The following is a 144,179-nucleotide window of genomic DNA, read 5'->3' as shown; positions in this document are numbered from 1 at the left end:
TAGCTATAATTATTGTAATTACTTACAGATGAGGACAGAAATAATTTATTTAATAATCGCAATAATAATAACAATGACAACAACAACAATAATCTTATGTTAGAAAAATCAGAGTAGCATTAGGATTTCTATTACAGAAAGGCAAAAGTAATGGAGAATCTGTAGGCCTGGACACAAAAGAACAACATATTTCAGTGTTTAGCTCATCAGCTCCAGAGAAGTGCACAGAAACTGAAAGATACCAATTCAGATGTTAATGAGTGCTCAGAACTATAGGCAAAAATGTAATTAGACCACTATTAGTTTTAGGCCACTTTTATAGATTCACATAAAGTCAGAATAGATCATTAAATAGCTTGGTATCACTTCTTTTGAGGGCTTCACATATTGCCTGCTTTCTCTTCTTTGAGGACAGCAACATGTGTTTGACTACAGCCGATCTTCGAGAAAGGCAGCAAACTGTGACCTCAGGTCTTGGAGAATCTGCCAAGACTCTTAGAATAATCTAGATGATATCCTACCAAAGGATATGGTAGGATAAACTAGGTTTCTGAAGTGGCCCTTACTCCATCTGGGATTTGTTCTGCTCATACCAGGGACCTCCCAGGGTGTTACAGTTCTATTTTTGTTCCAATCAGATATTCCCACCTGTTGTGTTCTTATCTTATTTTGAATGAGAGCTCTTCTACGGGTCTTTTCATTGAGAAAGTGAGATTTCAATAGGAAAACAACAAGCTAATAAGTGCTAGAGAAAGGAGCTTGTAAGGGGTGAAGAGGGATCTAATACTGTTACCTTTTAACAGTGACTACTCTGTACCAGAATATTTAGGAAGACAAAACTGAGAATAAAGTTTTAAGGCCCTGCAGGTTACTGATCTGAACGGGATCCTCAGACACAACAATGAGAAACCTTGGCATCCTTGTCGAGACATAAAGAATCTAGCCCACCTCTTCCAGCTGAACTTTTGCCAGCTGTACAGAGTGCAATTACTAAATGCATCAGCTCTACCCAAGGTCTGATGTTTTCTGCAGAAATCCTTTTGCTTGTATTAAAAAAACTAACACAAGAAGAGGGACCTGGACAAGCTGGAGAAGTGGGCCCATGTGGACCTCATGAGGATGAATAAGAAGGCCAAGTGCCAAGTCCTGCACCTGGGCTGGGGCAACTGCTGGTATCAATACAGGCTGGGGGATGAACGGATTGAGAGCAGCCCTGAGGAAAAGGACTTAGGGATACTGGTGGATGAAAACTTGGACATGAGACAGCAATGTGCGCTTATAGCCCAGAAAGCCAATCGTATCCTGGGCTTCATCAAAAGAAATGTGGCCAGCAGGTTGAGGGAGGTGATTCTGCCCCTCTACTCTGCTCTTGTGAGACCCCACCTGGACTACTGCGTCCAGCTCTGGGGTCCTCAGCAGAAGAAAGACAGGGACCTGTTGGAGCGGGTCCAGAGGAGGGCCACAAAAAAGATCAGAGGGATGGAACACCTCTCCTGTGAGGACAGGCTGAGACAGTTGAGGTTGTTCAGCCTGGAGAAGAAAAGGCTCCCAGGAGACCTTAGCGTGGCCTTTCAATACTTAGAAGGGGCTTATAAGAAAGATAGGAACAAACTTTTTAGTAGGGCCTGTTGCAATAGGACAAGGGGTAATGGTTTTAAACTAAAACTAGATTTAGACTAGATAGAAGGAAGAAATTTTTTACAATGAGGGTGGTGAAACACTGGCACAGGTTTCCCAGAGAGGTGGTAGATGCCCCATCCCTGGAAACATTCAAGGTCAGGCTGGGTGGGGCTCTGAGCACCCTGATCTTCAACCCTGGGCTAGTTGAAGATGTGCCCCACACTGCGGGGGCGGTTGGACTAGATGTCCTTTAAATGTCCCTTCCAAACCAAACTATTCTATGATTCTAAGTCTAGAAAACCAACTAACTGGTAAATCAACTGAAGTACATTAATTCACTCAAAACCTGAATGTTAAACATGTATTGTATATTTAATGGATTGCGTATTTTAAAAAAATTAAAATATGCAAAATTTCAGATATTCAGAGCAAAATGTAATGAAATATGGTTTTTAACTGAATAGAAATATTACTGTTTATGCACACTGTCAAGCCAGCTTGCTTTTGACTGATGAATACTCTCAACATTGCAGAAGATAGAAAGAATTATCAGAAGATATTTGGTGAATAATTACAAATAATAATGAATCTGAAAATGAAGCAAACTGTTTGCACACATTTCAACAGAAAGAACTAAATACATCTAACACATTTTTTAATGTATTCTTTACCCTCTAATTACCATCAAATATGTGTGGAGAACTGAGTAGAAATATCTACATATGGCATGCAAATGAGAATGTATAAGCTATTAACTTCAATGCCATCTGTCATAAAATCAAACTATTGACAGCATTCATAAATGTAGCGCTTAATATCTAGAACCGGGCAGAAACATAATTCATGTGATAACATAAAAATGGACAAATAATTCAAATATTCATTAAGCAAAAAAAGAAAATACTTAAAAAGAACTACAAAGTAATAGATCAGATCGAACAGATCAAGTCTGAGGCATGTTGCTGCACAGTGAAAATGTACAGCACACTGAAAATGTGCCTGATGTTAACATAGAAATCAGAAAATTCAGTAAGCTTTTAAATTGTGTATGAATCTGAAAATGATCAACAAACCACTGCTGTATTATGTGCCATCCCTCTACTAAACCAGTGCTGTTAGTCTCTTCGGACACACCTGAAGGATTCTGTTGATGAACGTGTTCTGCACATGAAGATAAATTAAATTTCAAATTATATATTTTTTCTGAAAATTCTATTGAAATTATATATATTTCTGCAAATAGGACTATAACTTTCCTGTATCACAAAGTGATAGCAGTGGGAGACATTAATGTCTCAAAAGTGCATGTTACATTTCAGAAAGACGTAGTATTCCTGCCTTATGTCTTTTTTGAGGAGACCACCGTGGTTCTATTCCACAAGCTCAGTTTTTGGTTCTGCTGAAAATAGCTGCCAAATGACAAAGATGCAGTCAGCACTCAATAAACTTAGCACTGCAAGCCTGATGCAAAGCCAGAGAAGCTGATGAGATTTTTTTCTACTGATTTTAAGGGACTGGGATTACACTGAGCTACAGATTTCATTGACTCTTATTAAAAAATTTGGTGCTGTTGGGATAGAGGGATCCTACAACAGCTCTGGTCAGATAACCTGGCTGTTGTTGCTGATGATTTAGAGTGCCACAATGCCCGTCACCACTCTACCCTCCCAAGTTGGGTAACTGTATGTTTGGCCACTCTCTAACTTGCTTCTGAAATGTACTGGGGCTGTGTTATCAGGTTGGAAGTTCAGCTAACGGACACCCTGACAGCACCAACCAGCAGCATTTGAGGAAAAGGATGAAATCCATCTTTCCCCTCCCATTTCTACCCTCTCCATTTTCTCCCCTCTCAGTCAGAAAACGCAAGGGGCAGAAAGATGGAGACTGTCAACTTATCATGATTTAATACAAACACCTTGGTCATACCAGATTCAAGATCTGCAAAACGTTCACATGGTCACAGAAAACTGAATGAACCTGGATAGATTCACAGGAAGCTGCATTTTCCACTGAATAAAAACCTTGGTGGCTTTTACTGATATTTTCCATTGCAGACTGAAACCATTAAGGAAGCATATGCACACCTGAAAAACAAAAAAGTGATTCTGAGACTTCCAGCTGTGAGTTGCATTAAGGCTTTTTACAGTTACTCGTTTTCTAGTTGCCAATTTAAAATGATCTGGTTATTACATTTTTCTCAAAATAAGGATCAAATTCTTTGAGGGTTTAGAAAATGTTGTGGTGATGGAGAGACCACCCTGTTGGGGCTGTCCCTGTTGCATTGTGCTTTCTGCAGTAAGGCTTTCATCCATTTTCATCCACACCAAACATTTCTGGTCGTAGTCTTCACTTGGTAACTGCTGAGCCTCCATGGGAAGTCTGTGGGCCTCCTTGGAGGTACACGTGAAGAGCTAAGCTGAGCTGGGGAGACTGGGACAGTTGGAGGGAAAAAGGTCAGGCAGAGAGAGCTGGGACGGGAGGGTAGGAGAATGCCAGGATGTCTCTGCTTGAGGAGAATAAACCTGGAATCAGGAGTCAGAAATGGAATGGTGTAAAGATGAATGTGTTAAATGGAGAGGGAACTGAAGTTTCAAAACAACAGATGTTTTTCTATTTGATCACCAATTATGATTATAAACTCAAATTAACAATCCTAAACTGAGCATAAGTCATTTTAAATGTCACACTAATGGCTCACCTTGTTTCACTCTGTCCTTTAACGCTGGAATATGAATACTTATAGGAGATAGTGATTTTCTTTTAGTCTTGTAAAAGAAAGGAAGGTTAAAAACAGGGACTAAAATAACACTCCTCATATTTTCCTACCTGGCATAAAGATAAAATATATCTTTAAAAAAGTAGGAAGTACTGTCCAGTGTCTGCAAGTTTTCTGCAGCATGGTTTTATTCTGTTATAGACTCACTGTTTGACTATAACCACTGCCAGCATGCTGAAAACTGGTGTAAGACTTCTGTTTAATAACACTGAACACAAGCTTTAAAATTGGTCTTATGAAGATATATTTGCTACTTATGTCAAGAGCAAGTTCTCTAGATGAATATAAAGAAAGTATTTTCAAAAAATAAAATTATATATTGTATCTGCATACTGTATTTGTAATAACATCCACAACTAACTTTCCTTCCTTCTTTCTTTCCTCCCTCCCTCCCTTCCTTCCTTCCTTCCTCCCACCCTTCCTTCTTCTATATATTTATCTACCTCTACCTATTTACCCTCTTAGATGCAAGAAGTCAGGCTGGACAATACAGTTTCTCCTTTTGCTTTATAGAGTATGAAAGGGTTTGGTCATCTCCCTGTAATACAAGGGGAGCTCCAGTAAATGAAAGAAGATAACAGCAAACAGGTTTGAAAAATAAACGGGAAAATGAACTGAAAATATAATGGAGTTTCTTTGGGTTTATTAATACGTGAATTACTGATAAAGGCAAACCCAAGAAAAGAAGATATGCTGGATTTGAGTGTGTTCTGTGGAGAAGGATGGGAATATATACTTCAAAAGTGTGATCTGGAAAATTCACTTAGCCTCACTTCAGCTCAGTTTTCCTAAATGTAAACTGGTGAAGCTGGTGGGAAAAAGTTTTGAGAACCCTCACTTGCTCAGATGCAAGGGGCTGACAGCTGACTGATAGTTGTTATCATGTGCTTGTGATGAAGGGATAATGGTTATGCAGTTTCACAATCTACTGTGTGGATCTTTGTGTTTGCAAGGTCATTCTTCATGTACAAGTTTCCCTCCACCTTAGTCCAACACGTTGGATTTAGTAACCTCGTTGCCACTGCTGCTCTACGATGGCTTGGATAGGATTTCATATATTAAAGAAGAGCATATGGAAGAGTCTGTGTTAGATATGAAGTAATTTCAATGGGTAAATTAACTTTGTTGCTGCTTGTTGCTCTCTCAGCACATTTTGAGATGCTTGTGTCAATAAAAGCTGCAAAGATCATGGGAGAAAATGTGTCTAACATCTTGTGAAAGAAAAGAAAATAGAAAGATCTGAGACAGCTTTCCTTTACCACCCAAACACACATCCATACAAAGACAGAAGGAAACACTGAGGCATCCGTAAAAGCATCTCTTCTGTCCTACAATCCAAACATCTGGAACAGCTGCCTTTGGCAGTTCTCGATGCTGACATAGTTTCTTTGCTTAAAACTGTACTCAAGATTCTCATGCTTGTCTTGCAATACTTGAAATCATTAGGCACTATAGATTTTAGAACTTCATACACTGTGACTATATGGCTAGGCAAGCATTTATAACTTATTTGATTAATAGATTTTGTTTGCTTCCTATTTCTTATGTTTTATAAGTTTTCTTATGTAATACATAAATTTTTAGGTTTAATCGTCACTCTTCTGCATTCTGCCAGAATGAAAGAAGTTTGACTCTTGTTAAGAACTTGTACTAAATGATTGATTTGACTAGGAATGCTGGAGCCTAAAACAGGACTTCAGGCACTTCGGTTAAAAGTTTTTCTTCTGATCAAAGTACGAATGGCTCTAAGCATTTTAGCACCCATGTTCAACTTAAAACTTAGCAGAATCCAGAAAATGAGTTGCTACAGTGTCATAAATCTTGAGGCCTGAGTCTTTACCTAAGTTTTTTTAGGGGGATTTTTCTGGGAGATGGAAAATTGAGGTTGGAATGGATGAAGCAAAAAAGGAAATGAAGGTGAATAAGCAAGCTTCTTGCAGACTTATTTAGCGCACCCATTTTCTACTACAACAGTTGTATTTAAAAAGGATGTTGGCTTTATTTAATAATTCAAGCATAACAGATGGAAGCATCCACTCTTAGTAGGTGGTTCCAACCTGCACCACATCAGAAGAGGTGCCTGCAGTAACAGAAATTCAGGAGCATTCAGCATTCAACAGCCCCTCTTGACTAGCCCTCAGCAGGAATGGAGCTCTTCAGATTGCCCTAATCACATCTCAGGTGCTGTTCATGGAAACTAAATCCTTAAGTAATTTTCAGGTGCAATTCCAGGACCAAGCAGTTAAAATGGTAGTCATGAAGCTGCATAACTCTTAGGACCTACTTAGGTTTTTCATTGGGGTTAGCCCTTCTCTGCTGCAAGACAGGAAAATTAGGTTTTCTTCATTAGATTAAACTTTGAGAAGATGCCTACTGTACTGAAAAAGCACAGTTGGAAGTAATGGCATCTGCAATGATGTTATAGTGTACACAAGGTAGGTAAGATATACGTCTTCCGCTGATTATGAACATCACTAATTCATCAATGGGAAATCTGTTTGACAATATTAGTCACTTTTACTTAGGAACAAGTACATCCTTCAAGTTCTGTCTAGTGTGAAAAGCTTTATTTAAGAGAAGGTGAAAAGCTGGTTTTATTATTGCTTTTATATAGCTCTTGCCTATAGCACAGGCAAAAGCATAACAGGAACTATGGAGCACCCACATAAAATTTGTATTAAAAAAAATAGGTAAGATCACATAGATGCTTGTGTCAGAAGTAGTTTATGTCCCATTTGAATAATGCTTTATTTTTATACACCTATGCCACCTATTTAGATTTGGTCTTGACAAAAATGCTGCTCTTGTAAATTACTTTAACAAAAAGACTATGTGTGAATGAACTTCAAATTAAAGGCAAAGACACAGTAGAAGTTAGCAAACATCAGCTAAAGTAAAAACAAATAAAAATAAAAAGCAAACCAGTGTTGGAGCTGATTAACTAAGAAGTTTTAGCACGTGACCAAACTGGAAAGCTCTGATGAAGTAACTATATCATAATTCTGTAACTTGCTGGATATAAACCCAAAGTAGCTTATACATTGCAATTACAGATCCTGATGAGGACTTGACTCCTTCAGTGTAAATACATGACTTCATTTTCACTGTAAATCAGTGTCTTTTTGTTCTCCTTTCTATTTATTCCTTTCGAGTTCAGAAGTATCAAGTCATCTGTCTGAGCAGTTTCCAGCATGAATCCCAGAGCTGAGGAATGATTTATACCAGAACCTCATGTATCAGCAGTGCTGTACTTTTTCTCCAGAATTTTGTCATATCCTGTTTTGCATATCTTGAGTATAAATGTATTTTCCACAGGGCAGGATATGGTTTGTTTTGATCACCATCTAAAAAACACTCACAAGCCAAATGAAGAAAAACAGACTCAAACGTCTTTCTCCATAGATTTTGATAAATTATTCTAATATGCAGAAATCATATGGAAGAGGGGATGGTTCCGAACTGGAGCATTACCACCTTTCTCTATTTGGAAAAAAATGGATCTGAGCTTTATAGCACGCTCCTATTTCTGCTTAAAAACATGATTTGAAAATGCCTGTTTGCATATGCTAGCTAAATGGAGAGTTTCCTCTTACTGCTTTGGAAGGAATTGTTCCTAACATGTCTGTCCCTCATGAAAAAAAAGTCTTTCACTTATTATTATTTTCCAGTACCTCTCCTCACCCATAGGATGGACTATCTCCCTGATACAATTTTAAATTTAATTTCCTTATCTCAGTAGTTCAGACACATGTGGCAAATTGCAGACTGTGCAGAGCCAAGTTGCCTATTCCCAGATCCACAAAGAGTTTGCCTGCCCAGCCCCTGTGTTTTGGGTCCCTGGCAACCTAGAGCAGGGCTCTAAGGGAGCAGGGTTTTTTTCTGCAGAATTAGATATCTGTTCCACGGAGCCAGGGGAACATAGAGGGATAGCGCACACCAAGATCACCTCCTGACACATAGTTGTCAGCACATGGTCAGAATCTGGGCTCAGGAGTTGGGGCTGCCGGGGATCCATGCAGCACAGTGCCCCACCGTGCAAGCACGGGTTAGGTCTCTGCTTACTGCTGCCTGCTCTTCCTAAACCAAGATGAAGTGGGACAGTCTGAATAATACCACTGCTTGGGATCTGAGCTACGTCCCTCAGAACTAAGCTCAGCTCTTTCTGTACTGTGCTCACCCTAAAGTGAAGTCTGGTTTTACATGGGCTGGCAGAGGCTCAGCAAAGCTCAGTAGATTTGTTTCAGTGCTGCGCTGCCTTGACTATAATGCTTTTGGGATTCAGTGGCAATGTAGCCACATGAAAAAGCCATTATGCCTGATATGATCAATATTGATAGACTTTGGCTGGCCATCATGGACACAAGGCATAAATTATCTGGAACCAAAATACATTGCCCACAGACAGTGGAGAGCTGGTGGTATTCAGGCACCATGATCTTTCATTCACTTCAGATGGGTGTCCAAATCCCAGTTAGATTTCAAAGCACTTCTGTGAATCAGGGCACAAGTACTTTTATCTCTCTCTCCTATTCTAGCCACTTAGTTGTCCAGGAGTGGCAGTGTCCCAGGATGCAGAACAGGAAAGACTGTAGTACATTTCAGGTACGGACTTAGAAGATCAAGATTGAGTTCTGAGCTCTCTCATAGTGTAAGGGTATATAAAGATCTCAAACCCCCTCTTTGTTCATAATCTGTATTAAAAATAAGGCCAACAAATGCACAACTTCGTTTTTTAAATTTTAACTGCATCTTGATATACAGCCTTTAGAGATACTTGGAAACGGAGAAAACCAGAATTCGACACATTTGTGAAATGGTGATTTTTTTTTCTCATCTGTGTCAACTGTTCACAACCAAACTGTTACTGGCACAATAACCTGTTGTGAATATTTCTACATGCTTCCATAACACACGGTGCAAGTTGCATGTCAGTTCTCAGTGTCCTACTTTAAGTTTGAGATCCTCCTCTTACACAGTTCAGCTGCCAGGATTAAATAAGCTCTGTCAGTCCTGGCCTGGAACTGAAGTTTTCTCTCTTCTAAGTATTGCTGGCTTATAGCATGTTCTCCTGGATTATCCGGTGTAGTTCCACCAAAGATAACTTTTTCTTTCTTTCAACAAAAAGCTGCACCTCTATAGTATTGTTTTTCAGCGCCTAGTGGGAGATGAGGGAATAAAGAGGGAAGATGAGGGAAGAATGAAGGAAGAATGAAATTTTTTTCACTGCTCCATGTCTTCAGCAAAGTATGGCAACACTTATTTTTTTAATGGGTCACATACAGTATTATTTGACAATATAAAGTTTTGAGGAATTGAGACATGAGTCAACACACAGTAACCAAGTCAACACTGAAGCACAGTGCCTGCAAATCGCCAGTGTGGTTGCTTTGACACAGATCTATGTCATAACATAGCATGTACCAGGCTGCGGCTCAGCTGGCTATGCAGATTTCTGTGTGAAGAGTTTCGGGAAATAGTTTTAAAAAAATAACTAGGAAACTAAATACCTAGATTATCTAATAACTTGATGTAAAGTCTGAAGAAGTCTATGGCAAAATTGTTACACTGGATCTCAGTTACCTATGAATAAGTACAAAAGTAAAATTAGGCAAAATATGAATATATAAGAACAATAACCATTTTTTTTGCTTTTCTTGTTTTACCCTCCAGAAAACAATTTAATCAAAACTAAATGTTTTAATCCTTGATTTTTCTGGTGTCGTGGTTTAGCCCCAGCCAGGAACTAAGCACCACACAGCCGCTCGCTCACTTCCCCCCGGTGGGATGGGGGAGAGAATCAGAACAGTAAAAGTGAGAAAACTCGAGGGTTGAGATAAAAACAGTTGAATAAGTAAAGCAAAAGCCACACACTCAAGCAAAGCAAAGCAAGGAATTCATTCACTACTTCCCATGGGCAGGCAGGTGTTCAGCCATCTCCAGGAAAGCAGGGCTCCATCACGCGTAATGGTTACTTGGGAAGACAAACGCCATCACTCCGAATGTCCCCCCCTTCCTTCTTCCCCCAGCTGTATATGCTGAGCATGACATCATATGGTATGGAATAGCCCTTTGGACAGTTTGGATCAACTATCCTGGCTGTGTCCCCTCCCAGCTTCTTCTGCACCTGGCAGAGCATGAGAAGCTGAAAAGTCCTTGACTAGTGCAGCAACCACTACAACATCTCTGTATTATCAACACTGTTTTCAGCACAAATCCAAAACATAGCCCCACACCAGCCACTATAAAGAAAATTAACTCTGTCTCAGCTGAAACCAGGAGACTGTGAAATACTCAATATTTTCTTCATTAAACCATAATTCTATCTATCTGCAATATTCATTACTCCCAAAAGATGTTATTAGTCTTAGGTTCAATGATGGAGACATCGTATTTAGTGACCACAAAAAGTGCTTTTTGACCTTGAACTCTATTGTTCTATGAATCCTCAGAAGTCACCATGTGTTTTTGCTCTTTAACTACTGAACATTTCACAGGATAAAAATTTTGCCATAGGATCTAATCCAACACATCTTGCCATTAATGGAAAAGTATTCCTTGAAAGTATTTTCCCCTTTTTTGACATTTCCTGTAACATTGTGAAGGTGAAAGGATAAAAATAGAATGCAAGCACAAATTACTGTCATAATTAAATATTATCTTTGACTATATTGCAATGCATAACTTTATCTTAGAATTGTTTAAGTACAATTTCAATGTTCTCAGATGGAGTAATGATTCATTTTGACATAGCAATGTATCTGCAAGTAATTTATAATTCTGAAATATTGTTATCTAAATAATTTAATTTTGCAGAACAGTAAATATAGCATTACTTGACTTGTAAAAAATAAATTGAGTTGCAGTATTCCCCCTGAAGTGAAGGAGGTAATTTCTTCACCACTTACACAAACTGGAATGATACTTAAAAAGTAAGTAGAAAGTAATGGGAAAAAAATGAAACACAACCCAGGCCTTGGCTATACTTTTCAGCAATGCTAATTAAGATAAACTCTTGAGGAATACCATGTGATATCTGTGATGCCCTTATTACAGTGGAAAGTAGAATACCTGTGTGGCTAATTAGGGGTTTTTTTGATTAAGATACCAACTTGCTGTTTAGCAGTGAGCTGCTAGAAAAGCATTAACTACACATGAATGTTAAATAAAAAACAAACCCACAGTATTAATCTCCTAAAAAAAATTACCAGATATAGATAAATTAAATACCTTTTGACAACAGTTCAAAGCTTATTTTTGCTCAGTGGTTAACAATTTGCCTTTTTTTTTTTATTTTTGTTTGAAAAATAGTATCAAAGCATCTTATTTTTTCCTTCGTCCCTATTTACACATTCTTATCTTATTTCTTACATTGTTTATATATTTTGCTGCATAATAGCACTTCATGTGTAGAACTGTCTTTTACTGGATGTATATCACCAACTTTGCAGGATAAACAAAACCCAAGCACTCAGTGTGCGCTGATCAGACCTCAGGTAAGTAGTTTATAACAAGATTTGCTACAAGTTCAGATCAGGCAATGTTAAAAGAAAGATCAGTACTAATGATTTTCAGGCTTAAGGTGATGAACACCATATGAATGTACCAGTATTGATTCAGTCTTGTGCATGGGCCAATCTGGGTCTGGCCAAATGTAAAGGCCAGTCACAGATCTCAACAGTGTAAGGTAGTGCTAGACCTAAAATTTTTAATATCTCTTCAGAATAAACATGATTGTTGACCTGTAGCCTTCCTGAGGAGCTTGATAATTTCTGAGCTTGCAAACGTAGATGAGATCGGCGAAAACCAAATAGCTCATGAGATCTGAGCATCAGTGAGCTTATGTACCTGTGAAAGATGCCTGGCGTGGGAACCTGGCATGTATGCCATCCTTTTAGAAATCTGCAAAGCAAATGGCAGCTCCTGACTGAGAGAATGCATTTACTTTCCTGTAGGACTCCGGTTACCAAGATTGTCTCTGAAACTGAATGGTGCAGCTGTTATCAAAAGCTGAAAGGAGAAAAGTCTGCCTGCCGATCACTTGTCAACATCTTTTGGGCATGTGACAGATATACTTCATCAAGTGCAAAGGTTCAGTTTCTGTGGTTCAGTTTCTGTTCACCGATCTAATGAAAGCCAAGTGTGCAAGCTCAGCCTGCAGAGCTCTGTGAGACCTTTCCCATACGGTTTCTGATGCTTCTGAGATAGCTGTGGGCTGTGATGCCAGAATAAAATCTGGGAGAACCCTATTCCACTTCTTTGTAAGGCTAGTGTGCATATCACATTTCCAATGTATTATGCAGAAAATCATCTAGTAGCCCTGTAACTGATATTAGCAGTCACTTTCAAGCTGCAGACGAGTTGGTTAAACCCTTCAGACTCCTATTTCATTGGGTTTAAGACTACCAAAAAGAAAAAGAACTTCCTATACACAAATACTTATAGGCTGATGATGAGCCACACTGAACAGGACTGATTTACTAGTTTTATGATAGGCTTTGGACTACATTTCCATTTGAGGAAAAGCAGTATTATGCATAAAACAACATCTGGAAGGGAGAGATGAGTGGAAATGACCTCAAGTCAGCTTTGAGAAACTGCGGATGGAGAAGTCATTCTCATTTCTACAAAGGCAAGCGAGCAAAATGTGTGTGGCTCCTATGTGATCTCATTCTCCCCCAATGTTAAAGCTTTTACCCTGGTATTGTAGACTGGAACATTATGAGATTGAACATTATTTCACAGACATTTGTCCATGAGGTAGTGACTATTCCTCAGCAGACTGCAAGGCACTGCTATGGCCAGCCTGTGGCTGAATGGCCTGAGAGGCTTCAATAACAAAGGTTATTAGTGGTCCAGAAGGACAAATCCTGAATCCCCAAACAGCTCCCAAGTGGCATAACTAGAATATATATACCTATGCCAGGCTTGATTCCACTATCCTGATGCACCACTGTCTTCTTTGATCATAAGGATGACAAACACTAAATATTGAGGACAAATACTACTGAGGAAAACCAGTTTTACTTCATACATATAATTAGTATTATTGCCACCAACTTAAACAATGATAATTTGATGAAGCACTTGAATTTGATTCAAATACCACTAATCACATTTAACAAGGAAGACCAGATGTTTTCAGAGATAAATTACAGCAAACAGATTTCTACTTATTATGCAATCTTTTCCATGCAAGTTCTATAAAGTTTCAGTTGTTTTATTCCAGTTTCCAAGGAAACAAGGTCACTTCCCTTCAGTTGGTTTTGTAGATTTTTTTCTCTGATCAGCTTTTCCCCTGTTCAAGTGAAATAAGGGTGGTCATTTTAAAGTTAGTTATATTTTCTGACAAAAGAGCTATTGTGATTGTGTGTAATAACCCTTTGTAATGCCACAACTCTTAAACAAATACTTGAATGTGCCTTCAAGTCCTGTAGGTCCAATGTAGTACTTAATTTATTTTTTTTAGTTCTAAGACACATTTAGTGACCAGGTTACAAACTCTTTCCTCAGGCATCCTCTGAAGAAGACTGTCTTTGCAGTCTGTCTATTACCCTGGAAAAGGAACACAGCAGTTACAGAATAGTTTAATTACTTAAGCATTTCAAGGCCTTTTCTATCATCACAGTACTATAATCACAAAGCTGCTTAAGTGAGTAAAGTTGCCCACGTCGATGAATATTTTCCGTTTCAGGCTCTAGTGTAATACGAAAAACGCACAACACATTTTACGAGCCCTGACCCCACAAGAAAAAAACACTTATTCTTCCATCGTGTGAAAGCTATGATAATCAAGATAAGTAAATTATATGATACACATTAACATTTAACACATGGCTACCACTTGGTAGACAATTAATATCCAGTGAAATTGGGTGTTAATGCTCCCATAGAATAGATAATTAAACACTGGTTTTGTTGGCCAGTGTTGCAGTCCTAATGTGAAATAGCAGCCAAAACTGTTAAAATAGCAACATAGTGCCACACTAAGGTCAGTAAATAGTACATTTTATTCCTTTATACAGTTTGCATTTTAGCTTGTGATTGTTTTCCAAGACGTTAAGCTAATCTGGATAGGTAGTAACAGTAAAAAACAAAAGTGCTCCATATATTCCCATTGGATAATATGACCCACCATGCAACAATAAAATAGATTTTGGCTGCATGACCTGTGGCATTGCACAAAGCCTGATCATGCCACTGATTCTGCCATATGCTTATGCAGGGATTTATAGGAGAGTGCTGTGAAACCCTTGAGCAAACTGTATTTTCTCATCACCACAAGGCATTTTAGGGCAGAATTAATCTGCATCCTATTTTCACTCTTTATTCACAGTTCCTGTTAAATTTCATACAGTTTAACTTTTTGTTTAACATCTTTTCCCTAAGCCTGTCCAGCAGAGTCCACAATACCTCTTATTAAAAAGCATTTTAAAAATAAACATAAAGCTAAACTGCCTTTCATTTTCCAATAGCAGAGTGTCTTGGATGTATTTCTCTTGTTAAACATCCAAATAAATAACAGAAACATTTTTAGATGGAGCAGCGTTAATAATTGCACTGATTGCTCTGTGGTGGCTCAACACCTCATTATTAAAAGTCAAGTTCCAGACCATGTATATACATAAATCCTATATATATATGAACTACAACTGCTTCAAAGTCTCACATGTTTTCATGTATGATTCAAAAACAACTGTGACCTTCATCTCCATAAAGACACTGTGTCCACAATACTGGCTTCATACATTGAACAACAAAAAGATCTCTGAGTTTTCTCTGCTTCAGCCTGTCGCGGAGGTGCACAAAGTCAAATTAGGCAGGTGATGAAACCAAAAATAAGATTTATTCTAATCAACAGTGTTTTGGTACTCTGACGAACATTAGTAAATCACAAGTTCAGGATGCCAATGGAAATCAGTGCTACAGCCAACTTAAGAATTCCTAAGCTTTAGAATGATGATCCAAGATGCACAGTCACTCACCTAATAAGACGAGGGCTCTCAACCCCAGGGAGTTACCTTGGGCGGTGTCCCGACCCAAGGGGAGAGTCCCCAACTGCAGACCTGCTGCTCCGAGGAGGACTGACTCCATTTGCCCTCCGGCCAGACTCCATTTATACCCTGGTCAAATCTGACCTGTGGTCATACATGGCCATGCCAGTTCCCTGTTGGCTGAGGGCTTAATCTAACGGTGGCTGTGTACGTGACAACAGTCACGGTAAGGGCGTAAAGGCGCGAAAAGTGAGGGCATGAAAGTAAGGGCACGAAGGGAATCAGCAGCCACTATGTTAAAGCCCCGGTCTCTATCGGGGCGGGTGCACCTGCCAGGCAGCCTGCCTACACCTCTGCCAGTAAGACATGGCAAGTAACAGCCTGCCAACTGTTTCCAAGTGAATTGCTTTTTATTAGCCTAGTAGAATATCCTGCTGATTTTCTTGTATTTGTTTTGACTCATTTGGTATTTTAGAAAGGAAATCACCAGACTAGTACATTGGAACTGAACAATATTTCCCACTTTTAAAAATAAGCAGCCTAACTTCACCTACACAGAGGCAAAACTCTTCACATATGATGAAAACTGAGGTATATGGGTATTAATGGAAAGGTAGCTCACGGAATGAAATGTGATCATTTCCATAGCATCATTAACAGTCTTGGTGGACCCAGAACTTAACAGGCCTGTTAGCTTAGTTGACATTTTAGACTGATTTTATGCTGCGTAATACTGAAATTATCCTTAATTCAGACAAACATAAAGTGCTGACTCAGTAGTTCTACTCTTTAGCTTAAATTTCAGCTAGATTGAGGTGCTTGTCAGCTGAACATTGAAGGACGTGCCAAAATACAGAGTATAGTTTATTTATGTAAACGGCCAATACGTCATTTGAGATCCTAAAAGAAGGAAAGTTTAAGCAAGGCTTCAAATAGCAACAGTATTCTACAATGGGACCAGTCTTCTCAATCTCACTTCTTGGGCTGATACATGCTTTCTATCCAACCACCTCAGTTTATCCACCTCCTGCCTGTGGAAGTATTAATGGTTATGTATATCCTATAACTTCCTTCATAACTGAAAATTGTGTAATTACAAATGGCAATTTGCATAAGCTCTTGGGGGGCTGCACACTCCTATTGATCTCCCAAAACACTTGTAAGTTTATCTCACTTACTGTTGCTCTCTCAAATCCCCAGACACTAGCACAACCACAGTGGATTTGATCAAAGCTCCATCTTGTACTGTATAACATTTCCAACTGCGGTATGTCCAACTGGGATAAATGTTAAATGCTTCAAGAAGAGTGAACAAGCGTGTTGTGATACTTACTGTGTGATTCTTGTCCTCCTGGCTCGCAGTTACCTTTTTCTCTGGGCTGTAGGCACAACTAGACATCTCTGACCATCATCTGCAGCTTCCTCTGGACACTGTAGCAGCACATTTATGAATTGTTTTCCACTTCTGCTGCTCCCGACTTTAAATGTTGACAAACAGTTGCATTTCTCATCCCCTTCTGCACTGGCTACCAAATTCTGTTATTATTTGACAACTGCTAACAAGAGTAATTGTTCCTCATGCATCTTCTCCATTTTATATATGATTTTACTTGGCTCTATAGCACCCTGTCCCCCACTTGCCTATGTCCCAGGCTGCAGGGCTATTTAACCTCCTTTTTTATGGCAATGTCTATTTCTTACCACTGATTGCAGGGGGAGCCTAGGCATCTAGCTTAGAAGATATAATCCCTTTTTAGACTACTGAAGAAAGATGAGATGAATGCCACTGAGGGTTTCTATGCAGTTTTTCTTTGCTGTGTTCTGCACTGTTATACTCCACACACCTCTTTACTCTGTTTTCCTGCTTTTGCTTCTCTTGCTCTGGCTTGTGAATTTTTCTAAAGTGGTTACATTTCTCAGTGTTCTTACAGCATTTTCCAAATTCTGGACATCATGTTCCCATCTCTTGTGCACTCTATTTTTGTGACTTCTTGCTGTTTGATCTGAGTATTTCTACTCTATAGAATCTGTTTTCCAGCTGCCTGTCCAACCGCTCAGTTGCCTGATGTACCCATATCTTGCTTTCCTTCTTGTACTTTCAGCCTCTCTTAAGTGATTTCTGCAGATTAATGCAGACTGACATAAACCTTGCATATGCTTAAGTCTGCATCTTCCAGAAGTCCTATCTGTAGTTTTGGATCTTTCATTCCAATTACTATCTGATCTGTGATAATTAAATCTGGCAAAGTGCCACAGTTAACATGGTTCTCATTAATTTAGGGTCAGACAGGAATTCCTCAGAAAAGACTCCCTGCTTCTGCAATTTCAAATGAAGTCTGACCTTCCAGAGACTTCATTTTTTCCTGGGCATGCAATATACCTCAAGCCTCCTTGCTTTTAGATTTCAAGCTATCATTCTAGTTTGTCATTTTATTATTAATATAACTTCAAGTCCAGCAAAATAGAAGGATATATAATAGGTAATAGTTTGTTTCTGGTTCTAGTCCTCTATAATATTCCTTTGGGAACTGAGGTGATGGAAAAGAAAGGCTGGTAAAATTTACAGACTATTCGAAGAGAGAGTAGGATGACAAAATAACCAGAAGACAGGATTAGGAATTTATTTAGACAGACTGGAGAAATAGTCTGAAAAAATGGGGCACAATAAGAACAAATACAAGATTTTACACTCATGAAGGAATAATCAACAGCAGAAACAGCTGTAAAACAAGCTGTTAGCAGTGCTTTGTGAAAGAATCTTGACATACATGTGGAGCTAACATGAGTCAACCATATCATGCTGTTGTAGGAGAGGCACACAGCATATTGAGATATATAAACAAAAATAAGAAATGTTAAGTAATTCTTTAGTCAATTCAGCATTGCTACAGCCTTAGCTAGAATAATATGTCCAGTTTTAGAAACAACACTTGAGGAAGACAAGAGACTGATCTGAGAATTAGAAAATCTGATTTAGAGCAAAAAGATTGAAAATGGGTTTGTTTTGACTAGAGAACAGAAAACTGAGCGAGGATATCATAATAGTCCCCAAGAAAGTAAAAACTGTTTCACATTACTCTGTAAAGAAGCAAAGAAAAAATCTGTTTTCTGGGTTCATGGACAAAAGCAAGATGACATGGATTTCAGCTACAAAGAGTTTCAGGTTAGCCGCTAGGAAGAAATTCCTAGAAATAAGGAGAGATGAAAAGAATAAAATGTGAGGAGGTTATATTGTTTCAATTACTCGATGTCTTTACAAGCAGATTAGACAAGCATATGTACAGATTCTTCTGAGGTATAAGAGGGAAAAATTAGGATTACCATACAACCTCTGCAAATCTTGTCCAACCCTATTTTTCTATAATGCTGTGATAATAGTCAAGATCAAATGGTCACTTTTTGTGGCTCTCTTTCATGTCATAAAATCTAACTGTTCATGTGCATGTTTTAGTTCTTGCCAGGATCTTCTTCCAAGGCTCTGCAGCAATGCTGGAGAGCTTCAGTTCTCTATGCACCTTCTTGCCTGAGAGTCACTCTTTGCCTAGCCAGATCAGGCTGCCCACCTTTTTCCTAGATATGTTAGTCTTAAGGGCTTACCCATTCCTACCAGCCTGACACTGGCTTTTAGGTGGCTTATCACTGCCCTGAACTGACAACCCAGAATTAAACCTTGAGGATTCGTAAGGGATAAGATTCGTAGTAGCAGCTCCACAAAACGGAAGTGGACAGGGGACTACCCACACCTCTTGAGAAACACTGTGCAGAAGATAGAACTGAAATCACATCCTTCTCCAGTGTTTGAATGTGTGACTCAGGGACCGGGAGAGGCTATTCTGCCTAATCAGGATTTAGAAACTTTGAGTGCAGACATCTATAAAATATTATTTGAAAGAGCCAGTGATCTGTTTTCTAAGATACTGATGCTAAAGCAATAGGAAGTGTTGCCCTCTCCCCTTGGTGAGAGCACTTATTTAGGAAGTGTTGGGCCAGGATCCAATCCCCTCTTCAGCTAAAGAAGCGACAAATTCACATTTTGCTTCTTCTAGGAAAGAAGACCTAACCACTGGCATCTAAGTCTGGGGGTCAGAAAATGGAAAAAATTGTTTGTTTTATTCCAATGTCTATTCAATGTAAAAACGTGTGAATGGTTCTGGGAACAGAGACAGAATCCAGGCATGAGTTGGAAACAGAAAAGAAGCGAATAGAAATAGTACTGGGGTCAGAGACCAGGTCCCAAATCTTCCCATTCTTCACTGTGTGCTTGAACTGCCAGGCACTGCACAGAAGGTCAGGGGTGGCTCTGCCAGCCTCCCTGATCTCACTATGGAGCAGAGGGAAAGCAGGCATCTGGGTGCTCAGGCTCAGGCACCTGAGTAACTGCAGCAGCAGAAATACAGCTACAAGGGAAATTTTAGGACAAAGAGGAAGACGCTTAATGATTTCAGGTGACTTCTGTGCTAGGTGGCTGCAGATCATGTTTTTCTTGCATTACCATCTCAGCCTTTAGTGCCTAAGATTTAATTAGCTGGGACCTAAAACAAAGTCCTCTTAAGAATTTGAATCCCCAGATAAAGGCACGACCACATTACATCTTGATTTACAATTTTCATTTTTTCTCATCAAATCAGTGGGGTTGCACAACTGCAATGAAAACAGTATTTTCCTTAGTTATGCTACTGACCTGGCATTTGGACTTCCTTCTGTTTGTCCCTCCATACGTAAAAGTGGAAAAATGATCTTTTTCCTAAGGAAAAATTGAAGGTATGAGGACTTTGCATTATTGTTGTTATGAGGACAATTACAGAAGCCAAATAGTAAATTGGAACAGTAAATTGGAAAGGAAGTTGCCTTGATTTGGAAGAGTTCACCCATAAAGACATCTCCACATCAAATGAAGTAAGAGCGGTAGCTCATGCCTCCAAAGTGTAGCCTGAAAACAGGAGGTCATGCAGTGTTCCTTTGCTTTCTGTATCACATTATGTTCTCAATGCTCTTTTTGCATGGTGACTTGCAGTATCCCAGAACTTTTGAAAGATGTAGTCAGTAAGGTTATATCAGCAACTGAAAACAACAACAACCCTTGAAATTTTAAATGTGAAACAAAGCTTATGGCACTTATTGAAGTGTTCCTTCTGTTATGATAAGTAGGTTTATATCTGTTATGCATACAAAGGGATGTTGTCCTGTATGTGCCACAAATCTGCTACATGTGAAAAAAGAACAGCTAATTCTGGATATGCAATGTTCTGTGAAATGCTTTTTGCCATCCCAGGCACGTTTACTCACAGCTTTCAATCCTATTAGTGGAAATTTTAACAGTTACATGCTTTCTTTTCTCTCCCTGTTTATCCCACACCCACAGTTAGATGTTTTCCAATTGTGGAAAGTCTTCAAATGTACTGGAAATAGCTCAGGTTCTGGCAAACACAAAGTAATCCTTAGAGACTGAATTTTCATGCGCAGTGTGCATAGTCCAATAAATTTGTTCATTGTCTCTGCAAAGAAGCTTAACAATGGCAGAATTGTTTTATGAAACACATACGACATTAAATTCACAACCATGGAGGTGTCAGAACCAGGGCAACAAGTCTAGGATTACTGCAGCCCTTGCCAATCATACTCATGTACCATGTTTTATATACGTGGATCAAATGGAGAATCTCAGACTCTAATTCTTTCCCCCGTGCACTACCTGCATTTTCCTGCTTCAGTATTGTTTAAGGCAGAACGTGGTCCCATTTGAGTAGCTTGCATTCATGTATGTGTATTCTTTAAGTCATATACACACCCCCTGCGTAATGCTAGTAGCTGGTGCTGTTAAATACATTAATAGAAAATGTTACCATAACCCAGGGAAAATAAACACTGATTAGGTACAACATGCAAGGTGTGAAATTTATTAGTGTAAAATTGCCTCCAGACCAAAAATAATGTTGGAAACACCTTTTTATTTAATCTCTAACCACACACCAAACATACTTAACTGAGAAGGAAAGTTTCATGTCACTCTTGTATTAAAATTAACCTGGTATAAACAGTCTGGTATAAATGTATGTAAACCTTCAGAGCACTGATGAATGTACACAGCTTGACATAAGTCACCCTCTTCGCCAGCTAAAATGCATAGGAATCACAGTTCTCTCCCCAAGTGATAACAAGATCATGCCATCTCAACAGCTTGTTATGTGAACATGGTGTTCAACAGCAGAATTTCATTAGTTCAGCACTCTTCAAAGCAGCAACCTTAATTTTCAATTTGGGGTGTCAAGAACTAAGACATGGGTGAATGGATTTGTTATTTGTCTCTGTGCCATTTCTTTTCTTCTGTCCTTTGTATTTTTATTTATTCAATGTTATCTAAATATACAATATCTTAGTGCTAATTTTAAGTGGTTCTTTCTGATGTGAGCTTACGTATCAGTGTAAAGCAGATGCTGTAAGCAGTAATCATAGCCATGATGATTATAACCTCTGCTGGTCAGACACACTTGCAGGTGGCTTTTTCTAGAAAGGCGTATAGAATCAGGAAAAACCGTGCATATAGGCATAACAGGAAAAAAAAAAGAAAAAAAATCATTACTTTGTTACTTCGTCTCTCTGTCTTACCTTCATGCTTTTTGCATTAGGATATGTAGTCTTTTCTTTGTCTATCTGATAACTTCTTTCTCAGGGACCTGCAGACATTTGAAAGAAGCCCACGATTTATTTCTTCTTTAATGCAGAAGCAGCCAAAGCAGTCTTGGCCTCCTGAGTCAAGTAACACCACAGTACCTGTTTCTCCTGGGAGAGGTCGTGTTACTGGCTGCTTGGACGTGACAGCGGTACCTGATGGGTCCCAGCTGCCGACAGCAGGCTCTCTGGTGGGGGGTACCCCATTCGCAGCGCAGGAGGTGTAAGGAACAGTGTGCCGCTCTGACAGCATTCAAATAAACGTGACTCCAAGCCTGTCCGTAATGATATGTAACTGTTAAATCAATTTTGATCTATGTAGGGCCGAATGGAAAAAGGGAGAAAAATGTTGAACTTTTTACCTTACCAAATGGGAGGAAAGAGCTGATCTACACCTCAGATTCATCTGCTCCACAAAATGTAAAGGAAAACAGTTACCTTTCAGGGCCTCATCCCCATCTAAAATTGGGAAGTGACGGTCATACATGTTAATGCACCGGAGGTGAAACTCCGTGTCTAATTGTTACAGTAAGATGTCTTGTTAGCACTTACCTGTAGCACACACAATGTCGCTACTCAGGTTTCTTCCGCTGTGAGTGCTATAAATGTCCAGCCGCATGGGCCTAGAAGCAGCGTTACCAGCTCATTAACGGTCCTCTGAGATCATTAACGGCAAATACAGAGGCCTCCCGAGGGGCTGAGGAGCGGAGGTCTCTGCAGAAGACCCTCGTGCCCTGTAGCCCCTCCGTGGCAGCTGGGGCCCGCGGCAGGCCCAGGCCAGGCAGCCCGCGGCAGGCCCAGGCCAGGCAGCTCCAGCCCCGTTGTCGGGGTCAGGGCTGGGGCCGGGGGTGCCGGCAGGGTGAGGCTCTCAGGCCGTTGCACGGTTCCCTGCCTCTGACAGGGGAAAGGTGTCCGGGTGGACTGCAGGCACCTGCGAGCAGGGAGAAGCGACTGCAGCATGCCCCCCACACTGCAGAGACCCTGCATGCCTGTTTGAGATGCGGTTGCGAGCACAACAGGTGACTGACCCTCAGAAAGGCCAGCGTGCATTTTATTCCAGTCCAAAGTACAACCTTAAACCCCCAATGAAGGCAGATTTTGTTAATCTGAGTCCAGAGGACCAATGAGACAGATAGTCTCCCATATCTGTAAACACGGAAATAAAAAATCAAATTGTTTAGCCTCCTCCTGTTTTGAGATCTCAGAATAGCACAGCATCCTTTCCCAGTAATACAGTAACCCCCCTCCTTGCAACCAAAATATCCAGAGGTGGAAACAACTGGCAGCTTTTTCTCCCTTCCCTCCATTATTATAACTCATTCGCTTCCTCTGGGAATCATGAAAGAGGAATGTTTTGCCAGGGTTGTGGAAAAGGGAGTTCCAGCTTGCGGCACGGGGGTCGGGGGGTCATCTCGCCCATCAGGAACAGCTCTGACAGTGGCGGGGGAAGGGAGGGGGCAGAGAGGGGAGGGGGGAGTGGGTGCCGAACACTGTGCCGAAGGGTTAGTTACTGGGGGCACAGCTGCAAAATGATGCATTACTCCTCCCACCAAATCTGTGCAAGTTGTTGGAATAAGAGAGAGCAAAACTAATAGAAACAGGTAATGGGGTGCAGAAGAACTGAAGGAGGTAAAAGCAGACGGGTACGTGAAAGGGTCAGTCGAGGAAAAGGGAGTATAGCAGGGAGGTAAATGAACTGAGCAGTTTCTGGAAAGTAGAGGGGAGAGAAAGAAGAAAGTCCTGCTGGCTTTAACAGAAGTTATACATTCATGTGAAGGAGAAATAAAAGATTCACTGAAAAGTTATATCCTGAGGAGAGGTCTTCTGAAAAAGCAGTCTGCAGGTAGCTGAGTCAAAAAAACAAGAGGAGGAAGGTGCCATTGGAAAAGTTATAAATAAAACTATGGTAGTGAGTAAACTTTCAGTTATTTGTTTAACTGGGGAGTAGGAGGGACCCCTACTTTAACATCATACGAAATGCATGTGGTTTGTCCCTTTGAACAATGAAACAAACGAACATGTCAGCTTAATTTATCTTAATTTCAGATTAAAGTTTGATTTTTTAAAACACTTCAAAAACCTTCTAAAATTATAGATTCATTAGGTTTAAACACAAATACTATGAATAAAGTATGGAAACATTGCAAGAGGTCTAAAAACCATAGATAATGCTGTGAGGTCTGAAATGAAATCTTTTGACTTTCTGACTCACCGCCAGAAGAAAACTTGTTGCTGAAATTTCACCAAATTCTGTAATAATTTTAGGCCTCAGAAAATGATGTCTTTGTGTAAGTAAGCAGTTGTCTGAAGCAAAAATTAAAAATACATTTTCCATAGCTAAACCATGAGGAGACAAAACATTTTTCATCCCTACTGTTTAAAAGGCAAACTCTGACACACATCATATAATCCATTAAAAATAAAAGTTGGATATGGATTTATGACCAAATCTATTTGCACTGAAAACAAAAACACCAGCAAAAAGCAAACAAAACCAGTTTTAGAAGTGGCCACTGTGTCCTGGAGCCACTGACATTCCCTTCCCAATGGGCCCATAAATTAACAGCATTTTTCTTCTGAGGAAGACATAAAACACGAGTCATAATTGTTGCTCAAGGCAGTATCCCCTTGACAGCGAGATACTGCTCAGCTTGAAATTTGGCACCAGCATGGCAGTTATATGTTGCTGATTATCATTTATGAATTAGTAATTAGACAAAACAGCAGCAAAATTTCTAGTATGTGGTATGTTTGAGAGCAAAGGAGTGAGAATACAGCTCCACATGTGTGAATGGAATAACTAATACTGAGCTCTTTCCCCATATCTTTTTCCTCACATATATTCACTTTCCAATATGCAAGCAATATTTAGCTCTTAAGGGAGTACAATCATCAAATCTTGCTGAATGCTCTAAAAAAGTTCACGCCTAATATGAACAGAGGATCCTTTGAAAATCTGGGACACCACTTGTGATAGATGGTACTATCCCACTGAAGAGCAGGGTTTACTCTGTAATAAATCATAAATGCTTCTGCTACCCCCACTTATGATTTATGTCTTGATCAGTATCTTATGCCAGAATTCACCAGTCTGTAATTGTCCTGGGATATTACACTTGGCAACAGTTTAATACTTCTTATTCTTACGCTATCGTCTTACATTGAGGTTCTGACTTTTCAGAAAATAAAGAACATATAGGAACAACATTTGATCTCTATCCCTCTCCTGAATCACCCACTCTTCTTAGAGGCAGTCTGTTTCCATTATATTTGACCATTGAATTTTATCTGCGAGAACACAGATCATGAACATGAGGATGCTGCATTACAGGGAACATCAGTGACTTAACAAAGCTTCAGTGGCTAAGAGCTTCAATATGAGTTTAAATTTCTCAATAACTTCATGCTTTAAATTGTTCTCAAATGAAGACAAAGACAATAAATATTAAACAAAATTTAACACCTTCTTTGACTGTCTCACACTGTCAAAGGAGCAGCCCACAGTTTGAAACTGATACGCACTGCAAGTATGAATCAGAGCATAACAGCACGTATTAGCCTCCTCGATAAACTCTTCTTTGTGTCCAGGCTGCTCCAGAAAGGCAATGGCAGCTGAAGGCCGTTCGGTTCTGCAAAGCAGCAGAGGCTTTTCAGCTGGTTGAACACAGAGATGAAGGAATAACCAGAAGAAAGGCTGCTTTCAGCTAAAGAACTCTTTTTGCATATAAAAGGGAAGAAATGTAAAAGTGCAAGATTAAACTTGGAGACTATTTTAATAGGAGTCTCATTATGACTCCAGTGCATGCCACATGATCTTAATTGAGAAATCTTAATGGGTCTAAATTGGTAGTTTTAATCCTTCCACTGTGGCTAAGAACTTGCCCTAAATGTAAGCATTTTGAGAATGGAAAACCCAGTATTCTATACAGAATATCCCAATGGAAACAGGAAAAAGAAAAAAATATTTTAGTTGGAATCTGAATTCTAGTAGCTTATGTTAGAAATTTGCTAATATAGCTTTAAATTTCTCACATGAAACATGTAAAGAAATGTGAAGGTAACCATGAATCTTATTGGCTAGGTTGTGGGAATCTATACAGACAGTTTTGCTGGGTCCAGTGGAATCATACCATCAATACACATACGGACTGAATATCTGCCCAAGTATCCAACTAGCTGAGTGTATATATATATATACATGTCTTATATATATATATATATGTCTTATAAATCTAAATGGTCTACTGGTTAAAACAAACTCTTTCCACTCAGGATTTCAGGGTTCTCCTGTTTCTAACACTAACAAAGGACTCAGTCTTACAGGATGCTCTGTATTGTCAATTACTATTCATCTGGGATTAATGTGTGGATAAAGAGAAGGGGTGTAGGTGGAAAATTATGTATATGCAGCCTCTGCCAAAGAAACAAGATAACTTTTCTAAATGTTATTTTTACTGTGATTCTTGCAGAAGTTATATGTATTATAAGTAGTTAGCTGAGTGACTGAACAGAACGTTTGCCTTGAAAATCCTAAAGACCTCAAGTGAAGAGCTAGCTCCAATGAAAGTAATTGCAATGCATCATAACTTCAATTACAGCTTTGGCATAAATGATTTCTTGTTAAAATTGTATGGTCTTCTCTCAAAAGGCACCTATTTGAAAACACAAAGCAGACTACTTTGCTATTTTCATAATTTTTAAAACTAATGTTGAACACAATTCATTTCATTCAGGAGTAATTCACAGAGAAAGAACCTTTCCTGAAGTGAGGCTGTCATTTAGTGCTTTCCAACCCTCAGTCTGTTATCATGAACATGTGCACAGCTGTGCCACTGGAAATGAATGAGATAGAAAGGAAAACCTAATTACAAGAAAACCCTTTCTTTGCAAATTTTGCCAATAAATTTCATGGGAAAGGTGAAGTCAGTTATGTACAAGTGGAATGTGTTTTAAGATTTTCCCCTGGGAAAGAAACCTCATTTTTCTGAGGTGTATGGTGGCCTCTAGTGGCTCCTGCCTTCAGACAAAAATATGACAGCTGCCATATTTAAAAAAATACTTCGTGGGATGGTTTATTTCAAACATATTATGTTAGGCTAAATGACATATTTATTAGTTCTGTATATTTGTAACTGTATGTAAGTGCCAGACATTGTTAATCTTCTGGAAGGAAAGGTGTCAATAATAGAAATATATAGTTGAATATATATATATATAGTGCTATGTAAGAAACATATACATCAGAGATAGGCTTGAATCCAACCCCTTAATTTAAACATCCATATAAAAAGATAAGAAGATTGGGTTCAGCTCCAAATTTTTAGCTCCAGAACATCTGCACTGCAAATAGCCATGTGATATTCTTTCATCTTAGCTTATTGCAATGTAGAGAATAGTTGAATAGAAAAAAATTGATGGTGATGTGCCTCCAAGTCCAAAGTATAAATCCTTAAAATTTTTGCTTTGGTCTCATCTAATCCTAGAGGTGTATAAAGCTTGTGGGAGCCTTAAGTCCTTTAATATTACATATCTTAAGGATCTTTACAGTTCTGATTTGGGGCAGCCCCACAGTCACCTGAGTCCTGTGGTGCTGAGTAGAAGAGTACCACGTGTTGTGTCATACATAAACTAAGTATGGTTTTGCTTTGCTTACCTGAAGGGAAAGGAGTTTTCTTCACAGAGCACACTTGCCAAAATGGTCTTTATGCAAAATGCAGTGGGAACTACCTCTTTACTTATAATTTCCTCCTTTTGCTTCTTATTGCAAATGGACAGTCTTACCAAAGGTAAACTCTTGGTAATTGTGGGAAGTCAAAGAAGCAGGTAGGAGACCGTGGGTCACCTTCCTCCTCTGCCTGAAAGGATTCAGACTGATTTCTCTCAGCTCCCACGAGTGACCAAAACCGCAGACTACCTTCTGTGGTAGTGTGGGAGTGTTCCCTGTCCTTTCTGATGAATCTGATAGTTACTGAAATTCACCCTGGATGCCAGAATTGGTGTCAGAAAGGCAGCCAAAGCAACGCTGACTCACTCTCATAGTCCCTACAGTCCACTGTGGAGTCAGGACACGACAGTCATGGATTCCTAAATCCCTATCAGCACCATAACACAACTAGGTAAAAGTGCCTAAATCACAGCACCACTAACATTTTTAGTGTTGTTGGAATATAAATGTTCCCCTAAAATTGGGATAAAACCTTATTGTGCTAAAGTGTCATTTACCTGGGCCCATTTAAGAAATCTAAAGGAGGCTCTTTAACAGGGGAGCCAGCCACTTGGGGAACCCACGGATATCAACAGAGGGAAATGGGTGCTCCTAGAGAAGGGTTCATCTGACTGGTTAGAGAGATCTTCCTAGGTATAAGCTGAACACTACATCAGTGAAAGTGTTCAATTAATTTGACTATTATTCAGCAATTTTGATCATTCACAAGCAAACAGGATTTGAACCGTACAGGAGTAGACTACAGAGGCAGTTAGTCTATGGACATATTAATAAATGCCCACAAATCTGTTACCTGCATGAAGTTGACACCCTGGTAGGCTGAAAAGTAATAGATATTTTATTGATGCATCACTGTGGAATCTTAGTTTAGCTAAAGAAAAACAAGTAATTAATCTAAAATAAAGATGTTCAGTTTTCTCCGGGGTGTAGACTATTCTTTCTTTTTAAACTTGATAATACTGAATCATACAACACTCTCCTTTACCTCTTCTGCCAGCCTAAGTAGGATTTTTATGCTGTTCTGTGTGGATGAGCACTGCTGGACATGTTACAGCACATGTCCTCAGGTGGAGGTTTTTGTCGCAAAAGCAGAGGCAACAAAAACTATCATGCTCATCCCTTAGCTGTTTCAGTGTTCAGCACTATAAATTGATGAACACTTGAGCATACATCTTGTGTTTCAATCATGCTATCATATTGGCTATACCACTTTGTCTACAACACAGGTCTTTTGCATTTTACGCACCCTGAACTAAAAAAATCCTAGAATACCTCTTAGGGCTATGAGGCATCACACGGGGCTGAGAAGAGACTCAGGCCAAGTCATATGCTGGGTGGATGTGGACTCTCTACTGCAGAAGCAGAGTGCCTAGCAGTGCCCTCTGCACCATTATGTTGGGCAGTGGTCTCTTGTTGGAGAGTAACCATAAGGATTTAAGCTGTGCTTTGGTCTGGACTTAACTCTGCTCAGGGCTGATTATCAGCAACTGCAGAAAGCCACCTTCATTTCCCCTAACGCTGAATACTTCATGTATCGGGGATCTCCACAGAAAGAACACATACATGCAGATTACATTGCAAGATCTTTTTTTGTTGTTTTTTAGGATGAGTGACAATTATTTTTGTTTTAGAAGTTCTTGAGTGATTCCCAGGAAGATAATAAACAACATAAGTGAACTGTATGATCATTATAATGCTGGATAGGAAAACAGTGAAACAAATAGAGCTGGCTGAACTATGGAAACATTTTTGTCCAAAATGAACCCTTTTGTTGACCATTATTATTGCAAATAACAATTTAAAAATGTTGTCCTGCTTCCTAGGCTTTAAAAGAGGCTCCTTATTGCTTCCTGTGGTTTGATGAAAACCAATTAATGCTCTGAAAATAATGTGATATGTCCTGGAATGACAGAGTTACAGTGCTTTACAAGTAAGTAGGCATTTAATATGTTTGGAAAATTCCATCATTTGTCTAAAATACTGGTGTTCTTGTAATTGACTATATCTAAAATGGGTTGATATATGCTGGGGTATGTCAGAAATGCTTTCTTACTGAATATTTAGCAGGTCAAATCATCTTTGGTTATCTTGCTAGTTCCAATAACCATTGCCACAACTTCAAAGTGGCAGCACGTACATAACTAAAAATTTAATTTCATGGTAGAATGATTTCAGTGGCATTTAACATATTACAAATAATTGTGAAACAACAAACAAGGAAATGAGGTGGGTCCACTGGGAAACTCTCATCTGCAGAGAGGCTGATGGAATGTCACTCTCGGAGCTTGCTACATGGCAAATCTTTTTACTGTCTTTTTACTGAACCCTGATCTACTGGGAATGGGCAATCTCACATATTTCTGAAAGCTGGTGTTATCAGGAGACAGTTGCTAATGGCAATGGCATATAAATCAGAGAGCTGGAACACCTCTCCTCTGAAGAAAGGCTGAGAGAGCTGGGGTTGTTCAGCCTGGAGAAGAGAAGGCTCTGGGGAGACCTTATTGCGGCCTTTCAATACTTAAAGGGGGCTTATAAGAAAGATGGGGACAAACTTTTTAGCAGGGCCTGTTGTTACAGGACAAGGGCTAATGGTTTTAAACTAAAACTAGATTTAGACTAGATATAAGGAAGAAATTTTTTACGATGAGGGTGGTGAAGCACTGGCACAGGTTGCCCAGAGAGGTGGTAGATTCCCCCATCCCTGGAAACGTTCAAGGTCAGGTTGGACGGGGCTCTGAGCAACCTGATCTAGTTGAAGATGCTCCTGCTCATTGCAGGTTGAGGTTGGACTAGATGACTTTTAAAGGTCCCTTCCAACCCAAACCATTCTATTCTATGATTCTATGATTTTATGATTCTATGATAAATCCTAGACACAATCAGAATAATCCCAGAAAGTTGCATGCTGGCCCTCAGTAACTTCTCCTTCCAGTTTTCATATAATTGTGGTCTACAGACATCCCAGATCTGGGTTCATACCCTAAACCTTGTGGATCCTTCATACCCAAACAGGCAGAGCTTCCACTCTGCCTCCTTTTCTTTACTTTCAATCTTAATAATTTGGTCTCCCATGCATGGAGCCCTCTCCTGTTCACCTTGTGCCAAACACTCCTCCAAGTTCTTACTTGAAAAAAGGGCCCTTTTGTTATCTACTGCTAATTTCCTCTTCTACATATCTCTCCTACAGTATGTTTGACCTTGCTATATCAGTATATACAGAAAGACAGGAAATGTAAACATTTTACAAAGGTCAACAACACATATTTTTCCCACTATAAATAAACCAGATGATATGACTTGCTAATATAAAAAGCCATTGTCTGTATGACCTCTAAAGCAAGGCTTTAATTCATCAAGGTCCTTACTTCTAGATTTGGGTTGGAGGGATGGAGAGCTTGATTAACTGGGATTACTTTTGTGCCAGGTTCTACTTTTGTCTTACCTGACTACGTTGTATTCTGCTTATCTAAGAGCTGAGGAAATTTTATTATTACTACTTACTTAAATTTTATTATTACTTATCCCTCCAGATTTGGGGACATGAATGCTACTATAGACCAGCAAGGCTCCATTGGTCACAGTCTTTCTAACAGGTCCACTAATCAAAGCTTAATGCTCTCCAAAGCTGTAAGATTGGATCATACAAATTTCTAGTAACTACACTAGGAAACTTTATGTAGATTAAGATTCTGAGAAATCCTTTAATCAGTTTAGCCTTAACCTACCAGAAGCTTTCTCTTGTTGAAAAGAGAACCTGCCTGGTTCTTGGTTCCTGGTAAAACACACCATACTTCTGAGGCATGATTTGCCAGTTCTTTGTGCTACATACTTACACTTAATTATGTTTGGGTCACTAAAGATGTCCCATTCATTTCAGGCTCTGAAATATTTCTTTTTTTTTTCCCAGGGGTTTTCTGCTTTGATTTGGTTTGGTTTTGCTTGGTAAACTCTGAGAAAAGGAGGTTAAGAAGGAGTGGATTTGTTTAATCCAAAAATAAAACAGAAGACAGCGAACTGGGATCTTCACTGGTAAATATTTGGACCTTTACCTTTAGAAAACAAAAGATAAAACAAATGGCAACTTGTGAGCCTTGGAACTTCAACAGACCTTGCCAAGGTGACAAAAATTAGCCGCTACTAAGTGTGTGAGGGCTGCGTCTTTCACAGTGGCTGCATGTCTGTTAGAGCTCTTTACTTCAAGGCACAAGTGCCCAGACTTTGCCTCTGGAAGCCCACTGGTGGCCATGGTAGTGCCCTACCAGGCAGCTGCTTTGTTTTCTGCTGGTCCAAGAGCAGAGAGAGGTCCCAGCTCCATGATGTGGATTTCGCTGCCCACAGAGTCCATGTGGAAGAGGTCTGCCACCGCATCTCTCCTGCCGCCCCCACTCTCCTTCCCACCTCCCACTTGCAGAAGTGGATGAATGGGTCTAGAATTTTTTGGAGAAAAGAAACTTGAGAAGTCTGTTTATATCTGCTCATTTACATCACTTACAAGATGAAATCTCTTCCCTTCTGAGATTTGCTTAGTATAGATACAATCAATTATCTTTGTAGATGAATACATTCCTAGAATCAGTCCTAATGTCTGTCCATATTCTGTAGCAATTTCTCCATAAAAACATCTTCCCAAAGAAAGTCACAGTCAAACTCCTAAGCCCTGAACACTCTGCAGTGATCATCAATTGGCTGTTACAACAGAGAAATTCTCCAGTTATTCTGAAATATATAACTTTTCTGGATATAAACATGTTTCAGATTTATACGTACACTATGTCACCCTGTACCAGGTCATGAGGAAAGTCAGTAAATTATGTAACAATGTCAAAAAACTAGTGGTATCACCACAGTCCCTGGTGTAGCTACCTAGAATTATTTGCAAAAACAGTTCCAGGGATGGCATCGAAACTTTTTTTAAGGAATGCATGAAGGCAGGTTTTGGACATACTTTGCATGAAATTAACACTGCTTATTGCATTACAACTTCATATCTTCCAAATAAAAGATTGAAATTGATATGGGAAAAACTCAGATTCAGAAACTTACTGGCAAAATATATTTCTACTGCATACCGAGGCATATAACTCAGAACTGGTCTCTTACAGTATATAGGAAAAGTAGAAAGTGTTTCTGGCATCCCTGAATGGAAATTCAATCATTTCTAGTGAGCTTGCTCAGAAAAATAGCTTGCTCCAAGGTGTCTGGGTGTGCCCGCTCGTACATGAATTCTGTACTTGCAACTGTCCACATCTAAGTGTCCAATAACACAGACCTATAAATCCTGAAACACTGGAGACTTCTATGTAAATCAGGTTTCCACTGTTATTACATGTTTAAAAAGGTAAACTTCAGAAAGTACTTATCAAAAACGCCTTTGTTTTTTGACCAATTTACCCAGTTTCTGTGGGCAAATCCATGACCAGGCTTTGTAACTTCCCAACCTGCCCTCTGTAACTATTGTTAGTCCTACATCTAAAAATACAAAACCAATGGTTTAAAAACAGGAAAAAAAGGGAAATATCATTTAAACAAACACATATGTTGAGGTTGTGATGGTTTATATCTATTCTAGTGGAGATGTTTTGGTTTGTTTTGTGTTTTTTTCCTTGAAAATACTGTTAAGTCTTCCATAACACTGTTAGTAACTGAAAACACGAAGCCTGTTTCTTCCCTGCTTTCCACCTTATGGAACCGTGACATAAAACGAACAAGCAGAAGGTGTCAGACACCACTTAATCACAATGGAAGCACAGTGAACTTCCTGCTGAGTGGTGTAATGACTATTCCAGGTGTGCATTAATGGAGACTCAAATGAACGTCAGTCCAACATGCTTATTTGAAATATCTCTGGAGGGATTTTCTATTAGCTATTTCTTTGTCATTTTCTCCAAGTATCATTAACACCTATGCTGTATTAGAGTACAGTTCATCCATATAAATCTGTATCAGGCATTTTAAGATAATTGGTGTCAGGTACATTTCTGAGACAATGCTATTTCCACTACTTTTAACAGAAGGGCATTGGCTCAGGTAGCTGTGGGCCATGGCCCACACAGTTAGCACCAGATCATGGTCTGTGTTAAATAATTTGTAATACAAATGATTCTGGGAAGAAAATTATAATCACTATCATCCACCACAAGTTGGAGTGCAAAGAAAATCCCATGGACCCCATTCTTATTTATGCTGGATATATCACCTTCACAATTACTGAAGTAGTAAAATGGACTACTGTTCCACACGGTCAGCTTCACTGGTTCTGAAAACCATGTGCTGGTCAAGATCACAGTAGCTGCTGCCACAGGCAAGCAACATCTATGGCAAACAGTTCTTGTGCATTACCATGCTTCTCAGCTAAAGGTCTCACTTCATAAACAGTGAACCCCCAAAATACAATATTCTAGGGAAAACGCTTTTGCAGAGTTGCCAGTGCACGCTTGGGAGGATTGTGCTGATGAAAATTCAAATTCAGCATCCTCAGAATGAACCTGGAATTTCAGAATTTAACGTAAGGGGAAACTGATTTGGCATTATTTAATTTAAGTTCAGTAGAATCCAATTTGGGAAGAAAGCACAGAGGATACATTTTTAGACAGGTATATACATATGTGTGTGTATGTAGATATATGTCAGTTATATGTATATATAAAATTACATTAATCCAACATCTACCTCTGGTATAACAAATGCATACACTTGGGGTTTCAAATATGCTGATAGTTAAAACACACCTGTTTTACTGTATGGCCTGACTGCTCAAAATATATCTATGTTTTTACACTGTGTTCATCATTATGCAACCTAAGCAACTATATGTTTCATTTACATATGACATTTTTGTGTGTTAGGATTCACAAGAACAGAACAAACATGTTATTTCTTCTCAAAAAAACTTTTTATGACCTTTAGGGGGCATACATCACTCTCATTCTCTCCCCTAGCTCTTAGTAGGGTACAGTTTCTTAAAAATGAAAACAAACCCTCTCCTGATTAGAGTCAGAAAGTTGCAAATGATTTTATGAGCCTTGTGCATTGATATGCCACAATTGGTGCTACACAGCGCCTCCACAGAGTAGCAATAACTTCTTTCTATTACTCTGTGAGAGGATGAAGGAGAACAATGAAAATCACTGTTTTCTTCTCGAAAAACACCACAAAATACTTCTGAAATATTTTCTATTAAAAATATGTATATTTAACATCTACTCTTTTCAAAGGTAATCTCAGTATTCCTGTTTAGTCAATTTTTTATTGCACAGTCTGTAAGGTGTAATGTGCCAAATATGTCAGATGGTCTTATAACAACACAGAAGACTTTGAAAATAGAAGGCAGTTTTGAAGAAGTGGCACCATCTTTCTAAGTTTTCTTCTAGGTTAAATCTCACCCACCTGCTGCCTAGGCCTAATCTAGCCTAAATCATGAGTTTGTACAATGTGCAACTCCGGGTTTTCCTGACAGATACCCTTATCTGGAGGGAACCGGCATTCCTAGGGTCTCCTTACAGGTTTTTTTGTTAAATTTAATCCAGGTTCATCAAGATCACCACTTAGAACTGACAGACTACCCTAAAAACACGCTTTGTCCTCCTTGCAGAAGCCAGTCTCCAGTACATTTAGCATGCCGTCGTATAGCCAGACGTATCATGAAATAGTAACAGGAAGTGCTCGAGAGAGCTTCAGGTGATACTGAGATCCTTCTGCCTCCTCAAGCTGCTCCTACTTCACTCTTATCATATCTAACTTGTTCTTAAAAGCTACAAACTCCTTAACTTCCCTCAGTGACCTACTCCAAAAGCTCACTATATTATTCATGTTGCCTGTACAGGCATGGCAGTGATCTGAAATAATCATTGGCAGGTACAAAAAGTAGCAGGGAAGCTGAGATGCAGATATGGCCAAGTGCTTGCCAGTAGTACACACAAGGCTTGGAAATCACACGCCTGTTCTCAGACCCTCTCCTTTGCCTTTCTGCATAGACACAGTCAAAGATGCCAGCTGGAACGGCTTGCAATTTTATGCAAATGATCATCTTACAAAATACTGATCTGTCAGACCTCTGCCAGCAAGGCAGACCTCTACTGGGTCCCCTTGTTCCAAGCCATCATCACGTAACAGACTTCAGAGAAAACTGCGGTTTGTAAGAAGTAAATGCATTTTTCTTTGTTCCAGAAAGATGCTGAATAAAAATAATGAAATAGTTAATTATAATTAACTGCCAGAGTCTGAGCCAAAACTAACTTGAGGCTTCTGAAGTAGAAAGTAAAAACAACAACCAAGAAGTCCATAAATAAAGCAAGACTTAGGAAAAAAAAAAGATTAATCAAGTCAAGTAATCTATTTGCCCCTTTGAAACAATTAACTCTGCATTTACAGTTGCAGTAGGGAGAGGAAGGGACAAGGAATGATAACAAATAAAAAGGAGGAGCAAGACGGAAAACATAAATGAACAACTGCTGCTGCTGCAATTTTCCTCGGTCCAGGCACTGAATCCAAACCTGAATCCAGATTGGAAAAGAAATCAGTAAGCCAACAGGTCATTAAAAGAGAAGGAAGATACTTTAAATTCATGCTGCTCATTAGAGGTTTACTTTAACTGCTTCACACTCACACTAGATACAGTCTGAGCTGTGAAAGTAACCCTGCTGTTTATGGATGGAGATCTGCGCCAATCAACTCTGCAAAGGGTGTTTACTGAACAATTTCTTTAACAGGTTTGGACTTGGTCCTGAGACTGAAGGAGAAGAGTATTGGAAAAGACAGTGTGACTACTGGCTTCTGGTGTTTTCTTTTTCCTTGCTTCTATTTCTTTCTTTTGCAAGGTATTGAAGAGCTTCCGAGTTTCCATATTTCTCCTGTTTATGCCTACAGAGTTTCTATTCAGAAATTTAGTAAAGGGACAGCATTTTTCTGAAAAATCCATTCTCTGGTCTGGGTTTTTTTTTTCTTTTTTCTTTTTTCTTTTTTCTTTTTTTTTTTTTTTTTTTTTTTAAGAGAGAAATAAAAAGGTTGTCTCTATAGTTTATCCCAGGAAAAAAAAATAATCACTCATAATTCTGTAATCTTACATCTTTTTTTTTTTTCCAAAGTAAAACCTGAAACATTTACTGTCCTAAAAACAAATTGCTCTTCTTTTCACAAGTCAAGTCCATGACATCACCTTGTCATAGAAATGGGCCTGAGTTGCAAACATAAGTACAGACTCCACATTTCTGAAAATGTATTTTTTGCTGTATTTTTTTGTTTTATCCTTTTTTTCATATAGATGTCAAATCCATATGGAAATCTTTCTAGAGGTTCCCCCTCTAAATGCAAAGCTGTCTAAGTCTTTCAGTTCCTTGATGTGTTTTGGGTGTTAATGATGTCTTCATTTACTACAGGAGAACCCAAAAATCCTAAGCTCAAATCTTAGCCAAGTAAAAAGACAACAATATCACTTTAATATGTCTTCCACTCATAGATCATCTTTTTATATCTGTAGATATAGTCATGTGAATTTGGGCTTTAAAAACCTGTCCCGTTTCTATCTTTTGCTTTTCAGTAAAAAATAAAAATTAAAAAAATCCCACTACTGTTATTTATCAGAAGGAGAAGAAGTAGGATTTAGTAGAAAAAAAAAGAGTGGAAAAATGGATTATAAAACTATAAAAGAAACATGAAAGCAAGTGACAGAGAATTATCATCTTGGTCATTTAGAAATTGTGGAGGAAAATTGCTAGAAAGATGTGGTGCATCTAATAAGACTTTGGCCTCAGCACCGGTGGTGCAATAAGGCAATCAGTTTATATCTTAGTAGCTTTCTCTTACTTCCCAGACAAATTCCAGATCCCTGGAAGTGTAGACTCACACAAAGAACTGTTGAAACAGGCCAACCTCACTAAGAAAAATGATCTGTGTGAGTTCTCCATGTTTTTGTAAGAGGGTTTGGTGTGGGCACATGATTCTCATATATCAGCTGTGTATATGGATAGTGGTTCCCATAGTTTTAAGGCTCAACCCACTTGGCAAAACTTGTAGCCACTGGCTAAGTGGGTGTTACCATTTCTCCATATTTAATAAACTATTTCATGTGAAAATATTCAAAACTGTAAGAAGAAAGACTGCTTAATTTTTATAAGAATCAATGGTGATACCTTTTCCAGACAGATAATTCATCAGTGGGCCTAAGTCTTCCAGGAAAATTTATACTGTCCAGTTTAAGACCAAACCAGCTGCCTTCAGTTTTTCCAGAAGCTTCAGGGTGTTTTAAAACAGCTTTCCAAAAGATAACACATCATCTACTTTCTCCACACTCACTGTATTTGTCAAGAAACAATTTACAGTAGTCATGCCTTTACAGGATACAGGAAAAGAGACAAAAGACAGTCCACATGTCAGTCAGGAGAAGATGATGCCATATTAAAAGAGATTAAAACTATAATTTGGCAATGAAAGATTCATTTGTTCAAACACTAAAACACATAGAATAACCAAGTTGTATGGAAACCAAGAAGGTTTAGACATACACGTCTGTAGGAAGTTTGCTTCTGCATCCTTAATAGAAGTATTGCGTCCAAAGATCTTTTTAATAAAATACCTCTTATAAGTTTTAATTGGGTATGAAATATTTTAGTTGATGTGTATGTAATACTTCACACAGCTCTACCCAGAACAGATGAAAAGAGATAACTTTTAGATTGCTAAAATGTTCAAAAAGGGTTCTAGGATGGGAAAAGGCTTTTTGTTTTTATATCCTCAATTTTCAGGAAAAGAAGACTCCTGAAATCCAATTATATATAGCTGTGTCCCTGGGATGAATGCCAACCAGTGGCTCTGTCTCTTATCTTCTCCTTTGACTTTTATGGCTTTGGAATTATGTCTGTGAAGCATTAGCAAGAAACCTAGCAATATCGGTTGTATGCTTTAATCTAGTCTTCTATTGATTTTCCCTCCAAAGTGCTACCTCTGAATCATACCTGTTTTGTCATACTGCTATGGTGGTCCTGGGCTGGTAGAAAAAATGGTAAGCTCTGTTCTCATTTTATTTTGGCCTACTTCCCTACTCTTAGCAGTAAGTTAAGCAAAAACTGCAACATCCATATCCTTTATCCTTTCTCCATATACTTTCTGAGATATTGATCCTTTTAAAAACAAAGAGAGAGAAAAGAAAAACCTCAGTTTAAAATTTTCAGAATCAAAAAGCCATCTCTGTCTCCTGTAATAAATCATCTGAATACAAAAAACTTCTTCAGGGTATCAAAGCATGTGATGCTGAAGAAAGTCAGTATATAAACATCCTAAGAAACAGTCTATAAAAGAAGGTATAATGTTCTTTGAGCATCACTCTCAGTAAAAATAATTTTAAACTAAGTCAGTACCAAATGGCAAAACTGGCATAAAGTCTGTCTAGCCACACACTTTTCTAACCTGGAATACAAAACTTCAGTTTTCCCCAAAGAAGAAAACCATCAGTATAATTTTATTTAATCTGATATCAGTAGAGGTGCTGTTGGTCCCTAACCACACACATAGTAAGAACAGCTGAAACTGCAATATGGCTTTGCAAAGAAAAGCACTAGTGTTTCTGTGTTTCTATGAACATCTACGCTAAGTCCTACCAAATGTAGGCCTACAGAGCTGGCAGTGGCCTATATTTTTGGGTAAACAGTTGTTCTGTCCCTACTATAGGAACATGGTGTGCTTTCAGGAGAAACTAAGGTAGACATGGGATTGCTAGAAAATATCTGCTCAAATGTCTTAATATACCATTGCCACAGGGACCCTGGATAATACAAAACCACAAGTAATACAAAACAAATGTAATCTAGTCTAGAAGAACAAGGAAAGAGACAGGACATAGGTGGTTGCATCAGCTGTGGTGTGAAGAAGCTCGGAGCTGGAGCTGGCCTGAGCTGGGTAATCCATATGCCACAGCAGTGCTTTGGAAGCCGTGTTCTTTCATGTAGGCATGTGAAGTGAAGGGTCTTTGCATGGATAATCCAAAACCCATATGATCCCACCCTAATTAATGCAGACGTGACTATAATCTTCCCAATAATCATGGGCTTAATGATAGATTTCCTTCAGAGTATCTCAGGAAGGCCTAAGAAAGCTCTCAAGTCGAATCAGCCTTGACCAGTGCTCTTGATTTTATTTCCATCCTTAAAAATGTGGGTTTCAGGAAAGGTTAATTTTGAGTGAGTTTAACTGGGAGCACTTCAGTGTCTTCAGTGAAGTTCAGCACATTTACAAGAGCAGAGAACTTGATCATTGAACACAGATCAACAACTCTTGTGCAAATGGAAAACAGTCTTCACTAACATTTATTTTTTTTAATATAGCAGCCTTCCCCACCCCTTATTTATGTAGCTGTAACTGAATTCACAAGTAATAATTTTTTTTAAAACTAAGAAAGCTAAGACAATTAGAAAATGAAGACTTATCTTCCAGAAAGATACTCATAAATAAAAGAGGAGAATTACAGCAGCATGACAGTTCAGAGATCTTGGGCGGAAACTCTTAGAGCAACTCCCCAGGGAACCCTCTCAGAAAATAAAAAAATCCTTAATCCTCAGAGGTAACTGTATGAAAATCGCTGGATTTTGAAGATTGTAACGGTTCTCACTCCATTTGTTATTCTTTTGAAGGCCTTGTTTCCTCTCTTTCCCAAGTTTCAAGGAAGGGACATCAGAAGGTAAAGCAGTACATTGCATTCTACTAAAATACTGTTTTCTGGAAGGCTTCATATAAAACAGGCAAGAACATATTGTTAGCAACAATATCCTAACAACGGACACCTTTATACATTCATTCCCCTAGCTTTCCCCTCTACCTAGCCAGGTTCATCTGCCAACCGGCTATTCAAAAGGGAAAATTCATTAGAATATGCTTTATAATGCATCCACTGAGATCACATTCATTACTATTCTTGGTAGCTATTTCAGCAATATAAAGCATACATCATGCTGACTTAGCCTTCTCCATTATGCTTGGGGGTGTATTGTATTATTAAAGCAGTGGAAAGTAGTAAAACCACACCTATTTTAATGTTCATATAAAATATTGATCTCTGTTGGATAAAGGTTTTCATTTTTAATGCATTACATAACATTCCTGACTTTAGTGGTGGAGGTTACAATTTAGGTTATTTGAATTTATTTATATTTTTCATATGAAAAGATATTTTCTGTTTGGTTTCTGTAAAAACAAGCAAAACTGTTGAGACGTCTACATCTTCTGGGCTCAATAAAGAGCCAAAATGTTTGTTTAATAACAAATGCAGTTTTCATTTCTTAACTGGTGTATTGGTAAGTACAGTTCTCCTCAGTTCCCAGGTATAGGGAGGTACCTTAGCTCCATTCTAGAAAAAGACACAGGTATGCACAATTTCCCAGGAGTCTGATTTCTGTAGGAAAGTACATCAGTATCTCCAAGAGATCCCCAGGATCAGGGGACCAAGCCAATGAAGTCACAGCTTCACTCAATTATAATTCTCATAAAAAGTATATCCTGAGGTTGGGAGACTTCAGCTCTTCTTTCTATTTTTCCTCTGATTTTTCTGACTTTTTTTCCCTTTTACGTTTGATCTTTTGATTTAGAGCTGGTACTTGATAAATGTTAAGGACAGACCTCTTTAACAAAAGGAAGGGAAGGGAAGGGAAGGGAAGGGAAGGGAAGGGAAGGGAAGGGAAGGGAAGGGAAGGGAAGGGAAGGGAAGGGAAGGGAAGGGAAGGAAAAAGGGAAGGAAAAAGGGAAGGAAAAAGGAAAGGAAAAAGGAAAGGAAAAAGGAAAGGCAAAAAGAAAAGGAAAAAGAAAAGGAAAAAGGGTTTGGGGAAGTGCTGTGCCCTGCTGAAGTTCTTACATGTAATTTGTGCACACAAGATTTCAAAGGCTGACAATGCATTTTTTTAAGGAATTGCACAGCAATTCAGAAGGGAATTGAAAAAAAGGTAAGGTTACTAGTGATTTTTATTAATATTGTCAGCAGTCCTTGAGCCAAAGCACAATAAATCAGATTATTTGCTTATCACTAACTTTACTAAAACATTCTTCACTCCTCTCTGGTTTTGTTTTTGTCTTTTCCTCGACCCTTTCTTTCTTACAATCCTAAACAACTGTTTTTTCCTAGGCATTCTCCTTCTTTTCTATTCCTGTATTCCCAAAACTTCATTTTTTTTCTCTTATGTTGCCTAAAGCAGGCACTAGTGGGAGAACTATTCAATAAATTAAGTGAAATGTCTGTAGATGTGGACTACCTGAAACAGTGTAAAACAAATTATCAGAGCCAGCAATGTACAGAAGAAATACAAACCAGATCAAGAGGGAACTCGGCACAACTTTTGTAGAAAAACAGTATACGATGCTGCAGTTAGTAGCTATTTTGGAGTGGGTGGGATTATGAGATGCAGATGGCTTTGTGTGCTCTAAAATTCACATTGTCAGAAAGCCTATGCAAAGTTTTCTCCAATTCAGAATGTTTTTAAAAGAGTCTGTAAGACACTATCACACCTTCACACAAATACTTGGTGGCCATGTGTAAAGAAACCTGGTGAAGTATTATGACTGACAGGTAATCTGTGTAGTAATGTCATATGTTTGACTAAACTAGAAATTTAGCCCTCGGTCAGGGCCAGAGCCCGGCTTTCCTGAACACCGTGCAAGTACCTAGGCAAGAAGCCCTTATCTCTCTGTGCTTGCAGCTGAGGGCACCTGTATTGCTTGCTTCTCTCACATAGCTTAAGGATGGAATGAGTTACATGATCCCACTTGGCAACCAGACCACAGATGCAGAGAATCTAGTGAAGGCAATGATAAAAATCCACATACTGTAAAGTATGTGCCCCTTGTAACTCATTCCCGATATCCTGATCAAGCTTTTGGAGCCTTTATGCATTACAGGTTCCCATTCAGCCAACATCAGACAAATGCCAGGAATCAAATTATTAAAATGTCAAAACAAATTACTGGTCTGTAACCCGTGACTGAGTCTATCGATAATAGATAATGACAAGCAAGGACTTAAAGCTAATGCTCGTGGATAATTGGCCTCCTCTGTGTATTCTGTTTGTTTTCTCCACTAGTTTTTCCATATTTGCGTGCTCCCTTTAAGTGGCTTGCTCATCTGTGCATTACGAGTGTAGGCTGTGGGCTCTCTAGGGTGAGGCTACCTTTATATGAAACGTAGCAGAGTAGGGTCTAACTAGGATTTGTAGCTGTACTGCAAGGAAAATAAATGTGATTAATAAAAGGACTGAATTTTATTGAACTTTTCCAACTTAAAAACCAACAAAATGATTTAATAGGCTATTCTGTTTACCAAATGTAGTATAACCACAGGTATTTTTTTTTTCTCTTCTGACAAGTATACATTCCTACATATGCCAGGATTCTAGAAATACTATGATAAAGGACAGGTATTTTGGATTTCTTCATGTTATTTAATGTGTTCAACCCAATGGGGTGAAAGGAATTTTAAAATCCTGCAATATATGTCTGGTTCTTTACATAAAACTAAACATCATATAACTACATCTAAAGAATTTACAAGGTAAGTGGGAGTTTCAGAAACTTGTTCGGAGATAAAGCTGTCATGTTAGGAGAGAAAGATAGTTCAGTACACACATATGTGGTGGAAATGGGACGGTACATCTGGAATAAGTTCTCATGCTTATTACAATCTGAAATACCACTTCTGTATTGACTGTGTGAAAAACCTTGTAACATCAAAGTATGCTTTGGAAGAAGATCATCGCTCGGAAAGAATAGGTTACTGAATATGGAGTTTAAGTCCCAGAAAAAAATGACAAGATGAGAAAGGAAATTCACAATACCTTGTAATGTACTTAGATCACCTAAACATCCCTTCTGTTCAGAAATAACCCTTTTTGAATAGGCTTGATTTGCCTATACTGCCTATACCTTTATTCCCTTTCACTGTGTATTCATCATAGTGGTCATTTCTATTTTTAAAAAAACTGACATGGAAGAGTCTTGTAACAATATATTTAATTTGCATTTCATATTTTTTACAGTGCCTTTCTTGCAGAACATGATTTTGGAAAAGAGGTTGGTGGAGAGCAGGTCACAAGTGCTCTGGGACAGGCCTGAGCAACTCCAGCACAATGGGGTCTCCTTGGGGGCAATGGTAATATAAATAATAATAAAATGCTAACAATTCTGCCTGCCAGGCTTCCTTCTTCAGGATATTACTGCAGCGCATCTGAATGTGCTTTGACCTGGCCAATGCTTTTTGCTTCCCTATTCTGGGAACTATTTGTTCCTTCCTACACATTTGTGACTTTCCATTAAGAGAGACATTAAATGATTGAACAGATTTAACCTTATTTTTGGTCAGCAAAAGTCAATGAATTGCTGAAGATTTCTTTTTAATTCTTGGTTTCACAGAAGTTTCAAATCTGCCAAGAGAAAATACTATACGAAACTTTCCTTCTGAAATCTTGGGAAAGCCATACCTTTAGTCATTTACCTAAGTGTTAAGAAACCATCCAGATGTGGTTGCCATAAAATTTATAACCAGAACCTACCTTTAATTAAAACCTTACTGCAACAACAGAGAAACAGTGGGCTTTTCCATCCAGCCAAGTGGAATCTGCACATTCTGGTTTATAATTCAATTTTTATAGCGCCCTTTTCAGAGGAGACTCTCTTCTCTTTCCTGTCTGTCTTCGATTAATGCTGGGCTGGTGCCACTATCACAGTCTGCGCGCCGCAAGACCAAATCTGCGTTTACGCAACACAAAAGAGCTGGTCCAGCTCCTCAGTCACTCCAGACTTGCATCTGACAGCTCTCTGGAAGCACAGACCTTGCACAATCTGCCAATAAAAGCCAACCTTCCCAACTGCATTCCTTTAAAAGCCACTATTGTTCTCATTCATGACTGAACAGCTCAGCCTTCGTTTGAAATAAAAAAAAAAGAAGTCCAGGCCGCATTGAACAACTTCCAGACGTTTCCTCCACCCTCAGAGCATTTCAGTCCTCTCAGAAGGCTTTTGTGTGTAGTACCCCTGAAATGGGTATGGTTGTTATTATTCTCTGCAACAGGACAAAATCTCTCCAATTAATGCCAGCTTGATATTTCTTTAATCTTTTAAAAGAAAGTTTCTGTATGTATTAACATGCAGAATTGGAAGGGCAGAGTAGTAAATACACACAAGGCATAATTTTACTGACAGACAAGTAGGTGATGGATTACGTCTGGTGATACTTCAGCTTCTTCAGTAATAAGCCATTTTCATTGTGATCCCACATTGTTTTTCTAAGTCACATTCTGGGCTTCAAAACAATGCAAGCAGTTATAATTTATTTTCATTTTACTCAGTGTTATGCTAGAAAAACAATCAGCTCCAGGAAGATGTCATGAATGGAAGTGTTTTTAACACAAAGACATCTAGATAGCCCTTTTCACCTATTTCTTGATTATGTTTCTTAATTTACCCCTTTACTATAATTACTGCCTAAAAATATGCTACCAACTTCCAGTGTGCTAGAAACCAAAAAAAAAGACATGGTCCTTACCCAGGAGACATAGCGGTCTAAAATACAGGGCAACTGGACAGTTAAATTGGTGAGCTATAAAACAAACATCTGCCAAAATATATATTAAAAAAAATAAAGTTGTATTTTAGCTCAGCTGCTTTCATTTTTTGACACATTTATATTAGGAAAAGAAAAATAAGGACATAGATTATTTATATTCCCTGATATAAATTTAGATTTGATACATATAAAATAAAATAAAACAAAACTAGGTTCTCTGCAGTGAACCAGCAGAGATAGAAATGCCCAATATCCATGGGCAGGTCAGATACACTTTGGTGCTTTGCTTCCCATTGGAACAGGGAAAAAAGCACTGAGGCCTCCCTCTATAGCGCAAGGGAAAAATTAGGTAGATTCAAATACAATTATTTTAAAAATCCAACCCTGTGAGTAGGAAAGCATTTACAGGAAAACGCTAAGTAGAAGGACATCTCCAATACTGCTTTCTGATACTTAAGTGCCTTTTACTATGAGGAAAACCCCTTAAAAACCAGAAGCCTCTGCTAAAGGTGAGTCCAGGCACAGTTTTTCATTAAGCATGGCCCATGGAGAATATAAGGCAAGAAAGCTTCTGTTGAGCACCCTCTTGGACTGCATGCCTCAGGCTCCCCAGTGAAGCTGTGCATAAAAATCACTTAAAGCTTACTCTAAGAGGAAGCGTGGAGAGATACAGCAAAAGTATGAATCTATAGCACACTGATTAGGATGTTCAACTGGGAGGCAGGAGAGCAGTTATTGATTTAATTTTGGAATCAGGTTGCAAAGTCAAATCCATGTCTCCAGCAAAGAGCAATCCTATAAAATGCACAGACACCTAAGCAGGAGATCCATACACCCCTGGATGGTGAGCTAGTTGAGCTACCTAGTAGTAAATGCCAGCACTAAGGAGTTGACCCATTGGGACATCATGTTCTCCCAAATCATCAGTGTTTGTCCCAGTGAATAGGGCACCTGTCCCAGCTATCTATAGGATCCCTTTTTTTGGAATTAGCTGCCTGAAATAAACCCTTTTCACACAAAATGAAGGAACTAGCATCCCTGATATCTAATGGTCTAGTGGTTCAGCATTTACATGGGAAATCATAAAGAAGGATAACCTTGCAGACCAGCTTTCTTCCATAAAAGCAGATAAGCTGGGTTCCATTCCCCATTTGCTTGAGTATTAAAGCATTTTATACATAGTGTAAGTAGCATTAATTAGTGAGCAGGAGAGGACTTTCCTTAGTGGTACATTCACTGGAGAGGAGGTGATGTTGGTTCATATCTTGAGAAGCAAATAAGAAACTGAACTGGATCCTGCACAAATTGGATGAATTTTCTCTCCACTGAAATATTGGTAAAGTGAGGACCCACTACTTTGGGCACAGCCTTATTTAGTCTAGATACTCAGAACACAGCTGTAATACCAGTCCCTTGGACAACATTATCTGGGGGTGTTGGTCAACAGCCAGCTGAATATGAGCCAGCAGTGTGCCCAGGTGGCCAAGAAGGCCAATAACATCCTGGCTTGTATCAGAAATCGTGTGGCCAGCAGGACTAGGGAAGTGATCGTGCCCCTGTACTCAGCACTGGTGAGGTCGCACCTTGAATGCTGTGTTCAGTGTTGGGCCCCTCACTACAAGAGAGACATGGAGGTGCTGGAGCGTGTCCAGAGAAGGGCAACGAAGCTGGTGAAGGGTCTGGAGCACAAGTCTTCTGAGGAGCGGCTGAGGGAACTGGGGTTGTTTAGCCTGGAGAAGCGGAGGCTGAGGGGAGACCTTATCGCTCTCTACAACTACCTGAAAGGAGGTTGTAGAGAGGTGGGGGTCGGTCTCTTCTCCCAGGTAACAAGTGATAGGACAAGAGGAAATGGCCTCAAGTTGCGCCAGGGGAGGTTTAGATTGGATATTGGGAAAAATTTCTTCACCGAAAGAGTTGTCAAGCATTGGAACAGGCTGCCCAGGGAAGTGGTTGAGTCACCAACCCTGGAGGTTTTTAAAAGATGTGTAGATGTGGTGCTTAGTGGTGGACTTGGCAGTGTTAGGTTAATGGTTGGACTCAGTGATCTTAAGGGTCTTTTCCAACCTAAATGATTCCATGATTCAATGATTCTAAAAACATATTGATTACTGTGTCCTGCTGGGACAGTCACGGACTAGATGTACCTACACTGGTTTGGCAGTGGAAGCTACATGCCTATGAGATAAGGTAGCAGCTGAAGGAGAGTTTTGTGCATGTCACGAGCACACGATGCTGACGTAAATTCCTTCATGGTAAGGACATGCAAGATGGCTGGGAAAATCTGTACCTAATGGGATGAATAAGATCTGCTATCCTAATCTCTCCAAAAGAATAATACAATAAAGCATTGTCTATCTCCATCTAAATTTAGCATGAGGGGTCCTTATTGTTTTTATTTAGTGGATTAATAGTTACCTTATCCAAACATCCTCTTCCCTCTCACTGTTTCCTTTCCTATTGCCTGTTTCTCTTCTACAGCTGGGAGGAAGCACCCCTTGGTCCCACAGGACTGTCCACTGGGTCACATTGCACTCAGCCAGTGCCCCTCACCCCAATTCGAGCTGAACACACATATCTTTGAGGTGCCAGAAGCCTAAAATATATGGACAATGGTAAATAAAGATTAGGCACCAGGAAGGGGGGAGAGAGGGAGGAAGTCTGTCATGAAATAGTGAGCTAAGAAGTTATTCCCTCCGTTCCTCTCCCTGCTGTCAGGAAGGAGGAGAGATGCTCAGAGCGGTTTCTCATTCAATACAAGGCTCTCATCCCTTGTATTGCTAGAAACAGGTATCTGATAAATGCAGAGCTCCATTTCCCTTCCCTGCCACCTGTGCCCAGGCTCTCCTCTAGGTGCTGGAAGGGAATAAAGTCCCTCTTTCTCTTTCTTCCTGTCCCCTTCCTCCCCAGACAGATGTCCTCTGGCCAGTCTCCTGTTGGAGCACCCTTCAGGAGCTCTGACTAAGGCTCCCAGGTCACCGGCATGTGCGTGGGATGGCCTCTTTCAGAAAAACCCAGCGGTGACATGGGGCCAGCCATTCTGCACACAAAACCCTGCAAGGTCCTAATGTGTTCAGCATGTGCAAGCTGATTAAGCTCTGACTACGGGGAAACATATAATCGTCTGCATATAGTTGGAGGTAGTAAGAAGAGAAGTTATTAAGCATGGTATGAGGGAGTTTATTAGGAGTAATAGGATGAAATTGAGAAAGCAAACACTTGAACATATGGAAAAACTGCCTGACAATGAGATCAACTCTAAGTACGAAAGGCTAGTGTAAGGAAGTGGTAGAAACCACATTTAAAATTGGACTTAACACTAGAAAATGTGCTGTGGGGAACATGCCTGCCCTGGCAGAGAGATGTGCAGACTGATTGAGTAAATCTTTTCTCTCTGCACCTAGCATTCCTGGATCTGAAAACAGGTCCAACCACAACAGACCCAGACTCCACATTTTGAGGCTTCATGCCATCTCCGCTATGATCAGCAGAAAAATGTTATCTTTTAAATATATGTTACCTGCTACTGGAAATTGTTGCTAAGCTGAAAGTCACGGACAAGATGGGGAAAACAAACAAGGAAGATGAGGCTGTCTTTGCAGTGATAAAGACCAAAGAGCACTTTACTAGGACGGTAATAGTTATTTACTTCCAGACTTGCCATCACTTGTGGCTTTGTCTAAAGCTTTTATTATGCATCCAGCATTTTCTGGATGGAGAGGGGAGTGAAAGGAAACTAAGATGTGTGAGATTAAAAAAGAAAGTCCTTAAAATTATGTCCAGTGTGTAGGAAGTGCAATCAATATGTTTTGCCTTTCTTGCTTTCAGCATAAGGGGAAGAGAGCTGTCAGGAAAGTCTGGCTTGGTTATTTTTACAGCTACATGACTATTGCTAAACACCGCGTGCAGACACTGCCGACTGGAAATACCCACCCACCACCTACGTATTTATTGTGAAACCAAGGCAATAGCAGAAGGCACCATGCTGCTGTTATCAAGTCAGCTGGGAATACCAGCAATCCTCACATCCTCTCAGCAGCCAGGCGATTCTGCAGCTCCAGCTAGGCAGCGAAATCTCAGTTCTCAGATGATACGACAGTGCATATATGGATCTAAGGAGGCTTGAGTTAACTGTCAGACATTGCCTCAGAACACAAAGATGCATAGATTTTTCAGTTCTTTTCTGCAATCTCTCCACGTAATCCCACACAGCAGTTTCAGTGAAAGCCAATAGGTCACGAGTGGGTTGCTTCCTACAACTCCTGTTTTCTTCCTATGCAGACAGTCTCAAATGGAGCAGTTAAATCAGGTTTAAGTGTCTGGCACATAAATACCAGAAAAGAGCAGAGGTTTGTGTGGATATATTAATCGGCATATTGATTTTAATGACTGAATAGTGCTTTTTAGGAGGTAAACATGGAAATGGCTAAAGCTATTGTTGCAATTTGGTATTTTTGGAGGGTATTCTGGTTTTAGGACTAGAGATTTTTATTTTTGAAAAAAATCTCTCTCTTGCTCTATTTTATGCTATGTTGCAGTTTTACACCCTCATATATGGACTCTGGGGGTGTCTTTGGCCTCTTGTACAATTTTTATGTACAAATCAAGAGTATTTCACTGTGTAAACACACACCCAAATGAGGCAAATTGAACCATTTCTGTTCCCAGCCATCCACTCTATCTCAGAGTCCCTACAAAGCAATTACACAGCTGAATATATTGTCTGTGGAATTTGATGCTTTTTCATTACAAAATCTTGGCTAAAAAATTCTGAGTTTATATTTATCATCGTTACTTTTATGGACTTTGGCAGCATTACACAAGGAAATCAAGTAAGGTCAGTTTCATTGTTTCATCCAAATTATATACTTTTTCATCATGTGGTTTGTAGAAAATATTGTAAGTAAAATGCCATGGGGAGTTGATGGAGTACTCACTAATCAATATATCCAAAAAACAATGGCAGGTGGATGCTAAAAAACATTCAGAAAATGGTCTTAAGAATTCTGAAGCTGTGTAACTTCACTGCTGTTAAAAAAAAAATACAGTAAAATTTGCATTAAACTCAAACATTGTTGTTCTTAATAATACTTCTACTCAAATACATACATAGTGAAAAGAAAATCAGGAAATACTACAACTTTGTGTTTGCTCTTCTGTAAGTGAAAGAAAAGACCAGTGTGTATTTATCTCATTCTTTTGAGTTATGTTTTCAGTCGGCCTGTAAGTGCAATGAATTTGTCTTCACTACCACTCAATCTGAAATACTTTTCTTCATCTGTGTTCCAGATCTGGCCTTTGACATAGGTGACAAGATGTGAAATGGGTTCTTCTTAACCATTGCAGAACACATTCTTAGAAGGTTGTCAAGAGTTATCTCATCTCAGCTGTCCTGAAGTCTTTGGTGACTCAACTCCATCATATTTCTTGCTTTTCATTTTAACGTAGATGTATGTGAACAGAAGCTTCATGGTGCCTTTTTTTCTGCTGTGTTCCTGTGTCATGCAGTATTACCAAGGGATCGGTTAGAGAAGAAGATGGCTTTGGAGGTCAGGAGTCTTGGATGGCAGGCTTAAATTAAACATTTAATTGAGTGACCCTCAGCAAGTCATTTCATTCTGCACATCAGTTTTCCCTCATGACTGTCATTTGTAATATCCAGGACACTGAGATTTCTGGGTGGGTGGCACTGTTATTAATTATTTGCATGACTCACATCCAAGAGCCCTGGTCACAGAGTCAACCCATCTGCATTGAACACAGTACAAAACTGACAAACACGCATATACAGATTGTAAAATCATGTGTTAGGGACAAAGTAACAATAATCCATAATGCAAACAACATTAACATTGGCTGTCTTTCATGACTCTTGCACTAGAAAATCCTGAAGGAAGCAGAGCTTTGAAAATGAGACAAATAGATGAAACATCCACTAAAAATGACTTAGTCACAACAAGTTCCCTGCTCACCAGCAGATTGTTTTGAGAAGCTGCTATCTGGAATATTTGAGGCAAAGCAGCTGTTTCCAGCTACCCCCCTCCACAGTGAGCGCTGCATAGAAGGCATATAAGCTCTGCATAGAAGGCAAGGATACATGGAGGCAGCTAGTGCCTATATGATGTCACCCTGAAGTGATCAAACATCTGAGTTTTGTTTTATTTTACAAGGCTTTTTTCATTAACAAAGCCAAATGTCATATTCCGTTATCCTAGTCCTTTCCACAAAAGGATTATAGCTGTCTAGTTTATCAGGGTTCATTTTTTTGCTAACAATGCCCACATTTCCTTCTCTTTACCGTATGATAAGACATTAATCTTGATTTTTCTACTAATCAGTCCAAGGGTTTTAACACTTAATACTTTATGTGTGGAAAGCAAAAGAACTGTCAGCATAATATAATTAAATTCTCTTTCATTGACCCTTAAAATCTTTAACAGTACCTCTTGCAGTCACATAATTACAGAAAATTGCAAGGAAAGCATCCAAATTCAGTCAGATCTCCTGAATAATAACTGCATTCTGCATTCTTGAACCCACAGCCGTTAGCATTGCTGTCGAGAAGTATTTAAAGAACCTTGAAAGAGCAACAAATCTATAACAATAGCAATACTAAGTAGAAAATCCTACTTACATCACTGGTGACTTGTTAGATACTGGAAACCTCACTGCAAAATGTTTCGATTTTCCATTCAGAACACAGTATCTAGGATTTAATAAAAATAATTTACTAGATATTGTCTTTCTGATCTACTTTCTCAGTAACCAAATCTACATAAACAGATATCAATTACAAAGGTTTCTGATTAGAGATATTCAGGGAAGTATCAATGTCCTGGACCATGAGTTTCAGAAAAATGAATGCCAACTCAGGCCATTTACGGGTAAGATTCAGGAACAGAGAGATGAAAAATTAAATATCAAAGCCAGCTTTAAGACTGTCTGTCATTCTCACACACAGAGAAAGGACATCAGGGTACTGATTGAGTCCTGAGACAGTCCACTGATTATGTCTGAGATAGTGCCACCTGATATTATGGTCACAGACATCCTAAATTAAGATTTTTCTTTTTTGGTATTTGTTTAAGATAACTAACTCCCAGTTTGAATCCATATATGTATATATATAAGATTGCACGGACAATTTTGTATTGAAAAAACAAGGTTTTTGTTTATTCAAGTGTTCTCTTTCACAATGCAGAACTCCCATGCAGTGACAGCCAGGATCACCATACACACCAACACCCCCCACCCCGCCCCCGCCAAATATTGTTATTTAAAATAACTCTGAGAAGACATTGCTTCGGCACCTGCATCCTCTGGTGGACCATTTCCTGGCTATTGATTTACCAGAAATTCCTTCCCTCTCTGAGTCCTCCGTGCAGGACTGACCATGCACAACTAATTCCCTGAGCAAGTGAAGGGGAGGACCTGCATTTCAAGGGACCTCACTGCTGAGCGAGAGCAGCCACCCTTCTGATTCACACCAGCAAAGCTCTGTTCTCCATAAATCTGATTTCCCTAGGCTTTTCCTGCCGATCAAAGTATCGCCCAGTGATAATGCAGAGCAGAAATGGAGGTTTCTTGGCTGCTGGACGCAGACATGACAGCACTCAAAGTTAACAGATGTTTTTGCTTTATCAGAAAATGATCTCAGCTTCCACCCCCTAAATTTCTCATGCTGGAGGAAAATCAGACCAAATCAATGGAGCAGATATTGAGGAGTGGGAGGAGAGCTATGTTTCCTTTAACCTAGGCACCACCAGGAGCCCCAGCCAGCTCTGGCACATCCATCTCCCCTTACTGCTGTGAGCGTTTAGGACAGGCAAAAGCCATTTTCCTCTCTGTCTTACTCCACAGCGTGTTCAGGGCAGTTTTCAAGGCGGTTATATGCTTCCCCAGCCAGACATAGCAGCTGGGCCTGGGGCCAGGAGTCCGGCTCATTGTCCAGAAATGTGATTCTGATTTGGACTTTGTGATGGGTGAGGGAGCTGCGCTGAGCTTCCTCGGGGAAGGAAGGAGTTTGGCCAAAGCCTTCGTAACACAACGCAAGTGTAAACCCCAGAGCTGGAGAACGTATAGCGATAGAAGGAGCTTTGGCCAGCCTCATTTATATCGCTTGCAGCATTGCTATGACTTGCAGCTGTACCACGACTGTACTGCATGTAAATGCTAATAGATCATCACTGTGTTCACAGCCATGAAAGGGCACAGGAACCCTTCGACATATGACCTAGAGTAAATAGTTCACACTGACCTCACAGCTGTTTGCCCCGACTTTGGAAGAGGATTAAAAATACACAGAGAGCAAGGAAAGGGGCTCCGTGGTGGTATCCTGCTTGTGTGGGGCCCTCCCCCTTGGAAACTCTAAGTGTGGAAGAGCAGAGAGGCAGGCAAGCTCCCCTTCCACGAACACCGGCTCTTTGCAGACTCGGTGGGATCTTACGTGGATGGGGACAGTGCAACTCAGTAAGCCAGGCTGCCAAGGCATGGCAACGCAGCTGTAATTATTCAAGCTGTTTGCATTTTGTTTATTTTCTTGGCTGTTATATGATTATATAAGTAATCTGGTTTTCATTATTTATTCCTTATCCTTTCAATTTCCTCAGGAAAGAAAGGAACAAAAGAAATTTAATAAGCAAGGAAAGGAACCTGAAGCATTTCCAAGGTCTTCTGTCCTACATGCTCAGGACTAGAAAGAGAGTAAGCTCCCGAGTGTACAATTACAACCTACAACTACTACAAAAGTAGTTAAGATGCTGAGAAAGCAGGGATATGTGCTTCCCAGTTAGACTGGTTTACACTGCATAGAAATAATCTCTGGTGCAGGGATAGAGCCCAAGACTCCCTATCAGGCTGCAAAACCCTGAGCTTTTGCTCTCTTTCTCATCCATTCCTACTAGATCCTTGCCCCTATAATATCACATTGCTTCAAGAAAAAGCATGGTCAGGTGCTCTGTGTGAAATTAGAGCTGAGAAAGTAAATGGTGGTCTCTGAACTTCCGTTTTCATTTTTTGGGTAAGTAATCACTCTATTTTACAAAAGATGACAGTAGCACCATTTTCTTGGGAGACTGTGCTTTCATGGTTACCCGTGCCAACCTGTAAGACAGGATTTGAGGCTTTCACTCAGTCAGACTGAGATATCTTGTGAGTGTGTCTGTGTGTGCCTGCCTAAGCTCAAGAAAGGAGAGGAAATTCAGCCCCAAGACAACAGTATGCCTATTATTTCTAGCAGGAGCACTTACTTGCTTTTTCATATACACACCTAATTTTTGCCAGTTTGCCAATCCTCCCGTAATTCTTACTATATGTGTAACCATGGGCCCCATTTTGGCACTTCTCCTAAGGCCAAGAAGCAAAGGTTTAACTGTGCTGGCCCTGTGAGCGGGCAGAGCGGCATTTTGGAGAATTGGGACTCTTTTCTCAGTCACAGAAATCTCCAGGAAATTCACAGCTCCACATCTACAGGTTGAGTCTTTTATCAGAGTTGTCCTCTCAGGAATCACACGTCTCTTCTCACACCAGTGGGATCTTTCTTGACCTTGTAGGATCCTAAAAAAAAAGGATCTTTCTTTTTAATTTGCTGGGATCAGACAGGATCTGGTTACAGCTCTAGGTAGGATATGACATTTTATGCTTGAAAAAAACAGACCTTTATGTAGAGCAAGTGCAAGGTCTGGATTCGTTTACACAGTAAGAATCTAGATCACTGTCTTTCTAGGCTTATCCAGTTGGATTTTCGAATCTCATTTTAAAATCTTTCAAATAATTGCCCTATAATTTATGCTGATCTTTGCTTCACTCCTCCTGACCCGTACTGCTGCCACCAGACTATCATTCTGCAAACAAGCAGGCACAGCAGTTCTTCTGTAGGAAGGCCAGAAAAGGGGTACAGAAATGGAGCAGGTAAGGAACAGGGCAGAAACTAAGGACTCCCAGAGGGATTTTGTTCAGCTAACAGCAAAAGCTAGTTATTAGTAATCAGCCTGCAAAACCACTTGCCTGCTTACCCCCTACTATAATTTTTCTAGTGTTTTCTCCATCTCTGCCTACAGAAAAAGATTTGGTACCCCTGACTCTAAATAATTTTCCCTTCCCCCCCACCACATTATTTCTACATAATTTTATCCCAAGAGTACTGAAGAACATAAATTCTCATATAGCAATCAAAGCTCTTAAGTATAGGAATGTACTGCTAGGCAAAGGTACCGGACAGACACATTTACCCCTAGGGGACACAGCACGGGTAGCAATAATATAGGGTGTCAGTATAAAAAATTGCTACAGCTAATGAGATTAAGCTATCTGTTTATACTAGAAAACAAACTCAAACTTACAGTTCTGGTGCTGCACAATGGATAACTGATACCTAATAAGTAGGCTCAGTTTTCACAGGAAAATCTGTGAGACTGAAGGAGAGAAGGCTATGTTATTACGTATGTAACTACAGTAATATATATGTTTATTTAAGTTATCCACAATATAATAAAATAGTATCCATTAAAGGTGACCAAAAGAGAGAGGACACTGCAAGGAGGGGATAAACAACAGCACATTTGCAGCCTCTAAAGCTAAAGAAGCCTGGGGTTCCCAGCAGGGCAATTAGCTTTGCTAAACTGATTGCAGCAGCCACCAGAAACAGGAGCCCTGCCTGCTGAAGTGAACGGGATTACACCGCTGCAAAGCTGGGTGGGGTGAGATGGGTCTGTCCTTGCTCCCCAGCTCCCCTCGGGAGAAGAGGATTTGTCTGCAGACCGACCTATGCCATAAGAACAGGCCTACTGCTAGGGAGCAACATGCTAAAAACACTTCAAAAATATTTTTCCTTTCTAAGGAGGTTGCTTCTTCATCCAAGAAGAGGCAAATGAAATCTCTTCATTCAAGTCCTTTCAGCCTCGTTCCTTTTTAATTCCTTTTGGCTTTGTGACAACTTCCCTTTCCTGCCCTGTTGCTCTTTCAGATCTTACCTCGTCCCCCAGCTAGCTGTCAAAGCTCTGCTTTCTCTCTCTGGCTGCTATTTAACATCTTTGTGCAAACCCCACACCACAGGCTCCACCCAAGTCTTTTTTTTCCCCTTGGACCATGCTTACAGACTCTCATCTTACTAAAATACAATGGAAAAAGACCACTCTTTATTTTGGCTCCCATATTTATGCTACTGTTACAGGTCTGCTGAAAGACAGAAGAGACATATGAGTGTTTGGGTGGTTTGTGCCTTGCACAGTGAAATGCTTCGACACCTCCACCACAAATGCATCTACTAAAAAACGCCCTTTCGGGCTGTGGGCTTGCGGTCAGCAGGTACTGACAGGTGGAGGCAACCGCTCTGCATCAGCCAGCAGGTCCCTGTCCCTCCAGGCACGTCTCCCTGCGCCGTGCCACCACCGGCAGGGTTTCACCCTCCCCAGGACTAGCTCATCCGCCTCCTTCCAGTGGTGTGGAGAGCATCACTGCTTCATTAACACCAGCAGACGCTTGCAGAGATAAAACTATCAAAGAATTTTAAGTACTAATTTGACTCCAGAAGCACATTTACAGCGACTGCTCATGACAGATGCTGGATAACTGCCTGGAAGGTACTAAGTCTTTGACTCAGGCTGAAATACATGACCCAGGGTGCCAGACTCCCTTTGGTACAGCGTCTAACACAGCGTACTGCAGGCCTTCAAGAGAAGGCATACCCACTACTTGGATGTATCTAGGATATTACCCACTAGGATATCTAGGATATCTAGGATATTTACCTACTACTTGGACGTATCTAGGATATTATGGAAAGCTCAAATTGAAAAAGGCCTGCAGAAGCTCTTTATTGGATCATGGCACTGTCATTGTACATGAGGATAATGCATTTCTAGCCTGTTGAATCAGAGTTTTTTAATGATCACATATGGCACCTGGATACGAAAATATTTTGCTGTATTAGTAAAGGTTTTTCTTGTCTGTGAAATCATGTGTTGAAGCATTCTTATGAATCGAATCACTTTGTCCTTAATTTATCTCCCAGCTACTTCTCTGGGAGACTATTTAAAGTGAAAACCAGAAATTTTGATTCAGGTTTGCATTTTTTTTTTCTTCACAGTACTCTGGTGCTAGCCCAAGTACCATACATTTTTCCCTTCAGAACGCCCAATTTATACATTCAAAGCTAATAGTTGTTGTTTCATTCAGTTAAAACAAAAACATGTTAACCCACTGTGACTGGGTTAAGGGAGATGGATTTGCAGACATGAGAAGAAATTTATTATCTTGTTTTTGAAATTCCTATTACTACTATTACAGAAGAAGTAATCTTTCCAATCTCATTACCGTGTTCAAGTATAAGCCAAGTTTAGAGGTGCTGTTAATGTGATGACAAATCTATTTTTAAGTGAGTAAAGGCAACCTAAAAGGATAGCAGAGCATGTCAACGCCACAGCCTTCTTAAATCAGATGTCAGAGCTACTTGTATGACCTTGACTTACCTGAATAGGGAGTCTTTAATGATTACTCAGTTAAACAGCTTCATAGTTTTCATCTGAATAAACCTATGATTGCCACTCTAGGTTAGAAATTCTTAGAAAATACGAGAAAAACAAATGAAAACCAAAATTACCTTTGTTTTGGAAAATGCTCCCATTAGATGCCTTCCAGTTAAATGGACTTATGTCTTGTGAGTGATGGCTACCACACTCACTGACCCTAATGATGCCATCACTTTCAGAATCACTAGTATTTGCAGACATAAATATCACAAAATACGTATTTCAATTATGAAATATTAAGTTTGGCAGACTCACAAGGATACAATAAAAAATCTTGTGACCAAAGTCTCAAAACCCTTGAGCTTCCTTATACTTAATGTCTCAAAGAAATCCTTGATGCCCCACATGAGCGGACACAGCCGCTCCAGAGGTCCGTGCAATCTCCTTTCGTCTAAGGACATTTTGAAGTTGGCAATTTACTTAAATTCTTGGCCATTTACTTAAATTCTTGGTGCAGAGACTCCATCTCCTGATTCATTTATATCACTCCTTTTTGATGCAGGACCATCAGGAGGAATCAGAGCACTTGGAGCATAACAGTTGATGTCCTTGTTATCTCACTGTGCCTTGCTGTGCTTTTATTGCTATGTATTACACTTCTAAGATTGTGATCAGCAGTATTAGAAGGCAATACATAATGTATTCAAAACACAGCAAGCTGAAAGTGGAATCACTTCTGTACACAGTAGTATAAAGCCATTAAAATGCTTTTAATAGTGCTGTGGCTCATTTTTAAAGAAAAAACAAACTTTTTTACTACACACACTGGCTTATAAATTCATGCTTTTCATATGAGAAGAGGACATTCTGTGATCCTTGACTAAAAAGACAGTTCATGGGGGAGTAATGCTTGCCAAGTTAACTAAAGAGGAGCCCGAATTCTCATCAATTCAAACAGGAAACGAGAGAAGAAGAGTGTTTTGTCTTCCTGTATGTCTTCTCAAGATCAACTCTTTAACTCTAAATTTAGAACTGTTTGGAACTAAGCCTGGTTGAAACAATTGAATGATTTACTATTGTTTAAAAATAAATACTATGACTCTGGAGTATACTATGAAAGTACTTCTGTGGTTATTTTATTCCTTAACATACTTTTTTTCTTTTTTTTTTTTTTTTTTTTAGAGGGAGAACAATTCTTCCTCTATCCTCCTGTCACCAAAAGGACAAGAACAATTCATGTTCTATTAGTTAACAGTGGTCAAATGCTTCGTGACTGTCTGGAATGTTTTTGGTTTTCATTATATGGTATTTCAAAAGAGGGGGATTAAAAAAATAGATGGTGTTATTACTGTATGTACATAAACTAATTGCTAAGTAAACGAGGAATATACCACAAGAAAGGCATTACTTGGAAATGGCATCAGTCTTCCTCTGTTTTTGATTAAACATATTCTAGGCCAATTCCCATGGCACGGTTTTCAGTGGAGGAGGAAGGAGATGTATTCTCTGTATTAGTAAAAGCCAAAATATTAGAGGGAATTATTTTGTTGACATGAGGAGCCCTCCATGAGCAATATGGTAGTTATACATTTGGGATGCCTGAACAAAGCTGGGTGGGTGCGGAGGGGTCTCTGGCTTTAGACCTATTGCACAACTGTCACCCAGCCCAAGGAACAGACGTATAGCTGCTCCAGCCTTTGCCTTGAATGCCTTTCCTGCCCGAGGTAACGTCTTCTTTTCCAAGAGGTCTCGCTGTGCTCCACTCCTGTCTGCCTGTGATGAAAGAGCTGGCTGGCAAGCCAAACACGATCATGCTTGGGCTCATGGTTCCTGGAAGGGCTTTTTTGTGGTGACGCATTCTCTTTCCACACTCCAGCTAGCCGTACGGGAGCTCCTCAGCGTTTATGAATCAGCCACGTCTGGTGGAAACGCAAGCACAATGTTACAAGATTTCATTATTTGCCAGCTTGTCACATCACCATAGAAAGAACTAGGTGAAAATAAGTTTGTGGTGAAACTTCTTTATCTGACTGAGGCATATTTTGAGCAGCATCCAGGATTCTTTGGATGCAGTGCACATCCAGCAACATGTGAACACACCAGTCTTCTGTCCCTCAGTTTGCCAAGAGCTGGTCCTCCACTGATTTCAACCCCCCTCCATAAGCCAGAGAAAGGCCACACTAGCGTTCTAGACTTGAGAGAAACGAGGTTGAATGGCATGGCCATTTAAAACACCTCAAACAGAAGAACTTGCTTGCCGTGAGCAAGCAGTGTCCAGCAGCTGACATCAACACATAGTCCATTTCACAACTTCAGACCTCCATTAAGTTCAGAGAGGGTAAACAGTCCTTCCACAGCATTTGAGAAGACAAGGAGCTGAACAACTTCCTTAGCTCGTTATTTCAACTCTGCTGAAGTTAAAGTTGTGAGAATAATGAATTTATTCATTTGGTGGCTGTCTGGTGGCTTTTTTTAAAATGGAAAGAAAATTAACCTACAAATAAACGCTTTATTTTTTAGTGAAATACAAAAAAATGAGCATTGTATATTTTATTTTCTTAACTTTTGGGGGCAGTTCCAAAAATGTCATTTGGGATGAATGCAAAATACGGTTTTATTGTTTTGGCTCTAGGTGGCCCTGCGTGAGCAGGGGGGCTGGACCAGATGACCTCTGGAGGTCCCTTCCAACTTCAACCATCCTGTGATTCTGTGAAATGGTCAAGTGAAAGTCAAAACTTTTCCTAAGTATTTCCTTCCCCCCCTCAAATTAATTTACCTAATTTGATCTTTGGTGTAACATAAGTCACTGAGTATGAGATTCAGATAGAAAACTTTCAAAACCAAAGAAATAACACTTCCTCTCCCATTCCTGAAATGTTGCTGTTCTTTAGTTTCAAGTACTCTCGCCACCTCTAGAAGCTGCACCTGCCTTAAATCAACTACTTCATGGGTGGTGGAGTTTTTTTAGTTGGTTTTGATTTTACTCTTACAGAAGTAAGAAGATATAGTATCAAAGGAAATAGGCGTTGAAGATTTTTATTTTGCATAGTCCCTTTTCTGATTTGAAAAAAATTAAAACCCTGACCAAAGAAAGGAACACTGCCTAAATGTGCTGTGGTGATACCATGAAACAAATGCAACACAAATATATTTTTTCCCCTTCTTGCCACAGGTAAACATTTGTTATGCAGTGTTACATTTCTATTAGAGAAGTTTGTAGAAAATAATTTTTTTTCACTTATTCCCTTACCCAGAGACCCTCTTTTTCCAGCCAATTACATACACCCCTACCTACTGACTTCCCCTTGTTCAAAACTTGCAAAATGAGATAGATTGAGTAGATGGAACAAGTGACATTAATAGCAGAAATTGTCTTTGATGCTTAAGCTTTGTATCTTAAGACCTTGTTTTAAAGAGTTTTAACTTCATTGTGTTACTGGAAATCCTTTTCAGTGAACTCCACTGAACATCAACCTCAGGGCAACAGGGAAACAAGCTTGAACATGAAGCAAGAACTTCCAAAACAATACAGGAAAATACAGCTACAGTATGTCTTTAAAGGGAACTAGCTAGAAGAAGCAGTAAATGCAACAACTTTTTGGCAATATATGAAACTATACTGTAACTCAAACCTGATTTTCAAGGTGGATTGTATTTTTCCTTCCAATACATCATATGCTATAGCCCTATGCAGAGAAAAAAAACCCCCACACTTTTGGACAACATATGTTCTAAAAGTAATTGACCATTTCTATAATCTTCTTGACGCTTTTCTCTTTTTAGCTGCTTGAAGCTATGCCAATCTAAGATCAACCAAAGAGATTTAGAGAGAAAAAAGTTATGGACTGAATTATTTCAAGTAGGATGAAATCTCCACTCAGTGTACAGAACACCCTAGAAGCTTACAGATATTACAAGGTAAATGTCTCCTCATTTGCATTTTTATTGTATTAATTACTATTATTGTTGATGGTTTGAAATCAGAAAAAAAACCCCAGAACACAGAGACTCATAACAAAGTTAAATAAGGAGGATATGTTTCTGTACGGTTCATGATTTTGGCACTGGCATGATAAAATAGTCTATTTGCTTTTATTTTTTAATTACAATGACAAAAATCATCACTCCACTGTTTGATCATTGAATCTTCTTATTTTATACTTGGAAATTCAAAAAATCTTTTGCAACTGTTGTCTACCACCAAAGCCTAATGGAAGTCTGTTTCCTAGGCTGATAGGTTATCCTTAATGTAGGCTATTTTACTCCATGAATCCCATCCTCTGGTAAACTTATTACCTACGAAAAGATATCTACTCTGCAGAAAACCCAAAAGCTGAAAACTTGCTTGTATTGGCAACTTCACTCTTGTTTGACATCTTCCTTCTTAATACACATACAGGAACAAAAAACAGTGAAAAAGCCCCATATTTTAAAGCTGTAATGCCACCTTTGCTTAAAAAATGTGACATCACATGTTGAACTTCAAGCCCTTTAATGTTTCATGTAGATACTTAGTAATTTTGAATGTAAAAAAAAACCCAACCAAAAACCTGATACAGTTAACACTATTAACTCAGCTGCTCCTTTTCCATCCAGGTAAACACTGCTTTTGGGGGTAATAAGCCAGATTTTATACTTCTATCAAAGACTTACACTTTAGTCATACAAAAAGCATTTAGAGTATCAATGAATGACAACAACCAAGAATTTGTTTTCAAGAGGTATGTGACCCCCAACATATCTCACCTCATCAATTTTATGATGAAAGCACCCTAGTAAAATCTGTCTAATACAAAACATAGGACAAGCGGCAGAGCATTCACCATGACCAGGATTGCAGTTTTGAGAAATGCCCCGTAGATATCTCAGCTTCATTGGTAGACATTAGCTGGTGCCGTAGCTACATTTTTTCTACTACGTAAGTTTTGACACGTGGGTAGAAGAGAGGAATAGGTGTCAACTTCCTCTTTTCATTTCTCATTCAACAGATTCCAGTTTAATCCTCAGCTGAAGAACTGAAATCAGTCCACCTTCCTGATACCTGTTTATTCAGACATTACTCTATTTCCAATCTTAAAATATTTTACATCAAAAGCTTTGGTATTTTTAAATATCTTGTTCTTAAAATTGAATTCATGAATTTTCTTTATTTGACTCCCAAGTCAGTGTATTAAAATTTTAAACAAATTAATGCATCAAGTTCAAACCTGTCATCTTTTGCATGTAAATAATCACCAGCTGTATAAATAAAATTTTAAATCATTAAGTACTAGCAGAATCTAGAGAGTCTCCAAACAGACTCCAAACAGACATTTTCACAATCCGTGAATTCAGTATCTCAAAACCAAGGGTCAACAAGAAAACCTGACTGAAGAGTAATGACCACCTATGTACTGATGGCCTGCCCAGAAAAAAAAAATTAAAAGTCTCCCTTTCCTCAATGGCCAGACAGTGAAATTAAAGAACAGACTCAGTCTCTAACAACATTTACTTAAATGATCCACCACCACACTTCCCTTCTTGCATCACCAGGTTTTTGCTGGGGATTACATGAGTCACAGGAGTTTCATGTAAAGATTTTAAAATGAGCTCAAAATGTGCTGTTTGAATTTTGTGTTACTTTATGGCATATTGCAAGAGTCTTGCTCCCCAGTGGCAAATACCTGCAGAGAGAATAGAAGGACTTCGGCTACACTCAGTTATTGGAAATTCCTTTTCAGATCAACTAAGTAGAAGTAGTGCTTTTGATCCAAAGTTCAGTTCACAGCAGGGAAACATTTCTCATAGATCAGTTGAGTTAATGGGCTGACTTATTGCTGCTACGTGGATGATGGCAGACTGGCAGGAGGAAGCAAGTGTCATGGCACAGGACTGCAGTGCTGCTTTAAGAGACAGGCCAGTAAGAAAAATCCTAAATCTGAATATGCCCAAACCATGAATGCATTAATCTGGAACAAACTTTGCTGTTCCTCGATACTGCATTTACACATGTACTCCCAGCTCAGTTTTATTAATACAAAGACAAAATAATTTACCTACTTCTATTTACTTACCTGTGTTTACTTTTTGCAAAACATGTTACTAGAATGGGTAAAAGCTTGACCAAAAACTAAGAATGTTGAGTAATTTTGTCAGCATGCCTCAAAGGAAACTGTTAATCAGTAGAAATGAAAGACATGCCACTTGTGAAGGTTTTAATGTATTAACACAGTCTCGCAGCCCTGCTTCAGTTAAATATTTTTACAAGCACCTTGATTAGATGAGGGTCCTAAATTAAACTTAAAATTTCTTTTTAATTGAGACATTAAAATCAGGTCAGAGAAAGTACTAGATACTACACACAATTTGAAACACTCAGTATTTATGACATTTGTTCACCAAACTTCAGAAGCGCTGAACAGCTGAGTATCTTTTCTTTTTGTATCCTAAATAAAAAATTGAGCTAATGCTTAACTTCTGAAGAAATGTGGACTTAAAGAAAGATGCCATTGAAAAGCTCAAAGTCTTTCTAAGGCTCAGTCTTAATATTTGCTAAGCTGTTCAGTTACATTCTCACAAAGCTGCTGAAAGAAAAAAGGCCTGGTCCTTCAGGGTGAGACAACTTAAGTTTAGGCTCTGACGGAAGCCTGACACACTGCATGCCTGAGCTGCTGTTTTCTTAATGTAATTTACAACAGTAGCAGCATTCAAAGCACAACCATCTCCTTTGCACAGCTTACGCTTGTGCAGAACAGAAAATTAAGAGGAGGATGATTGTAAAGCACTTTTCTTCTTCTCCAACCAAGGGGTTTTAGTCTCAAGGATTCTCTAAACTAGACTAATTACTGACTAAAGTTGAAATAAACTCTGACTCCTACAACTATCTCTTTTTATACAATATTGGGAAGAAGAGCAGTTTATAGCTTAGCAGCCAGCATAAAGCTAGAACAGGCACAATTTTCTCTACAACCTTTAGTGATAAAGCAAGTACATGTACAAGTACATACTCTTCAGGCTTACTAAGTTATTTCTTGGATTAAAGTCCAATTCAGGCTTATTTGGTTTCCCAAAATAGTCTTCTCTCTTCCACTTGCCTTCTTTATTACCAGAGTCCACAATATGAACAATATGCTGGAGACAAGAAGGAACAAGTAAAATAAAAAATAGATCTCAAGTTGGTTAGTTGTTTAAGCTGAAGCAGACTTGACTTTTCAAGGTATCTGGAATATACTCTTATAAACTAAGTAAATCATTGCAGTAGAGACAGCACCTGCACAGCTCCTTACAGTTTCACATACTAGAAGTAAGATAGCCCTGCATTTTTTACTTCAGGTTACATACTAGTTTGGGGATTTCCCTCAGAGACTTCAGTGGCTTGTGTCCTAAATTACATATGCAGTAAGAGATGCTTGGCTCTCAACTGCCCCAACAACTCATTCTTACTGGCACTGAAACAAATGCAGCAAATCAGGTAAAACCAAACCATAAGCCAAAGCTGGTATAACAGCCCTACTTACTGCTGAAATTTTCTGTTGTCACACTTTGGAACATTCCTGCACAAGACTAGAAAAAAATACTATGATACATTGAAAGAAATTCTTACAACTGAGCTTGGTAAAATTTTACAATATTCCTGGTTTCAAGGATAATTATGAAGCTTGACATACATTCATGCGTGGTGTTTTTTTGAAGGGGAGATGGAACGGAGGAGTGGGAGAGAGAAAGGAAACCTAGACTCTTCCACTGGGACAGCAGAAGAGTCTTCACTATCCCTGTGAAAAGCTGTCTAAATTCTGAAGCTGAGATTGTAGTAGCTAGCAGGAGTTCACACAAGGAAGAGCTCGATATGTGAATTATATACCAATTCACAAAGCACTGGCCAAGATCCAGAGCTGCAACAGTGCCAGTTGCTTTCAACCATTTCTTATAGTATCATACTGTTAGTGGTTAACAGTAGGTCACAGAAGGGTGGGTTCTTGTCAAATGCTATTTTAACAGTGTTTTGCAGTAAAAAGGGCTAATGAGCCATGGAAGTGAGACAGATTTGGGAGTAGTGAGTAATGCTATGTGAGTATGGTCCAAAGTTACACCAGCAAAACTTACCTGCCCTGCATGAGTGAAAAAGCATATTTAAAATGGCCTTTGTTGGATAAGATCCAGAGTTACCTGTGCAGTCAAAAAAAGATATAGCACTCAGCTTGAGCACTATATGAACAAAATGAACAAAAACTCTACCACATGGCAAAAGCCTGGGGTAAGAACAAGATGCCAAACCAAGTTCTTTACAAACACCCTGGACGCTTGCTAACGTTCAAAAATTTGGTATGTTTTAACCGAGCAGTTCTTTTGAATCATGTCAAAGACATGATTAAAAGCTTGCCAGGGCCCATTGCAGCATTCTTTCACTTTCCACTAGCAGTTTTTTGAAGCACATGACATAGTGGTTTACAAGAGAAAAATGTCAATGCACAAAATTTAGAATTAAGCTAGGCAGAAAGAAAGCACAAAGTTCTGTGTTAAAAAAACAGCCCATAACTAGTCCAAACTGTATCCAGTTGGTTCTATGCCTATGTAATTATCTCTGCAAGATTAAGCTATCTAGTGGGTAAGAAATAAAATACAATTGCCCCGGAAGAAGTAATTTAACACCAGCAGCCAATCAAATTTTGTTAAAAACGGACTTGTGAAGATCTTGATAGACAACAAAATAAAGGTTTAGTTAGGTGTGCCTGACATCATAAGAATATTTTTTGATGTTTAAAGAAACGATTGAAATGAGTGTTCCGGACAGTGTCTGGTCATTAAGTTGTGAAAATGACAAAGCAATTAGGGTCATATAATCAAAGTTTAATGAGAAGTCTGAATTAACACTTAATTATCGGTGCACTATCTGAAATGAATTTTAAAATATACTTTTTGGTGCTTCTTCCACATCAACTGAAATATGTTCCACCACTTGTGTCCTGCTCTGGAAAGACTTAACTCCTGACAAGAAGGAACAGTTGTTTTTCTACTCCTCTCCTCTCCCTTTCATAATTTTTTTTGGATGAAGAACCTCTACGTCCTCCCAACATAAATGGAAGCAAACTAGGTTTAAACATTTAAAAAGATATAAAGGTTTATTAAATGAATCCAGATTTGACAGATATTACATAAATTAAACAGCAATAAAATTTTACTAGGGTTTATGTACAAATCACAGTGATTTTCATTGTGCAATGAGGGCTGACTTTGTAACTTTGAACAGTACTTATACATGTGAGCTACAACAAAGCAACCAGCAACATACAGCATTAGTCCAAGTTAACCTCGCACATCTAGCAGTTCAAACCAATTATGCAGTACACAAATGCCTGCTACCACTATCGCTACTTACTACACAACAGAGTATTTATAAAGCAGTCAAGGTTTGCCATAGAAAAGTGCAAAACATGGGAAGTCTGTACACAGTACAGTACAAAAAGGAATCATGCTACAGTCATTGAAAGCTGAAAAATAATTCTATAGCATAGGAAGCACTGCATCACAACTCTTCTGAATGGCAAGCAGATGGGCTGAGGAACAGCCATATCTTAATTGCTTTCAAAACTGCAAAATCCCTGTTCATCCATTTAAACATAGTTTAGTACCTATATTTTGATCAATTAACAATGACTTTCTACAGTGGAAGATCACATTAGTTAAAGCTCAGTAGCACACATATTCATTGATCAAGCTAATTTACAGGAAAATCTACAGCATGTTCTCCATTGAAATCATGAAGCATTTATATCATTTGGTTACAAGGCAATTGAGTTTACAATGCACGTTTATCACTTAAAACCTCAAATTGGGCAATTAAAAATATATATATAAAAAACTAAAAAATAAAGGTTGTTTTTTAATGTCTAACATTCTTGTTCACCGAAGCAGAATACCAAAGGCCTATGGGCTCTTGCAAGAAAACAGTCCTTATGCAACAGTCTATACTCAAAAACACATTAACAGAAGCAACCATAATAAAATGAACTTTAGAGAATACCATACTTGAACAGAAAATAAAAAAGTGTTCTTGACTGCTTAAAAACGCATAAATCCAGAGTCCTTAGTGCAGTGTGCATCTGGGGACTTCTGCGTGAGCACTCAGACAAAACTATATTAGTGGGCCATGAAGTCCCAGCAAAGACTTAAAATAAAACAGACTTGCTTGTGCAAATAAATAAAATGGGCAGGTCATAACAGCTCATTAAGTCCAAGACTGTAGAGAAAATAACTGATCACTTAAAATAATGCTTAAAAAATGTTTTGGGGTTTTCTTTTTTTAGTTAAGGATTTTAATTAAAAAAATTTGAAAGTAGTTTTGTTGAAAGCTAGAAAGCATGTTGATGAGGTCAGTAGTTAGGCATATGTACACAGGGCTCTGGAAACAATGTAAAGTCAATGGATTAGCATTACTAATAAGATTGTATTCATTTATTTAGTCTCTATCATAATGAGTGTCAGTGCATCCACTGCCAGCAATGGATAAGATTAATAAAAATCCACTATCTCCTGTTGTTCAAGCATTCAAAACTTCTAACCACCAATGTGGCACATTAGACAAATGCAACTTCATTTCCTCACCTTTGAACACTTAAACACAGTGCAGTTTTAAATTTGAAAAAAAAAAAAAATTATATTTAGCACACTTGCTTGTTGCAGTATGTACATTTTTAAATAAGAAACTGGTTTTATAGTACTCAGATTCCAAAAAGTACTGTAAGCTTACACATTAAAAAGACCCCTGGACTGTGCTTGCTCCCCTTAGACAAAGTAAGCTGTGTTTTATGTGCTTCAGTTTTTCTGATTGATTTGGAATAACTAATTCCATAGATACAAATACAGTGGACCAGATTCATTCTTTCAAGAGAATAAGGTATTTTTACCAGGTTAAAATTATCATTTTTTATGGATTTACCTGTGTGTCATTATACATTCCTACACAGTATTACTGAGTGGCAGCTGGGGCCATCAACTTATGGCACTGGCGTAACATCAATAAGACTTTGTGATATTCCAGAATTACTACTTTGAAGTATCCTCCTGATTTTGTTACACATTGTGCATTTTTGCAAAAAAAGTTATGCAATCTCTTAAAGTTAGACTCGCTTTATGAAGAAATAGACCTAATACCCTAGAAATTGCAAGTTCTCAGCAGCACTTCTGTACTGTTTCGTGCTTAACAAAAGAAAACAGATGTCACTTTTCCACATGGAGACTCCAGCTGCAGATCTGTCATAAAATTATAAACATGGTAATTTCATTAGTGATTACTAGAATATCTACTTCATAAGCATTCAGGATTTAGTTCAGAAAAATGAATCTTTGGCCTACGTTTCTTATGGCATTTCAGATCAAAGATGTGGAGAGCAGTTTGTGGGAGAAACTGCCTGCATGATCTACTTAAACAGTTTTATGTATAGTCATCAGTCATAGTAGTGGAACTCCAGTGAGCTGATGTGCTTTAAAAAAAAATATTTTTGGTCTAAATATCATAATTTCACTAAAAGTTATCTAAAAGCACAACATCTGAAAGAATGTATTTACTTTTTGAAATTGAAGCACTTCAAAAATTAATTCCTCTATATTAACACAAGTATCACAATATGGAACATGAAAAAACCCTAAAAAAAGATCCTGACTTGTATACAATCCACCTTCATGTTTACGTGTATTCATATACATAGATACGTACATATGCACATACTGATATTTGGTGCTACTTAAAATGAAGCAGTATTGCAAATACTTCCTAAATACAGTGTACTCAAGCTGCTAGAAAGATGTTCGTACAGGACAAAAAAAGAGACTCCTTACATCTAAGGCTTGAACTCTGTACATATGGAATTCCTGGCAGCAAAGACTTCAGGACATTTCCAAAAGCAGGAGCAGAAAAATCAGGCTTTAATATAAATCCAGTCTTCCCTCTGATATTCTGAAGTGCCAAGCATTTAAGAACAACTATTTCAATAATGAAAAAAGTCTGTTATGGCTAATGCTTTACATTTGGAGAAGACAACAAGCTTGAGAGAGAACAACTCCTGGAAGAGCCAGTTAGAGCCCTTTTATCAGTATGCACTGAATTGCATGTTTACAGAGAGTCTTCATGTGAGGAATCTCATTTCAGACAGTGTATAATCACTCAATATCCTACTTTGTAAAGAGACATCACTGTAACAGAACTTCATAAATTAGCCATTAAGATGCATCTTGATCAACAATAAAACATGCCCCTGTCTTTCTGCTTTCAAGTACTATGGTTGCAAGTGTGAGGCATTGGAAATTTTAGGTACAAATCTTTTTTAAAACTTAATTATTTGCATTTTTTACAAAGAATTATAAAATGTATATAAGATGATGAAAAACTCATTTATCCTTTTAAGATTTTTATTCCTAGATAACTTCTTGAAAAACATTATTTGAAAAATAAAAATCATAGACTCTGCAAAGTACAAAAATTTACATCTTTGCACAGTTCCTGTGCTTTAGTTGTATTGTATTCATTATATACATATATACTAATTTGTGCTTTTAATTACACAAGTTTAGTATAAACTTATAAAATTAAGTCTATGAGTTAACTATGCAAAAAGGATCTGGGAATAGCAGGAAACTTAACTAAACCATAAGTTAAAACAAAAAATCCTAAAATATACCATTTTAGCGAGTCTACTTCAGAGTAGACTATCAATATTACAATTTACTGATGTCAAATGTTTACAGCAAAAAGTTATTCTTGCCTGCCTCCAATTCTTTAGATATTTACTATATACTAATACACATATCTGAAGGCAGTATCATTCTTATCCACAAAGAAAGTCTTCATTTATGTATGAACTCCATTTTTCTTCAGACTTGCTCTTAGCACTTCAATTTCCTTCCAGTTTCTAAGACAAAAAATAATAAGAAAGGAACACAAAATACAATGTGGAGCATGTGAATTGAATAACAACTATCATAGTTAAGACAGAATTAATCTGACAATCTTATTCCTCTAACTAAAGCCTTCATTCTGAATATAAAAAAGTCTTGCAATCAAGAACAATCACATTTCCTGATCTGTCAAATCAATCTAGATATTTGCTTTTAACACACTATTTAAAAAGTTTTAAGGACAGAAGGACTTAAATATCTGTAGGCGAATAACTCTTCATCACTGTAGAACACCAAAGCCTGTAAGACAAATTATCTTTGTCATTCTGTGAGCCTGCTTTAGAATATTTTATTTCAACAGTTTAATTATACTATCTATTACTGTGACTCATGTTGATTTTACAAGCTGTAAGGAAGTATTAATCACTGTTATGAATCAGAAGATGTAATTTCTGCATACGGCTCTCACTCACAGACCTGCAATGTTTTGAAGAGGACTCCTGACATTTGGACATACCTTGTCCAGTGTAGATGTCGCATTCAGAAGTTCTTGAAAATTTCTAGATCTTTAGGGGGTACTGGAGGCGTCTTGTTCCAGTCATCTTCAGGATAAGCTTCAAAATTGGAAGTATCCCCATCATTGGAAACTTTTGGTACTATGGGAGGCTAGTCAGAACAAGCACAACAAAAATGTTAGTACAGTTTCCTCAGTGAGCTCCTCTCCATCATATTAAAGCAGAAATTCTGTAAAAGACTGATTAAAGAGAAGGGGTACATATTTATAAAAGTTCACCTTTTTCACCAATAATGAATAGCATGAGAGAGACACGCTTGCAGTGACACAGACATGTTCCAACATTTCGTCTATGTTGCAGTTAGCTGTAGTATAAGTGCCTTTTAACCACAATATCTACCTATTTTATTTAGCACTCAAGTTCTAGCTGCTTTGCAGACTGAACGTAACTACTGCAAAAGATTACTACAACTAAGCTTCCAGGCACGTGCCGTTAGAGCATAATCTGCCACTCTCCTTCCTCACTCCTCCCCTCTTCCATGGCCTATGAGCAAAAAGGAGTGTAATCACATTAGGTTCCTTTCAACCAAGGAAGAGTCTCGATAGCAGTGTGGGTAACTGCTTTCTAATCGAAGGAAAAAAGCCTCCTCTTCTCTTCACTGCTTTCAAATAGATTGGTTGCTTTTAAGGCGGTTGAAAGGACCAACTTGTGTATGCCTCACACTACCTACTATGCTTTTTCCTAGCCTAGCAATAAATTCAAGCAGGTAAAGAAATTGCTTCACTGTAAAAAACTTATTTCACAAAGATGTTTGTAAAAGCATCTTAATTCAAATAGATCTTTTTAAGGAAACTTGGAGGTGCCAAGAGAAATATCTGTCTTCTATTTCTTTCCTCAGAGGATCCCTTGGATTTCTAGTATTGCCCACCAGCTTCACAGTACCTGTAGTTTTTCCTTGTCTTATATTTAGCATCAAGATTACTCTGCCCTTCTGGCTACAGGCTATGAGATAAAGCTCCTTTCTGGAACATTTTGTTAATTGCAGAGGTTAGTGTAGGGCAAAACCCTTTTCTTCTCTCAAGGGACATTCATCTCTCTATCCCCTTTTCAGTAACAGAAAGCTTAACTATCGTCATGAGTCCAACAAAATACTTTAGGATGAGAAAACCTTACGGATGATCACCAAACTGGCTAATAAAAGTCATACCACAGACAGAACTATAAAGTACAGCAAAATGTTATTCTGCATCTCCTCAAAAAGATAAAAGTCTGGCTTCTGCTAGCTCTGAGATCTTACCTGATCTTTTTGGCTTCCCAGTTTGAAACAAAGCCATGAGCAGGTTTTCAATGTGAAAGAGAGGGTCCTGAGGGATGGTACTTCTAAGCTTCAGCCCAAAGCAAAGTCCTATTTTTGCAGTGTGGGAGTCACAGCATACTGCCCAGATGCTTAACAAAATGTGCAGAATCTGCTCTGCTCTAGAGAACTATCTGCTCCACTGTGTGCAATGCCCGGTACCCCTATCTCCCTGTAAGCATTTTGGCAGGAAAACCAGTTTTGTGAAGTGACACACAAAATGAGAAAAATAAAAAAAAAATTTAAAAAAGAGAGAAAGGAAAATCCTCTATTTTAGATTAACAAAATCATTTTCTCTCTTTCAGCCATTACTATTATTCGTATAATACTGATATTTAAGATCTTAGCAGAACTGTGCATCAATGCTTCCTTTGTACAATAGGCCAATTCACATTTTTTACAGGGAAAATGGAGCACTGTATCCATTATTTCATGTTTTCAATATCTTCATCAGTATGAAATAGCATGAGATTGTGAAAACTAATTCTGAAGAACATGGCTGCCTCTAAAAATAACAAAGTAAATTTCTGACCCAATTCTCATCCTTGCTCTGAAGTATAATTAAGCAGCACCTCGTCTTCTAAGAGCTTAATGTAACCAGCACGAAGACTAAGAAACAAGTTTTGGATTCATAATAATCTGAATGCCACGGTGACTTTTTTTAAAAATATAAAAATGCAAAACAAAGGCTGTTTGGACCTGAGACTTTTGATTTGTACCTCTAACATTCAGTTTTTCATACTATTTATTTGTTATTTATTTGGTAAATACAGTAGGTTGTCATAAACTTCAGGAGCTGAAATATTTATAAAACATGCTATCATCCAGTTTGTGTTCTTTGCAGATTTGTGTGACCAGAATTCACAGTAAATAATTTGAAAAATGTGACTTAATTACAGAAGATCTACATAAAACATGGACTGGGTGTAGTAATCCTTAAAAAAAAAAAAAAAACCACAACAAAAACCACACAAACCAAAAAAACCCCAAAACCCCCCCCAAACCAACAAAAAAACCCAAAACAAAACCCACACCACTCAAACCCACAAAACCCATACATTTAAAACAATGTAAACTTTTTTTTAAAGAAAAAAGTCACCTAGAGCTTTGTATTAGGATGTTGTCTACAAGAACACATCAAGAACATTTTCATCTCTAATCTATTTTGCAAGAAGTCAATTTAAGATATCTAGTCAGCAATTCATTATAAGAAACTAATGTAAAGAAAAGGAAAACTATTTAATCGGTACTTGATTGACTGCGTATGGGAACCTGTTACTGAAAACCACTGCTGTAAGAAATCGAACTAGTTAGACCTTTGAAAAAGGAAAGAAGGAAGGCAGTTTTACTTCCAAAGGACTTTAAAAAGCATTTTGCAGTGTTGATAGCTTTTGCAAACATCTGCCCTCATATTATACTAGAATTGAGTGCTGTTAAAAAGTATGTTAGGACTACATTCATAAATCCTTCTCTCTCACCTTCCCTATTCCTCCTACTCCCATATGCTTTACATTTTATTAAAGCATTTACCTGAATTGAACTTGGCACAAAAATTTAAAGCCCAGAGTAAAATACTTCCACAGATATAAGGACAAGGGGGAAATAAATAAATAAATAATAAAAAAATTAAACTACCAAACCACCAATCCCCCCCATCCCCTCAAACAAAAAAACACCTACAACAAGTAGTTACTTAAAAACCCCTAAAACTGAAAATTAAATGTTGTATTAACTAATCAACTTCAGCAAAACAAAGCAGGGATTGTTTTTTTTTTTTTTTAGACATTTCGTATATAGACAAAAATGCAAGTAGACGTTAATATAATTAATTCTGCAGTGTAAAAGGCTGAAAATACATGTAATTATTGATGTGCGCATATACACATGTGCTTGTACACACATATGAACACACAGACACAACAGGCAACAAAACCTCGACAGATCAGCTTAAATTAACAATAATTTCTTGTTGCAATGTCCTATACAGTATTTTGCAGAATATACCTTTAGTCTCCTTTGAGGTACAGTGTCCCAATCTATAGACCTGAACCATCGATGTCTCTTCACATCATCTGCTCCATTCTTAAAAAAAAAAATATCAAAATAAATACTCAGTAAGTTACATGTATGCCAAACCATGTATTTCATCATAAGAACTGTGGTATCAAGGCAGACTAACGGTCCGTCTAACATTTTTTTTCTCAGATGATAATCATTAAAAGATTCTACGGGATAAATTCACTGTCTTATTTCCCTAGCAGATCTTGAGTTCCAGCAATAAGATCCAAATTTCTTTCTTTTTTTTTTTTTTTGCAGCATTCTTCTGACACAAGGGAGATCAAGAACAGGCTTTACAATACCCACAAAACCATTCACTGCAGTTGCAGTTCTATTCACTTCTGTTTTCTCCAGCATTTTAGAGAATGCCTCTTATTCAGACATACTTTCTAATTCTTACACTAATTAAAAAAAAACAACAACAAAACAACTGAGGTTGATGGTGTCTTAAATAAAAATCATGTCTGGGAAGCACATAGTTCTATCAAATATTACAGATGTTTAGTGCCGACAACAAGAGGTTCTCAGTACTGTTACAAAAGTATACGTATAAAACCATTTGTTTTTAGTTTAGATATATAGTTAAAGGCGTATTTGTCTTGTAATGATTATTCTCTCTGGGCTGACTGTTTTGATTAGGTACATAAAGAACGAAAATGTCTTTCTACCCTCCCCACCCCACAGGATGAAGCTTGGTTCAGGCAGACTCGTGCTCAAGGCATTAAGCACTGGGGAAAACCAGTTGGTTCTCTGTCTCGGGCCTGATCACAGCACAGTTTTAATGCACAGCACTCAAGCTCATACCACATGTGAAGCATACCACACATTTGTTTTTTTCAGACTTATATGGAGTGGGACTATCCGTGCTCATATCCAAAAAGGCAACAAGGAGGTTTATCGCCTAGGTCCCTCAAAAGCAGATCTGACTGAATGCTTCACCAGAAAATGCCCAATGGGATTTAAATCTTTTTTAAACCAACTATGATTATGGAAAAGGATCAGACTTAAGACTGACCTACTGCCCCTACCCGAAATCCCTTTTCTAATTAGAACTATTTTTGATTTTGGCATTTTAGCCAATTGTAGGGAAAAAACCCAAAACAAACCAAAACAACCACAGACTAAAAAAAAAAAAAAAGCCAGCCAGCCAAACACACTTCCCAAAACCCACGTTTGAATAAACCAAGGTTTGCTTTTGGTTTTGTTTTCCTTCAAAACTGTAAAAAGATATAAAAGTCTTCACTGGTCTATAACTTTCTAAATTGTCACCTTATGAAAGTTTGGTTTTAATCCTCCTGCTGCCCCCACAAAAAACACTGCAAAGAATTCTGAAGGATAAGGAAAATGTTTATTTCCTAGCTTTTCTTACCAGTCTAAGTTTGTGCCATAAAAGGCTCTGAAAATGAATGTTGGACAGTGGGTTCTAGCATCTATACTTGTATCAATATGTTCAAGGAACCTGGACGACTATGTATCTCTTACCTTCTTCACCTATATGCAACATAAGTTGTGTATTGTGCAAAAAAGCAAACCTCTAACCTCCCCTGCCCAGGGAAATGGAAATTTTAGCTGTCTCTGAAGAACTAAAAGATTACACAGGCTAATTTAGGTATCTGCAACACTGTAGCAACAATAAAGTCAATAAATATAGGATTAATTTACTCTGCCAGAAGGGTATATTAACTTTCACACTCAGTTTTGTGTGGTGCCTTGGCTAGCCTGTTAAAGTACCTGAGTTCACATGCAGCTAACTTTTCACTGCACTACCAACCACAGCTACTGCACAGCTGCAGAATCAAACAAGCTTGTAATAAAGCTGTCATCTTCTTGGCATTACAAGTAGCACCACATCAGGACATCTCACAGAATTCACAGGGTTGCTTTGTATTCCTCCTTGACATATCACAGATAGATGTGTTTGAGGTAGGCTGGAATGCTGCCTGGGACACGTGAGCATATTTTTGACTAGTAAGCTATTGCCTTCAGAAGTCTGTTCAGAATAGGATGAATAATTCTTCTTGGTGGAAGACTATTTGACTGTGCCTCATCAGCCCCACCACCAAACTATCAGGACAATGACCAAACATCATGGTACTACAACAACCCTTATACTCTTTAAAATAATTTTTAAGCTTCAAATTTTATTAGTGCTCCTTCTGGGATTAAACAACTCCAAAGAAAGAACCAAATCAGCTGGCGCCCTGTTCTACAGGCCTAAGCACCATGTTTCTGGTCCAATGTAAGTCTTCAAATTAACTAGTAAACAGGCAGGGTTTCTTTTTTTTCTTTTGGGGGGGGTGGGGTGGGGGGGTGGAGGGGTGAGGGAGAAACTGTCTTGAAGGATAGCATTAATCCAGACAATAGGAGTATGATTTCCAGAAATACACAGTTAAACTTTGCATTTAGGATTGCACAACCAAAGTAATGTATGGGAAAATAATCTTAATTTCGTGCTTATAAAAACAAAAGACATAGAAGAGCTGTTCTACATCTTTCCAACAGAATTCTTTCAACCTTGTGCTATGTTCTGCATTACACCTAACATTTTATACTGACCTTCATATTTCCTAATCGTCTTGTCCTGTCAACCACAAGCAGCTTCTTAATAAGATCTCTGAAGTAAAGAAAACATGTTCTCTGTTAAACAAAATAAATTTATATTTGACTGTCATACATATGTTACAGAATATGAGCATACTTCCCTTTGACTAGCTAATACTGTGTATAATTTACCCATTCGTTTCCTTCATATTTTAGGACACTTAAGAGTGAATGATGAAAAGGAATAACCTTGCAAGAATTCTGCAAGTTCCTTTTAGACTCTTTCAAGAAACAAAGGGGAAAAACTTTCTCTGTCTCTCTCCTCCCCAGCCCCTCCAAGTAGTACCATATCTTTCTTTGTATTTTTGTATTTTGCTGGGCATTCCGAATCTCAAAATGGATCTCAAACCTGTTTGGCAGAACACAACTCTAATACATAAAAAATGCAGATAAAACAGCACCCTCAACTTTATACATTGACATTTAAACTCTGTTGAAGCTAAATATTCAGAGAAACCATGGAAAAGCTAGTCATCTGCCTAAAACTAGTAACAACTATAAGCTTTAATTTAATTGAAAAGCCTTCCCTGAGATTCTAATTCATTGAACTACGTAAAGATAAATCAATATTTTAAAAGATGAATGTAAGTTTAGAGACAAAGGACTTCCATTTTAATAGCCAAGTACTTTAAATATTAAGCACCAAAAAACTCCAACATAAATGAAAGTGAGTATCACAATTTATTGAGTTAGCTTGATTACTTATGAGTTAAGAGAAAAATCTGGCTTCACATTTCTATAAGCAGTTACTTTCTATCACAAAGACTATTTTGCTATTTATTTTTTAGAATAGCAGCATTCTGGTCTCATTGCATGAAGTACCAGTGACAAGAAAGAACAAAAGTTTAGCCGCCCTTCTTGTTTTTACAGCCTCAAATAGACCTGAGAGATGCAATACTGCATTAAATGCTAGGGATCTACAGAATATGGCTAATTCCAGGGGTTTTTTTAAACCTTCTGCAAAGTTAAAACAAAACAAAACAAAAACAAAAAACCCCCAACTTTATTTACATAAAAGAATGCAAACATATTAATGACACACCTGCCTCTCTCCACCCCTAACTGTAACACCTACTATCCCAAAACAAAAACAGTATTCTGTCACCTATCCTTGAAATCACAAAAGTGTATGCACAAAGAATATATGAACTGAGAGTAAATGTGCTAGACTGAAAAGCTGTTGTATTTGGCGGGGATATAGTTCTAAAATTCAATTGGAAAAATATTCAATTGCCAGATAAAAGGAGAATAAAAATGTCAAGATGAAAAGCAATTTTTAAAACTCTCATGATCATTCCAGCCAATTAATGTTTGGATTAGACTAAATCATGTGACTGACTCTTTTTACAGTCACCTTCTGGTCTATAACCAGACCTTAAAACAGAAGGAGGACTGAAAAGAAATCCAGAAACCTAAAACTAGATTCACAGGCTATATGACCAAAGATAAATCATGGAGTTTCCTATTCCTATATAACCAGAAAACATTCAATGGATCATTCTTGGCCTGCTTCAATCTTAGAAAATCTTCAATCTTCATCTTAGAAAAGCACAGTTAAGGGACAAGCTTGCTGTGTTGTCACTAAAGATGAAGACATTTGCTCCATTCAACAGAACAAATATCCGTTAAATTGAATCAAGTAGTAGATAGTTTAGTGCTTCTTTACTACATAGTTTCTAAAGAATAATTTAGAAATGATCATGTTAAAGTCAATCCAATAGATATGTTGCTGAATGTATTTGGGGAATGAAATTCTACATCAAGGTCTTTCCAGACCAATGATCATTAAACTGCTGTAGCACTGATGTTTTGTTTGGTATTTTCCAAAACTGTCTTTGCAAAGAAAAGTTTACAAAAGCAAAAAAAGAAAAATATAAAGAAATAACTTATAAACTCATTAATGGCCAAAGAAATAGGTGGAGCATAATTAATACTTATGTTTTATCAGAAATGAAGTAACACAAAACTCTGCTGACAGTCTTAGTTTGGAACTTCTAGTTGGTTAATTTATCATCATTGTGGCAGAAGCTGCTCTTCAGAAGAGATCTGAACTAATTGTCAAATATATCAAGGACTTCACGTATACAGGACAAAGGACTTGGAGAAAATATCTGAACAAATTGCAAGGCAGCTAACAAAAGGGACACAGTAGAGAGCAACATGAAGAGATGCTAGCTCAGGCCAGAAGGAACAGCACTTACACAAGACACACAGCTGTTATATAGCATAGTAAGAGACAGTGAACATCATGGAGCAGAAGGGAAAGCAAAAGCTTTGAATTTACAAATTCAAAATGTAAAAAGTGTGGGAGGGTGATAGGGGGTAGGTGGGTAAAAAAATGTCAACCAGTAAGGTTATGTAGTATGTCTAGGTAGAAAAGTTTTCTCAAAGTTCAGAAAGAAAAGCAGTTTTGCTGCCTAAGAGCACTGAGTTAAAGTTCAATTGTTATAACCACTGTATAGCACTAATACTTCAGACATAGTCTGGATGTGACAGGACCCAAGATAGTCTTCATCCTTTCTGAGATACCAACTGATAAGGAAGATGACAGAGAAAGCAAATGGGATATAAATAAGGTAAGAAGCAGACTGTCTTATTAGGGCAAAACAATCTTGGCACTTGCTTTAAGCTAACGGTGCAGAGATGTCAAAGACTATCCAATTTTGCATATTGTGGTTTAAAAAAAAGGAAGTGGGGTTGATGGAACAAGAGAGAGACATTATGCTAACAACTCACTGCAGAAAGCAGGTGAAGCCACGCAAATGAATGAGATCACCCAAACCCAAGGTGATAAAGGAGGAAAGCCCAAGCTAGAATTCCATGAGACGCCTTAAAGGCACAAGTGTAATGGGAATGAGCTGCCAAGCACACACTAAAAGAACATCTGGGTAAGAAAAGCTGTGAAAGAGGTGTATCAACAACTATGTTGATTAATGTATCCTACAATTCATTGACAGTCACATCTAGAGGAGCAAAACTTGCATATGCATGCTTACTACCATAACTAGGAAACTTCACAGCATCAGGCATCTTATGGATAGTAGAAATCAGTGTTGGTCTGTGAATGTGGAGCACAAACAGAAGCTAACAGCATCTCTACTTTTAAATGCTTTCACCATGTTAGACAGGTTGCTAGTGAGAACAACCTAATTTGAGCTGTTCATCTTCTGGTCACACTCTTATACTTTAGTGCATACGATACTATGTGAGAAACTCAGTTTTCTTTCTAAGACAGACTGGGTTAGGAAGACCAGACAATGAAACTACACCAAATCGGAAACAGCGTCAAGATAGTAAGGGAAAACTCTGTTAAGAACAGACACAAACATGACACTAATCAGCCTAAGGTGATGTAGACATGCTTGATTCAGTGCACCTGATGATTCAATGGAGGCTTAAAAAATCCTCTCCAAATGGTTATTTTTGAAAGAGAATTCGTAAAAGTTCAGAGAAAGTTGGACAGATTTCATTAGATTTGCCATACAACATTTTATCTATTTACCTAGTGGGGACAGTAAGCAAGTGCCATCTCTAAGGTCACCTCTTCAAAACACCTTGAATGATTAACCTGGGAATGAAGAATAACTTCCTGTCCTCACTCACTCAATCATCTCTGCTTCTGAGGAGAAACTATATGTTTAAAATTGCACTTCCTCTGTTCTAATGTTTACTAACAATTATTTCAATTATGGAATTTTTAAATAGGGAAAAAAGCATTTCATCTGCAATATACGTGTAGCGATTGCAAAATACTATGAAAAAAACCCCACACATGCATATATAAGACTGCATCTTGACCTGTGGCCCTGCTACCATAAGTGGAAGTTGATTTTATACTGGAACTTCTGAAGTATCAGAAAGTTCATTCAAGTAGTTTTGTTGAGAGTGACTTAACTGGTACATATGCATGCAAAGGAACAGTTTAGTGTTCACCTCTTGCTCTCCTAATTTTTATTCATATTAAAAATTATCTCCTCATATTTCTCCTCTTTTCTTCCTTCCATGCACCAACCTGGTACCAATGAGCTTTGTAGAAGGTGGAAAAGCATTTAATATTCCAAAATATGCAGAAAAAGTAAGAGAGGCAGATAATATCTTACAACTGTATCTCCAGCTTGAAGTCTACCAAACACATAATTTTACTTGGACTGCAAGAGTAAACGTAATCTAAAATATTTTCCAACATGGTGTTTCAGAAAATCAGAATCTGGTATCTGGTATGCTATGAAAATCCTTTAGAAACAGTGTTCAGGAGGTGTTTAGAATACAAAAGACAGTGTTTGGATTCATAGACTTACTTTACATATAAATCCAAATGCCTCGGGAAATCTATTTTGCCGGCAAGAATCTTCTGATATATACCAAATGGATTGTCATCAAAAAATGGAGGAAACCTATTTTAATAAAGCAAATTTTTAGAGGTTAGAAAAAGGATTTCTCAAATTCTTATAAACAATATTATGTTATAGTAATTCCCCTCAGAAACCACTGATTATATAGTTCTTTTTGGTGGGGCATCATCAATCAAATACTAACCTGAAGAATAGCTTAAGTTAAGGCTGCTATTGCAAAACAGAAAACATTTTTGTACGCAACACACTGAATATAGAATTTAAAAACTGAAGTATCACAAGAGAGATTTTTGTTACATTAATACAGTAAAGATATCAGTTATGCAACAAATTTTCAGTGTTAAGTAAAAAATGCTTTGCCTTTATCTATAAAATCCAAGGGTGTACTTTCCAAAACAGCATTACCATTTTTTATCTTGTCCTTTAACTGCAGGCATACCCTTATTCACTAGTTTCTACCTAAAGTGTCAAAGGACCCTCATATGAATAGATTGTCCAGTTTGGTTATTTATTGTATTTCTTGAATTCAAGTATATGTTTCGTTAGAGAAGGTTTGAAAGAGACAGACTGTTCAGAACCTGAAATTCTCTCAAAGTGCAGCTGTCTTTCTGTGTTGGACAGATGAAGTACTTATTTCATAATCTTCCCAAGATGATCAGTAAATCAAGATACAATTAAAATTCTACACTTACTATTTTCTAAAAAGTTTTTCATTAAGTTAGGAGCTAACAGAGAGACTACTTCTTGTTTTACAGCTACAGTAAGAATTGAGAGAGTTTTCTGTTGTGCTTCCTTTACTAGTATAATAGATACCCTGATTACTGCAAGAAGCTCAGAGTACGGGTGCATCAGTACAGGCAATATAAGCAGCTTAGTCCAAGTGCCAAGAGGTTTTCAGAGTGGCAGTCATCTTTTTTAGAAGTTACCACAGGAAACCTTTTAGGGGAATGGAATAACTAACCACTCATTCACTAATCTCAGTCCCACTTTGACTTCCGTAACATGACCAAAGCATCCCTCTTACTATGCTTCTGTCTCAAAACCCCTACAGAATAAAGGGATTTTGAATATCAACCATATTAATAATGTCCAACCACTATTACAGTCCAACATTTTAAATATTTTCACATCTCCCTAACGTTTTATAATTACTTTCTAAGAGAACTTAACTGCGTGCATACACACACAAATACAGTGCCGGTGGCTTTGGAAATCATTGGTAGCACAAACAAGGGTGAAACCAATGTTTCTTCATTTCATATTCTTTCTTTAATTTTGTGTTACTCTAGCTTATTCTTCAAGAAGTATTATACATTATTTCCATTATGTAAGTGTTTTCAGAAGTACTAATTTCTTCATTATTCAGCTGGTAGTCAAGTGGATTAGCATTTCCTTTGAAATACTCCAAAATTCAGCCACAGACAAAAACATACTCTATTAGAATAGTTAAATAAAGCTGTCTGTATGCATAAGGTAAAAAAAGTAATACTTCAAAGCACAGAAAAGCATGACAAAACTATCTGTTTACGGAAAGACTGAAGAACATTTGTTGGTGTTGTTCAGAAGGCCAGAGTAGTTTCATTATGAAAAACTGAATAGTCTCAGCTAGAAAGAAACTGGAAAAGATAAGAATCTCAGGAAAAAAAAAAATTGTGTTTTTATAAATCCCCACTTTGACACTAAAGAAAACATGATAGATATTTAACATGCCTAAAATTTTCCCACACCAGACAGACTATCATATAAAGTTTCTTTTTTAGTCTGGCAACATTATATCCTTCACTTTCTCCAAAGCAAGTTTAAAGCATATTTACTTATGTTTAAATTGCTCTTTGCTTTGAAAATCCAAAATTACTATGTCTAGAATTCTTGAGAGAAATTTAAATCACACTTGGCTATGGAATAATTTAATGGCAATACTGCTTAATGGTAATACTGCTTAAAGTGCATTTGAACTGTATGCAAAATGAGAATACCTTTGAAAGGTTACATAGTTTTCTTACAGACCAAACAAATAACTTGACTTTGATACTACTTGCAAGTGTCAATCTGCAACACAGCACAGATTTTAGACCAAACAATGGAAGTATTGTGCTGGAAGCTACCTAATAAATCAACAAAAACCCCCTTGAATTTCCGACTCCCTTCACACCATAACACAAATACAAACAGCTGCCTTTTTTCCACCAACTGAAAAGAAGCTAAAAGAAAAAAATCTCTTTATATGGGACAACAGCTGCAAACCATTCCTTTTGCTAACTGATGCATAACAATAGCACTGACATTGGTCTCAAAGATAACAGATAGTTTTAGCACTGAAGAAGAGAAGTTGTAGAACCTCATGGGAAAACACACAGGTCTAAGAAGATGAAACCACAGACAGGAACCATTAGCTACCTAAAACGATAAGACCAGCACATCACATATGACCACCAAAGCAGAAACGGAAAACACAAAGCTCTCATTAAATGAGAAAATTCAGTTAGCTACACATCTGATGACAGTACAATTATGACCTAACATATCTAACATTAAATAACAAGTATATTTTCCTCTACAGTAGATTGTAATGGAACACATTTACTCAAAATAAATAGACCTTTCAACTCTTTCTATTGACCGTTTCTTTAGCTTGTTTATATTAACTCAAACTCAATATTACTTATCTGTTCTGTAAAGATTTCTTCTCACTCCTGGTTCTCCCTGTTCTTTCCCCTTCCTATATTTTACTATCTTAAACCTGAATGGGACCTTGCCTTAAATCTAGTATGTGCAGAACTAGAATTCCACAGGCCTCTAGAGATTAAGTTAGAGAAATAAGACACTGCAGAACAGGAAAGTGTGGTTTTGTTTGTTTGCTTTTAGAGAGATCATTTCCTTACACACACATCTACCAATTCTTTTCAATTGCTTTTGGGGTTCAGAGAGAGTAACTTCAGGAAATAACTACCAAATGTCTTAAGTAATTTACTTGCAGACAATAACTTAGTCTTGAAGTCAGGTTTTGTTAACTTTCTAATAATTTTCATATTTCTTAAATCTTTGAATTTCAAGGGATAAAGTTACCTAGGACTGTTATTGCATTAATAGCTTTGATAGTGAATATCAAGCCACATCTGGAGTTGGTGAGGAAATGTGTTTTAAAACACTACTGCCAACAACAGCGAAAAGCTGATAAAATGCTAAAAGCATATGCCCTATGTGACAACCTGTCCTCTTAAAGCGCACACAAGCCACAAGCCCTGCCCCCCTCAACCTCCCCAAACCCCAGAATCTTAAAAATCCTAATCAAGTAGTATCAATCTACCCACGACCACCCAAAAAAACCCCCCACCCCAAAACCTAAAAAAAACCCAAACCCAAAAAAACCCAATAAAAAACCCAAAAATGACCCACAACAGCAGAAACCCCACCAACCAACCAACAAACTTGGGTGGAGTCCCTGTCCCAGCTTTGGATGGGGACTCCACCCAAACAGTAAAAAATAAAAAGAAGCATCCAATCATTATGAAGAGCATATCTACACAAGTACTGTAGTAAAAACCGTTACAAAATCACTTGCAGCAGACAGCTTCTCTGTCAATCAGCCTATATAAGATCTCAGTTACCTTTTAGAAATGTGTAATTTATCTCTATTGGTTAAGAGTCTCTCTAGCCAAAGTGTTTATATTAAGCTTGGGGGAATCCAGATCTCATCACTTGAGCCAGATAGTTTCAGGACAGGGAAGATCCTGCACAGAAATGATTGCAGCTGCTCCCTGTTTTTATGAAGAATATATAACAGTCATACTTCAGTGCGCCCTGCAGTCATGAGGTCTCACTGATTCCAGAGATGAGATCTTGCTTGACTGTCACCTGTAGTCAGTTTGTTAACTTTGGAAACCATGTTTCTATTACTGCTCTAGTAGAGAGAATCCTATCAACATCTCTGTAAGGCACAGAAAGGAGAAACACCCAATATCCACTTACACTGAGACCACACAGACCAAACAGAGAGTGGTCCCACCAAAAGCTGTGGCAGGAAGGTAAATCACTCAGACTACTGCTGTGAGACAGCAGCACCTGCGCTAATGTTACAGCACCAGACACTTTTATCTACACTCTTCATGCTGTCTAGGACTACGATTAGTGGCAACAAGGCTGCTGGGAATCTCTTGCTCCTTTCATCCCTGCGAGAAAGATTCCCTTGACCAACTTGGGCTGCTACCAGCCTGCATAAATAAAAACTTTTTATTAGACCAGTCAGCCAAGCCTGCCTGGGTCAGTAGGGAACTATCAGTATATTTTTATGCTTTTTCTGTCCAGAAATTGCCTTGAGATTCAAAGTAAATGCATATGCAAGCCTTCAGGATATTAAGAAAGCAAGCAGTGGACAGCAATGCTGTTCTGGGATAAAGTTTTGATGCTATTGGGTGGATTTCTTCACAGCAAACACACATGATGGATTGGAGCTCTGAAGTGATCATCCATCAGGGGACCTGTCTGCTCAGGCAATCTGACGAGCTTGTCCAAACACCACAAGAGTCAAAGTTACCGTGAGGTGACAGTACTGTATAGAGAAAAGGAAGACTAAATCCATGCAAGGATTTTGTTGTTCTGACTTCACTCTATGAGGCTGCAGATCCAGAATGAGGCAACCCAACGCACACTCAGGGAGTGAGAAGGCACAGAACACGCTGGGTCTGGTACTGAAAGAAGTTCGAACTACTATGAAACCAAAACAGATAAAATAGACCATGTTTATTCTGAAGCTATGAAAGCCTTGCTTTCATCTGCATTTGTTCTACTGCACCAACCAGGGCAAAACCGATTTCTTTCAAAATTCCCACTCTTTTTTGTTTTGCAAGTACTTTCAAAAGGTACAGCCAAGACAAAAAAACAAGGAAAAACATACGGATGCCTTGTTCAGTACACAAGCAGAACTTCACATTTTCCCTAAACCCATTGTTTATTTTACTGAAAATATTTCTTTTTTGAAATCAGAGCAAATTAAGACAGTTAATTATATTAATTCCAGAAAGTTTCTCTTCAGTTTGAATTTGTATCTTTTGGAAACATTGCTTATCAAGCAAATTCCAAAACATCAGAAGTAGCGTTTGAGCAAACTGATTTCCAAATACACCTTTTAAGCATTTCCCTGTTCTTTTTAATTTGGTTTAAAGAAAACCAGTGCTCAGTAGTAATACAAGCTGTACTAATAAAAGTCTTCCTACTTGCCACCATGCATTTTTACAGACTAAAGCTCCCACTGCAAATATTATTTCACTATGCTAGAAATTACAGAAGTTTCAAAGAAAACTGGTTGTCCTCTTCTTCACCCTTTAAATATAAAGGATTTTATGTCTAAAAATCTAAACTTCAACCTGAATTTCCAAAACAGATAAGGAAAAGAGCAGCTGTTAAAAAAGACTTAAGGAAAAAATAAAACAAAAAAACCCAAATAAAACCATCAAACTCAAAAAACTAAAAAAATCCCAGTAACAACAGTGAAGTATGTTCTTTTGTACAGTTTCCCAATTCCTTTCTTCAGAGGCAGAAATGAAACCAGTATATCAATAACAAATTTAGCCCAAATTTGCTATTCCGAATATCATAAACAGTACTAGTAAAGAACCCTGTATATATACATATATAATTTTTTAATATATATATACACACACACACACATATATACTATATCACATCGCTGTGATATAGTAATCACTTACCCTGACAACATCTCAAATATAAGAATCCCCAGGGCCCACCAATCCACAGCTCTTCCATGGCCTTTGCTTTGTATAACTTCTGGTGCAAGGTACTCGGGAGTGCCACAGAGTGTCCATGTCCTAGGAGGAAAAGAAGGAAAACAAAAACAAAAAAACCCAACCAAAAAATCAAAACAAAAAACAAAACCAGACTGAAGTGAAACTGAAATAACAGTAATAGAAAAAAACAAACACACAGACAGGAAGTACCCAACATATGCCTATGTATTTATTGTATATAGCAACAACAGAAAAAAGAAAGACCTCTACAAGATCTAAAAAGACTGCTTTGATGATGCTCTCCAATTCTCCTGTAACACAGATACATGGAAATTAAGAAACTTCTTGGCTGCAGGAAACATCCGCGCACTGAGTTTCCCAACTGCTGCTGTGGTACTCTACCCATTAGGCTATACGTTGCTTTGAAATTATTAACAGTGGTTTTCATCCCGTAAGCTGCAGACCCTGGGAGTTCATGGACTACTTCCGACAGACCCAGCAAAAGGCAAGCTTACTGACATTTTCCAAGCAAAAGGAAAAATTTTTGTTCAGAAAAATACAGGGAAGAAGGGGAGATAAAAAAGGAGTAGTTTAAATCAGTAAATAGCTGCAGACATAAGTAAGATTCCTTTTACAATCTAAGTAACGTTTTTCAAATAGTATTGAAATGTAACCTGTCACACTCCCACAATATGCATTCAAAGGAAAACATTTTGTGTTTTTAATTATTTAAAATACTTACAAGGTGTAGTTAAGCAAGTACAGGATATGTAAGTAATAGTATTTTTGATATATCTTAATGTAATTTTTAGTCATATCTTTCTTAATATAAACCCAGGATATAAGAGTGTTATACTGCCATCTAATTGAAATGTATATTTCAAGTTCTATAAATGCATGAAATAAATTGAAGCTAAGCAGTTAATGTTTACAAAGACCAAATTACAATTTGAAACACAGAATATTCTGCAACAAGTTCTTTCAGAAATGTGAAATCTTCTTTGTAAAACCACCCATGCAGAATTTGCTTGGCTTCACTACCTTGACTTATGTTTAAATACACACTAGAGAAAAAAACGTGCTTTCATTCTGAATGAATTAAACTTCCATGATAGCAAGTCAGAAGAGGAAGCTTTGAAAAAGTGCTCATCAATTCAAGAGAGGATGAAAGAACAGCAGATAAGAGGGAAAGAAAAAAAAAAGGCATATTGCATTTTAAGAAGAGTTCTAGTAAGAAATGACAAAGAATACAGTCACAAAATTAATGGTCAATGCACACAATTTCTAACTTGCAGCAAAAGAAACTCTAATTGTTTTATTTGTGAGTGCAGGCAGAATCTTCTCCAAAGCATGAATCAAACTGGTAACATGGTCTTGAACAAATGCAGTAGGATGAGTAGCAATCACTTTTAGAAGTAATACATACCTCTTTCAACTTCTAGTTTTTCCTACCACTGTTCTGCTAAACTTAACAAACCTTCTTTTTCCTAACCATAAATGGATATTCAAGATGCACCTATGGTACGTAATTTTTTTTTTTAAGATTAAATAATACACTTTTCTGAGATTGCAAAATTATTTTAAACAGAGCTTTTGAGTGTTTTTTTCTTTTTTTTCCCCTTTTGTTTGTTTGCTTGTTTTAAGCCTTAGCTTTGATTCATAATAATACGTCAGTCAAGACTTTAAATGAAGATCTATGATACACAGAGTTGAATTTCTTTAGGCCTGATTTTAATATGACAAAAGCTAAATTACTCCAGCTAAACTGTCAGAATGTGTTAGACACACTATGCACCCAAGTGCTCCATGGTTCTTGAAACTATGTTCATTAGTGTAAAGAATACATATTTAATTTTTATCATAAAAGGGTGGCATAATTTTTATTGCTAGAAAATATAAACTCTCATTTTCCAAGTCAAGCATACTCAAGAAAATCCTTACGTACAGCACTGCTTTACACACTACTGCCATCTAGCAGTTGCCTAGATCAGGACTAGGTAATTAAGAAAAACAAAGCTTTGTTTTCTTTTAACAGTCCCCCCTCCCCTAGATTTAAAAAGCTATATTACAATCCATCATATGAATTTTTATTCATACTGATTTAGGCAGCTCCGCAAATGAAGTAGCTACCAGTTTTACTGTATTTGGGATGACGGGCTGTACAAATAAAGCAGCCAGGGCAGGCACATTCCTTTTAATGGACAAGCCAGACAGTATGCAGCACAATGCCCCACAATGGTCATCCTTTCCCCCCAAAAAAATTGCCAACACTATGAATGCACAAATTCAGCAAAGATGCAGTCTTTGGTGGTTCTCATCCCTTATCAAGGTCATTTAGGATACAAAAAAAAAAAAAATCAGTTTAACACTTGACCATGACTTCCAGGACCCACATAATTTTGCTGGTAGCAATGTAACTAAAATGACCCTCAATTACCTTGCAGGTTAATTACAAGATCTTTTTTATTCAAGCAGAAGGAAAACCACAAATTAAGGAAAGGCCAACATAACGAAGTCCCCTAGTTGCACTAGGAAATAAAATTTATTACCACCAGCAGGTCATCTACTTCTCTTAATTTCAATCAAGAAATTTATGTTTACTAACTACCCAAAAACTTGGAAGAAGCTCACATTCTTTGTCAAGCTGTGTACTTCTGCCATACGATCATGCCTTATATTTCCTCTTTTGTTGGTCATGAAACAAACTATTTAGTATTTTGGAAAACACATCAAGTAAATTCTATAGAAAGATCAAATTGTCTTAAGTATTTTTTTTCATCATTACTATTTCATGACTGTTGCATATTCATCTGAAACTCCAGGTTAGCCTTTTGAAGATAAATTATAAATTAGAAAAATAAGAATAGACTGCTTCCTTCAAACTGCTACAAAAATTCCACTGCTCTGGGTTTTCAAGGTAAAAGCTGAAATACAGGTAAAGCAATAGTTGATAAGGTTGAACATGTAATTTTAAAACATGAAAATGAAACAAAGAATCTACTCTGGTCACAAAGGTAAGCTATAAAATAATATTTGCGGGACTTGTTAACAGTATTATTTGAAGAAGTTAAGTCTTGATGATTGACATATTTTAGCACTCTCCACTATTCAGCATCCATTACAAGCTTCTTGCATACGAGCCAGAGATTAAAAACAATGTCCTTTTTGGTATTCTCTTCTGGAAGTTTCTCCATAATTATACTCAATGGAGATTGCTTTGTTTGCAGCTCACAAAAGTTTGCTCTGCAAGACATTCTTGCTTCTACAGTGACACACAATACACTTTATAAACAAGATTTGCTACGTCTTGAGGGTTTGGTTTTTGTTTGTTTGTTTTTTTTTTTTTCCCCTTCTCTTCAAGTCCACTCTGCAGAATAGTCATGAGGTACATCCACTTTAAGCAACAGTGCAGAAGTATCCCCAAAATCTTTAAGGTTTTTTTGTTTGTTTGGTGTTTTTTTGTTTGGGTTTTTTTAGGAATTTAAATGGAGCAAACTAAAATCAACAGTGAATAACATTCCTCTAAAAAAAAAAAAGTAAGTTTACTTAAAACTTTCATAAAACTGAGTGAAATAAGTGCATAAAAATTTTAAAATTCTATGAACTTTTGTTTCAGTTTCTCTGAAAGAACACAAGGGGGTGTGGGGGGGAAACCAAACAAAAAAAAAACAGTAGGAAAGATCTGAAACATGTTTAATGGACATATTATACCTGAAAAGTGGTTTATGCTTTCCAGAAAAAGAAAGGTCTAAAAATGTAATGGCTATAAAATTAAAAGCAAATCCTTTCTACATCCTTCAGGGAACAATCATTTATTCCAGTTCCCCTGCCCCTCCTTTTTTCTTGACACTGCCTCTTTTTTAAGAGGCACATCTACTTTATGTGAATGTACTTATAAGAAACTGAAAAGGTTATTAAGTCTTCAGTTAAGGAGCAGCAAGGTGGAAAAGAGAAGAAATAAACAGCATCTGAGGCAAAGACACACTGTTTTGGAGAACCTTTTAAAAATTCTAAATTTCTTTAACCGAAAAGGGAAGAACAAGGATAAACAGAAGAACTTATCATTAAGGAACAGAAGGAGACAAGAAAAGCTCCTCACTTTCCTCTTTCTCTAGGGAAAAAAAAAAAAGTATTAAGAGTCTAGCCCTTCAGAAAATTTACTAATAAGAAGGTAAATGTGCAGGCTGCTTCCCACAGCGGGAACGTGAGCTACAAGCCAGCCACTCTCTCTAAAGAGCAGCTTAATTGTAGATGGATATGGTGAACACTTCACCCTTTCACATATGATAGTGGGAAGAAAGGAAAATGCTTACAGAAAAATCTCAATTAAGCAACTACAGAATCATTCACAGGAAATGATATGCATCAAGAAACGTGTGTTTGTATTAAAGGTCTTCTGCAGACTATGTTTTATTTTACATATCATGTTTCTCTAGGAAAATATTGGTTGGTCCTAAGTGGCATGCTTCCTCACAGCTGTTTGAAAAACATATATACTTTGTGTTTTATTTTCACAATTCATATGCACTATATATATGTATACATATACACACATACATATATATAAGGTTCATGTGTATAGATGTTTGCCATGCATAAAAATGACAAAACATCTCCTATACTGTAGGTCAAATAGTCTATGAAACAAAATAACCTACCGGAGCACATTAGTGGATAAATTGCTGACAACTGTGTATTTTTACAGTGACAAAAACAGCATTGTGAAAATGACTACAGCTAGTAGGGTGAATACTATATGGGGGGGAAGGGGGGGGGAGCGCAGCAGGAATCAGACTTGCATAGGTAACTACCGTGCTCTAACTGATAAAGTCCTCGCTCCTTCCTACTTTGTGTTCTGCATTTTATATTACCTGTTGTACATTTATAGGTAAACCAGGTACTAATATAAAACTACTATAGCGTTCTGTGATTCAGTTCAACACAAATTGATCAACTTCACACCCTGCCCATACCTCTCCCCACCCCCAGCAAGACAGGACACACAAAAAAACAACTAAAAAAAGTAGTGATAACTTGTTTTGATGTCCTACGATGTATTTGAACAAATTTACTCTTATAGATTCACCTTCCAGATTGAAAAATATACTTTAATGTGAACTATCACCTTATTTAATGAAGGGTTATTTCTGTTGTGCCTGAAACCCACAGAAATCTAAATTAAGAATAACCACTAAGTGGCAGTATCTAAATATAAAAAGGAAGTTGTAAGAATTTGTATGAAGATGTCTTATAAAGAGATCATCCTACTTTTTTACATGGAAGTAGCCGTACCTCTTCCTGCAAAAAGTTATTTTGATTTAAAAACAAAATATTAAAAAAAAAAAGCCAACATTTGCAGACTTATTTGCTTGCCCAGTGGAAACTGAATTCAATCAAACATACTGTTATTAAAACACTACGGTTTTAAAACAGACTTTTAGACCTTAAGGTTGAATAGAACTAGCATACTTATTAGCTGCCTACAATTCTTCTGTGCCAAGGCAGCCCAGCACAGGGAGCATGCAACCCATAGGGAAGCAACCTTTATGACCTCCATAACACAACTTGATCTGTCCCATCTGACTTTTACTTCATAAGGGATCCATTAAGAGTGGATCCCTCAGATCCACCTTCATTTCAAATTGATCTTGTAGAATTCTGCCCCTGTCCCCACCCCCCAGAACTGTTGCAAAAGCAGCATCAAACAGGTAAAACAGATGAGTGAAGAGGATGAGCACCTATGTAATGCCTAACTTGCTTACTAGGCTGCCTCAACTAGAACAATCTGATATGGTCTCCCTCAAGAGGTGACCCTAGGGCATAATACCAAACCTCATAACACCGCTTTTCTAATATGACAAGCTATTTTTTTCCTCCCTTATTTTCAATCCTAATGATAGCTCTTCCTTCCTTTTAAGAACATGTATTATAATCTTGGAAGGGTAGTTCAAACGGAGAGAACAGAGAAATCACTGGGGAAAACACCTCTGCATTATCAAAAAAGTTTACACAGGCTAGTAAAACAGACATAAAGCTGACAGTATTGTAGAAGCTACAGTTAAATAAATACTTCTGCTGAAGCTGGCCTTATTGTTTCTGTCTAGATTTTTCAGTTTCATTTTAGCAACAGGCTAGTGAAAACACAGTATCCAGTTTTAAAATGTTATTCCCACATTTCAAAAATCCCTCTAAAAGCAAAGCAGAAAGAAACAGCAGTTACAAAGCATTTAGCAATTCAACTTCTATGGAAGATTAATGTCCCATTTAATGTATTGATGTACATATCTCAATATTTGCTCATTTGACTTCATTGAACTCCCTTTTTACAAGATGACTGCTGACAACTTAAACATACAAACCTACTCATATAAAATATTTTTCTATGGTAGATTATCTGTGATATTGCTCCTAGTTATATCTAAGATGTAATATTGGTTTCCATACAGCCATTTTAAGATGATCATTTCCTTCATATTAAGGGATTTGACATGTGTGAACCACACAGAATATTAGGTGAAATGCTGAGCCCTGAAATAAAACTTTTTTCTTCCAACTGTAATTACATTTTGCATGTTAAACCATAACAAAAAACCCACTTACCTATCCACCAGCTTTTTAGCAAATCCAAAATCAGTAAGCTTGATATGTCCTTCTTTGTCTAGTAATATATTTTCAGGTTTTAAGTCTCTGTAAACTATTTCTTTGGAGTGCAGGTATTCTATTGCACAAATAATTTCTGTTGAGTAAAACAGCCCTGTGCTGTTGTTGAAACGCCCCATGTTGCGCAGGTAACTAAAAAGTTCTCCTCCTGGCACATATTCCATTAACATGTATAAAAAACGTTCATCATGGTTGGTCCAAAATCTGTAATAAAAATATTATTGAATAAACAAATTATGTCTCTGATTTGCTTTAGAACTAAAATTCTGTAAAATGATCTCTGTTGCCCCAACTATGGACATAATTAATTTATGGTTCCTATTCTGCAAATATTAAAAACCCAGGAATCTAGCAGGATTACGTAACAGACGTTCAAGCAGCTGACTTAATCTGAAAAGTAAAACAGATAGCTCAGGATGCGCACAGCACAGGCTAAGAAAGAAAGTCTGATAGACTCTGTTGCATTGTACAAAATGGCCTCTGCTAAGCACCTAGTAACTGACTTAGTATACTGCCAGTCTGCTAAAACCAGACAACTGGTACACATCTTACATTTTATTTAATCAAATATTGCCAAAGTGATGGGACGTGAGCAGAATCTGCTTTTGTAAAGACATTTATGACAGTATATTCAAAAACAGGACACCAGAGAGTTCTCCTTCCCCTCTCCTACCCTTTCCTCCCTGGAAACAGACAACCCCAACGAGAGTTACTAGAAAAGCATCAGATCACAATGCTTGCTCTTCTATGGTATCTTTAACAAAAGCAATAGAAAAGCAAAAATGACAGTAAAACAAGATTAATTTATGTACCTCAGAATTAACCTAATGATAAGTACCTTCCATTCCTCAGACTGTTGCCTTTAATTTAAGAACTATTATTGTGGTACATTCATTACTAGAGTGCAGTACAGAGCAGCTAAGGAAGAAAGAAAATCATTCCATGTGGCTTTCACATGCTTCATTACAGAATACAGGAGTCTTCTCTTTCACGTTCCCCACAACTAAGCTGGTTTTTTTTCTACCCACATTAAACAACTTGTATACCACACACCCAAATGTAACTCAACAGTTAAGAAGAAAATAAGTATCTGGTAATGTCTTTAAGAATATTGTACCATTTTAAAACAAACAGCTATCCTTATTACTATGAAAACAGATAAAGAACACTGTATCCCTACCTACTTTAATGATACAAGAATAGAGGTTACTTTAGCTTCTAGTCACTACATCTGCAGTATCACAAGAATGAAAGATCAAATTTCTTTTTTTTTTTTTTTTTCTTCTCCATGAGCTGGTTCCTAATCAAGGCATAGAGTCTCAAGAAAGATAAGCAGAGCAAACTGAGCTCCCAAACCCATGAGTGACTTTTACTCAGTAAGATTTTCATTCTTGATACCGGCACTGAGGGCGACCAAGAAAATGAGACAGACTATCGGACATCAGCAACAGCTCCTCCATTCCCTCAAAGTGATGAAGAAAGCAGAGCCCAGGCTTGCCTTTTGTTTTTACGGCACTACTTCCCTATCACAGTCATCAACATCATGAATTGGCTATTGATGATGTTCATAGTATCTTTATTTACTATGTAAAAACACTCTTGAGATGTATTTTAAGGAGTTAGGCAAAGTTGCACCGACAATAAACAAAGAAAGAGGAAAAGGAATAGGCAAAACAAAGCAAACCACATACTTAAAAACCACGTACAGGGGAGAGGAACAAAATCTGACAAAGCAGAGAAAAAAAATGGAAGATCCAGACCATTAGAACACAGTATTTTTACTGGACTTAATTTCTTCAAGAACTGACTCTTAAAGGATTGTCTATCCACAGAAACATGGATACATTATTTGGTATACATGAAAAATAGCAAAATAAAGAACTTCAGTTATTTGCAATACAGATTGCTTTCAATGGTATTTTAATACACAAAAAGAAATTATCACAGAAGCTGTGGTTAGAATAATATGCATGGTATCAGGTAATTTTAAAATTCAGCTTCACTACATAAACTTTGGATGCCACTGTGAACTCTTACAGACAACCTATTTTAGCTTACAAGACATGGTTGATTTTTATTAATTCTTGTTCTCTTGAACAAATAATCAAAGGTACATGTCAAAATTACAGCACAATATGAACTGCTGCACCCACAGTTATGACAGGTCACTCAAACATGTCAGTAAAGACAGCCAAGGAGTCTGCAGTGACTAGTTGTTGCAAGAGCACCAAAGCAGCATTTACAAAAAACAGTTCAAAAATAAATAGATAAATAATTTCACTATCTACAGAAAAAAATGATTCAGGACTTCCCTACATGCAGGAAGAGCATTTCTCAACAGTAACAGGAAAATAAAAAAAACCAAACTTATGTAAAAGTCTTTATGTATAGGAATATATAGGAAGGATGAACACCAGAAATAAATTACGTGCAGCATTACTTTAAAATTCTCCATCATAAAGTGCTAAAAAAATACTGTATTAGGCTGCATTGGCACCTGTTCCTTGTTTTGCAAGCAGAGAAAGATACTATCCATGTTTAAGGTGGTGATGCTAATTGAAAATATAAAAACCAGACCATGTAGATAACAGTTCAAAGGCACTGAAGCAGAACTATACAGAAATTTTTTTCCCCTTTTTGCTGATCAATTATAGTCAAAGAATTAATGGAAAAAAAACATGTATTAGGCAGGGGAGAAGGTGTCTGAAAAAAAGCTGTTAGCCACACAAAAAGCTGCAGAAAGTTTTATTTGTCATACAGTCAGTGATAACCATACATGAATGCTTGTTTAACCTAAAGCAAACAAATATTACCATGACTTAAATTTTAACTACCTCATTTCAGCTAGATTGCTTTGAGTCTCCTTTGCGAAGGGACAAAGGCAGCACATGGACAATTACATGAGCATAGCTGATGTGGCATCTCATTGAACATGTCAACAGAAAAGGCAAAGAGCTAGAAGACATGAAGAATGTTTGCCTTGCACACAAGTGAACTTTCATTTGAATCGTGTCCTTCCTTTGGCAACTTTAAAATCTGACATTTTGGAAATACGACATGAACGAAATCCAAGAAAACTTATCAGTTTGGATATTGGATCACTTCTGTACAGACATGAACCCTCACATCCCTGTCTATGACTTCTCACCCAAGTTTCTCTACTCCCACACTTCCTGCACCATTCTAGATACACAGATGTACTGGTTTTATGTTTTTGTTTGGTTGGTTGGTTTTGGTAGGTTTTTTGTTTCTTAGGTTTTTTTAAAAGAATTTATGCATGTACATAGATATACATATAAAACCCTGTACCCCCTGTTCAGTCCATATTTTAATCAGTCTAACTAGATGTAGTCAGCCTCTCCACCTTGCTTTCCACATGCATCTCAAACTCCACATACCCTAGAACTCATCTTGCTGATACGATGCTACACACAGGATATCTGAACACTGGCTGGAAACCAATAGCATCAAAATGCTGGAAAAAGCAACTGCACACCAGGGAAAAAGCCTCCTCCTGCACGCCTCTTTCCATCTTTTGGATGACTACCATGCTTTTGCGTCTTCTTTTCCCTCTGATACTTTCTTAGCCCTGGGAGAAGGCTGCTGCTAGAGATTAACTAAGGCTAATTTTGTCTAATTTTATGTAAAACTGATTAAGGCAGGTAAATGCAAAACAAATCTTGGTCAGTGGCCCTGTATCCATGCATGAGAAAATATAAATGGAAATTAACTGTGCGATTACTCAGAGGTTTAGTTATCCCATTAATAAATATGGGCTCAGATACACAAAAGGTGCTGTGGTACTGTGAACAGAAAAGTATGACGCCTTCTCTCCTTAATAAAGGGATCATTAGAATCATCACAATTCCACTAAAAATCGTATTCTTCACGAACTGTGTGTAAACCATGTTTCTCAATAGGTTCCATCACTTAACCTCAATATGGGAATAAGAAAGCCCAAGAAATGCTGCAGTCATTTAAACTCTTTAAACATAAAGTTTGCAAAAGTAAAGTTCACAAACGTTTTCAAAAAGCAGATACTTAAATCCAATTATATCTTTATCTAGATATCTACAGGCACTATATATGTAAAAATACTTCTTTTCTCGCCATTCTAACATCAAGAATCATTCTATAAGTCATTTTGATGAGTCAATCCTAACATTTCTTCATCAGTATTTTCCCCTCACTTAAGAAAATTTCTCTTCTGCAGTATGAAAATAAGAGACAAAGTAAAGCTTATAATAAATTACTGCTTAAATGTTTAAATTATGTCTCCTGATTTTAAATTCTTGATTCTTCTATAATGAATATTTTAGTCTGAAGTCTATTTTAGTCTAGATTACATAATATAAATTAAATGCTTGGTGTTAAGTACCTAAAAACTTGCAGTGAGACTCTGGAACACTTTAACTGCACTTTATATACAAGTTAAATGAATTTTAAAAATACAACAACTTACAATCTGATCAAAAAGGGGTGGTTGACCTCTTTCAAGACTGACTTTTCATTGTGCACATGTTGCTCTTGCTTCAGTCGAATGACATCAGGAATGCTCATTACTTTCAGTGCAAAGTAACGTTTGGCCATTTTTTCCTTCACCAGATGAACACGCCCAAAGGTACCCGTGCCTGAAAAGTCGAAGAAGAAACGTCAACTTATTGTAAAAGAGAAAAAAAGCAAAGATAATTTATTAAATTAAAACCTACAGGAACTCAATTCCTGGGTTTTGGGGTTTTTTTCTTCCTTATCAATATACCAGTATTACTTTTTTTACCTTTTTTCACACAATTTTTTTCTTGGATTTCTCAATTTTTAGTGGTAGTGATTTAATGAAAATAACGGTATTGTGATAGTGCCACTCTTCGGATAGATACCGGAAGCATTTCTTGCAAAGAGAAGTGGTCCTGAGAAAGGGTAAGGGAGATGTATAAAAAAAATAACTATGTAATATATAAGATTCAAATGCAACCAATATAAATGAAACAAGCAAAATTGTTCTCAGGTGCAGAAGAAAGGCTGTAAAACTCTCTTAAATTTCAGAGATCAGTTTTAATTTAGATTGGGAGGCATAAACTCAAAAGTAGCATTCAGCTTATTATATCCACAGTGTGTGGCATAAAAGGGGAAAAAAAAAAAAAATTCACTGACCGAGAATGCAATGTTCAATTGTACTGGAGTTAATAATTCCTCAACACAAAAACCTACTTAACTTTCCATATATTATTTATTGAAACAAGGTAGCTAAAAATCAATCAGGGTTTCAAAGGCAGGAACTCATAATGCAAAGAGTACAGAATATACAAAAATTATTACAACATCAAAAAAATTTCAAAATATTCATCTACCAAGGTTCAATGACTGAGAACAGCTCTCTGCAATTATTCAGGTGAGGAGATTATTCCCTTAAATATGTGCAGAGAGGTGAAGTGATTCATTACGATAAGGGAGTGATGGGAAAAATATACTTAAAAGTTGCTGACCCTTCTAAAAACAAATTTTAAAAATCTGCTTATAGTGCTGCATCATTATATTACACGGAAACAGTATGATTGCAGGCATCCTTTTTTTGTAGTTACTGTATTCCTTTTTCAATTCACTCTTAAAAGTATAAAAGGAACATAAAAACATATTGTCTTCTAAATAATGTATTATGCATTTCTCTATTCAATACAGTAGTCATTAAAGTTCCTTTTAAGTGCATTGCACTCAAGACAATTATACATAATTGAACTGAGTATTTCTTTTAGTTTGAAATGAAAGTTAAAACTAGCACATTTAGCCACACTGCTATTTGTACTGCAGCACAGTGTTATATATTTGAAGATGAACACACATTTCAGCTCATCGGGTGGTTGCTCATTGTTTTTTTGCTCATTAAACAATGCCATGTAGGTTCCATTAGAACGTACATACAGTAGATATTTTTAATCCTATTCTCTGACAGAAATATGTGCCACTATAAAGGACACTTGGCATTCAAACCAATTGCCTAACTTGTAAAAGGTCACTCTGTTGTTGAGAAACACCTTCAAAAAAAAAAAAATCAAAACCTTATACTTAAGCTCACAATCATCCCCTTCTTTGCACATACCTTAGGAAGGCAACCCATATACCTGTTTCAGTATTATTAACTGGTATGTCAATTGATTTCAGATTGTGCTGACTAGTTATGATTAACCTATACTACAATACAATTTTCTAAGATGTGTAGTGGGTGCAGGGAGATGAGTATAGATGTGAAAGGAAATAGATTTTTGAGAGGCAGGAGGGGCAGGGGGAGAGACCAAAAAATGAACTTCCAAAACTGCATTACTTGAGGAGGGGAGAAAAAAAAATGGCGTTTTTGCCTCTAGTAGGTTCAAGAACTTGAGGATTTATTAAAAAAAAAAGTTTGTGTTCTGTATGTGTATTCTCACTTAAAATGTAAATGTTTTATTTAAGAGTTATTCTTTCTAGTCACTTGTAATATTGTTTAAGAGCACCACCTTTACTAAAAAACAAAACAAAATACTCATATTACAAACCAGAAACTAAAAACTTCAGCAATCCAGTTTTATGGAACTTGGAGCTCCATTACCAATACAGCTTTCAAAACCAGCTTTTGAGATAAAACTTCTCACTATACAAACCCACCAAGGATTACAGTTGTCCAAGCACAAAAGACTATCAAAGCAGTTTTACATTCCCACCTGTCCTGAGTTACAGTTCTTTAACCATGAAAACTAAATAGGTCTCAGATAAAGCCTGCTGTTATAGTGAAGTAAGCAACCAGGTTACCCTGGAAAATTTATCATGCAATTAAAACCTTTAACAATGCAGTCACATTACATGACTATACCTGTAAACAACCTTATTTTCATGGGGATAGGCTTCTGCAGTAAAAAAAAAGCCCATACAAAAAAAAGGCCCAAAAGTTTCCAAGCAGAGCCATCTGTTCAAGCTACTTAAAATACTGATTATTTACATCTTTATTGAATGCATAGACAAAAAAATTGATTAAGTGCTGAAAAATTGAAAAATTGATTAGGAGCTGAAATTTAAGTTCTGAGTATCTGAAAAAACACTGTCAAGAATAACTACAGTCGTATTGCACACCGAAACTAAAAATCATCTTACATTTTTAAGACTTCCAAATGTGGACTTGGGGAAATTAACAGTACCAACCCCATAAGTAAATACTGGTTTTAAATACATTTTATTACCTGTATGAACAAAGTGCTTCCACAGACATATTCAACACGAAAGTCATAACTGAACACATACCTAATTGTTCCTAGGTCTTCAGTGATCTCATGTTTCATGACTTGTTCTACTTGTCCTAGAAATTTTTATTTTAGTATGCTTTGATTTTTCATTAGGCTATTGGCCTAACTTTACAAATGGTGCTGCTCAGAAATAACAACAGTAATAATAACAGCAATCACAAGCTCCATCCATTTTCAAAGAAGGACCTGTTGGGGACTTATTTAGCAATAGTTCTAACTTTGGAAACACAGCCTCTTTAAAAATGTCTCTGCCAGGAGTGGCAAAGCCTAGCAGGCTATTCCAGAACAGTGGCAAGTACCTAATCTAGAGAGCCTCCAGGAAAACCAGAAGACGACACAGACAGGCAAGAACATACAACCTCCCTAACCAGTTTTGTTGTTGAACTGATTGCAGGCAGTCTTTTTTCAAACATCTTTAGCCCAGTTTCAAGCAACTATGGAAATCAAGAAGACAATACAGACCAAGAAGTCATCTAACATTTGTTTTCAGGCGTCTCGTCTCATAATATGAATTTTCTCCCATTCACGTCTTCCCAGAAAATTCATTAGGCACACAGTACCTAGACACACAACCACCAGCCTTGCAGCACTTTTGACAAACAATATGCTCTCTTAAAGCCCTAAAAAAAAAATAGTGATGTTCTGGAAATTACACCATTTAAGCTGTTCAGTCAAACTCCTCTCACTGCAAAGAGAAGCAAAGAGCAAACATGGCGAGTACTATGTATTTTTTCAACCATGGACTTTAGCCATGTGGGGCCATTAACAAAGGGGAGCAGGGGAACTTGCTGAAACTTAGAAACAGTTGTATAAAAGTATGCAAATGGGGTTTAATTTATGCCTTTGCACAGCCACATACAGGACTAATTGAGCTGATTGTTTTTATCAGACAACCAGATAAAGTTTGCATACAAAGATGACTACAAGTGAAATATCTCACTTCAAACATTTGGTCTGGATCTCCTGCTCATGCTTTTAGCCATTTCTGCAAAGATTTTTAAAATTATCTTCCTTGCATAATGGGGAGGGCGGGGGGGAAGAGGGAGGAGGGAGGCAGAACAGGATGGGACATGACAGTCAAGGTGGGAGGCTGCAACAAGGTATTGTTACGGTTGTTTAGCACAGTCAAGAAAATCTAGCTGTTTTATAAAACCAGGTCTTACTGTTGTGACTAGGTAGAAATTCTGCCCCTCACATTCATGGAAAGAAAACTAAAAAATTGAAGCAGCGAAGTGGCAGCGTGTAAGATGGAGGCCCAGCTCCATAAATTTGAGGGAAGGTTTCTGGAAGCAGAAAAAGGCAAGGTTACTAATCCTCTATCAAAGCACCACTGTCTCCTGCCCTCCAGGAAAGAGACACTAAGTTCATGGAACAGTTAATCCCCAGGAAAGAATTGTTCAATTATTTGCCCTGATCACCTCAGGCTCAGCTGTATGAACTGGCTAAATTTGACCCTCTGACAGATAAGTAAACGTTCCTTAGGATTACCTTAAAATAGAAATATTTTGTACTTGCCCATCTTGCACGTAATAATTAAAGGAAATACAGTGTTTACAGATTTGCACAATATTCTACTGACGTTTATTTAAGGTTTAGTCCAAAACAAGAGACCCTTAGGGACTGTGTACCGTTCTGGACGAGTCCTGGGATGTACCAAGTACTATCTTGCTGAAGGAAGAGGAATGGCTACACGCACACATGCACGTACACATGTGCATCCCTACCTATCTCTATTATAGTATGTAATGCTAGAGTTTTAGAGCAAAAATGTGCTTACATCAGAAAATTATACCTCATGAAAACAGCTGTTATTAGCAGGTAATAGTAGTTTATTTGCGCAGTCCCCTTCTCCCTACTAAGGCATATAGCAAATGAAGGTTTCTGGCCACCAGTAACAAAAGCAAGCAAAGATTGCCTGTGCTATTTGCAACATGCAACAACATAATTCAAGATTTTCAGGACTAAAGGGGCAAGCAGAACAAGCATTCAAAATGCTAACCACTAATCCAGTATAATCTGTTTACAACAGAAACAATAAAATTTTTTGATCCCTTTGCAAATTTAATGTGGTTGCAGAACTTGAAGGAATGCCAGCAATCTTCTCAATTAGGTAACCTTTTCATGTTAACACACAAAGGGAGGAGGGCAAAAGGACGAGCTTGGCCTAGGTATCAAACGCAAGAAGGACATTCTCAGGCTTACAAAACAAGCTGGATTCCCTAATACCATTCCAAAACGCCATAGCCAGCTTCCAGGATTTTACTCCCTTTGAAGCCTGGTAAAAAGAACAGAGAATGTGGGAATATTTCTGATGCAATTTTAGATACTTTTGATGCTAGGAAAACTAATCCTGCAACTTTTGATCAGCTAAAACTATTGAGTGAGTAGTCATGTAGTGACTATTTAGCTATTGATGTAGGTGACTAATTTAATGCTCAGTTTGCCTCTTTATTTGCTCCCATTAATTAGGCCCAGCTGTTCCAGCTTCCCATCCTTTTAATCCCCAGGTCTTTCTTAAAAACCAAGTTTGCCTTGCTCAGATAGATACCATCTGTTTTAATGAAGAATAAACTAGGTCATGTGAGATCCACGACCCTGAGGGCTGCTTTCTGAGTCCCAAAGGGGTTGGTCCTGACTTCCACAGATGCCTACAAAAAGCATCAGATGTATTTGCTTTTATTTATAATTAGAAGAAACATTTCCTACTGTGCCACATTAGTCTTTGTTGGTAGCCACAAGCACAACAGACTTAATTCTGTTGAATATCAGAGATAAATTAGGTGGATTGTATCAGATTACAAATTCACTATTAAATGTCAAGTTTGTCTGTCACTTAATCTCTGTCTCATCTCAGGACGGAACTTGAACAGCCTAGCAATACATGTCTTAAAAGGAGGAGTGGGGGTTGTCAGTAATTCTTGACAAAGAAGAAGAAGAAGTGGCACAGCAAAGGAAACCAGCCTGCCCAAATAAACTGGTAATCAGAAGATTAACACTTGAGAGAAAGATATGGGGAAACTACATGACACAAGCAACTGTGGGCTTCTACAACAGAAGATGTGGTTGGCACATGAACAGAGCAACACAGATTGAGGATGATGATTTTGGGCACCACAGCAGCCAAGTTCACATTTTTTTTTTATTTTTCAACCCATAGACCAGCGTCAACTGAAAATGCCTCGCAGACTACCACTCAACCTTCTCAAATTCAGTGTCTTCACACTGTTCCACAAACCAGCTGTAGATTGATCACCATAACTCTTAGACCGCTGCTTCTATACCACTCTAGAGGGTTCTGATCTAAACCTGAAAAACATGCCAGAGAAATGAAGAAATTTAGAGGAGGTTTTACAGGCTGCCTGTTGTTCTGTCTAGAACTGCGTATCTTACACTATTGAATGCAAGAAGTAAATGTCAGGCAACACTTTTTGCAAAGCTTTTATATATCCTTCAATGATCATATATCTGAGGAGACAGTCTGATTAAAAGACCTGAAAAGCATATAAAACAGAGATGCCTCATGTAGTGTTCACCATGTGCAGCTCCGCCAGAGCAGCTTGCTTCTATGACTTTGTTCATTCATCCATTGTGCTATGATTCAGTTTACACTAGGAACTCCTCAGATAGACAAAATGTCTTTCTACTTAGCAATAACATGAGATATTACAGAGCAAGAAATATGCCTGCTACATTCCAGGCAAAATTATCACTCTTCAGACTACCTGTCCCAGAAATTTTATTGCCAGTGGTTCTCTCTTACTTCTATTTTGGATTCTAGACTCATCCCTTGTCAACCTATTTTTCAACTGAAAGCTCAGTATCATTAATTCTTTATCCCAGCTCAGTTGAAGTTGAAAAGAAAGTAGCAATGCATGTTCAAAATACAGCCTAGCTTTTGACTCAAAGATGCTGCTGTAAAAATTTTCCACCTATTTGCTGCTTCCAGATTCCAAAGATCCGACATATTTTCAGGTCCTTTCTTATTTGGTATACAGGGAGCCTGTAACAACACACCACTAAAACTACATTTAACAATCTGGACTTTGGTATAGTCTCTTTTTGACTTCGCACAAGATTTGATATGCCAGAGAATACCAAGCAATTGTGTCAACAACTCTTGCTGTTGACCCACCCATTTAAGTCTTTCTGAATTACAATCCTTAAGAACACAGGAATCACCAGGCTAATTAATAGCCATCCATCAAGCTTCCTGTTTTTCACATAGTTCAGAGACAGGTTCCTGATTTCCAAAAAGTGCCATTCAACAGAATACCCATGACGGGAGTTCCTTTCTAATTCCAGATAGTTTTTTCTTTTGGCTCACAACTTATTGGGTCTCTAGAAAAATACTGTAACTATCAGGGTGTCTTTAAACAAAACAAGCAGAATCCTTGAAAGTTTCTCCTCCCTCTTTATTCTTTATTTATTTATTTTGAAATACCAGGAACCAATAAATAAATGATACCAGAAAGTCACCAGCCTGCTGGTGATAAGATAAACCTTATTTCTTTCCATTTCTAACCAGCTCTTAGAACACTGAATTTAAATGCATGTCCATGTCCCTTCACAAAACTTTAACATCCACAATCTTCAGAACAGTTCTCATAAAACTGGTATTTCCCCACTTGATTAATCAACAGTATTTTTGTAACTCTTCCCATGCCTTCTGCTACCTGTGATTCATGACACATTGATATAAAGAAGATGAACAGATGAGTGGATGAAAAGTTTTTCCGCAGTACTGAAAATAGGACATTGCAAAGTCATTATTACTCATACTTTTACCTATTTCAATATTGCACATGAAGTGTTGATAGGCCTCAACTGCAAAACTGTAAAGACGTAAACATTTTATAAAAACAGCTCAAATAGAAACCTTTAAAGATGTACTCCTTTTTCACCTAGAAACTAAGCTCTATACTACTTTTGCTGAACTAAATTTAGGAGGCCTGTTGAAACAGCATATTTTAAATGATACCAAACCCCTGCTAGAAGTAAAGCATATCAATCTGTATTGACCCAATTTTAAAACAGCTTGGTCCATCACGTTTTAAAAGACAAGCACAGTTAAGCTAAGAGTCAGGTACCTGTCTGGCTAGCAGCAGTCTGGCTACCATGTCTGGCTAGCAACACATCCAAGTTAAAACACTAGAAAGCATTAAATTATATATTTCATCTGATAAGAATTTCAGGTAATTAAAGCATTATCAAAAAGTGTCACTTTTTAATAGTTGGAAAAGAATCTGTAAATTAGAAAGTATACTAGCAAGATAGGCCATCTTTGGACTTTTTAGAGTTATAAAATGTCATTCAAATCCTATTCACAGAATTGCTTCTTTCAGGTAGGTAGAGATTAAAATCAGCACGTTAACTGAGTGCTTCTTGGAATGCAAATATTAAAGAGAAGGATTTTTTTTGTGTTTGTTTGTTTGGGTTTTTTCCCCCCCAAAAAAATCTCTCCAACAACAAAAGCCAGACATACAAAACCCAACATCTAGCCACTGTTCATTAACTGGTTCTCAAAATTCCCGCCAAGTTTAGAGTAATTCAGGATTCTTTCTAAAGGAATTTGTGCTCAAAGTTAATATTTTATAATTGCTTTAATTATTTTTTTCTTTGTTTTAAAACACTATGAAACAGCTTCCTTAAAAGGAAACATAAAACAAATCGATGGACATTTAGGCTAACAGTTACTATTTTTAATTAAGTGTATTACACTTTCGCTTACCACAAATGAAATAATACATGAATGCATCACGGAGTAACCAGACTCAGGCAAAGAGAAGGAAAACCAAAAAGATGAGTCTAGTATTATTCTAGCTATCATCAAATCCCAGGTTTTAGGCTACAAGATTCCTTTTGACTGTTTAAAAAAAAAAAGCTACAACAGAAACATTTTATATTATAACACAAAATGATGAATCCTGATCTCTCTTCAGATACTGTTTTATTTTGGGTCTGCTGTTGTGAATACATGGCTTCTACTTCTTGAGCTGGGATTAGTGCTACATTCAAAATTTTGAACTGGATGTCCCAGAAGGAGCCTAAGCCAGAAGGGATTGACCTCTAATTTTCTATGAAGATGAATAACTTGCAGTTTATCTCTGGTGGTGCATAAAGAATCAATTCTAGTAAATCATTAATATACCATTTTTCACTTATTCTGTTCTGATGATGAGCTAGAAGCGCTTCCCAGTGACTTTTTTTTCCCTCCCAATGAAGGTAAGAAGAAAGATGGTGAGTAAAACCTATGCAGGGACATACTAAATTGGAAAAACTAGCTCTGTTGCTAAGTTTAATACCCACAATCAAATCTTTACCCAAGAGGACAGTAAAGCTTTCTCTCTCTCATTTGTCAGGACTTCTATCTTCACCTTCAGTTCCCCTGTTTACAGGAAGCATTTACAAAACTGATTTGGCTAGTTGCTTTACTCAAAATCAGCATGGAGATATTTAGTTTGGTTTTCCAAAAAAAACCCCAAAAACCCAAACCAACAAACAAAAAACCAAAACAAAAAAACATTTGCTGTGTCACAAAGTCAGGGACAGACTTAAAACCTTTTCAAGTAACTTCAGCTAAAAAAAGCAGTCATTAAGGTCTTAAAAGTTTAAGACAGCACCTCTGTAGAAGATACACCATAGTTCAGGTACTTAATAGATTGTTCTAGTAGCTTTTGCTCTGTCAATTGCTACAGTTGAACATACTAGGTCCTATATGTCCATACTACTGTATGGACAAAGCTTATAATTATACGCAAAGAAAATGGAAAACCTTAAAATAAAGTTGACCAGCCAAACAACTACAAAACATGGCTGTGCCCAAAACCCATGTTCTCATTTAAGAAAAATACATTAAAATATCATTTTGATGACTAAGAAACAAACACAAACGCATTAATCTGTGAAGGACTTAGAGTCATTTTTTTCCATATAAATTGAAGTTACATGGAGTCTGATAAAGATCAGAGATACACACAGCAGCATGGGTCGAAACTTTAATGGCTGCCCCTTCTGAACTACCTGAGGCTAAATAGGGGTACTTTGTAGGTATCTAGCACCTGATCAGCCACTTTCCTTTCCAACCCAGAAATATGTGCCTCTGCGCACTTCTAGGATTTTTACATAATCAGCGTATTTTTGTCTGTCCTGAAACTCAGCTCTTGCAGATTTCTTCCGTTGTTTTCTCCAAAAGAACTACTTGATGCAAGTCAGTCCCATAGCAATGCAAAGAAAGTATCAGGCTTAATATCCTTGACTGTGTCCTTTTAAAAAACAAACAAAAAAAATCTTGTTAAAGTACAAAGGTTTGTTATTGCTGAATGAATGTAATAAAAGCCACATTGTTTGTACTTGACCAATTTCCTCCTTCACCAGTGCTGGACAGAAGCCTTTGAGGGACTGATACCTCTCACAATACATTCCTTTCAATTACATTTTGCTTCCATCTTCATCTAAAGTAGTCCTAAAGGAGAAAAAAAATCGAGGGGGACATTTCACATAGTGCACAAAGACCGTACTTTTGAATACTTTTAAAACAGATTATCTATTCACTACTTAATACAGTATTTCTACAATGCTTTTAAAGTGTAAGACTGAAGAGTAAACTATGTTGAAGAGCTCCTGGATGAAGACAGATCAAAGACTTTTACTTAATTGAAATGCACTCAGCAAATTTTAGTTCTCTCATATGTTTCAGGAAATAGCTAAATAGGCAACTAATAGAAAACTGTTCAAGATTACCTATTCCCTGCTATTTCATGTGTTACCACAGAATTAGGCACAGAAGGCTCTAGTCCAGAAACACACATGCATATGTATTTATGCACAGGTATACCAGCAAAACTGAGATTTAGCTAGAAAGGCCAGGTTGAAATCCAGATATACTAATATTCAAAAAGCAAATTCTATCAAATTAACAGTGAAATTAAAGTTCAGTGGCGGCCAATACCTACTTTTCAATTTTTAATTTATTTTTTTTTTTAAGTTTAACCCTTTTTCATTCAGACTTTTGACTTTCATTTTTAAAATTTCACTGACCTAGAGCTAATCCAGGATAACAAAAGAAAAAAAACCAAACAACTCCGGACACTCACATTGAAGACAAAGCCTGTCCACTGAGTAGTAGTTAAAGGCCTCAAAGCATCAGAAAGTTCATTCCTCACACTATACCTTCAAACCTTAAGACTGATATTTTTGAGAAATGACAAACTGGAGTTCCTTCTTCTTTCAAAAATAGAAGGTTACCACAGAGGACCACGTAGCCTCGTATCATCTCTTTATGGTTGGACATTAAAAGATACAATGGATACGTGTCCTGAAAGGCTGCCATTGTTCTTGGCCTGTTGCAATTTATGGTGGGAACTTATAAAAAGTCTTTTCACAATACAAAAAAACGAAAGTAGTAAAGCTGAAGGCTAACCATGTATAAGCAGTAACTGACCAGCTCATCTGTACCTCAAACAGAGAGACTGAGACACAGAATTTCTCCATCTTTTAGGCAAACAACCAACAGCCTCCCAGACACCTTGAGGTGGAACTTCCTCAGTTATTACAGAGCTCACCTTTGGACCAGCCAAGTGGAATCCTTTCCAAGTCAACAGAGGGGGAAAAAAGGCACTTCTATATTCAATTGAGCAGTTTTACACATCCAATTTATGAACCCAGAAGTACCTATTTCCCTCTGCTGATTATAAAGTGATTCTACACATGTAGGTTTGATAGGCATTTACACTACATAGGTCTACATTCAGACAGATGAAACCAGCCTTGAAGTTACATGGTCTGATAAGTGCACGTGGGATTTCATGACATGGAAATTATTGACACAGAATATACTAATTTGTGTAAGGAAGTATACATTTGTGATGTTTAAAAAAGAATTGTTAGCAACTCACTAAATTCTTCATACAGGCCACCAAAACTATGCCAATCATACCTATACAACTTTTATAATCTTCAGCACTGTGACACAAATAAAACTTACTGGCACAATACCACGAATGTGCTATTAAAAAAGTCAGCTCATTCATCTAGCAATTTTTTAAAAATACTAATATAGTTAATAAACAGACATTACACAAGAGAAAGAAGAGATGCAGTTTTTACAAATAATCACAGCTCAAACCACATCCAATTTGCAAGCTTGCGTTTACCCATATAATCTGTAATTTTACATATGCTATTCAATTTTATACAGGACAAGAGAGTCTTAGAAGGTACTTAAAACTACTGTTATGTTTACCTTACACTTGAGCTGTTATGCAGACAGAAAAAAGATTTCTGATGCAACTAAGCTCTTTTCTGAAAGCTTTATTTAGTTTGATCTTTATTTTGAATGGGTTGTACTGAGTACTAAAGATTTTCTTAGAATATGCACAAAGGACTTAGTATTGTAACTATAGCAAAATGAATACCTTCCTAAAACTCCAATAATTTCTTTGCATCTATAAGCTATGAACAGTGTGCTGAGCCACTGAGACTCTGTATTCTATCTTCTAAGTAAATTAAGTTTACTTAGTTTACAAATCTTACAAACAAGTTAGATTTGTTAGATTTGTAAATTTACAAACTTAGATTTGTAAGATTTGTAAAGTTAGATTTTGTTAGATTTGTAAGTTTACAAACTTACAAATCTAACAAAATCAAGGTACAAGGCAGTAAGAATCTTCTCCTAAAACACTATTTCAGTCTGGAACAAGCACTGCAAATTGATTTATTTTTGGTTAAGGATTAATACATGGAGAATTCATGAGTGGAACAAAGTATTCCTCAAAGCAAAGGCTTTGTTTGTATTCATAAGGCAGTATCAATTCATATTCCTGAGAGACTACAGAGTAAAGACGCATTACATATCTAGAATTTACTTCACATGTTCATTACCTTTCCAAATTCTCACATATTACAGCATACAAAAAAAAAGTGTAACACTGTCCAAGGAAAGGTGATGAAACCACTGTTGTTTGGCACTAGAATGGACATAATAGTATTCTCCACATAAAGAGCTATTATGTGAGAAAGAGGAAGTAAGTCTAGAATATCCAAATAAAGTTATATCTGATATGGAACTGGAACAAATGCACTAATACAAATATTAAGTTTCAAAATCCCAGTCTCCAAATTCCATTCGCAAATATCAATTAAACATTTCAGAAGAAACTCTCTATAGTCCCCAGGAATTACATTACTGATAGAAGTAAAGACTGAAAATATTATTTGTATTAATACCTAATGTTACTGAAGACATGTCAGTGTTAATTTAACAGTTATGTGTAGTGTAAACACTTAAATACTCTAGCAGAAAAGGACTGTGGTCTTTACATTTTTCACACTATTCAGGATTGTATGGACCACTACACTGTTTTTTCTCTATAAGGCAGAAACATAAGTCTAAACTCATTTAAAATTCTGCTGTTTTCTAACTTCAGTTCAGATTACTATGTGACTGAAACACAGAACAGATAGATTAGTTTTTTCTATTTTTACTATGCAGCTTCTTAATAGGAAAGAAAAGCCACTCGATGAAGTTTTCACAGTTATAAGTCAACTGCCCTTTTTAGTTTTATATACACTTTCCTTTCCCTCCCATCTCCAAACTGGGATCCAGTCTCTCTTCAATATTATACCTCTGAATATCATTCCCAAGAAACACATTCAAGCCATAACTGGCAATTATTTAAATGGACAAACATGAACCAGGATGAGAACATTTAAGAATTTATGAAAGAGTACACCCAAACAACCTACAAATAAATTCCTTTTGTGAAACAACGTTGATTTTCAAAGTGACTCTCGAGAAACAAACTGTACAAGAAAATGGAAATCAAGAGGTGAATGAGTCTCTACAGTCAATACTAAAGTAAGTTTGAGGCTATGGCATATATCCTAACAATATTTTGCAACAGTAAGGATAGACTTTTTGGCTGATACCAGATGGCATTTTTGTGCTGGACATTGTTTCTGTACAGTTTTTCTTTTCTTTTTTTTTCCTTCTTTTTTTTTAAAGCATAAAATCATCTAAAGTACAATATTTATTTTAACACCATTTGCATTAAATGTAGTTTGCTAATTTTATACATCTGAAAACACAGGTGGGAAGATAGAGTATGTCACAAACAGGCAATGATATAGGTGAACTGCCTAAAAAGTAATTTTTTCCCCATCCAAAAGCAAGCTTGACATACAAGGTTATGGAAATAAATCTCATTTGCAATGACTGTTAGCAGCTCCTGAACAAAAATATTTAAAGAGTAAATATATATGTACATAAAGAATTTATCAGGATTTAAGTTATTCATGACTCACAATATGAAACTAAGAATTCTTCATACAGTCACATGAAGAGTGAAGAGAAGGATAAGGTTCAAAAGTAAACACCAATGATGTAGGGAAATAAAATATCCTTTAAAATAAAAGGATAATTTTAATAAAAGAGAAGTACTTATCCTTCAATCACACATAGGCCAAGGGTTTTAAGATTACCAAAAGGATGCTTTGTTTGGACAGGTGAGCACAATTTAGCTTACCTCAATTTACACTTACCAAGCTGCAATATTCACTCCTAAATTTCCAAGCTAATATAAACACTGGAGAAGAGCTAAGCTCATTACTTCTTGGAATATTTATATCAAAATGCAGGTAAGTGATTTCAAACCCATTTTATACTATTTGATAGCTAGTTTTATAGAATGACCAACTTACCCAATATAAAACAGTATGTGTAGTGTGAGAAGGCTTAAATCTAACAAAATCAAAACCTGTATTGCAGAAAATTAACTCTATCTCAGCGGAAACCAGGACACAGAACATTAGTAAGTCCCATTATATACTAAGTCTCACAGTATATGCTTAACTTTAAATTGTATATAATCTTTCAAAATACAGATGTCAAGTGTTATTTCTGATGGCAATTTTGTTCAAATTTATGATTTCTAAATTATTTACGAGTAGGCCTTTCTTAAATATTATCTGTCAATTCAAGGACTGGCACCATTAAAATAGTCACCTCATCCTCGTGTTGTAGGATTTGAACAATACCTTAGACAAAAATCCATATAAATCCAGAAGAAGGAAAACAGTAGACACATACATGAGCATGTGCCCTACACAAATCTTTCCGTGAGATCTGAGAACTTGCCATAAAATCTGAAAGCACTTCAAACACTGTCAAACAAATTTAGTTCAGTTTTTAAATGCATTGAGAAGAAAAGGCCACATAACTTTTTGCAGGTATTGAATCTGGGCTGATAAAATCCCAGCCTTACTAATGACCCAGTGTTCAAGACTCACGTTAAATTGCAGAATCTCAGCCTAACAATCGATTGGATTCACCCACTAACCTGACAGTGACTAAGCTCAAAGGAGTACAGTGGCAAATCACTTAAGATGTGTACACAAGAAAAGTCAATTGAGATGTTAAAAACTGCCTTTCAGGACAACTGTTTGGACAATACACTGACTCAATACACACGGACAGCTCTCCATCCTCAGTGGACTGGCTAATCTAAGGAATGCCTCAAATGGAAAGTGAAGCTTTAAAAAGAAAAGGAAAGAAAACAAAAAAAACCCCCTCTCCATTATCTGTGACAGTCAAAAGCATCAGGAGATCAGAACCTTGAGATCCAAAACTGATCAGTCCACTATTAGTGTTACCTGGTTTCACTCTTTCTCAGAAACCTCTATGCTAGACACAAGACTAACTTTTACATATAGTGTATTTAGAATACGGCATGGAAGCCAATTTTCAGCATTAAAGATTTATCAATTGCTCTGTTCCACAGGCCCTGAGGAGTTATTTCCTGGATCTTAACTAATAATGTTCTGTATGGTCATAAAGAGTATCAAGTTATTATATAGTAGTAATAATAGTGAAGACTACTAGATAGACCTTACTAATAGAAACACAATTTCCAACCCATCATATCACAGTTACAAGCTAGTCAGCCATACAGAGCCCTTTTTATGTCTCCAGTGTTCTCACTTTCCAGTCACTGAAAGCAGTTAGTCATTAATACTCAAATCTTGAAAATAAAACCAAGTTATCTTTTTTTGTAAGACTCAGTATTTTCTTTTAGACTTTCAGTTATTTTACTCTGCTATCCTATGTATGTCTTCATCATACATCAAATTTCTTAGCAACACATACCCATATACGTAGATATATGGGTATACAATATATATACACATACACATTTACCCAACCACAGGTTAATTTATTTTGTTGTTTACTGCCATAGTTGCTTCTCACTTCTACTCTCTCCCATTCTCTCGCCCCATAAAATCTCAGAATTAATTATCTGAACCTAGTCTGATATATTTAAAAACAGGATCACAGTCTGGCGTAGAGAGCAATGAATAGCAAATCCAACACCACCTTGATAGGACAGATTAAATTACAGCTAATTGAATTCATGAGCTGTAGTTCACATGCCAAGAGTACTTGATATGCCCTTGTAGACTCTGTTTCTCCAAAATTGTAGCATCATTGCTCACTAAGAGGTTCATTCGCTATTGTAGTTGATATAGCACACCTTTCAACAGAAATGTATTTTAAATTATTAATTTTAAAGAATAAGCATTTTAATATAATTTATAATTCAGGACTTACTCTTAAAGAAGTAGTGCACAAGCACAAATGTGCTAAAATTAGAAGGCAGGGCCAGATATAAGGATCAGAAATGAACACAAAACCAATCCATCTGGGCCAGGTCATCAGTTCATATATAGCCCAAATCAGTTGCAACTGAAAGTTACTGGTATCTGATGGTTATTAGTTTATCATCCATTAACACTTTTTACAGAAGCTGAAGCATGTTAAATTTTCAGCAGCAAAGATAAAAGGCATACTTCTGCCCCAAAGAGAGATGAACTATGCCAAACAAGAAAAATTATTAGACATATTAGGTACTCACTGTTCTATGAAGTGAACTGCAGTTTGTTTCAGATGCTTGCGTATTTCCTAGGAACAAGTAACAGTCTCAGAAGACAGGACAGAGACTGATGAAATAATTATTTCATATATAAGAGGTCCTCCTACATCACTGATGGAAGAGGAAACTAGCATTGTACTATCCTAAATATACCTCCTCAGGAGATACCAGAAGAAAGCTGTGCCAATGACTAATACAAATACCTTACTTCTTGACATAAAAATTAGATGTTATCCTTAATAGGATTTGCCAGTACACAAGTTAAGTACCATCAATGTTTAAAGAGTCCCTAAGCACTTGTTTTCACTGTACTGCCCTTTTTAGTCAAGTCAAGTTTACTGAGTTCCTCAGTCTTTAAAATAAGGTCTGTGTACGACATGCAAAACTCTTTAGAGATGACTGTACTTTATGGTAAATTATTCAATAGTTTGCACCAAAAAAAAAAAATTTGTCTTGCTTATAAAACTAAACCAACTATGCTATGGAAGGATCTCCAAAGCAAAGTGATCAAACAGTACGGCTTTTTTCCTTCTGTCTGCTGTCCCCCTCCCCCAAGTGTCCTAGCATTTCTAGGTTGGTTTTGTTGGATTTTTTTTCCCCCTATTACTACAATCATTGTTTAATTTTATTTCAAGAATCATATTTCAGAGAACCAAGGGAGGCCAAGCAACAAAGTTGTGTTTGTTCTCAAACAATGCAGCTCCTAACATCTCTATTGAAAATGAAAGCCAATTAGGCTAGAAATCACAACTAGTCTGGGAGTATCTGGAGCTCTGAATCTCTCCCTAGCTGTTACATCCAATTGCCAGCAGGAGATTTTTTCCTTCTACAAATATTTTAAATGCCAAAACACGTGAAGATTAAAGAGAGGTTTATCAACGTATTTTATTATAGGGGATAAACTGGCAGTATTTCATGCAAGACTGCCCAACTTTAGGGTATCAGTGAATCCATAGCTGGCTTATTTCCACAAAGTTTCTGACGTCGCACACTCAGTATTAACTAGCAACAACTACAAGTTCAGATATACCTACCAAATCAAGCACTAGTAACATTTGTTTCTTCACATACAATCATTTAGAATACCCAACCATGCTCCCAGCTAGACTTTCACTCTGTTCTACTTGTTTTGCTCTGAAAAGAAACAATATTCAGGAAACATCAACCTACCTAAACAAAATAGAAGAGTGTCTCAAAACAGCATTAAGTCCCCTTATCCTACTCTCTTGTTCCAACATCGTTTTTAAGTAGGAATTCTAACATTCTGAACCAAAGGTATAGCCTCACCTATGCATTCATCTCCGTTACTGCTTGCCAGCCTTCTCTGACTATTCATCCGCTTTGGTAGTCCCCATTTCACCAAGAACCCTCTTTATTAAAATACAAATAGCAACCATGTAAAAAAGTCAGTAAAATTCAGAAAGAATATTTAAAGTTAACACAGAGGTGTGAACCCTTGTCTCCAAATACACAGTGACAAAGCACTTCACTTGCAATTAAACATTTAAGATCAAGATTCAAATACAAAATTATTTATATTGCAGGCTTTTATCACCAAGGTACTGTTATTTCACAAAATGCACGACCCACTTAAATTGTCCTATCACAGATTTCCAGAGCACTGTTTTCCCAGAATTATCCCAAATCAAACCAACAAGGCTGTACTCTGCCTAACCCACAACCAACAGTACAGTAGGAGTATTGAAAAATTTAGGCCTACCTAATAACAAAGGCAGCAAAAAATCATCTCCACTGCCACCAAAATAAATCTTTTACGTTACAATAAGTCAAATGTTGCAGATAAAAAGAGTTGAGATAATTCTAGAAATTCTCTTCCCTTAGACATTTAGAACAAAGGATATAGTTTATTTTATTAAACACTTAAAAGGGATAGCCTTCATAGGCTTTACAGCATCAAGAATGGATGTGCCCCAATTTGTTTCTACTTTTCAACTGATGAAGGATGAAATGTAAATAGCTGAAATAAGAAAAAATTAACTTAAAAAAACACTTCCCCCCCCCCAGAAGAAATATATTTCCATGTCTTTTAAAATATTTTGCATTAACTGTTAGTTCTTTTTTCCAGATTCTTTCCAAATGTCTTCTCAGTTATTTTGTTTTCCTTCTAATGGTTCTGTCTTGTAGGACATAGTCTTTCTCACAGCTTCTTCCCAAATGCCTTTTCTAGCAGAAAAAAAAAGTAACAAAACAAACTTTAATCAAGGAAAATTTCCTATGAACAGGTCCAAGGAATCACTGCTACTCACTGTGAAATTACTAGAACAGATGCAGAAAGCATTTAAGCAGAATAATTTGAATTGCGTTGCAACACTGGGAAACTTTTAGAAACATTTTTAAATTTATTATATCCCAAATGACATTATTTCCAAAGATATTAATGAATGAGCAATTTCTACACATATAGTTGCTAACGTGAATTTATTTTAAGTGTATTGAACTATGTTGGTCACTAAAAAAGGTGAAGAAAAATGTGTTGATTCAGTATAATTTCTATATCCACCACTTCTGAGTGTGACAACTGGGTGGGTTAAATAAAGACATAGTGCAGAAGTCTTCACAGGCTTTGAAAGTCACAAAAATCAGGGAGAGTTTAGTGGCCTCAGAACACAAATTCAGCATACTGACATGCGACCTGAAACATTTTGATGAAAGAGGGGACAAGAATCTCAGTTTAGAAACAGACTGACCAGCAGCTGTCCTCATTGTTTGTTCTCCAGGGACAGACAAGGAGTTACCCACTAATCTTCCTGAAAACAAACTAAAATTTTACAATGCATACTCTGAAGTTATTTTTGGCAGGCCATGCAAATTAAAACTGTACAGGCTATCATCTCCTGCACCCAAGGAGCTGTAAGAAGCCAATACCAAGCTGGAGGGAAGAGGTCTGAGGCTAGACGTCTGTCATCAGTTTTGGGGCAGGTGGCTAGAGGAATTTGCTATTACAGCACCCAGAAATTTCACATAAACACAGTCAGCTCCCAGACTCTTATTTTTTATGTTCGCCATCCATATAGCTATTACACTGCATCCTAATTACTCAATCAGCAAAGTAAAAATCTTACACCCAGTTTAGCTTGGTTTTGAAGCGTCTATGGAGGGATAGCTCTCTTAACATCTACCTAAACAATTCTGGAGCATTTAATTCACTGACTGCAGCAAGACCTGAGAGGCATAAAAAGCAATACTAACTAGACATTTTGCTTTAATCCAGAGAGCACCTTCAACAATAATGGCAGTGTCATTACCATAAATATTTCTGATTGCTCAGAGTCTCCATATTCCCCAATACAAACAGATCAACACATAAGCAAATGCCAAGAACGCTGTGTAAGAAGCTACATTTTAATGACGAACCACACCAAAACTCATAAAAAATACTGCATAGTGGGCACCTTAAATTATCACTTTATATGATTTTGGTAACAAATTATTACCTCCTTTGTAAGAATCATGTTAAAAAAGAAAAAAAAATCCCAAACCTTGGCAGCTCCACATGCTTTCCTCTTGTATTAGACAATGTCAGATACTATATAGTCACATTTTCCAGGCAAAATAACGTATTGCATTGATAGCTTTAGTGCTTTTTAAAAGTATGCATAAGACAATGCCAAGTGTACACAAGAAAAACAAATACACATCTAAGCCACAGGTTACAACTGCTAATAACAGTTTATATTATATAGCTCTTCTGCCTTGAGTTGCTTTTCCCAAGTACTCCAATAAATACAAAATATAAATCATTACACCTGAATTCTTGCAAATTGCATGGTAGAACCAAATTAATAAATACCAGATACAAGACCTTTCATGAAAAATTAGCTCAGAATCAATCCTTTAAGGAAGTAAAAAACATCCTAGTTTAAAAATGCTACATGCTGTAGATACTGTATGAATAGTTTGTAGAAACAAAGATCTGCTAAGTCCAATAGATAGCCAATTAAGAAGTCCTATATATGCTGACAGAAAATGAGCAGAAGACTTTTCCATACTCTTACTCTTCCTACATCAATCTGTAGAACTGGAGAACTTATGTTTTATGAGTTTATATAAATTTAAACATATATGCATATATATATATATAAAATTTATAATCCAATAGAGAAACCTATAGGTGATATTCAAACTGAATATCCAGAAAAGAAACGAGCAAAGAAGATTTTACATAAAAATTAGTCTGTTTTAGACACCATAACCTGTTGGCATAAGGGCTATGAAATACATTGCAAACCAAATAAAACCATATAACCAATCTACTTGTACTCTGGTATTAAATAAATACTCCCCAACAAATAGTCACAAGACCAGAAATCCAGATACTTCATAAAGTATTCAAATTGCCTGAGGGTGCAGCTCAGACTTACTTAACTATAATGTACGTCAAATTGAGCTGGACTTCCCTGCTCCTTCAATAGCCTAAGAAAGTTGAGGGTCAAAGCAAGACTTCAGGAATGGTTCCACTGACCAATCCAATCCAACAAATCTAACATTCCATTGCCATTGGTATTATACAGAAATATGGTATACCATGCAGTTTAGGCACATGGAAACAGTGTTTCCTTCATTAGTTTTAATGTGTTTCAGTTATAAATAAATAAATAAAACACACACACTCTAGCAATTTGTCTGAGGTGAAGCGTATCGAAGCAGACCAGTTGATTCCCTGGAGAAAAATGACAACACATTTACACAAAAGTTACTGTCAATCAATTAATAGACCAGCTATCAACTGCTCCAAGCTGGGACAGGAGTGAAGAAAGAGGGCAGTCGAGTGGAAAGTTTTCATGAACAAATGCCACAGATCACCACAATTTAAGACTAGATAGGGCAGCTGTCAGAATTCACCAAAAGAAAATTTGAGCGTCCACACATTTAAAGAGTAACACTGCAATGCAAACATCCTCAAACTACCTTAAAATAGGTATAGATAGTAATACAGATCCTTCAGTGTGAGCATTACACAGCAGCTCAGGCAAGCTTATTTTACTAACACAAAAGCACAAGCACTCTAGCAATACAACTAGCAGTTGTATTGAAATGACGTGAAAACAGTTTAAATCTAGTTTAGGTATGTCTAAAAAGCAGAACTGTAATTATATATTCTACAATGTAGATATGTCCAGAATAGCACATTCTGAACACTTCTAGTATGCTAGGACTTACAGTTTCAACACTATTTTCCCTGCTCCATTCATCTTTTGTGAAAGATGAATCTTTCATCTTTCAGTGAAAAAGCTTAGGTATTTACATAGAACAGTTAAGTTGATTAAATTGAATTGTAAAAACACAAATTTCAGAGCTCATTAAGACTGTGGCCCTTTAAGTTAAGCTTTTGTTTTTACACAGTTTATCTTCATAATGAGATTGCTATTTTAATATTTTCAGAATGGTCTCCAGAGTAGAACAAGATGTTTTCTTCAAGTTCAAAGAAGCTTTCCAAAATGATAAATCTGTATTATTCTCAGAATGTTTTTTGGTTTTTTTTTAGATTATCAATGGGTTCAGGGCAAAACTGCTCTCAGAAACACTATTTTACACCCTGTCCCTCTAAACCTTTAGAAGAAAAGAAACATCAGTCACTGTTTCAGAGGTAACATCTTTTCAAACACCGTCCCCTGAGACTACTCAGGAAAGAAGTCTTTAATTTGCCAACTTAACAGTCTGACCATCACAACTGAAATTATTTAGATACCCTTGAAATATATTATTTACCCAAAATAAAATGGTAAATATAATACAAAGGGAAAAAATTTGAACATTTCTTTTACCAAAATTAAAAAAGGAATACTACAATTATCCACAGAAATACAATAAGGAGTGGCATAAGTGTTTTTTTAATATTTTCTCATTCTGTAACATTCTACTCCCCAAATATAATGTGTTTTGTTAACTACTTTCACAATTTACTCACCTGTCTCCCAAGTGAATTTCCTTAGCACTCTAAATTTACAGTCTCTATAGTAAAGACGAGGCTGTACTAAGGGAAAATCTCTGATCCACTTTCAGTATTAAAAAAGAATAATAATAATAAAGCAATACATATTTCAAATAAAAACTGAACCACTTCTCTAATGTGAAGTGCAAACAATGGTGAAAAGAATGTTGTATCATATACCTTCCCCCTCTCTTTCTTTTTTTTTTTAAAAAAGGACACATTTGTTCATTCATGTGAAATGCAGTCTTCCTGTGGGAAAACAGAGATACAGTCTAATTTTGAGAATTGCTCTTCCCTGTCACCTGAATATCCCAGGTGCACATTAACACACAGTACTCAGCAAAATTTTACTTACCAACACCTTCGAAGCTGCTAAAAAAACTCTAACAATGTGTAAAAACGGCAGGATGATTTCCCAAGTAAAGACATTGTGTTAAACTACTCCTGAGTAGTGCAAGCTAATGCTGAAGATGTTTTACAGTGATAAGTATCAACAGTAAGGGAACTGTATTGTTTAAACTAAACTAATTTGGTTAAGAACAGCTTATGCCCAGACAAGCCCTTGCAAGGTAAACACAAAGTTCCCGTCTTTTACTTCACAAAAATTCACTCTTCATTGCTGTATACATGTCTATGCCTCTCATAACAAACAGAAGTGGTACATAAACTCCACCACCCTTTTCTTTCTTCTAATATTTGTATATTGGGCTTCTCTGGGCTATTTATAGGACTTAAATTATTTATCTTCAAGAAGTATATTTGAGTGTCAAAGCCCATTCTGTAACATACCATCAAGCTCACAACATCAGAGAAAGAATACTGAATTTCTTTACGCAATCAGTTAGATACCTAAATAAGATTAAGGCAAAAGAAACAGGTGACAGGCAAACACTAGCCGTTTACCTCAACACTGATTTTAAACACTGAAGATAGAAAAGCAGAAATGTGAACTTTCAGTTTTCACATGTTCAGACTTCTTCCATATGCTCTCACTTTTATGACCTTTCTGAAAGGTAAAAGAGAATTTGTTTCAATCCATTTTTTTCCAGCCTAATGAGAACAAGAACCTTATGGGAAAGGACCTGTTGCTGCCTACTCCACAATAAACATTATGCTACTGAAATTCACCTCAGCAGTGGATAACAGGAAAAGCAGGAGAAGAAAGCTGAGTCACACCTGGTCATTTTCTCTCTAGAGCATCAGCTATAACAATACTAAGGATTTATTTTGGGACAAGTATGATCTTGTGGGAGGGAAAAATGAAGTAAGAAAGACATTCCACAGACAGAGAGTGAAAATAAAATCCAAGTCATTTAGCTTTATGACTAAAGTCTCAAAGACGTACAAATGTAATGGTGAATTCAGGTCACCATTACAGTCACAACATTCAGACCATGTTTTCTTTCAAAACTTGTGGTATTTAAGGACATTGCCAAGTAAAATCATGGATTATTATTTATCATTTCAGTATCAAGAAAAGGTGACAAAACAGGAAAAAAACGCTCACATATCCCCTAGAATATAATATTTTAAATAGGTGAGGACCTTAGTAGTGAAACCAAAAATAACACTTGGTAAGAAACAGAACTAATTTGAGCCCCTTTAAAAAAAAAAAAAAAAGCCACTGGTGCTCTTTGCTAGTAAGGAAGAACTTAGCTATTCTGGTGCAGAAATTTTTACTTAGACTATACAGGGAAAATAGTACTGTAATGCCCTATACAGGAGCAGATTCCTTCTTACAGCATTAGAGTACAGTTCTGTACCTACTGTCCTGCTGATACAATGTAATTTGAAATATATTTGGCTACCCTATTGTGTGTGTGAACACAGTGAAATTAAGTATGTAAAAATATGTTGTGCCTCACTTTTCCCATGTACTTCTTAAAATTTTCCCATGCTCATAAAAACTGGAATACTGGTTTGCCCAATTTTTTATTCTGCATTTGTTTAGTGTAAAGCACTTCATGGGAACAGTTGTTTAAAAGAATCTTTATCATGAAAATACTATTATTAAAATATTTCAATCAATTGAATAGATTTACAAAACCCAATTTACATTTATAAAGCCTGCTATGGAATTCATTGCACTTTGAAAAAGGCAAGAAACAGATCTCCCAGGAGAGAGGGCAAGAATAAGTTTGTCATCTTTCTTCTCCTAGAGTTCTCTTCCTTCCCCCTTCCCTATTACCATACTTTTCATTTAGGAACATAACATTTGTTCTCCCAACTTCACCTACCCAAAAGTAAAGAAATACCTTCTGGTTTTCTTGTACTTATTATTCTAGTTTACCTGAATTACTTTTTCATTATGGCATAATTAAAAATTTGGTATCTCCATTTCAGGATATATGTCAGGTGTCCAACTGCAGCCGCTCTGGCTACTGGAATAGGAAGGTTGCTCTTCTTAAAATGCTCATCAAAAACAAGGATGATTCAGAAGCTATGCCACTAGTGTTCACAGTCTCTCTCTTCCACCAACCAGACCTACAAAAAGTTTGAAATGGCTTCAGATAAGGTGAGCCATGGGTGGGCCATGAACTTTCAGCAGTTAAGTTTCAATGAACATGGTGGTCATGGCATACAAATTTTTGCTTCTGTGCTGCACAGAACTACCTCAGTCTTGGCACAGCTGAATATGTAAATTCAACTGAGATTCACAGAATATTTCAGCCTGGTCTCAGCAGCAGTTTCTGAGCGTGCTGAGCAAACATTCATATTTTGACCTCCTTTGAAAGGAAAACTAAGTCAAAAACAGAAGCGGACAACCACGCATCTTCAATAGCTCCAGAGCAAGAGCGCTCACCTTTCATATAAGAGGACACGTTAAAAAAAACCATACATCTCAAAGGTTCAAAGCCACATCTTCAACCTCTCAGGAAATACCCTCAAAGAAATATTCTTCCTGTTCAGCCTCTCTTAGTGTCAGAAACCAGTATGCATCCCACTCCTGTGCCCTCCCCAAACTTCACTTCATCGACTAAATATTAGGGCACTTCCCCCAAAACTGTACCTGTACTCCAGTCTCTGCTCCCAATGCCTTTTACCAAAGGCCCCACAAACACCAAAACAAGATTGCGTCCTGGGATGTTTGGGGGAGATAAATGTCCTCCCAATCGTTATGCTAAACTGTTCTTCCCCTGTGCTCTTTCTTCCATCACAGTGAGTTCTTTGCTAAAGCAGGCACAGTGTCCAAAAGAAATCACAGAGAACATGTCCAATCCAGCCTGCATTATGGTGGTCGGGTTAACAGAGAGATTTTAATCCTCTTAGACTATGAAGGATATTTAAAACAGTAGCTATTATATTCAAAAGCAGGTACTGCTTCCAATTTTGGGGTTTTTAAAAATTATTTTTACATGAACTTTATTCCATCCTCCAAGAGAAGGTGCCTAAAGTCAGGGATGACCACAATCTCACAGACACCAATGTCATTTTGTTATCTTAAATATTACTCATAAACAGCTATAAAAGCGTGGACCTCACCTCCCTATTTTGCAACTCTCAACTTGATAGTTTCCAAGGCCATACTGTTTCTAAGCCTGGGTGTGTCTACAAGCAACAATGATTCTAGTAGAAAAGATACCAGAACTTCCTGTCTTGAAATTTCTGGGTATGCCCCCCCCCCCCCCCCCAACATCTCCAAATATCTCAGATAGAGCACACAGCTTTTGAGAACATCAGCAGAAAGAAAATGGCTATTCTTATCACAGCAATCAAACTGCAGACGACTCTAAATTGCTGTAGTGAAATTGATGACAATACATTAATCTAATCTATTTGTGCAGGGAGATCAAAACAGAGGATAGGGTAATATTGACTTAAACCACTGCTAAAAAAACCTGTAGATATACTCTTTCAGTGCATGTGATATAAACCTAAGCTGTACTTAAATAACTTAATTTAAAAAGGTTTAAGCCAAGCAAAAAATGAGCTTTTCAAGCTAAACTACACATCTACATAGTATTCTGTGGTATTCTGCACTGATTTAACTTGCAGCGCATTTAACTCAGGAATGCAATGTAGCATATTAGTAGGTGCATATGGAGCAGCCTAAGCTCACACAGAGTTACTGGCTCAGATCTCAGATGCACTACAGACACATTAGCAGGACACTGCATCTCTTATCAACTCTGCCACTCAGAGGCAGGTATAAATGTGTTTAGTTTCAGTATCACTTTGAGGCCGCTGTATTGCTTCCCAGTCAGGAGCTAGATCTCTTCCCTCCTGACAGCCTTCTATTGAGGCGCATAGGCATGTCATAAATTAATTTTAAAACCAACTTACAGTAGGCCAGCTCAGCTCTTTGATAAGGTAAGGCCTTATGCATTTAGCTGTGCACATTTTTATACCCTTCAACTTTTGTGTTTTGCCTTCCTTCTCCCTACTAAACAACGAATGCCACAGTTCGTGGCGAGAGATGCAAAGAACAGTCGACATCTCAGACAGAGCTACTTAAGAAAAAAAAAAAAATCAAGCTGGGGAAGACAGAGAAGGAAGGGAGACTGTTCTTTAAGACAGAAGTCAGTGCCCTGATAGGCAGCTATCTGCTCCTTTTACATTTTATTCCCTTCTCTGTGTCTTCATATCAAGCAGTCTCTCTTAAGTCTCTATTCCTCGTGGAATCATGACTTTCCACTTCCTTAACCTCTAAGGAGCACGTTAAAGAACACTCTATAAAAAGATACGCTGTTTAGAATTGACACCAGGATTAATTCTACATTTCTTCATCAGCCTCAGGAACATTTCTATGACTATTATGCTTTCTTTAAAATTACTATTTTTCTGCAGCCTATGCTTCACTTGAAGCCGTAATCCTCTGTGATGACAATTGTATCCACAGCAACTAGTCATGATGTAACAAACAAGATCAACCACTTCTGGTGGAAAAAAAAAATCACAAACCTTTCAAGCAGTCTCTTAATAATCTCAATTAATTTCTCAATAAAATGCCTGTTCACATTTCAAATTGAAAAAATTATCTCAAAAAACAGTGCACTTCAAGAGATGATAACATGGTCTTCACCGATCACAACATTCTTAGGCCTCTCCAACTCCAACTTTTAAAGAGCTATTAAAAACATCAACTTCACTAAGAAAGGGTTTAAATCACACCTTTTTGGCTGAAGAAAGCTTAAAGGAAATTGAGATTTACAGCACTTACTCAAATAAATCTACCCAAAATCACTTCACAGTCTCATAACAAAAAAAGAATAAAACTTCCATATACTTGAACATACAATCCTTCAAACTAGGTGCAAAAGTGTATGTAGCTACACATACGTATGTTGAAGCACAGCGTGGATATGAACACAATGAACATCATCACTGGTGTCTGAAATGCCAAGTTACAAAACACATGCATTTACTCTGCAATGCCACGGATTACAGACGGTTTTTAGTAAGTGTAGTAGATGTGAGAGGTAACCTTGCCTTCTACCAAAATTCTACACACGCAAAGCATCTTTACATCAATATTCACGGGCAACAGCACGTTGGGATTCTGAAATATACTTAGCTGTATTCAGTTAACCTGTTTGATCTCTTCGCTAGCCCGACAACTACATTTAAATGATGAGTTTTTTATCACGATGCAGGTAAATTAAGTTAAACCAGACAAATCAGGTTTTACACCAAAAGGTCTTTAGGCTTCAGCAGTGACTGTCCCCGTCTCACAGACAGGCCAAACCCGGCTACAGGCTCGTTCAGCTGCAGATCAAAACCACGACCTCGCAGCCAGAGACGATGACACTGGCAGCCCTGGGGCTCGTCAATGCTCCCGCACAACCTCGCCAGGGACAGACAATGCCAACAGCCTCCCGCAGACTCAAAGCACAGCTCCCAAACTACACGAAGGCTACAGCGCGTCTGCCTGATCGCCGTACAGCCACCACAGGCAGCCCTGCTGCGCCGAGCAACCTTAACACCAGCCGGCAGCCCCTTCCCCAGCGACGCTGTTCTCTGTGTGTGTCGGGGGGGCGGGGGGGATCGCCCCCAACGGCACCTGCCGGCCGTTAAACGGCCGACGGTCCAACCCCGCTGCCTCAGAACGGGCCCACAACGCCCAGCGGCCGCGGCTCCGGGGCGCGGCGGGGGAAGAAAGGAGCGGAGGAGGGGGAGGCGCCCAAAAAAAGAGGGCGCCCGGGAAGGGAAGGGGGCAGACGGCCGTCGGGGTGTCTCCGGGAGCCACCGGGCACGGCCGCAGGCAGGCACCTGGGCAGTTCCTTTGTTCCTCGCCGGTCCCGCCGCCTCACCCCTTCCCGCACTCACCCACGGTGGCCAGGGTCTCGAGGTCCTCCAGCTTGTAGGCGGCGGGCTCGGCCGCGGCGGGCGAGCCGGGGCCGGCGGGGCTGGGGGCCGGCGCGGCGGGCTGAGGCGCGGCGAGCCCGGCCGCCGCCGCCTCGCCGCCGCTCTTCGCCCCCATTTTGGCCTTGGCGGCGCTGAAGGCGTCCATGGGGCCGAGCGGGCGCCCCGCGGCCGCTCAGCGCATGGAGAAGGGCGAGCCGGGCCAGCGAGGGGAAGGGGGAGGAGAGGGAGCGGCGGGGACGCAAAGTTTCAGTCTTCAGCAGGCGGGGTGGCCGCTCCCGGGGGCTGGAGCCCGTTCCCGCTGCCGCCTCTGAGGGGGCGCGGAGCCCTTCAGCATCGCGGCCAGCCGCCGCGCCGCCCGCCACTCGCAGCAGGGACCGCCGCGCAGACAGACAAAGGCGAGGGTGAGCCCGGCCGAGCCGCGCTGTGCCGCGCCGCGCCGTGCCGTGCCGAGTCGCGCCGCGCCGCACGCGGGGCGGAGGGGCGGGGTTTGCCTTCCTGCCGCTGCGGCACGGTCCCGCAGAGGGCTGGCGGGGAGGGGGTGGGGGGAGGCGCGGCCCCGCCGCACGACGGGAGCGCGGAGCTCACCCCCCGCCGCGGGCACAGCCCGGGGGTGTCTGGTAGCGCCGGTGCCCATTGCTCGTCCTTCCGCACCCCCGCGTCCCGCCTGGGAGGCAGCGCGGTGCTGCTGTGGGGGGGATGGAGGAGGGCACTGGCGGCTGCCGCGCCTGCCCCCGCGCTCCCTCAGTGCTGCGGCTGCCGGGGGACGGGGGAAGGTCCCGTCTGCTCCCCTCGGAAAGTTACAAATAATTGATGGGGCCCTCGCAAAGCGGCTTCCTGGCCCAGCTGCTTTCCCAGTGACAGCTCTGGGAAGAGTCAGTCGTTCCCCACGCATGGGAGCGCGCCTTGGAGTAATTCGGCTGTTTCAGGGTTAGCGCGTGTCCCTCATCCCCACATTTCAAAGGGTTTCTCACGCGTTTTTTACTCCCTGTTTTCAAGTAGGTGTGGATATTGCAACGGCCACAGCCCCTCCGTGTTCCCTGCTCGAGCCTGCAAAATATTTAGGTGGCTGGGGATGGCTGGCGGGCGCGCTGAGAAGGCACCTAATGTAGCAGCAGTCGAGTACCGAAATAGCTCCTTCCACGGTGGCCAAGAAACTGTTGACGCTTATGCTGAAAGACAGGGAAAACTGGTGTGTGAGCCAAGTCACTTGAGAAGCGTTCGTGTCAAAATTGGGAAGGAAATCCTAATTTTTTCCATGCCTTGTTCTGGCCCGGTTTTACACTCTTCACAGCTCCTACCCTATCCTCCAATAAGCAGGGTATCTGTAAAGCTGATATGTAAATCAAGTCACACAGGTGGCATTTTGCATCCCCTTTTTATTAAATGTGAAAACATGGGAATATAAGGCCTACTAGTTTCTGTGTGGAGTAGGTTCAATAATAATGAGAAATAATTATGTGTGTGTGTACAAAAAAATGAGTGTAAATATCTAAATTATATATAAGAATTACAAATTTATGTACATCTTTCCTGAATTTTAAGAGATCCTTACGGCCTCATTTACAGTCACGATACTTAGAGGACTTAACATGTATTTTTATCTTTTAGCTTGTTGACATGAAGGGTTATGACTAATTTGGAAAAATGCTAGGTCATCTCTGCGTCCTGTCAGTCTGTGAAAAGAATCACCAGTCAAGGAGGATGACTTCACCTTTGCCACAAAATTTCAGATTTCATTTGTGTGCTTTTCAGAATGCAAGTTTTGCACTTCTTTTTTGCTTTATTACTTTACTTAATTTCCTTTTGTATTATGTTTTGTACATTGTATACAAAAATTATCGTGATTCATGCCTTGAATGGGATAGTTGAAAGATTCCTTAAATTGCAAATTGTAAATGTTCTGGCAGGCTGTAAATTTAGATCCTGTTTGGTCAAAAGATGAGCAAACCAACAAATCCCTCTTAACAATAACCGAAAATTTTGTTTAAGATAACAGTTTGAAAAATATACATTCATACATTGAAGAAATCTCAGTGTATATAAAAATGTAACTTTGTTTTTTAGCCAAATAATTGCGAATTGAGGTGATTTTTAGGAAAAAGTACAAGCTAATTGTGATCATCATTTTCAAGAGAGTACCTTAACTTCAGTCTATCCAAGAAGATCAATATGTGGTCTTCCTGAAACCTTTTTTTTTTTTTTTTTCCCCATAAAAACTAAGAAATCATTCACTGCTCAGATGTTAAAAAGGACATAAAATACTTTACAGAAGGTAACTTTCAATTTCAATTATTTTCAACTGATATTTCTGTTTATGCTACAAACTTTACTTAGTGATTAAATGACTTGCATGCAGGAACTGAAAACTTTCTTTAAAGAGCCTCCTACTGCCATGCCTGTATGACAGCGCACATTCAAAAAGGCTATGATTCAGCAAGGTTCGTAAGCACAGGATTAGCTCCATTCAGTGCAGTGTCTCTTCCTATGATTGAAGTTAGCTTCCTACCTTGCTAGACTGGTATCCAAAGCATTCGCTAGTTGTAGTTGGAGCAATATAATTGCAATGTTTATATTTAGAATGTCAACATATTATTAGTGTGCTTTACCACCTCTGTATAACCTACTTAGAATTTATCTTGCAGATATTGATTATTCTTCACAATATTTCAGGGAAAGAAAATGCTGTTCTTTCTAAATACACAAGATTGAGAATCAAAACTCATAACTTCATAAATTGCATGTGGAAGTAGAGCTGGCCACTGGGTTGCAATACTGGATATGAAACTTAAGATTCTTGCCCAATTTGGCCACGCTTCGTGGGAAAGTCTGCAGCCCTGTTCTCCTTTTGTCTTTCATTTGTGCCACTATTTTAACTTGGTATGTGAACATTTGGTTGCAGGTACTTTTTGAATAATCTTAGCCTTTCCCTTGCCCTTGATAATTCATAGTTCTCATCTTTTTCACTTTCTCCACACATACAGTAGATACCTACAGCGAGGTTCCTTTAGCTTAAAGCAGTTTAATGCCTTACCTTTCCCTTCCTTTACCTTGCAGGTCCTTACACCGGGCTTTAGCTCTGTTTTCATTTTCCCTTAAAAGTACCAGATGTTACAGATGATTCCTTCCAAAGACAGTGAAAGCCTTACTGAAAGAGTTGTTTGTTTGTTTGTTTGTTTTTTAATACTGAGAACAGTAGTTTAAATAGTCTTCTCAATGCTCGTGATTTTAGGTGATGGGTTTTTTCTTCCATTTCAGCTGCAAAAAGTGTTCAGTGTACTTATATTCCTTTAGAAGCTCAGAATTTTGAGGGGCCAAAAGGGTCCCAGGTGTCACTTCGGTTACTCCATGATGTCTTTCACATATGTACGTTTGCCAAACTTCAGTTTGCCACACTTACAGACACACTCGTAGTTCAATGATTCTTTGGGTGCTAAATTACTAACCTACCTCCCATTCCTTCCTTTTTGCTTGTTTGTAGGTTTTTTATTTCCCCCTCAGGAAACCTTTGGTTAACAATTTTAAACTAATGGAAAGGATTACAAACTTTCAACCTGACTATGAATTGATATAAGAGATCATTTCTCTGTCATTTTGAGGGGACATTGTAATACACATACCATGCAAATGGAATATTATTTAAGCACCTAACTCTTGGTCTTTTGGTTCTCTGAGAAAGGAATCAGTCATTTAAATGTCTCCATGACTGCAGACAAAAGAGTCTCTCCTGTGGTCTGAGCAGGTTTGCATTTGTCTACCTGAAAGTGTGCTTTTTTCTTCCCTGCAAATACATAATTTTCCTTACAAATCTTGTTAAAGCATATCTTTATTATCACCGTCATAGCAGAACTACTACAACAGGTTTGCTAGAGAACCTGTTTAAACCTGTAGGGAGGAAATGAAGAAGCCCTTCAATGGTGGTTATTACTAATAAATAGCTCTGTATCTTCTCCTTTTGTCACATTATGTACAGTGCCTAAAAATGTGGGACTGCTCTGAGGAGGAAGAATAACTAGTAAAGATAATTAGTACTGGTATGTGTTTTTAATTTGCTTTGTTTTGCCAAAGAAGCTCATGATCAGGCAAGTTCTATGAAGTAAACAAGCACCCTTTAGTGCAAGAAATCCCTGCCTGTGACAAAGGAAGGGGGAAATTGTTCCACCCATCTGAAGCAGTTCCTTCACAGTGTGGAGATAAGACCGTTTGTATAATGAACAATCACACATCATGCGAATGTATCTACACATTCATAAAGCAACTATCACACTTGTATTTTAATATGATTATGTTTAATGTTTTTTTTAAAAGCATTTAAATGATTATGAGTGTAGTGGCTGAATCCAAATGAGAATTTAAACACCAAGAATATAACGTAGATACCTACACCCAAAACTGTGATTCTGACAAGTCTTGCCAAGTTGATGCCTCGCTTCGGAAGTGCAGCGACTTAGCCAGTTCAAACGTGGAAATGCTGTTACTAGGGTGTCTAGACTTCTGCCCAGTCTGAACAAGTTTGTGCCTAGCTTCTGCCAAAACTAGATTGAGATCTGGAAACAAGATGTTGCTTTGCCTACGTTTGCTGAGGAACTTGTTCTCTTAAGCATTCTGAAAGCATATCTCACATATATGCAAAACTGCTCCCCTCACAAAATTAAGTTGTGGCCACATTTTTAGAAAAAAATGTTGGAGGAATGCTGTGTTATCTAACAGGAGACACTGAAATACCAGTGTGCTGGACAAGCTCTTCAAAGACAGATGGTGATGTTTTCTTCAGATGGAAGACAGAATAGAGTAGCAATGCACTAGGACAGCTTTTAGTTCATTCTTTTCCCCCAAGAACTAGTTATGTATATTCATACTAGCACGTCTCATTTTGAATACTCAGGATGGCATGCTGGTTATAGCAGTCACTCAGCAGACGGCATATCCAGCATTTTTTATCTTAATTGTATGAAAAGAGTTCTCATTCCAGCCTCCTTCCTTTAAATTACTGAAAGCAACTGCAGGACATATTCTCCCATGTTGTGCATTCCTACTTCACAAACACTCCTTTTTTACTGTGCCCATGAGATGAGGTGTATGGTTCACTGCTCTGTGGAACGCTGCAAAAGTCGTGGAAATTAAATATAGTACAAGTCACATTTATTTATACAATTTATGGTATGTAACTATGGTGTGTTTTTACAAATTTTATCAAGGTTCCGCAAAGATTACTGTAAAATAATAAATTCCACAAATGATTAAATTGGTATGAGCTTTATAATTTTTTTTTTTTTTTTTTTGTAGCAAGACATGCATTAGATTAAGTTTATAACATTCAGGGTAGTCAAACAGAGTAATAAACCCATTTGTTGCTACCAACCTCAGGGTACTAAGCTATCTCGTCAAGGACTCCTCAGTTAGATAAATGTAAAATTTCTGTGCCAAACCATTTTCCCCCCCTATATTTAGAATAGTTAAAGGAATTTTAAACTGAAATTGCATGTAATGTCTTTTCTAAGGCACACACATCTAATGCATGAACAGAATAAATCTTTTAATTCAACATTTTTTGAAATTCTGTTTGGTTTCATGTTGATATCTTTATATCCAAGACTAAGGACTTGTGTGAGGAAAAAGAAACAGCTAAAATCATCCTTTAGTCACAGGCATCGAAGTGAGAAAGATGCCAGGCTTAAGAGTCCATCGTATCTTCATTGATTTAGTGTCAGGTTTTCCCCGTGTCACAATTTATGCTGGCTTCAAGCTTAGAAAGGTGTGGTTCATTTTAAGCTGTTCCAAACCCAGGCTGTCACAATTCTGTCGTCGTCCTCCCTCTCTCACATCAGCAGTCCCACCCACTCCCTTGCTTTTGCATTTGGCATTTAGGTAGCTTCCTGGTGAGCCAGTTCAGGAATTAGTTCAGGGATTTATTTACAAAATAGTTATTAGGGTTTTTAGCCAGATCAGTCCCCCAAACCATTGCCATGCACAAGGTTTTAGGGCACTCAGTGCCCTAATCACTCAGCTGTGGGGAGTTCTGAGACAGGCTGCGTTTCCATCAAGCTGGTTCAGCTTTATCCTCCACTTTCTTCTGCTTATGCCTTTGCTGTCCCTCCCATTGCCCCTCAAAAGAAAAAGTCAGTACTTTGAATACTCCATGGATGTACATGGCTGCAGCTGAGGTCAGTATTTCCTGTGAATGGTTTTTAAAGAGATCTTCATTCAGTGTTCTGGACGAATAAATCACTTCACAGTGGCATTGAGGCTGGCCATAAAACCAGAGGAAAGAGATGGGCACCTCATTTAGATTATCAGGATTTCTTGTATTCTGGAGGTATCTGCCTAGCTCTATCAGGAAATATGTAGTTAGAGTTAACCCAAGTTAGCTCCAGGCAAGAGGCTGGCATTCTCTTTTACTTCTATAGCACTTAAAATCAGCTAAGCAAAGTCTGACCCTTGCTTACTCCAAGTTTAGGCAAATCTACAAATCTTTGCAGTTTATCTCTAAAATGAAGATGACACCACAGTCCCCAAAGTTTTACATATACTATGCAAATATGTTTTATAAATATTTATATACATGGCTAAATGTAAGCAAGTCTTGTTACTTATTTTTTGAAAGCAAAATGCTTGCATGCATGATAGCTACATCTTTAAAAATGGAATGGAATTGTGAAAAGAAGGAACAATATCAGTTGAATCCAGCAACATTAATTATGTCTTTATTATCCATAACTGATCTCTTCTCCTGTGAAGTAATATATTATTTTCTTAATCTGTTCTCTGGTGTTCTGTAATTCATTAATTTAATTTAATTAAAATACTATAAATTCTGTAAATTCATTCTGTAATGGAACACTTACCACTTTAACGCTCCAAGCTGGCCTGATTTATACTTTTATCTTTCACTATCAGTTAATATCCTTATAGAAACATGAGCTACAGTGGAGAGAAAAGCCTTCAAAATACTTCTGCTGATACTCTTACAAACTGATCACTACTGAAGGTCAAGAAATAGATTTTAGATTTCTTAGAATTCATTTTTGTACACTTATGTATGAAATAAAATTTATGCATGACTTGCAAACTCTTTTTCTGCTAATCAAATATATATTTTGCTGAACAAATATAAAGTGATATAACTGTGATTCATTCTTCTGTTTACAGTTCAGTTCATGAGAGTCATTGCAGACTCATTAAGCAAAGTATTTAAGCAGCTACTTAATTTCTATTAGTTTTAAGCAAGTGCCTAGATTCTGTTAAAGCCAATGGAATTAGTCACAAGGGCAATGTTTCAATGGCTACGGTTGAGTTTACATGCATACTTAAAGTCATGCATGCACTTACGTGATTTTATGAACGGGAGCATAAACCAAAAAGCATAAAACTGTTCAAGCAACAAAACCGAGAATTAATTTATTTTCAAATATAAAATGGAAATACATTTTACTCGGGTATCTTGCCCATTTAACTATGAACTTCAGCAAAAAAAAAGCATTGTGGCTTTTTGGAAAAGTCAAGTTAATATATGATCATTATAGATCTGTGCAAACCCTAGGTTATGTCCAAGCATATACACTACATAGCTGGTCACATTCACTCCAGAAGAAGGACAATTTACCATCAAGGGCTTTACACGGGAATTAATTTAATGCTCTCACATTTTTTGCTGATTTATGCTGCATTTTATTTTTCCTTGTATATTGCTTTTGTGTAGTATAAAATCTGTAAAATAGTCAACATAACAAATATATAGTGCAGTGAATGTTGGGCAATACAGAATATGAATGTAGATGAGTTCAGCAACCTGTAAGCAGACCAATAGTTCATTGATCTTGCAAAATACCTAATTACATATCTCCCTACTGTACCTAGCAGCTGATCCCTGGCCTTTGAGCTGATCTTGTTTCCAGTCTTAGTGTTTGTTGGAAGGCAATGGATCATTTCTCTGGACAGCTGGAGTGGATCACTCGTTCATAGTTCTGTTAAGGATGAGAACTTTTAGAAAGCCAAGGTTTGGTGCATAGCCATGCTGTTATCCAGGTTTCAGACTGATGTAATTTTACAAACTTTATACAGATGAAATTAGGATTATTTAGTTAAATGTAAAATCCGACAGCTGGAATTGAAGCTAATAGCATTTCAGGGGATAGGTAACTGCATTCAACTGATGCACTGTCAATGCAATTTCCTGCAAGTCTGAGGGGAATGAGGAAGACAACGGCTTGAATCGGAGGAAAAATTCATTTAGGAAGAAGAGATGCTTTAAGTCAGCTAAAAATAGATGGAAGCGTTCTTTGCCAGCTTTGAGTTTAGTGTATCTAGGAATCAGATTATGTCCGTCATGAGGCAGAGAAGTTATTCTCATCATTAACAAATTCATTTTATCAAGGCTTATACTCTTGTTTTGGAAAGTTTCTCAACATCTTTATCTCTTTTTTGCCATGATTATTTTTCTTCATCCACCCATGTACTCCTCATAGGCACAGGGATATTTCTGTGATGACAGAGGCTTTGTATCAGGTATAATCTACATACGCTTCTGGTTGGTTTGTTTGCTGTGATTAGTTAATAATGACGCACTTCAAGTATTAAAAGATGGTTGTTTAGACGCTGGTTCAAACCTAGTGGAAATTAACGTGAACCTTGCACTTACCAATCTCCAAGATTAGTAGATAATATGATTTTGTAAAAAAAAGAAATCACTTTTGGGAGTCTCACCTTACAGAAAAAGGGTCTTTAGTTCCGATGTTTCCCTCTCTCCATTTTAGTAAATTTCTCAAAATGCATTACATGCTTATTCACATTTCCTATGATATGAGTATATATATCTATATATAAAAAAATATGACAACTTTAAGTTATATTAAAATTACTTACATTATTGTAAATTGGAATCCAATTTTAAACATTACCATTTAAACATACCGAGTGTTTTCCTTGCCATTAATATATGTAATTCTTGTAATACTTTAAGTTTGAAATGCTGCGGATACCCTTTCACATGTATGTGGACATTCCTCTCGTGCAGAAGGCTCTCGCTGGCTCCGGCTGTAGCTTTTTTTCCTGTTTTGGTATATTTGCAGGTAAAGGAAACTGCAGGTAGAAGAGATGTTTAGGAGATCGTATTGGGACTGCAGATAACCCTTTGTAGCTGCTGCTATGGTTTATAAATGTGATGGGCAATCCTGCTCATGTTGAAAACAAGAGGAGTTTTGCCACTGATTTCACTGGGCTCATCATTCGAGGCATGGAGCTGACCACTAATCAGAACACCACAGAGCAAGAGAGATCTCTCATTAGTTTTCTATTGGAATGAATTGTGAGGTTTTGTTTTGAGCCATGGCTTGTCTCTTCACAGTCCCCAGCTGCCCCAGACAGGCTTCACAAGGCAAACACTCGAGTCCACAGCCTCTGTTGAATGTCCTGCTTCTGCATTTCTAGCCATGCTTGAGAAGGGGACACAGCAGTCCCCCAGAACCCCTGTTCCTTTTGGTCTGATACTGCGATGCATAAACGGATACAGAAGAATAAGGCGATGACCTTTCTTTTAGGTATGGTATAAGGTATGACATTTCTTTTATTTGTGCACCCTAAATATTATGTATTAATTTTTAATATGTTTTACATAATGTATCTGTAATCTATTTTATCTAATATATCTGTGCTCACTTTTTTCCACATACATGTTTAGTTCTCGTTGGTATTCTTCTCAGATGTTCCTGAGTGCCTCTGCAACCTATTAACTGGAAATGGAAGGGGGAAAAGTAGAATTGGGGGGGGGGGGGGGGGGAGAATGAAAATCATAATAACATTCTTTCTGCATTTATTTTAGAAATACATGTTTTTGCATTTAATCAAATTATTTTCATTTTGAACAGTTCTATTTTCCTTCTTTCTCTTCCCTGGATGTTATACAGATTTATATAAGCTATTTTACTAAAAAAAGCCCAACTACATATATTTTAATAAAAATATATTTTTGTTAACTCTGTTTTTAACTTGGGCTACATTTAACTACTTGGTAGGTCCTGTAACATGGGGATAAGGGTTTGATCTTTGTTTGGTTACTCCTTTTTTGTGACTGTTATTCTTCAGATACTTTACTGCCTTAACCACTTTATCAGTGGTGCTGCTTTCATGTTATAAGAAGCTGTTCTCCTCATGTTTATATAGTGTGGGTTTCTTATCTGCTTCTGTTTTTACACACCCTTTCATCAGACAGCCAAGCAGTCTCCTTCCTTAGAACAAGGTTCAGATCTCCCAATGACACTTACACAGCTGAGAAGGTTACTACTCGAAAATGAATAGAAAACTGTGCTGGATGCCTTAATCTTTTTCACATTCTCCATTAAAAAGGATACCCAAATTCACTGTAGAAAAGCATAGTATGTGAAAAATGACAATTGTAAATAATAAATAGTAGCAGACATATAGGGCAAGGAGAAAGAGTGTTCCTGTTTGAAAACTGAGTGAAATGCAGGGTGGATAGGGTAGTGGGAATCAGGGCAGCACTTCCAGGTGGAGCTGCGGAGAAGGAAGGCTGCAGGGGATTTCTGAGCCCCAGAGACAGCCTCTCGAAGGAGAGCATTGGCAGAGTTTCCTTTTTCAGCTTCCTTCTGAACTTCTAGTGGGGAACAGCAGATTTACATTTCACTGGGGACTGAGAAGCCCAGTCTATAGAAAATGCTGAAGAGATAAATTGGATCAGAATATACCATGGCTCACGACATGACTTTACTGGCCAGCTATGTCTATTTCAAGTCCCATAGGCGGAATGGGCAATAAATGCACATATGGTAGCACATGACTTTTTTTTCATCAAGACATCTGTGCTGCCTGTAGTTTATGTAAGCTTTGGTTGATTTAGACTCCAGATATGAATCTGACTCTAAAATTAATGGGAGAAGGATGAAGTTCTTTGGGGGTGAATTAGCCAGGTTCTTCAGTTGTTTTTAGTATCTGAACTTGAACAGGTAGAACTTGGGGAACATTGAAAAGAAGAAAATTACTGTAATTCAGAAAGAAACATAGGTAAGGGGAGACAGGGATTTCACAAAGAAACAGTGGTGAAGAGACAGAAGTGCTTCCCTAAAAATGTAAAGGTACAAGTTTTAGGGTACAGGTGACTAGGGGAACACCTGGCGAGGTGTTTCTGAATGAGCATATGCTCTTTAGGCTGGACAGCTGACCACCTCATTTTTTGGCCAGTGGTAATACCTCACTGTGCCAGCCTATGCCCCCAGTGGATGTCATGTAGGATGAGCAAGGCTCTTAACAGAGGGACATGCAGGCAGGTTTTCAGAAGTTAGGAAATCAAGAGCTGAATATGTGAAAAACATATTATGATGGTGTTACAGATAGTAGAGTGACAAGGCTAATTTGATGGAGACATCAAATGTTTCTTCAGGTTTATTCAGTACTCTTCTACTCTGTTATGTGGGGTGGAGTACCTCTTACCTGGCCATTGAGAGATATTCTGTTCACTATAAATATTCAAGATCTTCAACAATGTAATCTGCTGTTCTACCAAAATTATTTCATTGATAATATTTGATGGGGAAAAAACGACAACACAAAGATGACTTGTGCATTTGAGAAGAGATGCAAGAATAATTGGTGACATTATTTCTGAGATTCAGTGAGAAGTGATTATCACTAGATAATTTGAAAACCACTACTAGGGTTTATTTGGCAATATTGTAAATATTGCATATGTTAATCTCATTACATCATAGATTATTTTTATTTCTTAAAAATCAGTAGTTATTTGCTGAACATAATATGACAACTTTGATACTTATTTAAAGTTTTTTGACAGAAAGGTTTTAACTTTAGATAACGTTTCAAAGGTTGACAATTTAATCTCCCCAGCTATACTCAGGGATTTTGAGCAGGATAAAATCTTTAATGAATTTTAATGGAATCAGATGGTATCTTGAAGCTTTTCTTGGATAAGTCCATTTAAAATGTATTTCTCAGTTTGGCCTTGTTTCATGAAAGCAAATATGTGTGTGTTTCGGTTTAAGCTTATATATTACTTGGAGTCAGTAAGAATGAAAGAAATGTTAAAAAGTTCTTTGTTGACTAACAAAACCTAAGCACATACTTAACAGTAAGTGCTTTACTAGATTGAAACTCTTATAATTTAAACGTTTTCTCCAGTTTCTCCAAATTACCTTTGATCTCACTGAACCGTTTAAATTATAGGCATGGGTCTCTAGGAACCATTTGTACCAAATCAGGCGAATTCAGCAGAATGAAGCTTCAAACTACATATTCTTATTACATGTAACACTAATTTCACTGGGTGTGAAATTGTTTTCTGCTAATCCAAAAGCATGAAATAAGCACAAAGCGAGGAATACCTCATAAAAATAAAGTACCACACTGATGGTTTCTGACAGTGGGTAATGATTTGACAGAGGGAAAAGGTGCACTCATGACATAGCTTTGCTGGAAACTCAAAAATTCACTTTCAAGTATTTCTTTAGCACCCCAATTTATTATTTTCCAAAGATGTACTAAATTTTAGTTTCATGAAGCAGTAAAAGTATCAAAAGTGGAACTATTGATGCAAAGGAAATATGATGTTAGAAATGTACATTTTGTGTTTTTATATATTTGCTGAGAATCTGAAATAATTTCTTGCCAGGTGAACCCTACAGTGCAGTGCGGAAATAAAAGACTAGCAAATGATACATCATTGACACATGTAAACCTCTGTGCTAAGGCCTTCCAAAGAATTAAAATATTTTCTGTTAGTCCACATGTGTTAATATAAGCTAGACAACTGGGTTCCCCCATATTACAGAAATACCATAACTTGTCATTAGAAGTGATTATGCATTAGACATCTCAAAATAAAACTGCAATGATATAAAGGTCCTGAAAATATTATTCTTTACATGAGAGGAAAGTCTGCCTCTGTTCTGAGAAGTGTTCCTGCTGAAACTGTGACAATCCTTCAAGGCCAGGAGAATACCTCCTCTGGAGTGAAGCCTGGTGGGGTCTAAGTAGGGAACTATTTTAAGACAGAGAAAACTATATGACTTCGGGAGCCCTTCAAGACCTCTTGCTATACCACAGAAAGATTTCTGGTGGTATGTATTTGTCCTTACTTAGCAAAGTTTCGTGTCATTACAATAAGGAAGTGTTCACATCAAAGCTTTTTCAATAATTTTATATGTTGCCTCCAAAAAACAACTGAGGTTATTAACTGAGTATTTTATTCTTCAGTTTTTGCTTTTGTAACATGTAAACATGAACATAAAGTAGTCTACCACTTATTTCAGTCTATTTCAGTATTCCCGTTTTTATCTAGGTTTATGCTAATGAAAATCAGACATTTTCTGAGTAGCTCATTTACCTGACGCAGAGAACTTTAAAACTAGGTTAGAATCAGAATGTATACTGCCGTATTTTAGTTTGAAACAAAATGTTTCGAATTTAAACCAAACATTGCTTAAGGGTCTAACATTTTTCTTCTAAAGACACATTTGATAATTACTTGAGTGCCTCTATGACAGTTATGCTTTGCACTTTCTCAAAAGCATATAATTACAATGTAAAATGCCATGCTGTATGTTTGGTTCTCTTTTAGAAATCTCATCTAAAATTGATTTTTTTCACTGTTTAAATTTTGAAAACAGGCACATTTATTCAAGATAGCACACAGCATTCTGGACAAAATTCAATTTCTGTGAGTGCAGGGGAATTACCTGCTTTTTATTTTCACTTTGCAAAATTATCTTTGTTTCTCCCTGAAGGACTAGATTATTTCTGTAGCATAAAAAGAAGAAAGAATGAACACTGCTAACTACACTAACGTAATACTGAAACTAGAGTTGCAGAGCCCAGTGCACTGAGAGAGGAACAAGTAGTCATCCATGAGTGAGTGGAGGTGAGAGGAGGCAAGGGCAAATGTGGTGTGGGGGAAGCTAAGACTTTACCTTTGATATGCAGATTAATAGCATACAAAATCAAGATGGAAATGCAGGTGCCTTATCACCTCAGCCACTGGGGCAAAATGGGATTCAGGCCAAGTTAGGCAGCCCTCAGCTGATTGTTTCTTTTTCCCCCAGCCCCTTCCATTTGTCCCCTCAGTTGCACAACCATGCAGTGAACTGTCCTGGCAAAGTATCAGGCTGAAAACTGATGTGGTAAAAAGAGAAGGCTTTTTTCAGCCTCATCAGTTCCTTGGTTTGGGTCGCCACACAGCTGCAAAAATAGCACTCCCAGAAAACTGGAAGAGGTGGTCAGGAACAGAGGATGCGTGTGAGCCATATGCGATGGTGCTGCAGCTGAAGAAACCCACGTAAGATGATGACCTCACAGACGTATTTTTGTCAAACTATTTCTTGCCATTGACTCACTACAGAATATAGTGGAGTCACAACACCTGTGTTTCCTCCTGAATCAAGATATCATCTCAAGCTCTTTTATAAGACTGCTGTTCTTAAAAAAAAAACAACTTAGGTTTGCTTATCTACATTTAATTATGAAATTGGTTGTTTTACCTAAGAAATAGTCTGGTTCATCAAAATTAATGAGAATAGTCAGAAAAGACAAAAGATAGTGAAACCTGTCTTTAGTGATTTCTAGCATTCTTTGGACTGCATTCACAGTTGAATCTTAAACTGTAGGCCTTGACAATATACTCCATAAGCTGATTCCAAGTGAAGTGATTTCTTTTGTATTCCTATTTCTTTTGCATTCCTATAGTGCATTATCTACCTTTTATAACATAGACATGTCTTTTGTTGTCTTTTTTTCTTATTTTGGCCTTATCCTCACAAGTATTTGGGAAGAACCCATCTTCATGCAGTTGAAAAAGAAATCTGACATTCTAATATCTATTTGTTTTGTTGTAATCTTATTACTGCAGTATCTCATCAGAGCCAAATTCAACCCAAGATCTTGCCAATCTTGACTTCTTTTTATCATTCATAGTTCTTTACTATCTTCCTTTTAAACACATTGCCACAAATATTCGACAGGTTGCCATATGAATTTCTCAACTGTTATTATCAAGGTGCTATTATCTTTTCTGATTTTTGACATTTTCTCATTCCTTTTTCCATTATTTCACATCTCTGTTTTTCCTGTCTTTAACAATCTCTTTTCTTTCTTCTGTAATTGCATCTCACCATTTATAAGATAAAATATGTGAAATCTGTCATGGCTGCTACTTTGAAGACTAGACTCTGCGCTATTGTAAAATACATCTTAACTTACTTGTGTTAGGTTTTGTTCTTCCCCGTGACGTATTTAACATTTCTATTCCTCAGTATTTCTCCCTGTCTTTCATCTATTTCATCATTCTGGAATACAAACAAACTCTTTTAGAGCTGTTGCTACTTTTTGTTGTTTAGTAGCCTACAAACCCTCCATTCTATCTAATTTTCATTTCTGTAAAACATGTAACAATTTCTGGCATATTTTACTCATTCTCACTCACAACTGTCTTCCCCTCTACTGTTTTAGATTTATTTCACCTTCCGTAGCGGCATGTCTATCTCTTTATGTCTTGCATATGTGTCTTTAAAAATGTATTGATCCCTAATTATTCAATTTTTTACTTATTTTGCAGGAATATACATATTTAGCAGATTTCCTATGTCATTTTCCTTCTCTGTCCTTCTCATCCCTTTCACATATATTTATTTTATCAGCTGAACCCTTAATTTTTTTCAAAATCTCTTTGGCAAAAATTCCCTTTGAGTTATTAATGGGTTGATTAATTGTTGCTATGATTGGTGATAAATGAGTATAAGGTAAATGTAGCAGCTGGATTTCCCTAAAAAGAACAGCAAATCAGGAAAAAGTTAGAATTTGTTTTCACTGTGGAGTGAAGGGTAGACCAGAGTCCACAGTTATCCTGACTTGGGATTTTGGAAGCAGTGAAGTCATGCAAGTTGCCAGCTGACAGGGCTTTTTAACTCAAGTGCAATGATATGTAATGCAGCAATGCTGCTTCTATGTTGTACCAGGTGAATATGTAAACACTATTGTGCCCTGTAGTTGTGACCTTAGCATGGGAACGTTTTTAAGAAAACATCAGTGAGGACCATATGGAAATAAAAATTCAGCTGAAGAGGAGAAACATGCTGACAGAACATGATATAAGCTATATAAGTCATTATAAAGTCTGCTGCTTTAACTGCATCTCGCAGGCCAAGGTATCCATTTCCACGTCTGGCCTCACTGTACTCTTCACAGCAATACCAGAGTCACTTCACTGCTAAGCTTTGTCTGGCAAAAGGCCCTGGAGAAAAGCTCTACAGAGAAGCTGTAAAATTTTAGCACAAAATGAAAAGAAATAGCCTCAAGCTTCCTAATCTTTTTTTGAGGTTGAGAACAATCCTCTGGTTTTGATCCCTGCATCACTAGCTCCAGAAAATGGGCTACTCAATAACCATTTCTTCTTCTCTGTGTGATTTCTAGGCCCATGGCATTTCTGTACCAGCTTAAGGAGGATGGATGATGGCAGAGGGCAACCAAGCCACTCTTCTGTGCTGCAGGGGGAAGAACTGTATGTGCCAGGTCTCCTCCCAAGATGACTCTCAAAAGAAATCAGGCAGTTCTAGAGTTTCAGAAATAATTCCTGCCTTGAGTAATGGAAGATTCACAGATCAAATGATATATGTCCCAATTCTATAAGTGCTCTTCACAGTTTATGAGAACTGCTAATTGATAAGCAGAATTCAGCCTTTGTGTAAGAAAGACTTTCTGAAGCATCTTCCATAGGGCTAAGCAGCACTGGACAGTTTAATGTTCTCTAGCACATTCCCAGGTCCTTATTAGTATGAGAATG

At 37.7% G+C, this 144,179-nt stretch overlaps 1 protein-coding gene and 1 long non-coding RNA gene across 5 annotated transcripts; both read right to left on the bottom strand.

Annotated features, from left to right (window-relative positions):
* Window positions 1-49,845: 49,845 nt before the first annotated feature.
* Window positions 49,846-52,717, bottom strand: LOC140647871 (uncharacterized). 3 transcript variants are annotated; one of them, XR_012041006.1, is made up of 3 exons: window positions 52,619-52,717; window positions 51,943-52,014; window positions 49,846-51,078 (listed from the first exon to the last, which is right to left on the bottom strand). It is a non-coding gene; the product is annotated as an uncharacterized lncRNA (long non-coding RNA). The 3 variants fall into 3 exon arrangements; XR_012041005.1 differs by having other exon boundaries at window positions 49,846-51,056; XR_012040997.1 differs by lacking the exon at window positions 52,619-52,717 and adding an exon at window positions 52,191-52,252 and having other exon boundaries at window positions 49,846-51,056.
* Window positions 52,718-66,877: 14,160 nt separating this feature from the next.
* On the bottom strand, window positions 66,878-127,861 carry PRKX (protein kinase cAMP-dependent X-linked catalytic subunit). Of its 2 annotated transcripts, none has more exons than XM_072849537.1 (9): window positions 127,346-127,861; window positions 98,395-98,563; window positions 93,873-94,136; window positions 87,234-87,353; window positions 81,472-81,567; window positions 77,129-77,186; window positions 74,519-74,596; window positions 71,163-71,311; window positions 66,878-70,659 (listed from the first exon to the last, which is right to left on the bottom strand). In XM_072849537.1, the coding sequence occupies exons 1-8, from the start codon at window positions 127,527-127,529 to the stop codon at window positions 71,186-71,188; spliced, it is 1,095 nt and encodes a 364-aa protein (XP_072705638.1). In that variant the 5' UTR covers window positions 127,530-127,861; the 3' UTR covers window positions 66,878-70,659; window positions 71,163-71,185. The 2 variants fall into 2 exon arrangements, with proteins under 2 accessions (XP_072705638.1, XP_072705639.1); XM_072849538.1 differs by lacking the exon at window positions 66,878-70,659 and adding an exon at window positions 70,708-70,945.
* Between the last annotated feature and the right edge of the window lie 16,318 nt (window positions 127,862-144,179).

This window comes from Ciconia boyciana, chromosome 1 (genome assembly GCF_034638445.1).
Source record: "Ciconia boyciana chromosome 1, ASM3463844v1, whole genome shotgun sequence".
Lineage (NCBI taxonomy): Eukaryota > Metazoa > Chordata > Aves > Ciconiiformes > Ciconiidae > Ciconia > Ciconia boyciana.
This window is presented reverse-complemented; position numbering and strand designations above follow the sequence as displayed.

Excerpts from the sequence above, each read along its gene's own strand:
- PRKX (XM_072849537.1), bottom strand. The coding sequence starts at position 127,529 with ATGGACGCCTTCAGCGCCGCCAAGGCCAAAATGGGGGCGAAGAGCGGC. Across the intron at positions 98,564-127,345 it reads CGAGACCCTGGCCACCGTGG|GCACGGGTACCTTTGGGCGT; the intron begins GTGAGTGCGGGA and ends TCGACTTTTCAG. Across the intron at positions 71,312-74,518 it reads TACCTCAAAGGAGACTAAAG|CCTCCCATAGTACCAAAAGT; the intron begins GTATATTCTGCA and ends TGTTCTGACTAG.